Source organism: Cryptomeria japonica, chromosome 7 (assembly GCF_030272615.1).
Source record: "Cryptomeria japonica chromosome 7, Sugi_1.0, whole genome shotgun sequence".
In the NCBI taxonomy this organism is placed as follows: Eukaryota; Viridiplantae; Streptophyta; class Pinopsida; order Cupressales; family Cupressaceae; genus Cryptomeria; species Cryptomeria japonica.
Window position 1 is genome coordinate 786,891,210 of NC_081411.1, and position 144,179 is coordinate 787,035,388.

The following is a 144,179-nucleotide window of genomic DNA, read 5'->3' on the forward strand; positions in this document are numbered from 1 at the left end:
TTTATAGCTCTATATCTTATAGTGTCGAAACTTCTTCTATTACATGACTATGACAACTCATTACATGGCATGGTCACACCAAGACCTGTTAGCAGTAAAGAGGAGGAAGACTTAGAGGGGGGGGGTGTGAATTAGTCTTCATCGGATCTACTAACTTAATCACAAAAACAAATCTGATAAACTGCAGCAATAATAAAAATAAGAAAATTGACAACACAACACACAACACCAAGATTTTGACGTGGAAAACCCGGTTAAGGGAAAAACCACGGTGGGAACCTACCCATAGTAAGATGATACTCTATAGTAGCATGTTAAATATTACAATGGGGAATGCACATGCATTCAGGAACACTACCTAGAACTCACTGCTCAAAAGATAATGGCCTGGAAGGCTACAACCCTCAGGGAAGTCTCACTAAATTACAACAAGATTTGAACTACAATTCGGAAGAAATGAACTGAAAGAATAACATCTCCAAATGCCTGATTATAGTTCCAGTTAAGCACAGTTATTTGCTCTACAACACCAATCTCCACACAATCACAATATCACTTGTTCGCACATACACCACTCTCTAATCATGCAGACACAACATCGATACCTAAATCACATGAATATATCACCTATATATACCATTCATCAACCTTGACAACAAGGTCGGCTAAACCCTCAACCCTCAATTACAAAATTACATCACACGATACAAAGATCAACCACCAGACCAATATAATTATTTACATGACATAACATGGACCTAATTCAAATTCACAAACACTCAACTCTACCGGAAATCATGCCAAGATCAACCACAACATGCTACATCATCAGGAATACCGCATAACACAAAAATTGTCACCGGTTTATAGAAACCATCAAAAACTTGCACAAAGATCATTGAGGATCACCAGAAAAAATAGGACATGACTAGGAAACACCAAGGAGCACGTTAGAATCATCAATAACAGTTGCACCAACACCACTTATCAAATCTTCATCGATCAACATCTGAAACTCAGGAATACAACTAATCAGTAATTGTCACAAAGAAAGATAACTTGCGGAGCACCAAATCATGAACCATATGAATTGAAGATACACAAGGCCATCCCAAGCAATATCCCAAAAGCTCAACACAAGATTTGGTCACACCAAAATATAATGGAGGAAATACTGAACTCTACAAAATAGTGATCAACAAAACAACACTGCAAACCGGATCATAAGATCTTCCCAATCAGCAATCACCAGAGAAAATCATAGGAATATGTTGACATCGATGACAACAACATATCCTAGCAGTAGCAATGCACAACAATATCCAACAGTCTCCCCCTTTGGCATTGATGGCAACATATGAATGTGAAAAAAACTCAATGCAAAGAAAGAAGATATCTCCAGCAAACTCCCTCTAAGATCAAGACATATAAAGAATTTTCTCACATGATCTCTCTCCCCCTTTGAAAAAATTGCCAAAGATCTCAAAATAGAAAACCAAAACCTCTAAAACAAAAACATGAATCTCATGAATCTCTCCCACTAAAACATAGACTACTCTGCCAGAGGAGCAACACCAACTCACCAATCCGAATAAAAGGATACGGCTCTAAAGTCCACTAGATTGATGCAACTCAATGCATCTAGCTCTCATCAGGAGGGGTAGATACCCCTAACTTGTCTCTCAAATAGACAAATGTATCTGTAGGCAAAGGCTTGGTGAAAATATCAACTACTTGTTCCTTTGTAGATACATACTCCAACTTCACCTTCTCTTCACTGACTTGCTCTCTCAGGTAATGATATTTGATTAACACATGATTAATCTTTGAATGTTGCACCAGATTATTTGACATGTTAATAGCACTAGAATTATCACAATATATGACAGTAGGCTCATCATAAATAACTATGATATCCTTCAACATTTTTTTCATCCAAACTACCTGAGTGCAATTACTAGCAGCAACAATGTACTCAGCTTCAACAGTAGATAAGGATATTGAATCTTGTTTCTTACTAGCCCATGAAACCAATTTATTTCCCAAAAAGAATTCTCCATCGGTAGTGCTCTTCCGATCATCAACATCACCAAGCCAATCTGCATTAGTGTAGGCACATATCATGAAATCATCATTCCTCGGATACCACAGACCATAATCCACGGTTCCCTTCAAGTATCTAAATATCCTCTTAACAACAGTGACATGACTCTCTTTTGGATCAGCTTGATATCTAACATCTATGCACACATCATGCATAATGCCTGGTCTAGTCTGAGTAAGATATAGCAGTCCAACAACCATATATTTGTACAAACTCTGTTGAGCTTTCAGAGATTCATCATCCTTAGACAATTTACAACCAGTCACTTTAGGAGTTCCAACCAGTTTGGAGTCATCCAACCCAAACTTCTTCAACAATTCCTTCACATACTTAGTTTGAGATATAAATATACCTTTTCCAGTCTGTGGAATCTGCAAACCTAAGAAAAATTTCATCTCTCCTATCATAGACATCTCAAATTCTTTTTGCATATCACCGATAAACTTCATGCTCAAGTCATCATCACCTCTAAAGATAATGTCATCAACAAAGACTTCAACAATCAATATATTATCATTCTCTATCTTAAAGTACAAATTAATGTCAGCAACACCTTTACTAAATCCCAATTTCAACAAATACTTATCTAATCTAGCATACCAGGCTCTAGGGGCTTGTTTCAATCCATAAAGAGCTTTCTTCAGTTTACATACCATGTCTCCATCATCTTATAATGAAAATCCATCAGGTTGCTCAATGTAGATTTCTTCCTTAAGATCACCATTCAAAAAGGCAGATTTGACATCCATTTGATATACCTTGAAATCTTTATAAGCAGCATAAGCAAGCAACAATCTAACAACTTCAAGTCTGGCTATCGGAGCAAAAGTCTCCTCATAATCAATTCCTTCTTTCTGAGAATACCCTTTGCAAACCAGTCTAGTTTTATTTCTGACAACTTCACCGGCTTCATTCAATTTGTTCCTGAATACCCATTTAGTACCAATAACATTCTTATCCTTAGGTCTAGGCACAAGTTCCCAAGTGTTATTATTTTCAATCTGATCTAATTCTTCTTCCATAGCTCTTATCCAAATTTTATCTTTACAAGCTTTAGCAACATCTTTAGGTTCAATTTTAGAAATCAGACACACTTCCTCAGCAGCTAACCTTCTTCTAGTCATCACACCTTTATTCTTATCACCAATAATCTAATTTTCTGAACGATTCAATCTTACATACCTTAGAGTCTTCTTATTGTTCTAATTATCTAGTTCTTGCACCTCTTCACCAGTAGTAGCAACATTCAGATTAACTATCTCTACCGGATCATTATGCTTAGGTTCTTCAGTCTAAACAGGGGCTAAAACAACATGTTGTCCATCATCATAACCACACATTCTGATCTCTTTCCCAAGGTTCTCATCCACCTTCACATTTGCACTTTCCACTATCTTTCTCAGTCTCTTATTGTAGCATCGATAGGCTTTTCTCTTTTTAGAATATCCCAAGAAAATACCTTCATCACTTCTAGCATCAAACTTTCCTATATCCTCATCTCTCTTGATATACATTTGCTACCAAATACTTTGAAAAATATCTCATAGTAGGAACATGACCAAACCATAACTCACAAGGGGTCTTACCGGTATCACCTTTGATGTGAACTCTGTTGAATGTGTAAACAACAGTGCTAATAGCTTCTTTCCAGTAGATCTTCAGAACATTCCTTTCAATCAACATAGTCCTTGCAACATCCAAGATAGTTCTATTCTTCCTTTCAACAACTCCATTCTCCTGAGGGGTTCTAGGAGCAGATAATTGTCTTATAATCCCATGCTTCTCACATAATGAATTAAACTCACTAGAACAAAATTATCCACCTCTATCATATCTTAGACACTTCACCTTCAAACCACTCAATCTCCACCTTTGCTTTGAATATCTTGAATTTGTCCAATGCTTTTGATTTATCCTTAAAAAAGACAACCCACATCATCCTGGAATAATCATCAATTAGTAGCATAAAGTATCTATCACCCTGCACACTTCTAACATTTGTAGGTCCACATAGGTCAGTATGCACAAGATCTAGCAATCCATCAGATGTATACTGCTCAAGCTCTTGAAATAAATCCTTGTTTGTTTACCCATTTGGCATTCTTTACATACTGGATTAGCAGGCTTAACAATCTTAGGTAGATCTTTGACATCTTGTGTAGAACAAATCTTCATCATTGAATCAAAATTAACATGACACATTCTCCTATGCCACGACCAGCTCTCATCAATCTGAGCAATCATACAATTTTTCTCACTGGCATTCAAATGAAAAATGTTACCTTCAATCTTAGTTCCAGATGCAATCTCTATACTGGAGGGATCTTGCATTTTCCATTCTTGAATTGTAGTTCGTAACCTTTATCAACCATATGTCCAACACTCAAAAGATTATGCTTCAAACCTTCAACATAAAAGACATCATCAGTGTTATGCTTACCATCAAAAGAAATAGAGCCTCTTCCATGGTCACACACACTTTGTCATCCCCAAATCTAACTATTCCACCATCATATCTTTCCATACTCACAAATTTGCTTTTATCACTAGTCATATGATGTGAAAAACCATTGTCAATCACCCATTCATATTTCTCTTCAAATTTAGCAACTAAAGCTTTCTCCTCATTAGTGCAGCTTGTGGAATCAATAGGTACATGTGTATCTTCTTTAATGGCAAAAAACACAACTTCATCTCCTTTTGATTCTTCATCTATAATACCTTCATCAGCAACATAATAACAGTTCTTTTGATTTCTATACTTTTGGTTAGGCTTGTAGGGCTTATCATACTTCTCATGCTTCTCATATTTATCATTCCTACCATGCTTATCAAACTTATCATGCCTGTCATACTTAGCCATTCGCTCCAGGCATCTAGAAGCAAAATGTCATATTTTATTGCAAGAGAAACATTTCAAAGGTAGTTTTCCAACATACTTACCGACACCTTTAGGAAATCTTCGGGCAATCAATGCTTCAAGCTCATCCAACTCTTTTTCTTGCTCTTCCATCTCTCTTATCTCTCTTTCATATATAGATATTTTGCACTCATCAGGATCATACTTCTGCTTACCGAATACAAATGTTGATGCTCTAAATGTTGTCTCAGACTTTTCATGTGATTCTCCAAATTCGCTTAGCTCAAATGCAACAATCTTTCCAACCAATATATCTCTTGTCACTGTAGTCACACTCTGAATCTCATCAATAGTAGCAGCTTTGTGTTTTTAGGTAGGAGGCAAAGATTTGAAAACCTTAGCAACAATTCCATCTTCCTCAATGGTTCCATTGACACATCTAATACCTAGGACAAGGTCATTCACCTTAGCCATGAAGGAGTGTATGTTCTCCTCATCTCCCATCTTTAGCATCTCATACTTTCCTTTCAAACTCTGTAACTTAGCAACTTTCACTTGTTTATCACCTTCACATAGGATTTCAAGCTTCTCCCAGATATCATGTGCGGTTTGAAGTCCCATTACATTTGTCATCTCAAAATCAGTCAAGGCACTAAGCAATGCTTCCTTCTCTCTAATAGTATGTTTAGTTTCCTTGACTTCATCAGGAGTAGTTGGTCCATTCAAAGGAGTAGAATAGACATTCTTTGTAATCTTCTAGTAATCTTCTCCAAGACATTTCAAGTGCACTTTTATCCGGTTATATAGCGCAGTTACTTCCATCAAACCTCAAACTATCCTTCTTAAAGATAACACCTTGAGTTGCCATCCCTGATCTCCTCAAGCGGTTAAGCTTCTTCCAAAGGATCTAGCTTTGATATCAATTGTTAGCAGCAAAGAGGAAGAAGACCGAGAGGGGGGGGGGGAGTGAATAAGTCTTCACTGGATCTACTAACTTAATCACAAAAATAGATCTGATAAACTGCAACAATAATAAAGATAAGAAAATTGACAACACAACACACAACGCCAAGATTTTGACGTGGAAAACCTGGTTAAGGGAAAAACTATGGTGGGAACCTATCCATAGTAAGATGATACTCTGTAGTAGTATATGAAATATTACAATGGGGAATGCACATGCATTCAGGAACACTGCCTATAGCTCACTACTCAAAACATAATGATTTGGAAGGCTACAACCCTCAGGGAAGTCTCACTGACTTACAACAAAATTCGGACTGCAATCTGAAAGAAATAAACTGAAAGAATAACATCTCCAAATGTCTGATTATAATTCCGGTTAAGTACAGTTGTCTGCTCTGCAACACCAATCTCCACACAATCACAATATAGAATGATAAATCACTTGTTCGCACATACGCCACTCTCTAATAATGCAGACACAACAACGACACCTAAATTACATGAATGAATTGAAAAGCATTGAGAGGGGGGGTGAATCAGTGACACCAAAACAAACACAACTTCAAACACTAACCGGTAGATGAACTTAACCAAGCATTTCAACAAAATACATGCTGTCCAAAATGAAATAACAACATCCACATAAAGTAGAAAATCCACCATAACACAAGTGTTTATACGTGGAAAACCCAAATAGGTAAAAACTACGGTGAGATGGAACTCACAAGTTAACTATCTGCAGTAATAGATAACTAATCGGTTAAGGTCTTAAAAAGTGCTCTGCTAGGATCGAATCTTGTTAGAGATCCCAAGCTTGATTAGAAGCTTATACCCTGTTAAGAGTACTACCCTATTAAGAGTAACCTTGCTGGAGGATTTGAGAATCCAAACTAATGGATCACCTTGTTAGAGGATTTGTACAATGAAGCTTGTTAGAGCTTACCCGATTAGGGGATTTGATTATGTTATAATGATTAGAAAACAACAAGAAAGGTTTAATCTATTCTGAGTAGCACAAGACTTGCTTGATCAGATCATTCTAAGTACATTCAACACTGCTCTTCATCTGAACACTTATCGCTCTTCAACAAAAGCTTTCACTCTTTATGCATATCAATATTCGCATAAAATCCTCTTCTGTATCAGTTCTCTCTTTTTTTTAAATGATCCACTAAGATGTCTTTAAATAGACATACAAATCTTATGTCGGCCATAGGAAATCAAAACACAATTTCCTAGGTGCAATGTATCTAGACAAGTAAACATAACTCATCACAAAAATGACCGTCAAGAAAACGGTGCTGGTAACTCATCAAAAAATCAGATACCGGTTAGAACAATCAATAGCGGTTGGAACAAAACATGTGAACCATTGTCCTGGAATCTTCCATTTGATCTCCATCTTCATTTTCATCTTCATTTTGATGCCGACTTAATGTAACCACAAGTTATCTCTTAAGCACATACCGGTTGACACAAAGTACCGGTTAGAGATAGACCTTAAACATACCGGTTAACAGTGTAAACCAATTGAAGTTACACCGGTAGTCAATGTAATCATATGCATGTGTGAGAGTGTTTCATCAATGACAACAAGTGATGAATACATTACAATCATCATCAAGCCAACATATATCACCTATATATATAATTCATCAACCTTGACAACAAGGTCGGCTAAACCCTCAACCCTCAATTATAAAATTACATCACACAATACAAAGATCGACCACCAGACCAATATAATGATTTACATGACATAACATATGTTGGCCATTTGGAGGAATTGATTATGTGTTGCATTGATGTTTTGTCATTAATGTCAACACTAGTTGTTTTGGCTGCTTTATCGGTATCCTTATGGTCCCGGTAGGTTGTTTGGTTTCTGGTTGGATTAGATCATGATGATCCGGTATGCTCTGGTATGTTTGGGTTATGGAATTGGCTTATTCATGCTACTCAGATTCATGTTCAATCAGTTGGTTTTGATCTGGTGATTGGATTCTATCCTATATGCTGGTAAGCTTGGTTTGTTGTTCCAGTGAGGGTTTCACTGACATAGCTTTGTTGAAGATCTTTGATGATATGCATAAGTGGTGTTGGTGCAGCTTCTAGTGGAGATTCAGGATACTGATGGTGATCGTGTTTGAGACTTGGTTGATTGGGATCATTGCTTTAGCGTGTGTGCACCTTAATTGGGTCCTGGTTTATCTAGGTTATGGACCGACTTAATGTAACGTGTCGATTGGACTTCTCGATGTGTTTTCAGGATGTATTATTGGTTGGATATTGTTTGTTTGGTCTCAGGCCAACATGTTTTGTATTTATGTAATTGTTTTATTGTCTGGTGGTCCAACTTATTATTTTTGGTCGAGGGTTTGTATATATATGATGTAAGATCTCATTATAGATCATGGGAAAAATATATAGGAAAGGGATATGGATATGTAAGGAATGGATAATTTAATAATCATTCATAGAGGATTTGGTTGATCATTGGTGATCGAGTTGGGTTTATGTAAGAGGATTTAGTCCTTCGGTATTGAGCTTAACCAGAACTGTACTCAGGCATAGGAGATGTTATCATTGCAGTTCATTCCTTCTTCCAGATTGTAGTTTGGATTTGTATGTAGTTAGTGAGACTCCTTTTGTGATGATCAGTGTGCTCTAGGCTGTTGGCCTTCCTGCAAGTGTAGGCCCCTCATTTGTAATCACATACTTATTGCAAAAGTATTATCTAACTATGGGTAGGCTTCCCACCGTGGTTTATCTCTTTACCGGGTTTTCCACGTACAAATCTTGGTGTCATGTGGATGGTATTTATTTTGTAATTATTGTTTATGCTTAATTGGTTTATCTACTATTTCGGTAATTGGTTTATGCATTCTGGTATGATCTTTTAGGTTACGATATTAAAGCTTTAATTGCTTAAGGTTTCGGTAATCTGGTGACAACTGATTCACCCCCCCCGCCTCTCAGTTGTCTTCTGGTTATTTGAACTATCTAACAACATGGACCTAATTCAAATTCCCAAATGCTCAACTCCACCAGAAATCATGTCACAATCAACCACAACATGCTACACCATCAGGAATACCACATAACACAAAAACCATCACTGGTTCATAAAAACTATAAAAAAATCACACAATGATCAATGCAGATCACCAAAACAAATAAGAAATGACTAGGAAACACTAGCAAGCATGTTAGAATCATCAATAACAGCTGCACACCAACACCACTTATCAAATATTCATTGATTAACATCTGAAACTCATGAATACAACTAATAAACAACTGTCACGAAGAAAGATAACTTGTGGAGCACCAAATCATGAACCATCTGAAGTGAAGATACACAAGACCATCCCAAGCAATATCCCAAAATATCAACACAATATCTGATCACACCAGAATATACCGGAGGAAAGATTGAACTCTGCAAAATAGTGATTAGCAAAACAACACTGTAAACTGGATCATAAGATCTTCCCAATCAATAATCACCGGAGCAAATCATAGGAATATGTTGAAATCAATGACAACAACATATCCTAGTAGCAACAATGCACAACAATATCCAACAAGACCCACACAAGGGTAATTGCATTGCTGATACATTTTAACAATTATGCTCTTATAGACATTCCTCCATAACAAGAGACCTCAGAAAATACCTAACTCATAACCTATTATAGCAAAGGCTAAAGTCTCTTTCCATGAGCATGAATGTAAACAATATACATACTTCTTTCATAACAACAAAAGATAATTAATAGAAATTGAGAAGTATGCTTAAAGAACCTCTATCTTTTCCCTAATTTAGTGCTTAAATCACTTATAGGGAACCATTATCATCTTACATTCTCAAACATAACATTCATTTCTTAATATTTTTTGAGAATACTTGGAAATTTACATCAGCTTACTAGTCTCTTTCCTGATTGAAAATTTTGAAGATCTTCTTCAAATATCAAGTCCATTTACTTAGAGTCACTACCTCCTTACAGAGGAAACTTTTCAAACAGCTAGAATCTATTTGAAGTTTATCTTCATTCTAGGTTCGATCAACATCAGAGTCACACTCCTTTAAACCAGCTGCAAATAAATCTTCTTCCAGGCTGAAATTTCATATCTGAAATGAACTTTCAGATTCTCCAACTTATGGTCTCTTCCTTCAATTGATTCAACAAATTATACCAAAGATCATACATCATTCATCCCCAACAAAGTCACCATTTTTGTTGGTGATTTTTCTTGCAACCCTCAGTCCTAAAAATAAATAAACTTCTAGGTTATGCGATTGGAGACCTAGAACATTTGATTTGCACTGTCAATAGAATAAGGACAAGAAAATGCAACATAACAAGGCTTTCACATCCTTCTTCACTTCGAGCTCCATCACACTCAGGAGGGTATTCCTATTTGTTGGGCCTGCATTTGACAATAACCTCCTAACAAAAACTACGTACGGGCCTAATGAAGATGGATTGTTCTCAAATGCAGTATCCCATATGATTTGTAAACAACTGAGAACAAGTAACTTATAAATAACTTATAAAACTAGAAAGGGAAAGGGAAAAGAAAGATGAATTTGATTTGAAATGTTTCTGAAACAAGCTTGAAAGGTAGTAGACCAGTGTCTATCCATGGGCATTGAGACAATTCCTAAATCACAAATGAAAAACCAAACAATAAATTACTGCAGATAAGTGGGCTTTCAAAACACTAATGCCTTACATTAACACAACTCCCTTTGCTATTACATAAACCATTCTTGTTAATCCATAACATATTTCTCAGATTCATTGTAATTCACACATAGACTTTAATTCTTTCCTTGAAGGAAACCCATACACACAATCACACATTAACAGAAAAATGGCAAGACAAAAAAAATATCCAAAATATTTTAATTTATATGAAATCTGGAGATACAAAATGGAGACAGTTTCTACAACAATTTTATACTATGCTCATGAACTAATTGAGATTACTGAGAAATTTTTACATCCATTCCTTTAAGGAATTTTGTACAAGTGTTAGACTATACACAACCCTATTCTACCTCCCTAGAAAATAAGAAAATTCAGAACCCCTAATATAGCCTTGATATTTATCGAGCAAAATATAGCCTTGATATTCCTTTTATAATGGTAAGGAATGCGACAAGCCTCAAGCTATTTACATGTGTCCAACTTATTCTTTTACTTATCCTTTCCTTCAAAAGTTACCGAATGGATCTGGTCGCCTCTATTTTGTCCTGATGTGTAACCATCTGCATGGCTATGTGTGGTAGCCATCATGCCCAGATCAAAGAGCATCAATGTGAGACTACCACCACACCAAGAACGTCATTACCGATTATGGGTGGTTATAGATGTAGAAGATACCAGCTTGAGTGGCTTCCACAACTCATCCTGGTAGGGGAGAACTTTGAGAGTTTGGGTTTGCGGTACTACCAACCCAATTCCTCAGTGTTTGCATCACCCACTGTCTCCCTACACTTCTACATCCAAAGGGAAAATTTTGCCACTAGAGGAAATCTAGTCAAATGCAAACTGTAAAATAGTATTGCATGTGCACATTAATCATCTTGTTCCTCTCTGGTAGTTTGGTGCATTTTCAAGCCCCCTTTGGTTGTATCACAGATTTCTCACAAATTTCCTTTCAAGACCTTCACATCTTTTTCTGCAACATGATCCATTTCTCATAAGGCTTTGGCATAGTTGTTGTAGACGTATAAATCTGACCACTTTCCTAAATAAATATTTAATATTTATTTTAACCCCATTCCTCCTATTAATTAAATTCTAGTTAATTAATTTCTTCACATTCATCTATTTGATTAAATGAATTACTCAATTTATTTAATTAAATTCACCTAAACCTTTTCTAGCTTTTAATTAAATAAATCACTTTATTTAATTAATTCCCCTTTCTCCCTTTTTAATTAAATTTACATTTAATTAAATTGATCCTTGCAAATAAATAAATCTAATTTATTTATTAAATCCCCCCACTTGTATTTATGCAAGTTGCATGTATTTTAGTTGAAATAAAGAAATTTTATTTTAATTAAAATTCTTTTCCCTCATCCACTTGCATTTTCCTACATCTCCCACTTGCCTCCTAAACCCCTTCTAGATTTTTCTAATCACTTCCAATTTAGCCTAATTCATCTCTTAATTAATGTCACATTCCTAAGCAAAGAGAAGTCACTTCTCAAAGCCTCCAAAGTCTTCAATAACCATTAAAGGCTTTATGTCTTCAAATGGTTAACCTCTAAAAGTCTTCCAAACCATTAAAGGCTCTTACATAACCATTTATGGTTAACTCAACCTTCTTGCATGGTTAGAGACTTTCTCTCTAAGTTAACCCTCAGCTAACCCAAGGGTCTCATCAAGCATTCATGGCTTTAACCTTGGTTATCATATTAACCCTTGCACAAGAGTTTACCTCTTGGGTAAAAGATTTATCCAATGGATAACCCTAACCTAACCTTAACCCTTACCTCCTAGGGTAACCTTCATGTCTTCTCGGGCATTTAATGCTTCTTGCATCTCCTCTCAAGCAACCTCTTGTTGAAAATTGTCATCATTTCATTGGTGATAATTGTAAACATGGTTTGATTAACTTTCAATCCTAGCTCTTGTTAAGATTATTCAATCTTAACCATCCATTGCCCTATTTTCCCTATAAATAGAGCTCTCATTCCTCATTTTCAAGGATCCAAGTTTCATGCATCTACATTATAGTCTAATTTAATAAACATTTTAGCCTCTCCTTGTTAGAATATCATCATAGCATTTAGGAATATTTTTCATATCATAAGATATTCATGTTAGGATAGTATATCATGCTAGGATAAATTGCTAATATTTTATCATATCATCATCTTCATACTAGCTTAATCATCATAGTTTTAACATCATATATATCTTAGAATGCATTCATGCATATAAATCAAATATCACTTGTTCTTGGAGTTGTCATTCCTAAGTCATTTTCTCAATGATCTGAGAGAAAAACATTGACTTAAGGGATTTTGTGAGATAGAGAACAATGGGATACCCCTTGGGAAGTTGAACTAATTGAAATAGTTCATATACTTGCACCAAGAGTCTCATTGGTGTGTGGATCTTTTAGATTCGATTTATTCATTTTTGTCACCACATTTCCCACCTACAACTATAAACATCTCTAAAGTTTAATCTTCAGCTGATTTGGTCATATGAATCAATGACTTATCCATCCTTATGCTGATCTGTATTTAAGGACATCCCTACTATCCTTATAAACTTTGATGTATACCAGTTACAACAGCTCTGGCTTCACGCATATGATCATGATCATGAAAATCAACCTTTCATGATTTTATTTGTTTACACATGTGTGAACCATCCTGCATATCCCTACAATTCTGACATCTATTTTGAGTATAAAACTCAAACATCAATGTTTTTGGCATGTTTGACTGACCCTGGACCACATCAACGATCATAATACATTCATATGATAGGCCTATCAACCAGCGAGTCACCAACCTCAACATATTTAAACATAACTCGGGTCTCTCTCAAGATATTTTAAATATCTTGTCGTGTGCCGAGCCGACAACTCACCTTTCCCATGGTCAACCCACTATCCATTTCCTCTCTTTACTCGGGCCTCGATGAAATTAGCTTCGGCATATCACCGAGTGCTGAGTTGCCAACTAGATCTCTATTCAACACATAATGCATGTTCTCGTATCTGCTCAGGACTCGCTGAAGTGGGAAAAACATTCCCACCGAGTTCCGAGTGGTCCCACACACTCACAACCACAAAAAGTGATGCTCGAATAACTGGAAAAGCGAGACCCACCGAAGGCCAAATATTCAATTTTTCTGCTATATGACTCAACACTCGACGAGAACAGAAGACATATTCAGTCGAGTGACGAGTTCCTCCCCAAGGAACATCTTGGAATTGCATGCACGCTGAGTGGTCCCACAATGCTCAAGACCCATTTTCTAATTAAATCCTCAAAAGGATTTATTTTTCTTTTGTAAATTACTAGTTGAACAATATAGGAAGAGATTGAGGGCCAATGACATTTCTCCTCCTCAAGTAGTAATCTTAAAATAGTGTTGATTAGGGCGCCAAGTTTATCAGTTTAAAAAAGCATTCCCGCCAATTCAATTTCAAAAAGCTTGCAGGACTTTGATGAATTTCAATGGGGTCAAATTTCAGGGCCAACAAGTTGCATCTTTCATAACTTGATGTCCTTTCTTGCATATAATCACCCTTCATGTGAGTACATGCGTGTTCCTTGGTTAGGACCTATTCCTTCCTTGAAATGGTACATTTTTTTAATGAATAATCTCTCCTTCGAGGATGTGTAATCCTTCATCATAGTTATCCTTATCTCTATGTTTGGGGGGTGAGAATAGTCTTCAATCTCTTACCCTTTCTAAGGATCCACTTTTTCTTGCTTGAATGGTATTTGCATATGATATGATGTCATTTCTTATGTGGAATTGTTTGTTTGCTCAAGGATTATCTCTTATGCAAGAGGTGTGTATCCTTGGGTACAACCTCTTCTTCTCTTGACAATGTATGCCTATTATAAACAAATCCCTCACTTGGGGCCAAAAGCGTGTTATCCTTCATTAAGAACCCCTTTACCTAGCAATGGAGAAGGTATGAATCCTTGTTCTCCTTCCTTTATTTTTCAATGATGCTATTTTTGTTCAAGATCTCCTCTTGGAGGTAAATGTCTTTAAGCAAATATCTTTTCCTCCTCCTTAAAAGGAACCCTTTACACTTATTGCAAGATATCTCACAATTATCTCTTCCTTGGCTTATAAGAGTTATACCTCTTTGGCTAGGGCTACATGTACATTGTTGTTTAAGGATATATCCTTGGTGATTGAAGGTGTGTATCCTTGTTCTTCTTTCCTTAAGGCATCACCATATCTCTATGTTGTCATCTTAAGGAGGGGGGACATATATGTGGCCTCCTTGTGTACTATATTGCAGATTTCCTTACACAATGCCTTGCTTGGTTACCCTTTTTCAATTCAACTTGTAGATTATCTTAGAGAAAATGCTTTCCTTCATTATCCTTTTGCGCTATTTTTATTCACAGATTTCCTTGGAGACAATGCTTTCCTTTGTTATCCTTGGATAGGCTGACTAGCATAATACAACTTGCTAGACTATTTGACCTTTTCTTTGCACTGATACAGTTTTGAGATGGGTTGAATAGCATAACACAACTTTCTAGACTATTCAACTCTCTCTTTGCACCAAAATCTCTTGGGATGAGTAGAACTAGCATAAAACAACTTGCTAGACTATTTTATACTCTCACTCTTCTCTCATGGATCACTTAACATAGCAGAACTTGCTAGCCTGTGGAATCGATGATCCCTTTCTCTCTCTCCTCTATGATCCCATAGCATACCTTTGCTAGTTTATTGGACCTTGGAGTCTTGTTTTTTCTTTGATGTGTGATCATGTTCTTTCCAGGTGATCACTTGTGGTCTTGCAATAATATTTCAAGAGTGATATTAGTGGTTGAGATATTTTGATTATCGAGGTCTCTTTGACTAGTTGACTTGGAGCCTTTGTTTTTAGTACTAACCTCTTTGTGTGTCCTTGCAGGTGGTTGTATGAGTTAAGATCCTTGGTTTGGGGGTTTGTTCCCTTGAACTTAGTGATTTCTTCTCTCTTTGCATGCTTTCCCATGCCTCTTTCTCTCTACTTTACCGTGAGTATGTGTGTAGGCTTATACTCTCGCTAAATTGGGGGCTAAATGTAGCATCATAAATTGCATCCCTTTGCAATTTCTTGCTCAGCGAGGCCCTATTTTAGCATGTATGGCCTCTTGCATCCGATCTCGTTCATCATAATTAAATTTGACATGTCATTTCGACTTCTCCTTCCCATTTTAGACATTAGGTCCTAATTTGAGGCCACATTGGAGGGTGCGAGTCAGTCGATGCGATTTTATCTCTGATGTTTTGGCTCAAATTTGAATCACATAATGGTCGACTAGTTTAAGTATGAAATCTTTTCTTGTGTCGGCCTATTCTGAGTTTTGCACCTTGAAATTCTTGAGAGAGGTATATAAGCAAGGTATCCTCCCTCATTTCGGGTACCAGGAATGAACAAAGGACAAGGCATTAAAGAATTCATGACATTTCATCCCATTATATCCTTCGTTATGGCAACCTTCAACAACCTTCATGCAAGCATGCCTTTTATGATTTTATTTTAGGTGTTTTGTGTGGAGTCATGCTATTGCATCAGTTACATTTGTGATCATCTTCAAGGAAGCGTTTGCATCATCAAGGTACAAGACATTTCTATTCTCAGTTTTAGCCTTTGCCATACATCAACACATTTTCCTTTCAAGCACATTTCAATTCAATTTCAAGGTTGATTCCACAACTAGGGTTTGACTTAGGCAAACTCCTTTCTAGCCAACATTTTCTCTATTTTCTATTGTGCAGGAACAGGGGATGCACCTACAAAAGATATATAATAATGCATTGATAATGACCTTGAGCATAAATTTTGGAAGCCTTATTTATCATACCATCAATTGATAACTTAGTTTCTTGAATGAAGACCACATCAAGAGAATGAGATCCAATCAACTCCTAAATAACCTTTTGTTTAGAGATGCTATTCAACCCCCTTACATTCCATGATCGAGATGAAGAAATTAAAATCTATGGTCTTCAAAAAATCGGACTCAACCAAAGTCTCATTGATTAACTTCACCTTTTCCTGATATTTCTTCCTACCTACCTTGGGTGGCTTCTTAGGAGCACCCTTTTTAAGAACTTGTTGTTGTAATCCAAAAACTGGCAGAGTTCCCTTACTTATACTAACATCTTGAGAATCTTTCTCCAAATTAATCATTGAACTGGTACATCCACTTGCCTCCAAATCACCAAAGGTTAGCAAGGGGGTATCTGTGTCCATTTGAGAATCCAATCCTCCCTCCTATGAACCAATAGGAATAATACTATCATTTTCAACATCTTTTTGACTTATCCCTATAGGAACTTGACCAACAAGTAAACCAACAAGGGCCTCATCAAACTAATCTAATTCATCTAGAGAATCAAACTTGTTAAACACCTCATTAGATTGTCTATCTTTTAGAGTTCTCTTATGTCCCCTTCCCTTATAACGGGTTTTCATTGAGATAAAACCCTCTTTATCCTCTACCATATGATCTTTCCCTTTGTCTTGCTTAGGAGGTGGGTGAGATGGTTCTTGGCCAAAAGACCTTGTGTAGAATTATATTTGGGACACATCCTCTATAAATAACCATATTCATGACAAATCTGACTATGAAAGGTAGAGTTTCATAATCAAGCCGTTGGATCCAAGAGGTGGGTCCCAGATAAATTTCCATAGAATATGGCAAATGCTTGCTTAATCAATTTCAACACAAACACAAGAATAATAAAATACCATTTTGTCCATAGTTTGTTGCGACAGACCCATAGGCTTACCAAGCAACAACACAACCGAATGAAAAATGTCCCATCTCGAAAATTCCATTGGAAACCATGGAAGTTGCACCCATAATGAAACCCTTGATGGCAACTTCTTTGTAGGGTTGAACCCAACATGCCATGGCTTAATGAAAGGCATGACTTGATTATAAAAAATAAGGTACTCCTTCAAAAGCCTTATTTTGATATGAAATACTCAAGAAGACCACTAGAATATAATTGTTTACAACCAACATCACCTCCATTTCACCCTCTGGGTTCTATGTGTGATGAGCCCAAGATTCTACTACAAGGAGATAAACTCGAATACCCATGAATTTGCATATCAAGGCATGATTTATTAGATAGTTAACATCCCCCTCTATAGCACTAGGTTGAATCACAACCACCATCCCGTGATCACTTCTTGCAAGACACCTCATCACCTATTCACTCTCATAGGTTGAAAACCTTTGTTTTGAGAAGCACTTGCCCCATAATAAATATTCTTCAACCGCATGGCAAAATGTTCTTGTATGGCCAGACAAGAAAATCCCCCAATCACCGCATCCTTGAAAGGGAAACTCTAATGCAAAATAGTATATCTAGGCATAGCCATGCAAGCCTTTTGAAAAGAAAACCCCTTCAAATCCTGACATTAAATCCAAGAAAGAAAACACACTACACCAAACTACCTCCCACAACACCCTTACTCCAAGGAATAAGACAATAGTGGCTCCACCCATAAGAAAGCACCATCCCCCATAGTTCCACACCACCTCCACCTTCGAACACAATAGAAAAAACCCAAAACATCACAACAAAAAATGAAGAGACCCTTTCTCCAACCCGCAACACCTCTATGATTAACTAAAACCCCCTCACACAAAACCCACGCAACAAAAATTAACAAGAAGGAAGGACTAGTATATCTGTGCCCTAGCCTACACACAGACCTACACCATCACCCATCTCGTAATTATCTTTAATAAATGACAAATTTTCTGCAAACTCTTCCCTTTCTTCTCAAAGTTAGATCAAGAATTCATCGAGTATCATAAGAAGAGCCAACTTTTATATTCAAAACTTACCTTGTAGACAACTTCCAAAATCTATAAGATTTTCCATGTTGGTATAAAGGTGCATGAATGCAAATTTGAATATCAACACTACATTACAAAACATGTGACTAGATTACTTACTAATTTGAGATAATCATTCCAACAATATTTAAATTATGTCCTTACAAAATGATCAATTCACAAACATGACCATTCTTATTCTACAAAGTTTAACTATCATCTAACCAATATATTTGCCACCTTTACATTTTCTCTTACCTCAAATTTTAAAAAATTAAAAATAAAACAAATAAATTAATCATCTAGAGAAACAACGACCTCATCTACTTTCATACCACCTATACCTTTACCATTACCCTACCCTCAAATCCCTAAAAATAAAGTAAACATTACAATCAACCATTCACCAACACCATCACTTCATCTACTTTTACCCATCCTCAAATTTATTATCTAAGGTCATATACACACTAATCTTGTATCACATTATATGTAAGAAGAAAACATATTCTTCTACATTGCTCTATTCTATTCAAAATAGAAAAACCTAATAAAGTTCACTATATGCAAATGTCTATAATAGTGATTTGTCATTTCAAAAAATGTATCAATCTTTCTCAATAGAATTATCTTTCCATCAAAATTGCCTAACATTTTTTTTATAATTATAATTATATCAATGCAATCGTGTCTGTTCCGATCACTATCATACACGTCCTTTACAGAACAGTTTTGGTCCAACAGTTCACATCTCTCCTATGCTTAAGACCAACCATAATTTCCTTGTGGTAGCCTCTTAGCCAAGGATTTATTTTATTGAAAAAGAAAATTATTTTATTGGCGGCGCCTGTGAATTTCACCATATGAATGACTTAAGGATTAACATCTATATTAAATTAATTCTTCAATCCAATTTTTAGTGCTGGGAGAGAAAAAGAAATTCATCTTCTTATAGAAGAATTTTTTGACGACCTCAAAGGGTGGGTATACTTGGGGAACAAGTATAGAAAGGAACCCTGTAGATTTTGTAATGTGTTAACAGTTAGATGATAGATACTATTTCTAGTTCTATAATTTGCGGTAAATATACTTGTCAGCGTGGCAGTTCGACTGAATCAATGGCTCCATTGAAAGCCCAGATACAGATGCAACTTCTCAGGGAAATGAGATCAGAGGCCTTCGCAAAACATAACCAAAACCAAGCGAAGTAAGTGTACCCAATGCTCAATGCCCACCGGTTCTTTTTACTGTATTTGGCTGTTTTTGGGTATTCAAAGAACAGCATGCTCTGTTTTACTTTCATAAGGTATTTGATTTAGATTCTTCATCAGAGATCTGTAGCCCTGTTACAATCAAAGAGGGATGTATGAAAGTTTTTTCTTCTCTCTGAAAACACCCAATACTGAAAAACTTGATGAGGGTTCTCATTATTTTAAGTAGGATTTGTATAATGAGACACACAAAGAAGGCTCGTAGCCTTGAGTGACATCTATATGTTTACTTTTAATATGGCAATTGATAGGGCTGCAGGTATCTGTAAATGGAAGATTTGTTCTTACCTCACTAAATATTGAAACAACTAAAACAATAATAAAAATATGCAGGTGCCTAAAGAAATGATTTTTCGTTCTCGGTCAAACACTGCATCATCATAGTGATATTTTGAGATTCAAATGAAGTTACTGGTAATGTTAATCAATGGGGTTTTCTGTACTTAATAATCCATCGATTGAGTTTGTATCATCTATCTAATTGAGTAGGCTTTTAATGATAAAAATCACGTTAGCAAGGCTTGTACTGACATCTTCATATTTGATATTGGTAATCAATAGGTTTGCAGGTATATGTGTAGATTGAGTATTTGTTGTTTACCTCCTCGAAAAAAATAAAAAATAAAAAATAAAAATAAAAGACGAAAAACTCATGCAGGGTTTTAAATGAACAATTTAGAAATTTTAGCTTCTGGTCAAGGATTTAATAATTAGGATGCAATCCTGGTCAAGGATTTAATAATTAGGATGCAAATGTAAGTTACAAATGATATTAGTCAATGATGTTTGCAATATTTAAAGTGTTATGTATTTGGTGTGTGTTGTCTAAGTTGGTTTTTGGGGTTTAGTGAGACAATGCTAATACGGTAGAACTTAAACAGCTGGTTTATTGCTCAATAACAGCGCTGTGTACAAATATTAAATAATCAGGGTTTCAGATCAAGTCATGGATTAGATCAGTTAATGTGGTCTGCAGTATTTAATGAGTGATAAATTGGGCGTTTGATGCTAATTGAGTTTTGGGACACTGAAAATTAGCAGGAAAATGGAAATAACTGAAGGGATCGAATATGATGAAAATAGAGGTCATGGCCGACTAGTGCAGATGTGTATTGCTGAAGCTTCTAAGAGTAAGGAGATGGTGGAGATATGGCGGCGACAGAGGCGGACTTTGGAAAGAATGCCACATCATCTAGCAGGCCCCCTTTTCCATTGCCTACTTAAGCAGCGCTTGCTTACACCATCTCTTCTTGAGTAGGCATTCTGTATGGCTTCCCGTATGTTTTTTTTTCTATTTTTTTGTAAAGGTAACTTCCATTAAGTGAGTGATCAGTAGGTTTTCATTTATGTAAAATAGATTTCATACCTTGCTTTTATTGTTGTCTATGATCTATGCAAGCGATCATTTCAGTACAATTGATTCGATACCATGCTTTTTTTGAAATTCAGAGTCAATGCAATTTTCTGATCTTTTTTTTTTAAAACTGACTTTATGTTTGCATTCTTCATTGTATTTCTTTGCAGGGCCTTTCAACAGAGCATAGAAGAGGTAAATTTGAAGGGAGAAACCCTTGTTGATGCAGAATGGATGGCATATTTGGGAGCTTATCGCCATTTGCGTGTTGCAAACTTAGCAGATTGCAAGGCAATGAATGATTCTGGTCTCTGGCATCTTGCTGGTATGCTTCCAAAGCAGCCATTTTCATAATTTTTTTTTTTCGTTTTCTTTGTGTGTGAGTTTGATAGTGAATTTATTTCTGGAATCTGGAATGTATTTTCTATGTCCCTGCATTTTCAGAACTTAGGATGGGTCCTGAATTCCCCAGGCCTACCGTAAAGAAAGGACATACTAGCAATGTAGTTTCCAACTTGGGGTGTGCTACCAAATTTTCCTCCAGCCCTCAAGAGATGTCCAGCAGAGCACAAATATGAAAAGTCAAATTTATTTTATCATCCGACATAGAAACCAGCTCACAATGGTTTGAAATTGTAAAATTATTTGGTAATTTCTTACTGGCAATACAAAACATTAGCAGTCTATACCTCTTAATAATAAACACGAAATGATCTCAATAGGAGATTAAGAGCCACTTAGGAGACATCCAATGCAAGATACAATCCAAAGCTTGCTCGCTGGTAGAAGAGGTTGCTCAAACAAAATTACATCTAATGTTATGTTAGAACTTTTAATATAGTCCACATTCCAAGGTTAGATAATATTCATGGTTGAAATACCTTCAAAAGGCAGGTCAAATACCTCTCTAGTAGTCCTAAGTAATAATGTCATAGCTCTAGGTAAAAAAAAACCTTCTCCTAGACAAGGAAAAGCTGGTCTGGACAATCTAAAGAAGCAAATTACATCATTTTGTCATAAAGTAAAAGCATAATTTACTTAACTTTATCTAACCATGAATCCACTACTGATTATAGCAAGTAAAAATTGTATATATAAGTAAACTGTTTTATGTTTTTTGAGGCATCCATTTGTTGTCTCTGAGAATTTCAGGGTGTGTCCAGTTTTTTTTTAGAAGTTCCCTCCATGTCCCCATGTACTGGAACGTATGCAAAAATTTGCTTTCTTTTATTGTGGAAAGATGTGCCTCTGTTTGTAAAGAGTATGACTAACAACTTAAGTGAAGATCCTTGGATGATTAATACCTGCAGTTCATCATATATAAACATTCTCTGCTGATATTTTACCAACCAAATACCAGCTTATGAGATGTGTGGCTGTTGAACATAATACTTTTGACAGAAAACATTAAGTCCTGAGCAGTGAAATTAACTTTGACATATTAATTAGCCTTTCAAAATGTTTGCGAGTATTACCTTCTATGTTTAGTAGTATTAATGACATCTTCTACTTAAAAATGAATTTGCTATTGATCTCAGGAATGACAACCTTGGAGGAACTGGATTTGTCAAGGTGCTCAAAGATTACTGATGCAGGTGTAGAGCATCTTCTCTCCCTTTTGAGCTTGAAGAAATTAAGTATTTCAGAAACTGGAATAAAAGCTAGTGGAGCTGCTCGACTCTCTATTCTGACATCTCTTACCTCATTGGACATGGGCGGTTTACCTGTCACAGACTCGGTAGTTTCATCATTGCAAGTATGTTCTGAAAATTCACCTAACAACAAGTTGTATCAACCACTTTGATTCTTACCAAAAAGTTTTATTCTTTAAAATTCGATGTAAGCACTTGATCATCACATTTAAAGGAGTTTGTTGGAGTAAATTGTTGTTTGATCTCTACTCTTTATATTTCTAAATTATCCTAACTGCTTCTTGTGAAGCCTTTTCTCACATTATATGGAGTGAGAAAATCTTGTTTCATTGTTTGACTTGTGACAAGTTATATAATCTTTTTAAACAGGAGTAACTGAAAGCAGGAGGGGAGGAAATTGACTGGTAAGGGCGTTGCCACTTAACAAGTGACAAACAGCCTATAGGATATTGTGATATAGAATGATTTTAAAGAGTCAAGTAAAATTCAGGTATCACTAGAGAATGTAGGAGAAACTCACATAATGATTGGTGCAAGGTATGAGGGCTGTAAGTCAGTTAAGGGTACTGTCACCTAGCAAGTGTGATAAAGTGTTGGGTTTCTTCTGGTGAAGAATGACACTAAGGCAAGGGCAAAGTTCAGACATTGCTAGAATGTAGGGATACGCTTATGTCAATAATTCGTGAGACCAATGGCGAATATAAGTGGGGAGAGTTGAGGTTGTACATTTGCATTGTATTTAGGTTTTGTATGTGGGCATGAAAAAGTGTTAGAAGGGACTCAATTCTTTGCTGGTCCTCAAATACTAGATGGACAGTGCCTCTCACATGCCTGCAATCTATCTATTTTACATCTTGTTTGATAGGAATTTCCCCCATTTCAACTTGTTGACATAAACTTGTTAGAAAATAAAAACGGAAACAATCTCTTCTGCCACTTGTTGATGGTGTTTTTATGCACTATGCAACACAGAATAAAATACTAAGTATTCTATCCTCTCTTGAATAAAGTTTCCCAAATGCTAAGCTTCGTGATCAAGTGGGACGACTCCAAGGTTCTCAAATGTTAGGTCTTGATGTGCTCTTGGATAGACTCAGTTGTATATGATGTGATATTGCTGGTTTCACAAGGTGGAGTTACGTTGAATGCTTGAATGCTTGAATGATGCTAGAACATGGGATTTCACTTGATTAAAAAAAAAGGAAAAAAGGATAGGGTTTAGGAAGGCTACTCTAATCTAAGAATGTAAGAGCAAAGGACAAGCTTTGGTGGAATTCAACTAAGTCTTGCTTTGACATGCAATGAACATCTCCATAAGGCTAGTGCAATCTCCTAAGGATAGCTTTATGATTTTCAAATCATCACCACAAGCATAGATACCATCAAGTTGATGCATATCAATGAAGAAGCGATAATTGAAGTTAAGCTTTAGTTGAATGATTCTAGTTGACCACGCAAGGCACTTTACCATTGGCAAGGTGTTAGTAGTATGGATATATGAATTTAACCATTGATCATACACAAAGTCTTCCATTCATCTAAGCAACATGAAATCAAATTGAGAAGTAGAGACCATGCAAATTGTTGAATCAACACATAGAATTCACCACATCTTTGTTATTTTTATGATCAGATTAATAGAATGCAGATATAAGACAATTCAATCAAATTTGCATTGCGTATACCTTGGGAGTACCCTCCAACATGAGGGGAAAAACCCAACAACTAGATCTTTTATTCTATGTGTCAAATAGCAAGATGTCCTTACAAGATAAATGGCTTCACTCCTTGAAGCTAAATGAATATGAATCGGTCTGATGTAGAAGTTATACGATCTGCTGTCAATGAGCGAACTGCTGTTGTCTTTCTTCAATCTGCTGTGATATTCGATCCAAGGAGAGGAGAACATAGCTCCCTTTATACCCTATTGAAGGTGCCTCTCCATCAAGGGTCGACACACTTCAAACCAATATGATTCTTCATTAGGGTGGCAGAGATATATCAAGTCGGCTCCCTTAATAATATTTATATTTGTCATAACAAATGAATCGCTCTTGTTAATAGAGTCGGCTCATACAAATAAATGTATATAGAAAATAATCGCTAGATGCAAATAAGCAAAGCTGAAGGCTAATTGTTTATTTGGATGAAGTCGACTCCCATAAGGAGACTCCCGTAGCTATACACATCAACAATCTTCAATGAAAATTACATGCTTCTTACAACAATGTTTTGGCAACAATCTTTGCCTTCTATTCCTATTCTACTCTATTTACTATTGTCTATTCTTGAACTACTACCATTAATTATATATTTTTACAAATGAAGAAGTGGAGCCTTATATAGTGCTTTTTGATGGTATGATGAAAGAACAAGGATCCGGTCAACTACTGAGAGGGGGGGGGGGGTGAATCAGTAGATAGAAAACTGATAATAACTATCACCAATCTCAGAATCAACCTCTCAAAGCAAACTCTAAACTGACAACTTAAACCACTAAACTACAAATGCAATATCACTGTCAAGTTTAACCGGTTGACTATTACAACATATTAACGGTAGCACAACTTGAAACTCACAAACATCCAAATACTTTACTGACATAAGTTAAACCTTATTTCAGATTGCTGCCGGTTAACATAACTTATTAAAGTGGATTAAGCAGTTAAGCAATTCAACCATAGTAAACATAACCACAAAAACATTCACCACTTGACACAATATTTTTGACGTGGAAACCCAAATGGGAAAATCCACGGTGAGATGAGACTCACAAGTTAACTATCTGAACTCTTCTGAAGTTCGCCCCATTAGGAGCCAAGCCTGTTAAAGCTTTACAAAAAGTTCTGTTAAGAACAGATCCTGTTAGGGACCACCCGGTTAAGGGATTCACTATAATGTCCTATTAGAAGCAATACCCTGTGAGGAGTAACCTCGGTAGAGGATTTGAAATCCAAGCTAATGGACCACCTAGTTAGAGGATTGAATAACACTAAGCTTGTTAGAGCTTACCCGGTCAGGGGATTTTACTGCTGTAATTGTTAGAAAACAACAGGGGTTTGCTGATATGTTTGAATAGCACTACACTTGCTTGTTCAGATCCTTTTCATGCTCCTATCTGCCTTTACACAAACTGCAGATACATCATCCGGTTTGGCAACCACACACTCAACTAAAACTTTGCCAACTCTTCAACAAAACAACTCATCGACCTTATAAACAAATCAATAGGTCGGTAACACAACAAAAACCTAATTCTCATAGAGATTACAAACAAGTTGGTTCAAGTATGACCGTTGGATTACATAACAATCTCTGCACATCATTCAAGATAGCCTCGACCGCTCCTCGATCACCGCTTCATCGAACTCGGTAACTCATCACGCGGTTTGCATTTTATGCAATATACTTGCTCATTTCCAAGATAAAAACCATTATCTCAACGCACCAAAAACACTTTGAAACTCTTCTCATACAACATGCATACGTGTCATAATCATTACCGCTCATTATTAGATCATAAACTAATACAACTGATTCACCAAACTTAATCGGTTAGGGTTTATCATATCAATAGGTAGGGTGTACCGGTTCAACTCTCCAATACTTAGCAATATCGGTTCACTCCACAAACTCACCTACCGGTTACAGTTCCCTTCACTAGCTCTTCCTACCGGTTACAAAACAACATTATAACAATATCATTACCGGTTAATTGACATCAATGACAACATAACATTTCATTAATGTAATCTTCATGCAAATGCCAACAATCTCCCCCTTTGACATTGATGGCAATACAAATATCAATACCATTGATTGCTATGATTGTGAATAGGAATCCTGATTTTACATTTTACCATGTACTCTCCTTGTCTTCAGCTGGTAGCTGGCTATAGATCTTCTATCTGTCAATCATATAGGTCTTCTCCCCATAATCACATAGTTCTTCTCCCCCTTTGACAACAATGCCAAAGTGAAAGTAAAACATGCAATGTCAAACTTCACTGTTCAACATCAACAACCTGCAACTTGATGCTCCCCCCTGTGGAATAACTCCACTCCTACATCAATCCTGCTGTAAAATTCTGCAAGTAGCTCCAGGACTGATCTGCTCTACATCATGCTCAATTGACCTCATGAAGGGGTACAACCCCTAGCTAACTTCTAAGATACTCAAAAGTAGTCTTAGGCAGAGGTTTAGTAAAGATATCCGCAAGATGGTCCTTGGTAGAAACATGCTCCAAGATCACATCTTTACTCTGCACTTTTTCCCTCAAGAAATGATACTTCAATTCAATATGCTTGGTTCGTGCGTGCAAAACAGGGTTCTTGGAAATATTAATGGCACTGATATTGTCACATAAGATCTTTACAGGTTCTGTAAACTTCATCTTGAAACCTTCCAAAATTGGCCTCATCCAGATAGCCTGGGTACAATTCATATAAGCTGCAACATACTCAGCTTTAGCAGTAGACTGTGATATACAACTCTGCTTCTTGCTACTCCATGAAACAAGTCTTCTTCAAAGTTACCTGCATATAGATACCATAATCCATAGTCAATAGTGCCTTTCAAATATCTGAATATCCTCTTGGTTGCTGTCAAATGTGTTTTCCTTTGGATTCTTCTGAACTCTAGCAACTAGACCAACTGCATGAGCTATATCCGGTCTGCTGTGAACAACATAGTGCAATTTTCCAATCATTGACCTGTACTCCTTTTCATCAACAGACGTGGCTTCATCTTCCTTAGACAACTTACATCCTGTAACCATTGGTGTCCCAACTGGTTTACAATCACTCATACCAAATGTCTTTAATACCTCTTTCACATACTTAGACTGTGTGATGAAAATACCACTCTTCATTTGCTGTATTTGCAAGTCTATGAATTTTTTTTATCTCTCCCACTAGAGACATTTCAAACTCACTTTTCATTTCATTTGCAAAGTCATTGCTCATGTCGTCATTACCTCCAAATATGATATCATCTACAAACACTTCACTAACCAGTATCTTATCTCCTTCAGATTTGAGGTATATGTTGCTATCTTCACTGGTTCTCTGAAAACCTATCTTCATCAGGTGTGAATGAAGCCTTTCATACCATGCTCTCAGTGCCTGCTTTAATCCATATGATGCCTTGTGCAATTTGCATACCATGTCTTTTTCATCAGTCAAAGCATAACCATCTGGCTGCTCAATGTATACTTTTTCTTCTAGTATTCCATTCAAAAATGCTGACTTCACATCCATTTGATATGCTTTGAATCCCTTATGTGCTGCAAATGCAAGTAAAGTTTTGACACCTTCCAGTCTAGCAACTGGTGCAAAAGTCTCACCATAATCTTCTCCTTCTTCTTGTGCATAACCTTTGCAAACCAATCTAGCTTTGTTTCGGACTACTACACCATCTTCATTTAGTTTGTTCCTGAATACCCACTTAGTACCTATCACATTTTTATTCATCGGTCTGGGTACTAGGGTCCATGTTTTGTTCTTCTCAATTTGATCAAGCTCCTCGATAGCTTTGACCCAATGATCATCTCCAAATGCTTCCTTAGCAGTTCTAGGCTCAATAGTGGAGATCATGCAAGAATTCTCTCTAATTCTTCTTCTGGTTAACACTCCAACATCCTTATCTCCAATAATCTGGTCAGGATTGTGATCGAGTTTCACATACCTCGGAATAACATGATCATTATCCTCAAGTTCTTCTTCTTCATTAACATCATCTTCTTCTGAATCTACTTGTTTCGGTTGAACTGGTACAACACATTCTCTTTACCAATTTCAGGTTTCACAGGTTCTGGTTCCAGAAACAGAATGCAAGATCTTCATCCTTTTTCTCCACATTGGTTTCCCTTGAGACTTCAGGATACTCATGCACTCAAACATCAACACTCTCAATGATTCTTTGTGTCCGATTGTTGTAACATTTGTAGGCCTTACTCTTGGTGGAGTAATCAAGAAATATACCTTCATCACTTTTAGCCTCAAACTTGCTAACATAGTCACCTCTCTTAATAAAACATTTGTAGGCCTTACTCTTGGTGGAGTAATCAAGAAATATACCTTCATCACTTTTAGCCTCAAACTTGCTAACATAGTCACCTCTCTTAATAAAACATTTGCTGCCAAATATCTTAAAATAACTAACATTAGGTGATCTACCATACCAATATTCATAAGGAGTCTTATCCTTATCTCGTTTTACCAAAATCCGGTTCATAGTGTAGACAGCTGTGGTGACAGCTTCTCTCCAGAAAGTTTTTGCTACACCTCCTTGTATCAACATCGTTCTAGCAGCTTCAACAACTGACCGGTTGTTCCTCTCTGCAATACCATTCTGTTGTGGTGTCCTCAGCGTAGAAAGCTGCCGTTTGATACCATTTTCTTCACAATATCTAGTGAATTCCTTAGAAGTAAATTCACCGCCTTGATCAGTCCTCAGACACTTTATCTTCTTACCACTCTCTTTTTCAGCTAAGGCCCTGAATGCCTTGAATTTACTAAATGCTTCTGTTTTATCCTTCAAGAATGTGACCCACATCATCCTTGAGCAATCATGAGTGAAAATCATAAAATATCTGTCACCTTGAATACTTTTAGTCCTTATTGGTCCACAGAGGTCTATATGAACCAAATCTAACAGATGTTCCGCTGAAAAAGATTTGCTCTTGAAAGTTGAGGATGTCATCTTTCCCAACTGACATTCCTTGCATAGAACATTGACTGGTTTGTCCAACTGAGGCAAACCTTTCACTGTCTTGGACTTACTCACTTTAACAATGTTATCAAAATTTATATGACAAAATCTCCTATACCAAAGCCAACTATCATCTACTTTAGCAATTAAACAGTTGTTGACTTTAGGATTCAGGTGAAAGAGGTTACCTTTAGTCTGCTTGCCGGTTGCAATCAGTTCACCTTTGCTCCCATAGATTTTGCACATACCATTCTTAAACTCCAATGGATATCCTCTGTCATTGAGTTGAGCAACACTCAAAAGATTGTGCTTTTATCCTTCAACCCAGTATACATCATCTGCACTACTCTTTCCATTAAGAGAAATAGTTCCCTTACCTTTAACCATGCAGGGTGAGTCATTACCAAATCTCACAACTCCGCCATCAAATTCCTTCAAAGAAAGAAATTTGCTCCGATCACCGGTCATGTGATGTGAACAACCACTATCAATGATCCAATCATCAGAATTATCCATGCATGAAACTAAAGCTTTCTGATAAGATGTCTCCTCTTTAATGGCTACAAAGACAATGTCTTCATTAGCATCACCCTCAGATTCCTCATCAGTGATACCACCATCAACTGCAATAAGACAATCTCTTTTGCCTTTTCCTTTGTACTTCTTGAACTTCTCTCACTTGTGCTCATTATCACCATTAGGACAATTAGCTGCAATGTGTCCAATCTTGTTGCATGCAAAACATTTCAAAGGTAATTTACCTCTGTATTTACCGGTACCTCTGGGCAACCGCTTGGCCAACAATACTTCAAGCTCAACCAAACTGTCTTCATCATCAACTTCTCTGCTGGATCTAGATTCATAACTGTGATTGACATCTCTACTTTTCCTCATAGATGGGTTAGAAACTGAAGCTCTAAATGCAGGTTTAGATTTCTGAACACTACCATCATAGCCATTTAATTCAAAAGCAGTAAGCTTACCAATAATGGAGTCAAGGGTTACCTTAGTTTTGTCAATTGACTTTAGCTCCTGCATGGCTGCAACTCGGATAACATAAACCGGTAGCAGGGTTCTCAACACCTTGCTAATCACTGTGGCATCTTCCACTTTACCACCAACACTCTTGATCTCACCAACTATCTCTTTTATCCTCTGACCATATTGTTGGATATTCTCACTTTCAGCCATCCGCATGTCATCAAACTTTCCTCTTAGACTCTTTTTTTTTGCAATCTTCACATGCTCATCACCGCTATAAATCTCTTCAAGTTTCTTCCATACCTCATATGTAGTCTCTAGACCATGGGCATCTACATACTCTGCATCAGACAAAGAACTGATAATAGCCTCCAGTGCTTGATTGTTTTCTTGTTGCTCTTTCTTTTGATCCTCAGTCATAATCCCGCTAGGTGCAACATATTCCCAGTATTGACTTCCTAGACTCTTAATATAAGTTTTCATTCTATCACTCCATATCCTGTAGTTCTCTCTATTAAACTTCGGACCTTCCTTCTTCATCATGTTCTACAAGATCTTTACCTCAAGCTGTTAGGCTTAGACCTTAGAGGACCTGAGAAGCTCTGGTACCAATTGATGGTATGATGAAAGAACAAGGATCCGGTCAACTGCTGAGAGGGGGGCGTGAATCGGTAGATAGAAAACTGATAAAACTCTCAAAGCAAACTCTAAACTGACAAGTTAAACCACTGAATTACAAATGCAATATCACTGTCAAGTTTAACCGGTTGACTGTTACAACAGATTAATAGTAACACAACTCGAAACTCACAAACATCCAAATACTTTACTGACATAAGTTAAACCTCATTTCAGATTGCTGTCGGGTAACATAACTTATCAAAGTGGATTAAGCAGTTAAGCAATTCAACCATAGTAAACATAACCACAAAAACATTCACCACTTGACACAATATTTTTGACGTAGAAACTCAAATGGGAAAAACCACGGTGAGATGAGACTTGCAAGTTAACTATCTAAACTCTTCTGAAGTTCGCCCCGTTAGGAGCCAAGCCTATTAAAGCTTTACAAAGAGTCCTGTTAAGAACAGATCCTATTAGGGACTATCCGTTCAAGGGATTGACTGTAATGCCCTATTAGAAGCAATACCTTGTGAGGAGTAATCTCGGTAGAGGATTTGAAATCCAAGCTAATGGACCACCTGGTTAGAGGATTTGAACAACACTAAGCTTGTTAGAGCTTACCCGGTTAAGGGATTTTACTGCTGTAATTGTTAGAAAACAACATGGGTTTGCTGATCTGTTTGAATAGCACTACACTTGCTTGTTCAGATCCTTTTCATGCTCCTATCTGCCTTTACACAAACTGCAGATACATCATCCGGTTCGGCAACCACACACTCAACTAAAACTTTGCCAACTCTTCAACAAAACAACTCACCGACCTTATAAACAAATGAATAGGTCGGTAACACAACAAAAACCTAATTCTCTCATAGAGATTACAAACAAGTCGGTTCAAGTATGACCGTTGGACTACATAACAATCTCTGCACATCATTCAAGATAGCCTCGATCGCTCCTCGGACACCGCTTCATTGAACTTAGTAACTCATCACGCGGTTTGCATTACATGCAATATACTTGCTCATCCCCAAGATAAAAACTGTTATCTCAACGCACCAAAAACACTTTGAAACTCTTCTTATACAACATGCATACGTGTCATAATCATTACCGCTCATTATCAGATCATAAACCAATACAACCGATTCATCAAATTTAATCGGTTAGGGTTCATCATATCAACAGGTAGGGTTTACCGGTTCAACTCTCCAATACTTAGCAATACCGGTTCACTCCACAAACTCACCTATCGGTTACAGTTCCCTTCACTAGCTCTTCCTACCGGTTACAAAACAACATTATAACAATATCATTACCGGTTAATTGATATCAATGACAACATAACATTTCATTAATGCAATCTTCATGCAAATGCCAACACTTTCATGACAATTCAGTGGCTCAGATTGATTTGCAATCAATGGCCAAGATCAAAAGATAGAACCCCTAATTAGGGTTTGTCACCCACTGCAAAGCATTTTAATGCTTGACCAATGATAAATTTACAATTGATGGGACACATCTTTCTTAGAAAATTTAACCAATCGATGGAGATGGTAGGTACATCGAACTTTGTGCCCTTGTGGTAGTTCCTCTATTGGTGGATGAGTCAGGTACGTTGAATCTGGATGCCTTATCTTGAAATAATGTGATTGGATGAATGATGACTAGGTGCCACCTCAGCTTGCTCGATCTTTGTAACTCATCGCAAGTGTGTGAATGAATGAGGCATATCTCTTGATACTCAACATGTACAAGCTCCCGATGTGATGATGACTTTGCTCAAGTTGATCTTCTAACTTTGATTAACTCTTCTGAAAGTATCTTGTCTTGATCACTTGCATTCTGGAGCTTCCATCTGGCTATACTAGCAATGATTCTTGGATTTTTGAAGGAAATTCAAGATTGTGAAAATTTCCACCTTTGAACGGTTGATGTTGAGAGTTGCTCTTTTCACTGATTGCTTTTGATGATGATCCTATCAGCTGTCTTATAGAGACTTGAAGTGTTATGTCCTTCTAAATAAGAGTTCACCTTGCTCCAGCCATCTTGCACCTGCAGCCAACCCAAAATGACCTGATAATCAGTTTTTTGAACAAAATCGTCCTATATCAAGGGTTTGCTAATATCAACTATTAATCTCGCTTGCAAATTCACTGTTGATTAGTGCATTCACTGCCTTCTATCACCAAATCGCCATGCTGATGAGATAGTTCATTGTGGCAATTGTGACTATATTTGATCAAAATCGGAGTTCCAGCTGTGTTGGAGATGAATTCTCTGTAGGTTGGGATGTCAAAATTTCAGATCAGAACTCCAATCACTGGTTCTAGGAGAGGCTTCATTTCATCGTGGGTGTTGCCTGATATAATCGCCCTCTCTTCCAAATTGAAGTCGCTGTGAATTGGCTTTGTTTACTGCAGGTAATGATTGAATTCATTTCCTCTACTGATCGCCTCGGGCCTGAAAATCGCTGGCAAAGATTGCTTTCGCTTTGTGACACATTTGATCAAGCATAGAATTCTCTGGTCCCTAATACAACCATGTCACGGCCTCCTATAACAAATTCAATGATTAATAAAGGCAATTCGCTGACTTAATGATGACTGAATTCAAGGCCTTGCACAAATTCGCTGCACTTGATGATCCAAATCACTGCTCTGTCCTTCTAAATCGATGCCAAAGAAGAGGTAATTCGCTTGATGTCTTGATCAAATTCGCAACCCTTATTAATCGCGTTTACTCCTTCATTGAAAGTTGATGTCTCGCTGGTAGCCAAATTCGCTACTGATGCATATCACTGATGAAAGGAGGATCGCTGGAAGGCAATGCACTGATTTTGAAAGTGCTTGATCACAAATGAAAATCGCTAGACTTTGATGCATACAGTTTGATATGTCTGATATGATCGCTTTTCAACTCAAGTCGCTGTCAAGGGATAGGATGGTGTCCATAGTTATAATAGCGCAGCCTCTATAACAAACTCACTGCCTTGGAGGCAATTCGCTGTCTTGGGAGACAATTTGCTGTCTAATTGTGCCTGGTCTTGTCCAAATCATGGCCAAGAATGAATGAATTCTCTGTCACACTTGCTGATATTTGAATCACTGCTTTTTAGCAAAGGCAATATTGATCAAATGAAATGATCAATATACATTGCTTGCAATACCTCATCACAGGCTGTTAGATGATTTTCATTTAATATGATGCATTTAAAACCAGCTAGTCGCATTCATTTAATGTTTGCATAGCTGTTGATTTTAGTTTGTAAATGAAAGCAACTTATTCAAAACTGTGGTATCTTGGAAGAATGAACTCATTTTACTTAGCCTCTCATATTAAATGTCTTACATCGATCACTTGAATTCTTCGTTGAACGTACAACTCGTATTGATCATATCACAAATTTTATCTCGGAAGCTTAGTGTCATTGAATGCATCGCATGCATTGAGGCTCTTTATTCATAACATCTCGCATGGTAAAACATTGCCATCTTTCATTCCATAATTGATCTTGACTTGATCAAATTTCTTACTTTCCTTCCTACTTCATCGTAGTTAATGACAAGGGGTGCCGATATCATTGGAAGGAGGTGCCGATGAGAGTGGAAGGGGGTGCTGATGAGAGTGGAAGGGGGTTGTGAGAATAATGGAAGGGGGGTGCAAGAGCAATGGAAGGGGCGTGCGAAAGCACTGGAAACCTAGATCATTTTTATGCCTTAGCCAATTTTTTGATTTTCAACTTCGCACTTCTTCCAAATAAAAGCTAATAGCTACATGGCTCTACAACTATCCTAGAAAGCAAAAAAAAAGTGGGGGTTCCCATATGTAATGGGGCGATGTGTGAAAACATCACAAGACCACTCTACCTTTGGACAAATTATTTGTTTACATTCAGCCTTAAGCATTCCCTTTGTACGCCTTAAAATTATCTTATCTTCTTCCATTGTGTTAACTAACATTGTTTTGGCATGAACATGGAGCACTGCTAATGTATGAGAGCACAAATGCTCCCATGTACCTAAAAGCCCTTTATTTGGAGGAGATAGTGAAGGGCGATGACATGTCGACCAACTAGTGGAGGATTGGAAATTCTTCCTTTAGAAGTTAGGAAGCAATCAAAACTACTTGTGAACTTAGCTAACCTTTAAAATTGTGTCAATACTTAAGTCCATCCCTCAATCGTCTGTTCTAATAAACTTGTAGTTCTTATTGTATTTCTAATAAATCATGTGTTACGTGTTAGAACACAATGTCATTAGTCACACCTTTATAACATTTACATATTGTTCTAATGTAAGGTTATAAAACCTTATACATACTTTAAGCATATACTATTTAAATAATAATTAATCTAATAAACTATTATATTATTAATTTTTTATAAATGGTAGTTTTGAATAGGTGTGACTAATACCTCTTCAAGTATTTTGTCACCCCTTCTTCTATATTGATGGAGCTTCTCTCTCTTTGAGAGGTAAGGGAATTTGGAGAGTAATAGCGGATTCTGTCACTATGCATGAGGTATTTTTGACCATGTGGAAGTGAGGAGAAGTGATATGTGCAGGTTTTGTCTATATTTTTTTAGGCAATTTTGTAAGTGTTTTATAATGGATTCATGGAATGATGCTTTGTAGGGTTTTTAGCCTAGAACAGTTTTTTCAATGTATATATTGTGTAATTTGTTTAATTTGTGTACCTTGTAATTATCATTGTATTTATATTATATTTATTTGTAATGATTAGTAATCTAAGATTCTAATTTGTAACAGGGTATTAGATCCAATAGGCTGTAAAAATCTTTTACTTCTGTTCAAAAGATACAAAACAATTTTTTTTTATAAGTTCTATTTTTCAATTTTCTTCACAATAATCAATTTTTAGTCTTTGTAATCCTTGTTATTTTATTGTTTGGAAAGACATCTATAAACTTGATCCTAATTACAAAACTAGGAGAGGCAATGGAAATTATAGTCTAATATGTTGTTGTCATGGTCTCGTACATTGTAGTTAGAAACTATGTAGTTAAAACACGGCAGGTGGATGTAAGTCCATTAGATAGATGTATGAAGTTAGTTGTGTGAATATAATTGCTGACAAGTGTGGAAGGGTAGAAAGGCAGATGTCCCATCACTGCCATTTAAATACTTGTTAAAAACTGTGTTTCTTCACATTGGGAAACCCCTATATCTAAATTACTTTGTTTTGCTCTTCAAAAGTCATGCATGTTCATGAAGAGACACACTCCTTTAGCATGAGGATTATTTTTTACTTATGTTATTACTTTCATTTATACTACTGATTTTTCAGAAAGGTGGTTTCATGGCACTCAAATGAAGGCTCCTCTTCTAGAGTACCAAGTGTTAATGTAGATTAGAGTTCTTAGTAGATAAAATAGAGGTGTCTTTTAATTTTATTATCTCGCAATTGATAATCTTCCTAACCTATGATTCTTGCAGGTTGCTACTAGTATGAAGGGAGATAGTATGTTCACAAGGTATATTGAATTCCTAAGTTTTAATAATACTTCAAGTGCTGCTGATTATATCACAACTATGGCTGTGTTTAGAATAAGATCGATCTTCTTGGAATTGCACTGATTGATTTCGGTACACTCCTCATCGATCTGTTTGTAAGTCATATATGTTAGATGGGGAGGCACATCGATGGATAGACATGTCTCCATACGTGTGGAGGCATGTCTCTCCACCGATATGTCTGTCCATCTAATATAACCAATACCGTTTCATAATCAGTGGCATTAGTAGACCGTTTATTGTTATAAACTAATACCGATTCATAATCGGTGGCATTAACAATTCGTTTGCCATTACAAACAATTAAATAGATATCGATTCATCAGCGGAGGTTAACTATTCAGTTAACACAACCGATTCACAATTGGTATGTTAAATTGAAGAGTCAGTTAATTGATACACAAATCGATTTAGATAAATCGATACACATTATCGATTTATGGTGGATCGAAGAGGATAGTCGATACACTTTATCGATAGTAAGTGGATCATACATGATTTTCGATTTTATAATAAGGAGATGACAATCGATATATGATCAATCATTATATCATTTAATTTATTCATGGAAAGATTATGTATGTATATTAATGTACATAGTAATAATAAACTCAATGATTATTACTATGTATATTGGTATACATATGTGAAATATTCTGATGATGTAAGTCTTATTCATGATCATATTTATCTGACCGAAGCTATTATCTTTAACACCAAGCCTCTGTTATTTTCCCTCGAACATATAAAATATTGTGTTTCAACAAACTGATCACTATTTTGATAAATTTGACAAGATAAATCCAAACAAATATTAGAATTTCTCATAACAGATTGACTGACATAATATAAGGCAGTTAGAATTGCATAAAGTCGTGGACAAATCCAATGAATTCCCATGTCTTGAATTAATCAAGGACATCTTAAGACATTGTTGCATAAAGTCGTGGACAAATCAAGAGCACTAGGGGTAAATAATAATCATGAGTTTCATTGGAGGAGTGTTCTACTTAGTCTAGAGATTTTTGGCCCCTAAAATAAATACAACAATGTCTTGGTACAAGAATGGGTGTAAAACCACCGTATTAACAAGCATTTGAAGGATGTAAGTGTATATCCTTACTGATGGATGGGTCAATGACACCATCAGACCTATTATGGCTGATTCCTTCAAAGGGGTAATATGATGATCAGTGTGTTCCCTCTATTAGATATTCAGAGCCACATGCACTGAACACGTTGATCAGATTGGCTCCCTCTTCTCTTCACCATTGTAGGCAAGGGAAAATTACAAACTATGAGGAACTAATTACCGCAAACTGTTAAATGATGTGCAATTTACAATCCAATATGCAAGATGTATTCTTAATGTATTCTCTATATCTATGTAGTTTTCTATCTCTATTATGAATCTGACTATCTTCTTTATTTGACAGGTGAGAGGAGTATTTATCGATTTCAATATCCTCTTCACAAATATCAAATGATACATATATGCAAGAGGGAGGATCAAGCAGTGCCTTACCGGTCATGTCTTATGGACGTGACCGATCAAGACACCACTTGATCGCACCCCTTGGTATATGTTATCAACCGATGTTTAACTTATTACCAGCCCGATACTAATCGGGGTTCACGTAACAGAGAGTATATGCTAATTGGTATTTACGATGGGGTTGGCGTGGCATATTAACCGATGGGAATTGGTGTCTATGTTAATTGACACCGATCACTAACTAATGGTTATATATCCCAAGCGGTGCATACTTTGCCACCCGAACGCACTTGATAATTATTTGGTTATCGCAGGGAACACATCCGATGTAAATCGAAATACATTGTTAACCCGAATAACCATTAGTGATCACCGATATACCATGCTATCGATATTGATTGACTAAGTAGATTCGATATAGAGAGGAATGATTATCAGATGAAAATAGCTTTATGTTTTCTTGCTGGTTATTCGATATGATAAATGATTGAATGAGAGACTTCATTTATCTCTCATTCAATCATTTATCTTACTGAAGCTATCATGCATTAACACAAACTTCCATTGCCAATTTTTGGAAGCCCAACAAGGTAGTCATTTTTGCATGGCCTTATATTTGGTTGATGCTATATGTGCCACTGTTCAGTTTAACTCATCCTTTCCTTAATAGACTTTAGATTCCATGTGGTTTTCAATATCTTGTATCACAAAAAGTATACCCTCTCTATGGGGTCTTCTACAAGTGGTTTTCCACCATCTATGAACACATTCACTCTAGTACAATGTCTTGATTTTTGGCAGAAATTGTGGAGTATATGAAGCAAATAATGGGATTGTTGCGATTTAACAACCATAAAGTGATTTTCCGGTTCCATGCTCTGGTCAAAAGCATTGCTGGTCTTTGTTGTCCCGTTTTTTGTAGTTGGCTCTTGTCTCTCTTCTTGAGAGACTTGCTTTGTTTGGTGTTTTTTCTTGTCTCACTTCTTGTGAGATTCATCCTGCTTGCTTCTCTGACTGTTTTGTAACATGTTTGGGCCCTTTTCTTGTGTTTACCTTAATCAAAACAATCATAAAGTGATTTGGGTGGAGGGACTTCTCACATCTCTTACTTTCTACCATGATATGTTACAACACCCCTATTTGATCAAGTCTCTACAGGTTTATGTAGTTTGTTGTAAAAGTCACAGCATGTATTTTATCCTCCGGTGCTTATTACCATAGGAGAAGTCAAAATTGTCAACTGTCCAACCCATTTTCCTCTTGCTGCTTCAATTGAAGCATACATAGTTTTAATATCAAAATTTAGACACTAGGACGTCTAGGGGTACATTGTTGATATCCGAAGTTCTATGAGAGAAAATTTTATATATGAATATGTAGCGTCCTAAATTGTATCCCCTTACAATTTAGTCCACATTTTGGGCCCTCACCTTAGTGTTCATCTCCTAATGCTTAATTAAGACCTGATTATGCTTATATCATGCAAAAATGGCCTTATTTTCATTTCATACACCACATGACCCCTTGGTCTGGCCCCAAAACAGGGTAGGACCAGGGCATGGGACTTTAGTCATCATTGTGATTAGGGCGCCACGGTTTGGTCCTCCTTAATTGGGCCCAATTTTGAACCCCTCTTGCATTCTCAAATTTGAGCGAGAAATCTCTCTCCGTGTCGGCCTATGCTGGGAAATTAGCATGTTTTTTGACGGACAAGTATATAAGGAGGCTTTCCCCTCTCATTTGCAGATACAATGATCACGATACAAGGATACAAAGGCGAAATTATAATCATCAAGCATTCAAGCATTGAAGCATTCATCATCAAGCATCTCTAGAGGTCTTCAAGACTGTATTCTTCATTCATCAATTGTGGAGTAACATTACATCTTTCATATGCAAGCATGTGTGTGTGATTAGGGTTTTGTCATGTTCATGCCATTTCATACAACATATGTGATTAAATTCAAGAAGCAAAGCATCATTATCAGTCATTTCAGATATGAGGTATATCCTTCCATTATTTATTTCAGTATTTACAATATTTCAATCAAGGTAAATTCCTAAATCGGGGTTTGACTTAGGCAAGCTCCTATTTCCAACCTATTTCCCTTTCTTTCTGTGTGTAGGAAACAGGTACGGAGATACGATCTTCAGAATAAGCATTATCACAGAGACGAATCAACCCCTTTTGGTGTGCAAAAAGTTAGGAGGACTAGAGTGAGGGGCATTCCAGTCTCGACATTTTTGGAGTTTTTTCAGGGAGCAGATCCGAATTTGCTTATACTGCTCAGATCTAGGTGTGTGTCTTAGTCCCACATCCGTAGCTCACCATTTCTGCATTTTTACCTTCATTTTCAGCACTTTTCCCTAATTTCAGCAATTCAACTCACAAAACACTTTTCCCTAATTTCAGCAATTCAACTCACAAAAGAGGGCAAACAAATCAACTCCCTTGAAATCCAATCAGAATTCAGTCCTTATCTTTTTGGTTTGTGACTGAATCTATTGGGTTTCACCCCTCTTTTGAATGTATGGTAAATTAGTGGTTTTCATACATCTTATGGTGGAAACTTAAATGTTTCCCCATTACTTTTTGGTGAACCCAACTCCTTACACTCTCAATTTTGATTAATGTTCTCAAATCTGAGAGTTTATGCAATTTAAAATTCAAATTTACATTTACAAGTTTAATTTCCAATTGAATTTCAAACATTTAGAGGTTAATTTCACAAAATCCTAATTTTTAATTCTAAAATTGAGCTTTTGATTTGCCTAATTTGGATTAATTGTTTCAGATCTGATTTAGAAATATTTCAAAATTCAAATTCAAATTCATAGATCTCATTTTAATCAAATTATATAAATTTAGAGGTTTAATTCATAAAAACCCTAATTTATTTAGGTTAATTTGATTCTTGAATTGCTTCAATTTGTCACATCAATTTTCAGATCTGATTTTAAAACATTCATTATGGCCCTTAATAGATCTGATTTATGTGCTATTTCACATATGATTACTTTGCTTTTCACTTATATTTATCAAAATCATGTGTTGGATAATGGCTTCTTTCATTTCACATTGCTTCTTTACATTCATAGCACTTTGGCATATTGTGTTTTTAGGGTTTCAAAACTCCTTTCTTTCAATTAATTTGATCTCAAAGCTTTCATATATAGTGCATGTTGTTTTATGGTGATGTTTTTAGGAAAGTGCATTTCATATATAAATCACCTCAAAGCTTTTGTAGATCACAATTCTAGAGATGCTAATGGAAAACCTAACCCTTGTACCTCTCCTAGGGTATCTAGTGTGAATGAAGAAAGAGCTAATACTCCTATCAATGATCTCTTTAATGGAGAGCAAGCATTGAAGAGCAACATGGCCCCATCTTCTTCTCATACACATACCCTAGCACAAGGGGGGCAAAATCAAAATGTTGATGTTTCCATCTCTCTAGATCCTCCTTATTCTCCAAGAGCCTATCTTAAACATCAAAACATTTGTAGAGAAGATGATGTTATGCATTTTATTCATGATCTCTCTCCCCATATAACATTAAGCAAAGATAAGACCTTAGATGATAAGAATCTTCCTTCCCAATCTACCAAAGAGTATATGCATGATGAAAGAAAGGAAAGTCTTCCTTCACAAGATATTCTTTCTTCATCTACTAATCCCTTTGTTTCTTCTAAACATCCTTACACTACAAACTTCAAAGAAATTTATTACAATGTTCCTCTGCCGTATCAATTAAATGATTCTTATAGGAGTGGCTTTAACATGATATCAAAACAAGGTTTTAGAGGACGAGGACTTGAAAAATTTGAACAAGGAATTAGAGTCAAACCCTCCTACACAAATTACCATAGAAGACCTACGAAATGATAATAAATCTCCTATGGATGACCTCTGTAGGATTCAAGACTTCAAAGACCATCTTGCAAGACAACAAGCTATTTGTGCAACTAAAAGTGCTTCTTCAAAAACTCCTTTTAGTTCATTTCATCAAACTCATGATCTTCACGCTAATGATTGTGCTGATTTTCAAAATGCAATGAAAGAACTTATTGATAGTGGAAAAGTTAAAATCATAGATGATAATCCTTCTTCTTCTAATAATAACCATTGTCCTCAATCTCAAAAGAATAAGCCTACACCTATTGATGATCAAGAAAAATTGGCAACTAGAATCTTTTGGAAATTGAAGTATGACAAGAATGTTGTTTTTCCTTTTGTAAAGTTTAGCACTAAGCGTAAAGGAGGTGCATATTGTCTTTTTCATCATGGTGATTCTCATTCTCTTGGAAAGTGTAAAGCATTTTAGGAATTTGTTCAAGAACAATACAATCATGCTCGTATATGTCTTTCAACCGATGTTGCTCTCTTTCTAGGTGAAAAGGTAGTGCCTAAGCACTGCTATCACCCTCATGTTGCTCCTCACTCTATGACACAAGTAGTTAACTTAATTGGGGCTCTTTGTCATTAGAGGTGGTGCTTTTTCAATTTTGAACATCTTGGGATAGCAACATGATTCTCTTTTACCTCTATCGTATCTCTTATCTTTAAAGTTTAACTATTTCCTTTATGGATTGCATTATTTATAACTTGATGTCCTTTCTTGCATAGAATTATCCTTCATGCGAGTACATATGTGTCTCTTGTTAGGACCTACTCTTTGCTTGAAATGACACATCTCTTATGAATAATCTCTCCTAAGGAAATGCGTGATTCTTCCCCCTAATCCATCCTTGTCTTCTTGCTTGGCAGGGCAAGGATGGCATTTTTCCCTTTCTCTCTTGCTATGAATAGCATCATTATTCCCTTTAGGGGTTGCATTTTTCATGTGTTGATATATTTTCTTGCATGGAATGGTATGTCTCTTATGACTAATCCCTCCTTAGGGGAATCTGTGATCTTTCTCTCTTCCTCTCTCTCTCTCTCTTTGAAGATTACCACTTCTTTAGAGTTGCATTTTACATATACTAATGTCTTTTCTTGCATTGGATATTTAGTCATGTGAGTATATTGTGCATTTTCTTATGTTTTATCTCTCCTTAGAGGTTGTGTAATTCTTCTCATTGTCCTTACACTTGGGGGGCAATGATTTCTCTACCTCTCTTCTCCTTTCTAAGGATCTACTTTTCCTTTGTTGAGTGGTGTTCACTTATGATTTTATGTCATTCCTTATGTGAAGTTGTTGTTTGCTCAAGGATTCTCTCTTATGTAAGAGATGTATGTCCTTGGCTACAACCTCTTCTTCACCTGGCAATGCATATCTATTATAAACTTAATCCCCTCTCATTGGGTCAAAAGTGTGTCATCCTTCATCAAGAATCTCTTTCACCTAGCAATAGGAGGAAGGTATTGTTGTGATGTATTCACACATCGCCCCATTGAAAATGGGGACCCCTACTTTTTTGCTTCTAGGGTTTGTTTCTAGGTCTTTTAGGATTTTGTCTATTAGCCTCTGCATGCTGAGTGTTGCTGGAGGGATCACTAAGATAACAGGCTCTGTTTTAGCTAAAGGTGAGTCAGTGGATGCTTAGGGTTAGGGTCATCTTTGAAAGTCTTCCTTAGGGCGAAGTTTTGCTCTGGTTGCTAATTGTGTCTTGTTTTTGAAGAGGTCAATAAGGCTTGGCGAGTGAATTTCATCTTTGAAGGTCTGAGTTAGGTCAAATTGGTGAGTGATAAAGTCTTGAACGTTGATTGATGAGTAGTTGACCTATCTGTCCTTTGGAGATGCTTTAGACAAATCTAGACATGATGATTTGATGAAAAGGTCAAGGAATTTGAGCAAATCATGAATTTCGCTCCTGACCCTTCCAAAGGGTCTAGAGCAAAATTTCATAAGGGACCTAAAATTTGACCTAAGTCAGTGAGTGGTTGAGAGAATTGGCAAAGATAGGGAAGGAAATACATCAAGGGGTGAGTCTAAGGTGAAGTCAAGTCGAATCCAAGGTAAATTATGCCTCGAATGTGAATTTCGCTCCTAACCCTTCCAAAGGGTCCAGAGCGAAATTCTTTGTAAGACACTCCACCTTGACCAAGACTATGAGCTAACCCATTCCCAGGCTTGAGTGAAGGCAAAACACTTGTTTGAGTGAAGAAATGTGAAAAATGAACTCAGGATTAGAGCCTAAGGGTGAATTTCGCTCCTGACCCTTCCAAAGGGTCTAGAGTGAAATTCTTGTAGACCCTATTTCTTCACAAAATCTTGAACTAGATGCCAATTTGAGGAGCAAATTCACTTGATCATGATGGAAGGAAGTCTAACAAAGTATGTCCAAGGCATAAGAAGGAGAAAGGAAGTGAGAAATTAGCTCAAAATGAGAATTTCGCTCCTGACACTTCCAAAGGGTCCAGAGCGAAATCCACTTTTCCTCTATTTTGCTCTTTAATATGACCAAATTTGCTGACTTCTAAGGCATGTTGGGAAGGCTTTGATGCATATTTGCCTTTGAGAGGAGGTTTGAGGCAACGAAATGGTGAAAATTAGCTCAAAATGAGAATTTCGCTCCTGACCCTTCCAAAGGGTCCAGAGCGAAATCCTCATTTGACCCTCTATTTTGCCTAAGGCATTGAAAAATGAAGATTTTTGAGCCAAGTGGATGGCAAGTGGACTTGAATGTGGCGAGAGGAGGGTGAGTTTGATCAAGTTTGAAGATGGATTGGATGAAAGAGGTGTGAAATCAACCAAGAATGTGAATTTTGCTCACCCTTCCAAAGGGTCCAGAGCGAAATTCTTAGAGGACACCTTTTTTCTTCCTTGTTTGTACAAAAAACCTTGTTCCTTGGACATGGTGGGGGTAGATCGATATGTTCTTGCCTTAGGAAGTGATTGAAAGCATTGAAAAGTGAGGATTTTGTCCAAGATTGTGAATTTCGCTCCTGACCCTTCCAAAGGGTCCAGAGCGAAATTCTTCATAAACACTATTTTCTTCCTTGCTTAGACTACCAACCTTGTTCCTTGGGTGTATTTGGAAGTGGATTAACATGTCTTTGCCTTTTGAAGTGATGGAATGTGAAGAAGTGAAGGATTTTAGCCTAAAACTAGAATTTCGCTCCTGACCCTTCCAAAGGGTCCAAAGCGAAATTCCCAAAATCTACCTTTTTCTCTCAATTTTGTGTCAAGCCAAGTGTGGATCAAGATTGAAGATGTCCTTAAGCATGGCTTTGAGTTTCTTGTGATCACCAAATGTGAAGGAATTGAGCCAAAACATGGATTTCGCTCCTGACCCTTCCAAAGGGTACAGAGCGAAATCCTAAATAGGCCCTGTCCGTGGCCATGTTTTTTAGCGAAATTCTCCTTTCAAGTCATTTTGAGGTCAAGTAAATGCTGTCTTCATGAGAGGAGGATCCAAAAGGGAGAGTCAAGGTAGAACAAAGTGAGAAGAATGGAGCTAAGTAAGAGAAAACAAGCAAAGAAAGAATTTCGCTCCTGACCCTTCCAAAGGGTCCAGAGCGAAATTCCTCAAATCTCCTATTTTCTCCTTGTGTGAAGCCAAAACATTGATTCCTATGGCGTGGTTGAAGGAGTGATGTATTTTTGCCTTGTAAGATGATTTGGAGTGAAGGAAATAAAGGATCAAGTCTAAAACTTGAATTTCGCTCCTGACCCTTTCAAAGGGTCCAGAGCGAAATTCTCAATTTCACCTAATTTGCTCATGATGAAAGTCAAGTTGTGAATTCCTAAGCTTTGGTGGAGAGAAGGCTAGCATATTCTTGTCTTAGGGGGCATTTTGGAGTAGAAAAATGATAGAATTTGAGCCTAATCAAGAATTTCGCTCCTGACCCTTCCAAAGGGTCTAGAGCGAAATCCTTAAAAACTCTATTTTGCTCCAATTTTGCATAAAACCTAGTGTTGATTGAGATTAAGGGCATCCTTAGGCATGCATTTGAGCAAGTCATGGTCACAAGTTGTGAAGATTTTGTCCTAGAATGCAAATTTCGCTCCTGACCCTTCAAAGGGTCTAGAGAGAAATTCCTTATAGGTCCTGTCCTTGGCCTAGGTCCAAAGCGAAATCCTCTTTTTGGTCTTTTTGGGAGTCAAATCAATGATATCTTCAAGAGAAAGCAATTCAAAGGTCAAGAGAAGTTCAAGGCAAGGAGATGATGAAAATTGAGCAAAATAGCAAATTTCGCTCCTGACCCTTCCAAAGGGTCCAGAGCGAAATTCTTATAGGGCTTGTCCCTGGGGAGGATCTTGAGCGAATTTCATTCTAATGCCTTTTTGTTGCTGATTTAAGGTAGAAAATGCTATGTGAGATAAATATATAATGTGTACTTAATCATCTTTTGGTTTTTTTTGCAGGTGGAAGAAAATCAGGCCAGGACAAGGACGATCTATTCTAAGCCCATCACCATCAAGGATGTCCCAGATGCATAAAGGAGGACTCAAGGTGTTTTGAAGCATTGGAAGACTTCAAGTGTTCGAGGAGTTGCAAGCTAGCCTCAAGACCTCATTCTACCACATGAAGAAACCACATGATGACAGAGAAGAATGACACTTTAAGGCGAGGTATGCTACCGAAGAAAGGAGACTTGACAGTAAGGAGGCCTCATCAAGCATACGGGAGTCAAGGAGGTACATCATTCATCGCGTCAAAAGACAGAAAAGAGATCAACCAAGCCACAGACGTCAGACAAGGTGGCATCCCAGTCATTTTTCCTCCAGTTGGATTGGTCCACCTCAGCATGTCCAGATTCAATGTACCCGACTCATCGGGGACGACACAAACTTCGGTGTACCTACCCCTGCTTCCTATTGGTCCTCACTCCTGGAATGTAATTTTCTCATTGGCTAAGGAAGTTTGTTATAACAAACCTTAATTAGGGTTTATATCCTTTAATCCTAGCCATTGATTCTAAGTCAATCAGGGCCGTCAATTTGTAAAGGGCTCTCTATATAAAGCCTTGGCTCCTCATTTGTAAGGGTTAATAGTCAGAGAATAGTTATTAGTTAGCAAAAGAGAGATAGTCAATAATTAGTAGCTTAATAGTAGATAGCATTTTAGAGTAGAGTAGAAAGAGAAGGCAAAGATTGTTGCAAAAGACATGTAAACTTCATTAAAGGAATGGTGAATTCTATGTGTCGATTCTACAATTTGCATGGTCTCTATACTTCTCAAATTTAATTTCATGCTATTAGATGAATGGAAGAAATTTGTATGATCAATGGTGAAATTTGTATATCCATACTACTAGCGGTTTGTTGATTGCAAACTTGCGTTGCGTAGTCAACTGGAATCATTCGGCTTAAGCTTAACTTCAATTATCGCTTCTTCATTGATATGCATCAACCTGATGGTGACTATGCTTGTAGCGGTGATCTGAACATCATAAAGCTTTCCTTAGAAGATCGCACTAACCTTGTGGAGATGATCCTAGCATGTCAAAGCAAGACTTAGTTAAAGTTTCATCAAAGGTCATCCATTGCTCCTACATTCTTAGTGTTAGAATTAGATCCTTCTCCAATCCTTATCCTTTTCCCATTTTCAAAATCAAGGATCAGTAAAGACCCACGTTCCAGTTATATCCAAAGCAAATCAGACGCTCAGGTCATCGAATGTAAGTCCCCTTGTGATTCCAGCAAAATCACATCATACCGCAAGAGCTTATCCACACGTAGAGAACCTACAATCAGAACCTTGGAGCTACTCCGATTGATCCTTCTGAGAGATCTTTAGCATTCGGGGAAGCTTTATTTAAGAGAGGATAAGGTACCTTTAGGTATTTTATTCTGTGTTTGGTCGTGTACAAAAGACACATCAATAGGTATGCATTCTTGTTCTCCTTCCTTTCTTTTGGTAGAAGATGCTATATTTGTTCAAGAAACTCCTCTTGGAAGTAGATGTCTTTTGAGCAAAGATCTCTTACTCTCCATGTTCAGATCTCTTACGGTCTGCCGACAAAAGGAATCATGGGTTGCGGACTGGCACAACTGAAAGTGCATGAGTGTTATTCTCAGCTACATCTTCATAATACTAATTCTTACAAGCTGGGGAATGACACCCTCACTATGTACCTAACAAGACTTATGCAGAATGAATTGCACACAAGGGTGTCACCACAGGCTCGGGCCCTAGTCCAGAAATACAGAGCCACATTCTTGCAATTTCCGAAGTTCACCTATATCAGGACACAGGGATTCTCATTCAGTCATACAAATTGCCAAGGTATCCATCTGACAAATTGGTACTGCTTGAACTCATGAGGCAGTTAACAGTCTATGATCAATTACAGAAGAAGAAGAAGAAGCAGTCCATTGAATTCTCGGTTGCCCTAGGTGATTACTGTTGACGAGCGTTTTGACACACCCACCAACAGTCAGGTAGTTTATGCAAACACTCACCACCTCTCCTGAAAAGTAACGGGTTCAGAAGAACTCACTACCCCAAGGTCTCTATAGTCGGGTCTTGACGGTGATGGATAAATCAATGGCTGATGTGGTTATACCTGTAAAGGGGCTTGCTGGTTATAACTAAATCTCGTGGGTTTACGAACAATTGCACTTGCTTTCTTTTTTTTTGTATTTTATGATTTAAGACTCTCTCTGGGGAAATAAAATGCGAAGCGTAAGGGAAACAAGAAAATAACAATAAAGATCAATACAATGACAACTCAATAAACTATTCAATTAGTTCCCTGCAATTTGAGCAATTATCAGATATCAGCCAAGTTAGCATTCAACAACGGACTTCCATAAAACCTGCAAAATCATCAATTTCACAAATCTGTGGACATAGAATCATCAACAATATGGCCTATTACAATAATTCCCATACAACACTGATGTGCGCAATATGGTTCATATCATAATAGACAAAAAGATTACCACGTTGCTAACTCAAAATAATAGACGTTACCAATTACACAGAACAATTTGGTAGAATATAGATGTAAATCAGGCAATCTACAAGCTACTTTTCATATTAATCTCCATGAAGGTATAGCAAAAATAACTCAAACTTCTTAACAATCTGCAAAAATCTCTAAAAATCTCTAAGTGGGCCACAAATCATCAATTTGGGGACCCCTACAAATGAATTCAACTTCTCAATTTATAGAAGTTTTTTCACCCTATTATTTAGGAAATAACTCTACCCTAAATTAAGAACTAAAATTAGGAATCGCAGTTAACTTGCAAGTTTCTGCCTGGACACTCCACTTAACAACTACGAAGCGGACGCCGCATGAGCACTACGAAGACCATGCTGGGTGAGCCACGTTTTCGTAACCATGCAGGATTTTCAAAATTGGAACTTTGAGTAAGAAGAGCAGTTTCAAAATCAAGAAAAAGCTTTGCTATCTTTAGCAATTGTGTGCCTAGCTTTTTTTTTAATTTCTTGGTAAATGCCTTATAATTTTCAATTATGCATGCAACCGCTTGGACTGGCGGATTGGCTTCATGCTTAATTCTAAATTTATACTTCTTCAAAGTCTCCTCTGCATGTACTCCTTGTTTCTCTAACTCCTTTACCGTATCCACCACCTCCTGACACTGAGTAATCAGCTGTGTGTATCTATCCATAAGGGCAGCATCGAACTGGGCAGCAGGTCCTAAGTTTTGTGCCTCATATGCATCCAATTGATTCAAAACTTGCTGCTGGTCCATTATTCCAGTATCAGCCATTCCGAGGCCAAAAGGTCCTAGTATATTCGTTACAAAATCTTCATATGACAAAATCTCTCTGAGAAGAGGGTCTCGAATATTAGTCATCTCCTTGACATACTGCTGATACATCTCTACCTTCATCTCCAAAATATATATGTAGGACTGTAAATTCTCACAACTATCTCCTCCTAAGAGGTCTTCTTTTATTATCAGCTCTTCTCCTGGTCAGAGTCAGACTCGACGCTTCTAATTTTCACTTTCTCAGTAGTGGATGTAAAACCTTGCACTCCGGGTTGCCCTATGGATATATTAACAAATGGTGGCGTGGGAGCAGCGGTGCCCGAAGGACTTGTTGTACCTGTGGAGGGTCGCTGAGCAGGTACCTCCTTGCTGGCTTCTAGGTTCTCTTCCTGTTCTTGAGTATCTTCTCCTCCAGTGTGGCCTATAGCAGTCCTTGGTGGGAGAACTCTAGCAAGCGGAACGGTGCCTAGGCCATCTGTCACCCCTAGGTCTGTAGCCTTCTTTAGTAGTTCAGACTCCATCTTTTCTTGGAGTTTCTTTAGCAAGTCCTCAGTGCTTTCCTGAGGCTTGTCCTCCTCACTTGGGTCAGTGGAGGTATTCTGTCTTGAAGCTAACCTCGTTTTTCGAGCATACTCTTTATGGCCTCTTGACTGCGGCACCCCTGAGGTGGATTCTTTTTGTTTTGTTTTTGATGCACTGGGTCTGACCCTTTGGCTTAACCATTGCTTAGTCCTATTGATGACTACTTGGGAGACTTTCTCCATATCTGTATCTTCACTTGCGGACCATTTCACAGGGGAGAGGGGCCTCTTGTCTATTCTTGATTCTTTATAAATTGGATCGAATAACTCTCCATCATCCCTCAAGTCTTTAGGGAGGTTAGTCTCGATACCAAAGTCTCTAACCTGCGGCACGAACAACCTGTTATAATTCTTCTCCCTGACTTCAAAACTGTCCTGCAAGTTGGCCCAAAAGTCTTCCAAGCTGGGCCTATGCCCCTCATATGCCTTAGGCATAGCTTGCTTAAGTTTCCCGTAGGGATCATAAAATTCCCTAGTATGATTATATTCTTTCAGGTTCAAATCCTGAAGCTCTTGCTCGGCCAATTTTGCCCCTTGTATTTTAGAATAGGTGAAGTACCCAATGGACACCGAGAAGTCAATACCTGTTTTATGTTTAGAAGATAGCAGTGATTGGAGACCAAGAAGTTGTCTTACATACTCAAGCAGGATTACCCTATCGTTGCAATAACGAGGCAGCAGCATTGGATTCCCTGTGAATCCACTAACTTTGATGTAAGTGGAACGTGGGTTTTGGATGAACCAACATGCCCACTCCTGGATAATAGCCATGGCTTCTGGGCTTATCCGATATCCTGCGTCTCCAGTCAACTTAATGATTATAGGGAAGATGAAGGCATCATTAACCCTCTTGAAGTGTGTCTTTACATTTGTTAGAGTGAGCTGGGAATAATATTCCCATATCTTCTTCTGTCCCTTCTCTCCTAACTGCCCTTCTACCTGGAGGCCTGGAAACTTTCCGGCTCTGGCAGCTACCCAAATGACATAGGACGTGAAAAAGAACTTCTGGGTGTGCTGCACCTCCTTCATCTGCTTACAAATGTTGTCGGAAAGGATTTGTGGCCAATCCAAGTATTGCTTTCCTATCAATATCGCATAAATTGGAACATCCAAGGGTGGAAATGCTTGTAGTCAGGCTTGCCGAAGGCCTTGCTGAGCATGATAATCAAGTCCCTCTGAGGCTCTTTGAAGTTTGCCCTCAGGATCTCTGTAGCCTTGAGCCTTGTTTTCCTCTCCCCCTCCAACCAGTTGGTATTCATGTGTCTTTTGCTGGCTGACACCTTCTCGTTCCATGTTTTCAAGGCCTCTTCTTCTGTTAATAAGAATGCTTCTTCCCTAGTTGGGATTTCGAAGATGAACCCCAACATATCCGGTGACAAGTCAATAACAGTCTTTCCATGTGCATCTATACACTTTCTTGTCCTTGGATTGTAGAATGGAGCGATGGTCATTATAAACTCTGGTGCTTGAAGCGACTGCGGGAATACAGTAGCTTCCACAAGACCCGACCTCTTTGTTCTTCGGTGGAGAGCATCTAGGTTAGGCTTATCCAATTGGGTTGCAATATCGCCAATCTCTATGTGTCCCACTTCGGTGTCCGTGACCCATCTAATTTGATCGTCCAACTTCGAAACATGAACCTGTCCTTGATATTGGTACTTCATGGTGGCTGGAAGTCTGTCAATTTCTTTACCTCTCTTGTTGGCGGATGAGTCCATCTAACCACTATAACCTGCAGGCAAAACACAAATTTTAGTCCTTAATATTAAACATAATTCTTGGTCCACTTCAGGACTTTGGGGTCTCGGGGTCCCGAGGTAAGCAAAAAGGAAAAGGGCTCGGAACTCCGGGGTTTTGGGCTCCAGATTTGGGACAGTCCGGAACTCCGAGGATCCGGGGTTACGGGGTGGATTGGAACATGAAATCCGGAACTCCGGGGTTTCGGGGTGGATTGGAACACGAAACCTGGAACTCCGGGGTTCCGGGGTGGATTGGAACATGAAACCTGGAACTCCGGGGATTCGGGGTGGAAAGCTAGGGCACACCTACAAACAACAAAAACAAAAAGAACAAAAAGAACAAAAACACGAAAAGACATCAAACCAAAAAAAAAAACACAAGGAGAGAAAACTAATTCACCAACCTGGTGAATCGAAAATCAAATGGACGCCAAGAAAGAGAGCTCGGGAGTCCAGAGGTTCGCGACTTGGAGCTAGGGAGGAGAAACTCTGAATGCACAAATGAACTCAAAAAGTTCATTATCTTATATATATAGCCTCCCAAAACCCTTCCGTACGACAGAGGGGAAAACCAAAGCCACCTCAGGACTCTGGAACTCCAGAGTTTCGAGGTTGAAAGACCAAGACCTCGGGACTCCGGGATTCCGGAGTTCCAAGGCAAAAACCAAAAGAACCTCGGGACTTCGGAATTCCGGAGTTCCGAGGTAAAACCCAAAAGGGACCTCGGAACTCCGGGATTCCGGAGTTTCGAGGTCGAAACAAAAGGGACCTCGGGACTCTGGGACTCTGGAGTTCCAAGGTTGACACCAAAAAGAGAAGAAAGAAACTAAAAAAAAAGGGGGGGGTCCATATTTTGACTCTGAGGAAACCAAAATGGGGAAATGGATATGCTAGGCATAACAATTACGTGGAGGTGTGCTCGAGTTTGGAGGCAACTGAGAAAGTAGTAGAGTTGGCATTCTATCGCCTCGCATTTTACACATCCAGAGCTCAATATGATCCTTATCGCCAAATCAGGAAGGTTGCTGGAGTGAAATTTATACATAAGTTTCACTTAGAAGAATACTGGGCAAGTACCAAGGATGACCTTGAAGTCTGAAAGAAAATGTATTCCAAACTGCCCTTTTACACCATCAAGATAGGTGAGATAATGCAGGTGCCGGATCAAGTGAAGGAAGATTCGGACTTGGTGCCACCAGAATTTGAAAGGGTGAAAGATCAACCCATTCAGCTGCCAGACTGGTCGGAACCTGAAATTGACGATCTAGACATCTTGGCCAGACTTGTTTTAAAGTTTACTAGACATTGGGTTGATAGGCATATCAAAAGGTTGAAGGAAGGAAATGTTCACCTGACTTTTTAGTTGATGGGAAGTCTAGATTCCCATAGTGAAGTGACTGAAGGATCTTCACAAGCTCAGGAAGGAGGAGAAGTCTGACTTGATAGAGGGAAAAGTGCTCCAAAAAGGCTGAGGACGACAAGGAAGAAGGATGTCCAACAAGAAGCCCAACAGAAAGTCCAACAGGAAGTCCATCAAGAAATTCATCAGGAAATGCAACAGGAAGAACCACTGCAAAAGGGAGCAAGGGTAGAAGGAATGCAGTCACCAGCAAATTCTTCCAGTGTGCAAGAGGTAGAAATGTTTCGGCATGAAAATCTAGTAAATCCACCTCTAGGCAACATCCTCGACAGTGCTCCAACACAAGATATTGTCAGCGTCAGTGCTTCACATAGACCCGATCAGCCAGGAGGTCAGAGACATGAAATTCCTCCTCATCAGGAAGAAACTCGCTAGGATAGTTTCGTGGAGGCCATCCTTGGGGAAATGGAGGAAGTATTGCAGGAGCAAGAGCAGATGGAAATTCACAGTCACTCCATTCCCGCTCCTGATTGGCTGATGGAAAGATTAAGAAGGGAGCCGGAAAAAGAAACTGATCCAGCACAGGAGTAAGAAGAATTGTTAAAAAGAATGGATCAGCTGATAGAGAAGAAGGCTCCTTGGAAATTCTCCAAGGTTGTGAGGGATGAATCTGGATCACAGACCTTGCATATAGTTGAGCTTACAGTAGATAAGGACAAGAATAAAATGAGGCCAGAAGATTATGTAATCAGACAAGTTGACCTTGGGCATGCTTCCACTGGACAAGTAATTGAAGACTTCGAGGGATCTTCCTTGGCCATGAGGGAAAAGATGTAGAAAACATAGCCAAAATGTAAAAGGCTAAAGGAAGAAAATAGGGTCTTATGTGAATATATCAGAAGTCTCAAGCGGCCACTCAGGGAAGCAGATCCATCTTTCGTTCCTCCTTCCTCTCTCCCTAAGGAAGTCGTTGATGACACAAAAGTAATCAGAGTGATGGCCCAGAGTTCCAAGGAGTGGGTGGAAGATGTATTTATTACGGCTGGAAAGTTCATTGAAGATTTGGCTCAACTTCATACCAAATTTGTGGCCCTTCTAAACAGATTGGAGATAGCTCAAGGTTTGTGGGAAGATGTCCACATTTATCAAGACTTAACCATTCCGCGACTCAGGGCTCTAATGAAGATTCCGAAGCAAACACTAATTGATGGAAAAGTAATCCAAGATAATGAAATTTATGACTTTTCCCGATGGTTTTGCGCCGTTTGCTCAGGAAAGAATACCTTTGAAAAGTTTAGCATGGAGTCTTTAACTTTGAAAGACTCAATTAGAAGGGTGCAGGAGGAAGTGATCAATGTGATCGAAGCATTGTTTGCATATAGACTTAATGAGGATGGAGTGACGGTGAGCTCCTTGAAATCCCACTTGCATGAGTTCTTCTTCATAGGTTCCTTTTCTAAGGAACATTTTCAAAATGTTTCCTCATTTTCCAACACAATGAAGAAGGCGCAAGAAATGATTGTGGACTAGGAAAGCTTCTTTTCAAAGAGCAAGGAAGAAATCACCTTGATGGAATTTGACATTGAAAGTGTGTCAAGTGTCTCTGTAGGAGAGCTGGAAGCCGTCATTGGTAAGATCATTGCGTATGCAATTAATGAACGGGATAATGGTCATCCATTTTTGGACGAGAATCTTTTGACTGAGTAGTGGCGACACATTTATTGCTGGGATATTTTGACTTAGTGGCGACACATTTACTGTTGGGATATTTTGACTTAGTGGCGGCCCAGTCAATGCATGTTGAATGCATGAGGAATCTTTTTGCATGTAGTCGTCATCTTAATGATTTTATGACAGATTCCTTTTGCATGCAGCCGTCGCATAAAGAATGATGGGCATTTATGTTTGCATGTGGAATATTTGTGGTATTTTGGGAAAATTTGATGTAATGGGGTGCATTTAATGCACAAATGGATGCCATTTTTGGGCTTATTGAATTAATTGTATATGGGCATGATGGGTATTAATTGCCGATTCCCACCTTGTTGCATCTTGAGTGGGGAATCTTTTAGGGTGAAACCCTAATTAGGGTTTGCATGTTTTCATGGCCCAAGGCCTATATAAAGGGGTGACCCCCCTGATTTGTAAGAGAGGAGAGATTATTGTCAGAGATTGTTGCTAAGAGTTTTTGAAGCAAACACTTAATACATTGTTCAATTGTTGGTGTGTTCTTGTGTTGTTTTGAAGCTCGATTGGTTTCACTCTCTTCGTATAGATTAGATTTGCTTTCATGTTGTTAGATGAACTGGATTTGATAGGGTTGCTTGTTGCAAAGTCTGTGCTCATACTTTTGGTGTGCAACTGATTGTTGCAAACTGTGCAAAGTTAGCTTGAGCCTCCGTTATATGTGTATGCTTAACTTCAATTATTAGTGGAGATTGTTTGATTTGATGGTTTCCATTGGTGATATTGAAAAACCTTTACACACCCTCTGAAGAGTGCACCGCCTTCGTGTAGCTGTGCTTTGTTGGCAAAGCGAAGCGTGGTTGGATTTCGCATAAGTAATCCCGTCTCCTTGTTCATAGGATTAGATTAGTCTTAGCCTAGTTTTCTAAACCCTTCACTCATTTACTTTCCGCATATTTTAAACCCCCCAAAATCCAAAAAACAGAGCTTTCATTGCAAATCATTCGCATAGAAATCCTTGAACCCGCAAGTTTGTTAAGATCTTCCGTGAGCATACGTAAGGCCCCTTGGGTTAACAACAAACCCATCAACTAACTGAGTCACATCCATGCGCAAAAGGAACCTTGAGATTAGCCGTTTGATGTTTCTTTGCAATCGTAGCATACGGTCTGATTTTAAACAAGAGAGAGTGAAGTGACCGTTGGAAACTTTATTGTGTTCGACGTAATCCTAAAAAACACATCAACAACATCCTTGTCTCTAAGCTTCCTTAAGACATCAACATAGGGCTATGTTGATATCGTAAGGGGGGGGGCACCCACATCGCTCCCTTTGTACCATATTGTACTATATTTTTGCACATCATTTTTGCATGTCTTAAATGGGGTGTTCATTCTTGGAACCAGAGTAAACAAACTCTTAGAGCAAGATGCGTCACACCTGAATCCAGATGCAACATTGATATATGTTTTAAGCGGGGTTACACATCATTGAAACCATAGTAAACAAACTCTTACACGAGATGTCCTCGAAACTAGGCATGCATCTGTTTCAATCGGGGCTACACATTCTCGGTACCAGAGGAAACTCTTAGAGCGAGATGTTCCCGAAGTTAGACATTTGCCCCTTGGCATTTACACAATCGCCTCTTTACACGAGGATGAGTAGAACTAGCTAAAAACATCTAGACTATTCCTACTCTCCTCCCCAACATGGATCACCTAGATAAACACATCTAGGCAAGTATCCATGTCCTTTCTCATCATTCTTCTGATGGATCACTTGGAAAAATACATCTAGCATGTATCCGTGTTCTCTGTTTCCTTCTTCTCATGAACTCGTAGCTTTGCTATTGATAGTCCATGGATGATGTGTGCTTTGCTCTTTTATGTGATTGCTTGTGTTCTAGAGATGGCATTTTTCAAGAATGATATTAGTGGTTGAGACATTTTGATATCGAGGTCTCTTCGGCTAGTTGAATTGAGGTCTTGTTTTTGGTCTTTAGCTTGTGTTGTGTGTCTTTTGTCTTTTGCCTTTGTTTGTCTTTTTGTCTTTGTTTGTTTTTTTGTCTTTGTTTGTCTTTTTTTGTATTTTGTCTTGTTTTTGTGTGCCTTTGAATATGTTTGAGTGAGTTAAGATCCTAAGATTGGGGGCTTGGTTCCTCGAAATTAGTGATGTCATATACTCCTTGTGATTTTGCTCCTCATTACTCCTCTTCATCATTATCTTTTGTCTACTTTACCATGAGTATTTGTGTAAGCTTATACTCCTGCTAAAGTGGGGGCTAAATGTAGCGTCCTAAATTGTACCCCCTTACAATTTAGTCCACATTTTGGGCCCTCACCTTAGTGTTCATCTCCCAATGCTTAATTAAGACTTGATTATGCTTATATCATGCAAAAATGGCCTTATTTTCATTTCATACATCGCATGACCCCTTGGTTTGGCCCCAAAATAGGGTAGGACCAAGTCGTAGCGCTTTGGTCCTCACTAGGACCAGGGTGCCACGCCTTGGTCCTCCTTAATTGGGCCCTATTTTTAATCCCTCTTGCATTCCCAAATTTGAGTAGTAAATCTCTCTTTGTGTTGGCCTATGTCCGACAATTAGCATGTTTTTCGACGGGCAAGTATATAAGGAGGCTTTCCCCTCTCATTTGTAGATACAAGGATCATGATACAAGTATACAAGGGCAAAATTATAATCATCAAGCATTCAGCATTGAAGCATTCATCATCAAGCATCTCTAGAGGTCTGGAAGGCTGCATTCTTATTCATCAATTGTGGAGTAACATTACATCTTTCATATGCAAGCATGCGTGTGTGATTAGGGTTTTGTCATGTTCATGCCATTTCATACAACATATGTGATTACATTCAAGAAGCAAAGCATCATTATTAGTCATTGCAGATGTGAGGTATATCCTTCCATTATTTATTTTAGTATTTGCAATTGTTTCAATCAAGGTTAATTCTTAAACTGAGGTTTGACTTAGGCAAGCCCCTATTCCCAACCTATTTCTCTTTCTTTTTGTGTGTAGGAAACAGGTATGGAGCTGCGATCTTCAGAATAAGCATTATTCATAGAGACGAATCAACCCTTTTTGGTGTGTGAAAAGTTAGGAGGACTAGAGCGACGAGCATTTCGGTCCCAACATTTTTGGAGCTTTTTTAGGGATCAGATCTGAATTTGCTTATACTGCTCAGATCCAGACGCGTTTCTTAGTCCTGCATCTTTAGCTCATTGTTTCTGCATTTTTACCTTCATTTTCAACACTTTTCCCTAATTTCAGCAATTCAACTCACAAAAGAGGGCAAACAAATCAACTCCCTTGAAATCCAGTCAACATTCAGTCCTTATCTTTTTGGTTTGTGACTAAATCTATTGGGTTTCACCCCTCTTTTGAATGTAATGGTAAATTAGTGGCTTTCATACATCTAATGGTGGAAATCCTAATGTTTCCCCATTACAGAATACAAACACTAGTTGTTTATGGATGATGATATCTTTTATCTACATGTAGCGAATGATTTAGAGATGCTTGACAGAATAAACAAGTGCAAAATTGGGATTTCTTCATTGAGGGTTCAGTTGGTAGAGTAACAAAGTCAAGAGGAGGAAATAGGCATGAGAAGAAACTTTGTTTGTCTTTGTGAGAAATAAAATATGGGAATTTGATTTTATTGTGAGTTGAATTCAATTTTGAGGAGTTATAGAAAATTTTGTGTCACAAAGTCGCTATTGAAGGGCATGAGAAGCCTTCTACACTAATTATGGACCCCCCACCAACTATGTATTCATTGTTGTCCATCCAAAGTTCAAACCTATATTACAATACATTTTAGTATCCACTTAGATCACATGTTGAAGCACATCATTAGTTTCAAATAGATTATTTTTCACCTTTTGACTGTAAAGCATTAAATTCTTTTCATGGATTTAGTTTATCATTTCATTTTAGAGTATTATGCTTTTGACAAGTCTAACATATGTGATGGTGCCTGATGAACTGTTGAATGGTTAAGAACTTCAATCATGGTGGGACAATCATTATCTTGGGAGAGAATAAAATAAATGGCATTATGATATGAGCCTTTGCCCTAGTTTAAGAACAATCAGTAGTTGTCATTCACAACCAGTCCTCTATTATTTGCTTGAATGAATATATTAGAAGGTTATTTAATCAAGTCCTTCAAGGACTGGAAGCTTAATTCCTTACTTACACAGTCTAGCATATGACATAAGTACAACATTGAAAAGATGAAAAAAGGATAACAAAAGAAATGAAATTATGTGACACGTGGGGAGTTCACAATGCAGGGCAAATTAACTTGAATTAGCTCAAGTCCAGAAATGCATCTTCTCTTGATATTGTAGGATGATAAGAAGTTGGATGTAGATTTGTAAAATGTGGATGAAGTTGTGGTTTGACACGTAGACACCAAATATTTTAAAACATTCAAGTTGTGTATACAACTCTATGAGAATGATATTTGATAATAATACATTATATTAATCTGTAAGGTTATGCATGTGGGATAATATTTTCTTGTGTTGGTGAGTTTCAGACTGAAATTCATTTGTATTAGCTGCAAGCATATTTGGTGTATAAAACAGACCCTCAAAAAATACCTTATCATATATCCAGATTTTGAGTTTGGATGTTTACCATGTCGATGAAACAAATTGACAAGAAACCTGGATGATTTTGCATGGGTAGGGATTGACAATATTATACATTAGTTAGTGAAGAGATCGAAGAGGATGACCTGCTGATAAAGTGTATAAGTGGTTCTCACAATATCCATCCCCTTGTACAAAGGCACAAGGATGACAAGGTAAATTAAAAGCCAAGTGTAAAGGATATCACTTTCCTACACATTGATAGACAAGGTGGAATTGCATAAACTTCCAAAGCATCTTTGGCCACTATAGTTTTTTATCTGACATTTTATACGAGCCTTCTATATTTAAAAAAAAACTTTAATGTAATTAGGCATAAAGAATGTAAGAACCCTCTCCCGTCAGATTCTTGCTTACACAAAATATCTGCCCTTGTTTATTAATTTTGGGTTTACAAACATATGTTTGCACTTCCAAGTTTTGTTTGTCTCGTGATTTAAGAAGATAATACCAGGAAAGCAAATGATGTTGAAGTGCAATGGGAGAAATAAACAACTACTGTAACAGCCTCTTAAGATATTCAATCAAATTAGATTTAAACAGCTACGCAAATACAATGTATTTAATTATTAAAAAATTCAGACCTTTATTTCCTTGCAAATGTAATACAAACATACCCGAAAATTCTGAAAATAAGCTACAGGTCTGAAACTTATAATCAGCAAATCTGGAACTTAATTACAGCTTTCTTTGTGAGACCCACATGGTTAAGAGAATGGGTGCTAACAGCAATAAATATTTCACCAATGATTGATCTTCGAATGATTAACAATCTGCTCTTAAACCCTAGCTAAATTCTGGAAATAATCACTAAAATCTGCACCAAGACTGTAGCGATTAACTGTAGTGCACTGTAGCGAACTGTAGCAGCAAGATTAAAGCTTGATTTTGTTGATGTGTGTTTTATGCACATAACATTCAGAATAAAATACCAAAGTACTTTACCCTCTTTTGAATAAAATCACCTTAGATGCTAAGGGTAAGATCAATTAAAATGATTCCAAGGTTTCTACAGTCAGGTCTTGATGAGTGGGTAACTCAATGGTTGATGTGAATTGCTGTTTTCACTTGGGGACTTACACAATTGTTCGAATTAACTTCATTTATCATGAATGTGAAATGGGTGTGCTGATAACTTAGGATTTGGCAATGGAGTTCTGGACTCAATTCTAATAAGACTTTCTAAAAAAAAGGACAAAAGGGAATAGGGTTCAGGAAATCTATTCTAAGTCTAGGAATGTAGGAAATGATGAATACATTTAGTGGAATCAAACTAGGCAAGGTCTCACCATCAAGTCGAACAGTTTTTGACATGAGCTTAGTGCAATCATCTAAGGGGTATCTCATAGATATTCAAATTACTACCATCAAGCGTTGAAACCATCCAAGTTGATGCATAACAATGTATATGTAATAATCGAAGTTAAGTTTGTGTAAATTTCCAGTTGACCACGCAAAGCACACTTACAATTAGCAAGAGGCTAGTGGTATGGATTAATAGATTCCATACAAATATACTCAACAATTCTTTCATTCAATCTAACAAACATGAAAGCAAATTCTAATCTAACTTGGAGGAATTGAGAACCTTGAATGCAAAACAACACTTGAAAAACAAAATCACCATCAAGTCGAACAATGATTTATATTCAAAAGCTACAGCATATACCAACAATTCTACAAAAACTCTCTCTTACAAATGAGAGGCAATGAGGTATATATAGAGTCTTATACAAAATGGATGGCCAAGATTAAAACTAAATCAAGGGTCAAGATCATGCCAACAAAACCCTAGAGTTGCCTTAATTAGGGTTTACATAAAAAATGGAGCCACCAACATATGGTCCAATAGAAAGACACCTAGTCATCAAATAGGGAATTTTCTAGAAGATTTCGCCCTGCATCTCTCTCTCTCTCTCTCTTAGCATACTCCAAGAATCTAGCCAATACAAAATCTAACTCCTCCATGGAAATGCTGGGTAAGGTATCTAGATGTAAATCAATCATGTCCAAAGCATTCGGGCAAGCGTCCAAAGTGTTCTCCCAATCTGGCATAAGCTTCTGTGAATTATGAACATGAATCAACAAAGAGACCAAATCATCGATTTGACTCTTCTTCAAAGAGTCCAACTGATTGAAATACATGAATTTCATTTTGTCTCTTAATCCTGCTAAGTGTAACCCACTGGCTTCACTGACATCATCTCCCAATAATTCCTCAATTGAGGCAAGGATCTTCAACTGAATATCATGAATTCATCCTTCCATCTTTGCACAACCTATTTGTGCACTCTCATAAGTTGATTTCTTCATGGCTAATGAATAATACCACCCATGGAAATCGTATCTATCTCCATTGTGCACAACATTCTCCTTGATCAATGTGGACTTAGGAATCTTCTTCAAAGCTCTGAGACTTGGAATAGTCTTCTTCTGAATAGGTCGGAATTCTTCCCAAACTCTCTCCAAATACTGTATCCTGAATATGAGCCCTGTTGTCCTGTCATAAGCTTGGACAAATTGAGTAAGGAAATCATCTGCCTGTTTCTTTGTATGTTCAATCCATTTCTCCACCTCCGAGAGTGTATCTCTTGTTGCCTCATAACGTGTATGTAGTCCACGATCAATTGCAATAGAGGAAATAAGGGTGGGATTCTCACGCCTTATCCCTGCAATATACTCTCTAAGTCTGATATTCTCTTCTTCGTACTTCTTTCTTTTCTCTATTTCTCTAGCCAATCTTGCTTTGATTGCCTTAAGGGTGTCACCAACCTCTTGAAATTCTTGCTCTTTTGTAGTATGGCCAAGGGCAATTGAAATAATCTGGGAATCCATGGGAGTAGCAATGTCCTTCGTCACGCCTCCAATAGGAACAACCACCTGCGCAATCCGCAATCCGCATTCCTGTCTCTTCTCTAGCTATATGTGACAAAATCTCAGCTCTCTTAGGTTCTTTCTCCTTATTGCTTCTAACTAAGTAGTCATCAATATCATCAATAGGCTGCGCCTCTATCATCTTCTTACTTTTCTCCATACTCCTCATTAGCCAATCAGGAATAGCGGCCATCTCCATACCATCATTGAGACATATTTCTCTATCAAGCTCTCTCAATGTCGAGATAACATCATCATCATCATCAGGATTATCCTTGGTCAAATTGTATACATTCTTTCCCAAATTAATCTCCAAAAGGATAGTAGGGGATCCCGACTGATCATCATCCTCATTAGGTGGAGCAAATGTCGTTGTGGCATGCAAATCCTGAATATTCTTTGGTAATATCACTGTGTTGGAATATTGCTTAGTCTCTTTGTTCTGTTTTGGCACTTCAACTTCCTTGATTGATGAGACACTGAGGGGCGGTGAAGGAATGATAGTCTTTTGCTTCTTCTTCTTGACCTCCTCAATCTTCTTCCCTCTAGCCTTGACTTCTCTTGGTGTGTTCTTCCTTCGTTTGAGAGCTTGACTCTCCTCATTCGTATGAACCCTGATATCACTAATAGTCCTTTGATCATCTTCGGAAGAGGATTCCTCCGGTTTCATCTTTTCATAAGTGAAGGTAACACACATGTCAACTAACTTGTTCTTTTGATGGTCTACCCATTTGGGAGAAATTCAAGACTTCTCTCATCAACACATTCAAATCTGTCACTTCTTGTTCTGACCAATTAGGCAATAGAATCGCCCTCTTCACTTCATTCTCATATTGTGGATGCGTATGATCCTTTTCATCTAATACTTGATCAGGAGTGAGGAAAAGTCCACACTTCCTCATGAAATCAACTGACATTCTTAACCACATTCTTCTTTTCACTGCTTGCTCGTCCATCAGGTTGGCTAAATAATCTTCTCTATCTACCTTGTGGATGAACCTATCTCCCTTGATCCTTCCAACTTTCTTATTCGGATCAAACCTTTCTCTTTTCTTATATGTTGCGAATCGATAGAATGCAAGTTCCTCACTTGTTGTGCTAGCTGCTGCAGCGGATTGACAAACCTCAATGTCTTCCCTACGGAAATAGGAACTGGCATGCCCATTCTATGCTTCTCCTTCTAGATAGAATCATATTCGAGAAGCTGTCTCACCACTTCCAACAAGATCAATTTGTCAGTAGGATACCTAGGAAGCTTGTAAGGTTTGGATTGAATCCTTAGGTATGTGAAAGTGGGAAACTATATGTACCATGATCCATATTTCTCTATCGGCTCTGTTGCCTCCTTGGACAACCTCCTATGGATCCCGCCTTGCAACATTCGTGTTATGTACATAGTGAATGCATCATCCACTCTCTTATAGTCTTCAATTTGATACATGTTCAACTGTGGATACCATTCATAACTCCTGAATTGTCTTTGTCCATTCCCGACTTCACCTTTGCATATCAATCCCTTGTAGATAACAAATCGTGCAAGCAAGTACACTGAATAGGAAGTATGGTGAATGACCTGGACCGCTCCACATTCCTCAGCTGAAAATCTAGATTGTCGCTTATGATTTTCGACCAATTAATCAATGTTCCTTTTAGACAATCCTGGATGAAATAGAACATCCATCCATCGTATATTGCACCCTGCGGCATCCCCATCACTCAGTTAAGCAGGAATATTAAATCATTATATTCATCTTTGAAGTCTATGCACGAGTGTCTTGGGAGCCTTGGAATGATGAGTCCTAGGATCAATCATCCACTCCTTGTTCACTATGGTCCTACATGCATCCATCTTCTTCTTATATTTGTCTTCATATTCATCCTTAGTTATATCTTTCATGTCTGCTCTACGTGGAATTCCAAACACCTCAGCAATCGCATCCTCAACAAGGTAGGCAATGATGGTACCCTTAGGAGTTTTGATCATTCGGGAGCGAGGATCATAACATCGTGCACACTCGAAGATAAGTTCGCTGCACTGTATGGACTGTAGGAATCCAGTGGCTTGATAAATACCACTCTTCATAATGTTCACATAAGCTGGGGAAGTGTTGTGACGTATTCACACATCGCCCCATTGCAAATGGGGACCCCTGCTTTTTGCTTTCTAGGGTTTGTTTTCTAGGTCTTTTAGGGTTTTGTCTGTTAGCCTTTGCAGGATGAGTGTTGTCGAGGGGATCATTGGATTGCAGGCTTTACTTGAGCTAGGGTGAGTCCACAGGGCCCCAGAATTAGGGTTTCTTTGAGAGTCTTCCTTAGGGCCTGGTTTTGCTCTTGATGCTAATTGTGTCTTGCTTTGTGAGTGGGTATCATCCTCGAAGGTCCGAGCTAGGTCAAGTTGGTGAGTGATGAAGTCTGGAATGTCATCTTGATCTTCAAATGCCCTGAAATTTGGTTGTCTGGAATGTCCTGATCCTAAAATTTGATTGTCTGGAAAACTGAAGAATCCTCCAAAAACTAGATTTTGCAATATAACTCCTGGAGGTCCGAAACCACTCTCAAACATCTTGAAAGTATATATGGAATATAACTTAAAGTATAAGAAAGAAGAAAGATACATTGAATATAACTTAAATGTTATATTCCATAAAATGATCCTGACGGAGGGTCCAAAGCGAATTTCGCTTCTGACCCTTCCAAAGGGTCCAAGGCGAAATTGTGCAAAACCTATCTTTTCCTTTAGTTTCATGCCAAGTCTAGTGTGGATCATGATTAAAGAAGGCCTTAAGAATGACTCCAAATTGCCAATGATTATCAAGATTGAAGGAATTGAGCCAAATGATGAAAATCGCTCCTAACCCTTCCAGAGGGTCCAGGGCGAAATTTCACCAAAACCACCTTTTTTCCAAATTTTGTGACAAGACAATTGCAAACTAAAGTGAATTGGGATGGAAGAAGTCTTTAGGAGTAACTTCAAGTTGCTAGGAAACATTGAAATTGAAGGAATTGAGCCTAGAAATGATTTTCGCTCCTGACCCTTCCAAAGGGTCCAGAGCGAAAATCCTAAAACCAACATGTTCCTTTCAAGTTTGTGCTAAGACAAGACTAGACCAAGGTAGAAAAAGCCCTTGAGATCACCTTTGAGTGGATGTTTGTTTCAAAAAATGATGATTCTAGGTCATATAAGGATTTTCGCTCCTGACCCTTCCAAAGGGTCCAAGGCGAAAATCTCAAAATCCCCTATTTTGCCTTGCAAGAACAAACCAAGCTTGGGTGGAGTGAATGAAGAAGACCATTGCCTAGCCTTGAGGGGTGGATTGAAGTCAGAATGATGGAGGAGTAAGCCTAAGCAAGAAAAATCGCTCCTGACCCTTCCAAAGGGTCTAGGGCGAAAAACATCAAAGACACCTTTTCCTCCAAAATTCAAGTAAAACTAGGCCTGGGCTATAGTAAAAGAAGCCATTTGGAATGCCTTGAAGAAATTTAGACCTTCAAAAAATGAGAATTTTGAGCTCAGGAGAGAATTTCGCTCCTGACCCTTCCAAAGGGTCCATAGCGAAATTCCCAAAAGAACAATATTTCCTTCAAAAATTGATAAGCCAACTCAGTGATTGAGATGAATAGGCCCTGGAGATTGCCTTGATGGAGGTTAATGATCAAACTAAGGTGAGTTTTGACCTAAAAAGTAAAAAATCGCTCTGACCCTTCCAAAGGGTCCAGGGCAAAAATCACATTTTCATCTAGTTCGCTCATGAGAAATGCTAAAATTTGGAATGCAAGACTTTGTCAGGTCAAAACAAACATGAGCTCGCCTTCCGAAAGATTTTGGAGTCAAGAAAATAAGGTATTCAGGACCTAATTGGAAAAATCGCTCCTGACCTTCCAAAGGGTCCAAGGCGAAATCATCAAAAAGCCTATCATTCAACCTTGTTTGATTAAATCAAGGGCAAATTGCAAGATTGTGAAGACAAGGACATTAAATTTGCAAATATTGGTTGTGAAAATTTCAATTCATGAAGTGAACAAGCCTGGATGTAAAGTTCAATCAAGCCTTGAAGTGGTTTAGACTTTCATCATCTTGGATATTTCAATGCCTAAGGAGGAAAGAAGCTTCATTGAGCCTTGATCGAACCTCAATATTCCTCAATTTTCACTAAATTTGTCAAAATTAAGACATTTGGGAAGTTAAAACAAGTTCGCATAAATTAAGGCATTCATAATTTGATTAATTAATTTCTAGGCCTTGAAATAAATGAAAAAATCCACCTTTGAGCTTTGGAATTAATTTAAAAAATTAAAAATTATGCTTGAGCACTCAAAAATCATTATGGTGCCTTTACAAACAAGTCGTCCATCCTTTGAGAGGAGTTTATTTTATTTTATTCCCTATTTGCCAAGTCGGCCTTGAGGGAAATCAAGGTGAGCGCCCTATATAAGGGAGGTGTATTTTAACAAATTCAAATCATTCTTTCATTATCTCTCATGCGAACTTGTAGAGCAGATTTGGAGGTGCGAAATTGAGCAAGTCGGAGGATAATTTCCAGATTTTGGAAGGTGTTTGAAGGCGAATTTCCAGATTTTGAGAAGCTAGTTGAAGGCAAAATTCTTTTTGAAGGCTGATTGAAGCTTAATTCATCCAAAGGAGGACCTGAAATTCAGATCAAACGTCCTTGTCCAGCAAATTCTCATCTCCCTTCATTCATTTTTCAAGGTTGATAGCTAAAAATTCAAGGAAGAGGTATGAAGAATCAGATTCTTGAAATTTTTATTCAAAATTTAGTTGGATTTCCCATAGTAATCCTTTGGAAAATGTAAGTCTTGTACAATCTGATTTTAATTTAATTTGAAAATTCATAATTCTTAGATTTATCATCATTTTCAAATTAATATTTAGTTATTTCCTTGAAAGGTCTTGAATCCTATACCTTAAGATATTATGCTCAAACCCTAACTTTAAGCTTTTGTGTAGGTATCAAATGACAACCTCCACAGGACCAGACCAAGACAAGGACGACCTTCTCCAACCCAGCATCATCAAGGACGGCCTTTTCCGGTCCAGCATCATCAGGGACGACCTCTTCCAGTCCAGCATTCGAAGGAAAGGTACACCATCCATCCTGCACATCGAAGACAAAGGAAGTTCAAGCAAGGGTTCGTTGAAGAAACAGACAGTTTCAGAAGAGTTAATTAAAGCTAGCTTCTCAGCAACATCAAATTGAATATCTACCAAGTTACAAGTGTCAGACAAGGTGGCATCCCAATCATCACTCCTCCAGTCGGATTGGTCCACCTCAGTGTGTCCAGATTCAATGTACCTGACTCATGGGAGATGGCACAAACTTCGATGTACCTACCCCGGCTATCCATTGGTCGAATATTCCAGAGAAGACATGTGTCCAAATAATGTAATTATTTCATTGGTCAGAATTAAGTTTGTTGTAACAAACCCTAATTAGGGTTTTCATTGTAAAATCTCGGCCATTGATTTCAAATTGATCTAAGCCATTGAATTGTATTGTGGGCACTATATAATCCCTGGCTCTTCATTTGTAAAGGCTGATAGTTAGTCAATAATAGCTAATAGTTAATAGTTAGTAATTGAGGCCAGAATAGTAGAATAGCAATTAGAGTAGATTAAGAAGAGAAGGCAAGACATTGTTGCCTTAATTGTAAAGACTTCTTTTCACTGAAGATATGGTGGAATATGTTGTTTCTTTGCAATGTGCATGGTCTCTTGTTGAATCTTCATTTTTGATGATAGATGATTAGATTGAGTGAAGAAAATTGTTGAATGCACCTGTGTGGAATCTGTCTAGTCCATACCACTAGCCTCTTACTGATGGTAAGTGTGCCCTGTGTGGTCAACTGGCATAAAATGAGCTTAATCTTAAGTCGTTACATGTCTATTGTTCATGTATTATCTTGAATGGTGATCATTGTCAGATGGTGTACGATTTGAACGTATTGGAAGCATCCCTTAGAAGATTGCACTGATTTGGTGTTGAATTGTTCAACCTGATGGTGAGACCCAGCCCAGTAGGACTCCACCTAGTCATTCATCCATCTTCTCGCATCCTAGATAGTAGAGTAGACTTCCTGAACCTTGCATCTTTTGCCATTTGTTTGTCTTCCAGTTAGTGAATAGGACTTGTGATTCCAGCAAATTAGACGTTTAGGTCATAAGTGTAAGTCCCCTTGTGATTCCAGCAAAATCACATCATACCACAAAGAGCTTATCCACGAGTAGAGAACCTACATACAAGAACCTTGAAGCTTCTCCGATTGATCCTTCTGCGATATCTTCAGCATTCGGGAGCTTTACTCAAGAGAGGATAAGGTACCTCTGGGTATTTTATTTTGTGTTTGGTCGTGTACAAAATACACATCAACAGGAAGGAATCTGGTTTCCAATTCCGAACATCCATTGTCGCATCTGGCCCATGTTCAAGAAATGCATGTTCGTGTCTGTAATCACCTTCCATGTGGATGACCTCTTGGATTCTGGATAGAATCTTGTCTCAACTATCCTTTGTTGTTCTCTCCTTTCTTTGATTCCGGACTTCGACATCGTCCCTGTACGAAGCTAGAAGTTAGAACTTCGGAAAATCAATCCTAATAAGCTATTTTCAGAATTAGGGAAGTTCTGATATCTTAAAATGTAAACAAATTTGGGAATGGAAATCAGGAATTTTGTCCATACTTAAAACGAATTTTGAAAATAGAACGTAAATACATAAAATTAGGGTACGAGACCCTCATGAAAGCTCATAAAATTAATCATTTTCAGACTTAAGAAAGTCTGAAGACACCTCCTACACTTAGGAATTTTACCAAAAATAGAGCGCAAAGGAGTATACCGGATCAAGAAATGACTATGGAAAGGTGTGAAAAGGAGTGTTTTCACACAAAAGATGTCTGAGGACACCCTTCCGAGGTCAACAATGGCTGCCAAAAGTCTGAAGACTGTAAATGTTTTCAATTTTCTATTCAATGAGCAAGGTATATAATGTTATTGTATCTTTCATGTAATTGTCAATTCACTATATAATAAATCTGATTATTATATGGTATGTTGCAGATGGAGAAAGAGCATTAATAAATTTCGATGATCTTCCAACATTCACCGATCGATATATATACATGCAAATAAAGGAGATCAAGCAATACCTTGACCAGTCATGTCTATTAGACATGACTAATCAAGATATTACTTGATCGCGCCTCTTCAAACCATAATCGTGTTAACCGATACCAATCGGTGTGTATGCAATTAGCAAATAAAACCGATACCAATCGGTATTCTATGCATTATGATTTGTAACCGATGTTAATCGGTAGTTAGGCATTGGTTAAGAACCCGATGTTAATCGGGATTTATATGCAAGGTTATATATATATAAATTGAAGAATACGATCACAGCAAGATCGTATATATGTGAATATCTACATAAGTTTGAGTTATCGTGCATATGATTATTGGTATAAGAAAAACCGAAAATAACATATCGAAGAGTAATTATAATAATCATCAGACAAAGGAATGATAATTGAAGTCTTATCATAGTCTATTGATGAGATAGATGATTGAATGAGAGACTTCATTTATCTCTCATTCAATCATTTATCTTACCGAGGCTATCATGTATCAACACTCCCTCTTAGCTAGGGAAGTGTTGATGTGTTTTTTATGCACATAACAATACAGAATAAATTACCAAAGTAATTTACCCTCTTGAACAAAATCACCTCAGATGCTAAGGATGAGATCAACTAATGTGATTCCAAGGTTTCTACATGTCAGGTCTTGACGAGTGGGTAAGTTCAGTGGTTGATGTGAATTGCTGTGTTTCATTTTGGGGACTTACGCAAATGTTTGGATTATCATGAATGATGCGGAATAGATGTGCTGACAACTTAAGATTTATCAATAAGGCTGTGGATTTACTTATGACTAAAAAAGGGGGAAAAAGAATAGGGTTCAGGAAATCTATTCTAATCCTAGGAATGTAGGAAATGATGAATGGATCTAGTGGAATCAAACCAGGCAAGGTCTCACAATCAGGTATTGACACAAGCTTAGTGCAATCATCTAAGGTATACTTAATGATTTTCAAACTATTACCATCAAACGAAGACACCATCCAAGTTGATGCTTGTCAACGGACGCATAATAGTTGAAGTTATGCTTACTCAAACTCCAGTTGACCACACAAGGCGCACTTACCAGCGGAAAGAGGCTAGTGGTATGGATTAAGGATTCCACACAAATATACTCAACAAATCTTCCATTCAATCTAACATACATGAAAATAAATTCTAATCTAAATTCTAATCTAACTTGGAGGAATTGAGAACCATGAATGCAAATACAACATTTGAAGAGCAAAATCACCAACAATTGAACAATGATTAGGATTCAAATAGCTGTAGCATATACCAACAATTCTACAAAAACTCTCTTACAAATGAGAGACAAAGGGGCATATATAGAGTCTCTTACAAAATGGATGGCCCAGATTGATCTAAGATCAACGGCTGAGATCATGCCAACAAAACCCTAGAATTGCCCTAATTAGGGTTACATAAAAAATGGTGCCATCAACATATGGCTCAATGAAAAGATACCTAGTCATCATATAGGGAATCTTCTAGAAGATTCCTCCTTACATCTCTCTCTCTCCTAGCATACTCCAAGAATCTAGCCAATACTGAATCTAACTCTTCCATGGAAATGCTAGACAAGGTACCCTGCTGTAAATCAATCACATCCAATGAATCCGAGCAAGCATTCAAAGTGTTCTCCTATTTAGGCATGAGCTTCTACGAATTATGAACATGAATCAACAAAGAGACCAAGTCATCTATCTGACTCTTCTGCAAAGAGTCCAACTGGCAAAAATACATAAATTTTATCTTGTCTCTTAATTCGGCTAAGTGTAAACCACTAGCATCACTAACATCAACACCCAATAATTCCTCAATCGAGGCAAGGATCTTCATCTGAATGTCCTGAATTAATCCTTCCATCTCCATACAACTCGATTGGGCGTTCTCATAAGCTGATTTCTTCAAAGCTAGTGCACAATACCAGCCATGGAAATTATATGTCTCCACTGTGCACAATGTTCTCGCTGACCAAGGTGGAATTAGGAACCTTCTTCAATGCCAGGAGGCGTGGAATAGTCTTTTCTTAGATAGGCCAGAATTCTTCCCAAACTCCCTCCAAATACTGGATTCTGAATACAAGCGTTGTTGTCTTATCATATGCTTGGACAAACTGAGTAAGGAAATCATCTGCTTGCTTCCTTGTGCTTTCAATCCACTTTCCCACCTCTGAGTGTGTACCTCTCGCTACCTCGTAGTGTGAATGTATTCCATGGTCAACTGCAATAGGGGAAATAAAGGTGGGATCTCCATGCCTTGTCCTTGCAATATACTCTCTGAGTCTAATATTTTCTTCTTTGTACCTTTCATTCTCCGCAATCGCTGTGTCTAACTTTGCATTGATTGCTTGGAGGTTGTCACCAATCTCCTGAAATTCCTGCCCTACAGATGGACGACCAAGGGCAACTGAAGTGATCTGGAAATCCATGGGAGTAGCAGTGTCCACTGTCACGCCGGCTCTAGGAACAACAATCTGCGCAATCCGCATTCCTGTCTCATCTCTAGCTATGTGCGACAAAATCTCCGCTCTCTTGGGCTCCTCCTTTTTAGCACTCCTAGCGAGGTAGTCATCAATATCCTCAATAGGCTATACTTCTATCATTTGTTTACTTTTCTCCATACTCTTCCTCAACCATTCAGGAATAGCGGTCATCTCCATACCATCATCAAAACATATTTCTCGATCAAGGTCCTTCAGTGCCGAGATAACTTCATCATTATCATCAGGATTATTCCTGGTCCAATCATATACATCATTTCCCAAACTAACTTCCAAAAGGACAGTAGGGGATCCCGGTTGGTCATCATTCTCATCAGGAGGTGCAGATGTTGCTGTGGCATGAAATTCTTGAGTATTCTCTGGTAGTATCACTGTGTTGGAACATTGCTGAGTCTCCTTATTCTGTTCTGTTATTTCAATCACTTCGATTGATGAGGCACTGGGAGGGGGTGAAGGAATGATAAGTGGAGGAATGATAGTCTTCTGTTTCTTCTTCACATCCTCAATCTTCTTCCCTCTAGCCTTGACTTCTCCAGGCATGTTCTTCCTTCTCTTGGGAGCTTGACTCTCTTCGTCTGCATGAATCCTGACATCACTGACAGTCCTCTGATCATCCTCGGAAGTAGACTCTTCCGTCTTCATCCTTTCATAAGTGAAGGGAACACCCATGTCAACTAATCTGTTCATCTGCATATCCACCCATGTGCGGGAGAAATTCAAGACTTCTCTCATCAATATATTCAGGTCAATCTCTTCTGACTCTGACCAATTTGGCAATAGGATTGCCTTCTTCATTTCATTCTCATAATGCGGGTGTGTATGATCTCTATCATCTAATACCTGATCAGGGATGAGGAAAAGTCCACACTTCCTCATGAAATCCACTGACATTCTGGACCACATTCTTCTCTTACTGCTTGTTCGTCCATTAAGTTAGCCCAATAATCCTCTATGTCAACCTTGTGAGTGAACTTTTCTCCTCTGATCCTTCCGACCTTCTTGTTTGGATCGAATCTCTCTCTTTTCTTGTAGGTAGCAAACCTGTAGAATGCAATCTCCTCACCTGCAGTGCTGGCAGCTATGGCGGATTGGCAGACCTCTGACGTCTTCCCAACTGAAATAGGGAATGTTATTCCTGTCCTGTGCTTCTCTCTCTGGATAACATCGAACTCTAGAAGCTGTCTTACCACTTCCAACAATATCATTCTGTCAGTAGGATACCTAGGAAGTCTGTAGGGTTCAGATTGAAACCCATGAATCCTGAGGTATGTGAAAGTGGGAAACTGTATATACCACGATCCATATTTCTTTATTAACTCTGTTGCCTCTTTGGACAAACTTCTGTGGATTCTGCCCTGCAGCATCCGTGTGATGTACATAGTGAATGCATCATTCACTCTTTTATAGTCTTCAATTCTGTGCATACTCAACTGGGGGTAGCATTCATAACTCTTAAACTGTCCTTGCCCATTCCCGACTTCACCTTTGCATATTAATCCTCTGTATGAAACAAATCGTGCAAGCAGGTACACCAGGTAAGAAGTCATGGCGAATGACTTGGACCGCTCTACATTCCTCAACTGAAAATCCAGATTGTCACTTATGATCTTAGACCAATTCACTAGTGTTCCTTTAAGACAATCCTGGATGAAGTAGAACATCCATCCATGAAATATTGCTCCCTGCGGCATTCCCATCACTCTATTGAGTAGGAATATCAAATCACTATATTCCTCTTTAAAATCTACGCACATAAGTGTTTTGGGAGCCTTGGAATGATGATTCCTAGGTTCAATCATCCACTCTTTATTAATTAAACTCTTGCATACACCCATCTTCTTCGTGTATCTGTCTGCATAATCTTCCTTGGTCACGTCCTTCATGTCTGTATTGCGTGGAATTCCAAATACCTCAACAATGGCATTCTCAGCAAGGTAGGCGATGACAACACCCTTCGGACTCTTGATCATTTTTGTGAGCGGATCGTAACATCGTGCACACTCCAGGATCAACTCACTGCATTGTATGGATTGTGGAAACCCAGCGTCATGGAAAATGCCACTCTTCATAATATTCGCATATGTTGGAGAAGGAACCTGATCTCTGGATCCGAACATCCGACGCTGCATCTGGTCGAAGTCCAGGAAATGCATGTTGGTATCAGTGATCTCCCTCCATCTGGATGAAATCTTGAACTCTGGATAAAATCCAGTTTCCAACATCTTCAGCAGCTCTTTCCTTTCCTTGTATCCTGACTTTGACATCGCACCTGTACGAAGCTGGAAGTTAGTCCTAGGATAAAATAAATACTTGTAATAAAATTCTTGACTTTCTAAAGATTTAGCTAGTTTAGAGCATGGAGTCAAGAAAATAATCCATACACTTGGTAAATTTTAGCAATTACGTTCAATGTGTGACAACACTAAGGCATGGAAGCCTTCCATAAAATTCATTTATACCTCCTTACGCTTAGAAAATATGCAAGCAAAGAATGCAAAGGAGTATACCGGATTGATGATGACTTAGGAAAGGTGTGAAAGGTTGTGTTTTCACACAATGAATGTCTGAAGACACCTTCCGCAGTCAACAATGGAGGTCAAAATTCTGAAGACAACCTGAAAATTCAGACTTTCAAAATATGTTGTAATCTTCAAAATGTGCATAAAATCAATAAAAATCAGTTTTATTGATGAAAACAATCATTTTCTGGAATGTAAGTATGGCTGGTAAAATTTAGTTTTCTGAGGACAAGTTTGAAAATCGGACACTTCAGACTTACCAGCACCTTGCAAAGTGGTTTAGATCCCTGAAAATGATGAAAAATAGCTTAGGAAACAGCCCCAAGCAAATTCGCCAAAATTGGTTAGGTCGCTGGAAATGAAAATTTCTGAGGACAAGCGCCTAACAATGGAGTTTCAGACCTGCAACAGCGATAAAATGGTCTAAAAAGTGCACAGAAAACTCCATAAAATGCCTCCAAATGCTAAATATTTAAGTTAGAATTGGCTGGGCAATAAAAACTTAAGTCTGAAAATTAATGGCAGCCATTAATGGAGGTCAAAATCTATAGCAAACCTCAGATCTGAAGCAGGCTGGAAATGATGACAGCCAACAAACATGCATGAAAAATGCACCAAAATGTGGCCTCCAAGCAAAATCGAAATTTTCCCAAGTCTAGCGCTAAAATGGAAATCTGAAAATTTGATGTCAATTGATAGCTCGGATCTGCAATAATGGAGGATGGCAATAATCTGGAAAAATCGCCCGAGTTGGGATTGAAAACCCCAAACACAAAAATTTGCCTGCCTTAGCAAAAAATCAAAATTTTCAAAATTCTGAAAATTGTTGTTAATGGCAGCAATCTGCAGTAATGAAGGTCTGAATAGCAAGCAACAATGGTGGAGGAAAAATCGCCCAAGGTCTCCAAACATAAACTCGCCAACTTTCACCAAAAAATGCTAAATTTGGAAAAAATCGCCAAACTTAGCAAAATCAAAAATCTGAAACTGGTCTTTAATGGCAGCCAAGAGGAATAAATCAGCAAGCTGGAAAAAATGGAGGAAAATAAATCCTCAATCCCACGCTTCACAAAAACGCCTTGCTAAAAAATTCGCCCAACTTGGAGAAAATCGCTCTCATGGAGACACCTGGCAGAAATAATAATAAAATAATGCTGAAGTTTCTCTCATATACTTGCTTTCACCTCCAACTTTCACCACACAAGCAATGTGGGATAAAAAAAACACTTGTATAAATACTTGCTTGGTGAAACCCTAACTTGCTTCTAGAAGATTCAAACATTTAATAATTATTGCAAGTTATTAAATTTGCTTTTAAATTTTAAATAATCATTTAATAATTATTTAAAAGCAAAATGGGGCTTTTTATTAAAATATTACAATTTAAATTCACAATAAAGCCTCCAGGGGAAAATCGATGTCACTTGGGATTGAAAAATCCCTTCAAAAATCGCTTAAGTGTCAAAATTTGCCCCATGGGGGAAATTCGACCCATGCTTGGATAAAAATCCATGCTCAAAATCATCAAAATGCACATAAATGCCATCCCAGGGGAAAATTGATGAGTTTGGACAAAAATCAAGACAAAATTGCACTCATTTTGCAAAAATCACCCCCTCGGGGAAATTCGATGGGTGTCTGGACAAAAATCCACACTCAAAATCACTTAACTTGAAAAAATACCTCCCTGGTGGAAAATCGACCTCAGTCTGGACAAAAATCCGGACTCAAAACTCTTCATGATGTTCCCAGTGGAAAATCGATCCCTGTCTGGATAAAAATCCGGATAAAAATCCTTACAAAAATGTTCAGGGGAAAATCGATCCCTGTCTGGATAAAAATCTGGACAAAAATCCTAACTTAGTTGTCACAAAAATCCTGGTGGAAAAACGACACAGGCATGGAATTATCCTTGCACTTCCAGTCCGCACTCTAGTCCGTACTCCCAGGGGAAATTCGATGGGTGTTTGGATAAATCTTGACACTTAGCCAAATTTTAGCATTCCCAAGGGAAAATCGCTCCAGGTGTGGATAAACAATGGGGGAAATTAGTGGCCAGTATGGATTCCAGGGGAAACCCATGTGTAGTATGGATTTTGAGTGGGGGAATGGGCTGGGTAGTCTGGAATGTGAGGGGAAAATCACCTCTAGCATGGATTTTGACCCTTTAACCCTTGGAATAAGGATTTCCCTTAGGATTTTATCATTTTAACCACTCAAAATCACTCAGCGACTTTAAATTTAACTGGACTTAGACTAATTTTCCAAAAATATGAGCGAAACGCCAGGAAAATGTTGGAATAAAGTGCGAAACCAACCTAAATATTACCTTAGGAGCGAGAAAACAACTCCAAAAGGTCTGTGAATATCTTAGCACTTTAAAATCATTGATGCGCGTGTTTAAAAACATGTGAGCGTTCAAATGGTCAAACACTTAGCAAAACTTAGGATCATTAAAAATATCATCTTTTGCAACTTGATCCTAACACTTCAAAACCCTAGACGGCACTAGGCATGATCAAAACTCCGAGACTCGGGCACGAAAAATGCAAAATTGCCCACTAAGCAGCCAAAACCCTAACCTAACGACGCAGGAAGCTGGCAAAGAGGGGGTCACCGTTAGCAATGGGGCGATGTGTGAAAAGGTCACAACAGGAAGATAAATGAAAAACAACATATCTAGCATCACATTTCTCATGATGGTCAATATTCCTTATGTAGTCTTATAATCTTACTCTCTAGGGGATCATATCACCTAGACATGTGACATGAAGTATCATCAATCATATGATACAAGAAATCACATCACCTAAGCACGTGACATGAAGTATCACCTAAACGCGTGATACAAAAGTTCATCACATCAACTTGTGATGATGACAAGATATCACCTAAGCACGTGATATCAGTATTGCCTAAACACGCAATACTTTAAGAATAAGTACATGAGAATAGTTAAATTCTCAACTTATCCAAGTTGTGGTATGTGCACTAACATTTTATTCAAATGTTTTACCACAACACAATCATGGCACATCCATGGCATACCAGAGATTCAACATGATAACTGGTTTGAACATCATAAGATCGTCACCTTATAATGTCTACATACAAGTGTTCATTATCTGAGAGATCGTCACGTCTCAGACATGAACACAGGGGGTTAAACCCATAAAAGTCCTAACATGACAAAGAAGTTTACACATAAAACATCTTAATAAGTATAGGAGTACAAAGCAAATTAAATTTCAATCATACCAAGACTTTTTCTGAAGTGCTCAACTTTCACTCTTGAAAGTGGTTTGGTAAGAATATCTGCTGTCTGATCTCCTGTACAAATGTATTCCAACTGGATCACATTCCTGTCTACCATGTCGCGTACATAATGATATAGAATCTTAATATGTTTGGATCTGTCATGAAACACCAGATTCACTGAAAGTTTTATACAACTTTGGTTGTCGCAATGAATAACTGTAGGCTTCATTGGTTCACCGAATAACCCCACAAGCAGCTTCCTAAGCCATACTGCCTCTCGAGCAGCCATGGAGGCTGCAATGTATTCGGCCTCAGTGGAACTTTGTGCTACCGATGACTGTTTTCTGCTGATCCAGGATATCATGGCTGAACCTAAACTGAAACAACATCCTGGGGTGCTTTTCCTGTCAGTTACACTTCCAACCTAATCTGAATCTGTGAATCCGTGTAAATCTAGTTCAACTCTCTCATATTTGAGACCAAGTTTTAGGGTACCTTGTAGATATCTCATGATATGTTTTATTGCTACCAGGTGTATCTCCTTTGGTTCACACATAAACTGACTCAAGGCATTAACTGCATAACAGATATTTGGTCTCGTATTTACAAGATACATTAGGGACCCAATCATTTGCCTGTATAGAGTAGGATTTGAGGGTTGTGATTCTGCAGCTGCTTCCTTAAGTTTATGAAGGTTTGTTTCCATTGGAGAGGTCATGGGTCTACAGTTTAGCATTCCAAATCTCTTCAAAATGTCCAAGGTATATTTACCCTGGTTTAGTATAATGCCATCAGAATTCTGCCATACTTCCAAACCTAGGAAGTAATGAATGAGTCCCAAGTCCTTCATGTCAAATTCTTTAGCAAGGTCTTTCTTACACTGATCTATGAGGTGATCTTTTCCTGTGATTAACAAATCATCAACATATAAAATTAATATCAGCATATCACCTTTGTCTTGCTTATAGTAGAGATTTGGATTTGCATCATTCTTTGAGAAGCCTAGCCCTGAGAGATAAGTGTCAATTCTTTCATACTAGGCCCTGGGAGCCTGTTTAAGCCCATAAAGAGCTTTCTTGAGTTTACATACATGAGATTCTACATCATGAATCTCAAACCCTTCAGGTTGCTCTAGGTATACTTCTTGTGCAATCTCTCCATTAAGAAATGCTGTCTTTACATCCATCTGATGTACTTTCCATCCTTTTGCTGCTGCAATGGCTAAGATTGTTCATACTGAGGTATATCTGGATACAGGTGCAAAGGTTTCTTCATAGTCAATTCCTTCCTTTTGTGAGAACCCTCTGACTACAAATCTAGCCTTGTGTTTCTCAAAGCTGCCATCTGCAACATGTTTGATTTTGAAGAGCCATTTGGAGGTGACAACAGATTTTCCAGCTGGCCTAGGAACAATCTCCCAAACATCATTTTTCATAATGGACCGGTATTCCTCAGACATGGCATTCTTCCATACATAATGTTTAAGTGCATCTGATACATTAGTAGGTTCATCTTTTGAAAGATCATTCATGAGGGCAACGTAGTTGGTAAGTTTGTTAGGCCTTTTTCTTTCTCTGAAGGTTCCTGAAGGAGCAACATACTTCTGAGCTTCTTCTACAATTTTGGTGGCCCATAGTGGTCTTTTCTTGAAATTTTCTCTAGGTGGGTTTTGAGTTTCACCTTCATTTTCCTCAAGACTCTCCCTCTAAAGCTCAGGAGCAGGGTTTTCATCTATGCTAGGGGTAGGGATATAGGCTTCAGGTTCTATTGAGCTTTGGGCTTTTTTGAAGGCCAAGTCTTCTTCAAAGATTACATCCCTACTCAGTTCAATATTCCTCTGACCAGGTATATAGATTTTGTAGGCCTTGGAGGTTTCACTATATCCTACAAGTATTCCCCTTTTTCCAAGGCTCTAATTTTAATCTTTTCTCCTTAGGTACATGAATATAGACAGGGCACCCAAATATCCTAAGGTGTTTGATATCTGGCTTTGTTTTAGTAAAGACTTCCTCAAGGGTTTTATCTTCAAGATGGGAGTGAGGACATCTATTTTGTATATATACAGCAGTGCTGGTTGCTTCTGCCCAAAGATTGGTATTTAGATTCTGATCAAGAATCATGGCTTTGGTAGCTTCTACAATTGTCCTATTTTTCCTCTCAGCTACTCCATTTTGTTGAGGATTATAAGGTATAGTAAGCTCCCTCTTAATCCCAACATTTTTACAAAAATCTTTAAACAAATCTGAGGTGTATTCCGCCCCATTGTCAGTTCTTAAGGTTTGAATTTTATTTCCTGAGTATTTTTTTGTTAGTGATTTAAATTCCTTAAACCTCTTAAAGATCTCTTCTGATTCTTTACATTTCAGAAAGTAGATCCAAGTTTTCCTAGAGTAGTCATCAACAAGTATTACATAATACAAAAATCCCCCTAAAGAAGGTATGGACATAGGTCCACATACATCAGAATGAACTAACTCTAAAACTTTGCTTGTTTTCCTAGTACTATTTTGAAAATCACCCTTAGTATTTTTACCTAGGGCACATCCCTTGCATGTCCTTGAATGATATTGCTTTAACTTAGGTAGACCTGTGACAAGGTTTCCTATTGATGATAAAGCTCTAAAATTCAGGTGACCTAGTCTTCTATGCCAAACTTCATTAGCATCTGTAGCTTCATGGATTAGGGGTAGGTTGGGCTCTGTGCACAGCTAATACAAGTAGCCTTGTCTTTGACCAATGGTTTTAGCTTTCTTGATAGATGAATTCTTTGGCCAAGCCAACACTCTGTTGTCCATGAAGGTCACTTTGTACCCATTATCCTCTAGTGCTGATATAGAGACTAGATTTCTCTTGATGCCTGGGACATATAGCACTCCTTTAAGTTGCAATGATACGCCTGATTTCAGTTTGATGGTACAGGTTCCAAGTCCTCTGACTAGATGTGTGGAGTCATCTCCGATAGTCACTTCCTCATCATTCTCCTCTATCATGGAGTCTAGCACTTCTCTAAACCTTGTAATGTGTTTGGATGAGCCACCGTCGATCACCCAGGAGTTAACCTTGTTTGATGCTTGGTTCGTAAGTGCTGAGTAGAGTACATACTTCTCGGAGTCATCTTCCCCTTTAGATTTTCTTGCTTTAGCAAATGTGGCTTGTTGTTTGGCTCTTTCCGGACATTTGGCAACATATTGTCCGAATTTGTCACATCTGTAACATTGGATATGAGAGAGATCCTTCTGGGAGATATTCTTGCCTTGACGACTTTTCCTTTTCCTAAATTGTTTCTTTTTGTTTTTCTTATTGGAGTTTGTATTTAGGACTTGGAGATCTTCATCTATATTCTTTTGTTTGATCCCTTTCTTATTTAACCTTGATGCTTCTTGGAGACAGTTTGCACTTAACCTTTCAAACTTTGGAAATTTAGCCCTTGCATTGATCCCTTGGACGAATGTTTCCCATATACTAGGCAACCCATCTAGAGCAATGAGTGTTGATTCTTTGCTTTGGATCTCATATCCAAGGGTTGCTAGCTCATCCCTTAGGGCTGATATTCACATGAAGTAGGCATTGACTGTCTCCCCTTTGATCATAGCTATATGATTTATTTCTCTCTTTAAAGCCAAGGTTCTACTTGCATTGGATATCTCGAATGCATCTTCAAGTGCTTTGAACATGTTGTAGGCCGTTTCATGTTTTCTTATGATAGGCATAATATTATTCCTCACCCCATCAACTATGATTTTGATGGCCTTTTCATTTCCTTCTATCCATGTTGCTTTGTCAGGTTCAGTCTCAGGTTCAGTGGTTTCAACTTTTACAAATGATTCAACTTTATTTTCTCTTAGAATCATCTTGATTCTGAACTTCCATGTTGAGAAATCATCGCCTCCTCAGAGTCTATCTTTGAATCTGATAGTGCTTGCCATTTGGAGAAATGTGATGTTGGATATATTCTTGACTTGAATTTAACACAAAATTGAAAAGCTGCAGGTTCGATTTTAACTTGGCTCTGATACCATGTAAATGTTTTCAATTTTCTATTCAATGAGCAAGATATATAATGTTATTGTATCTTTCATGTAATTGTCAATTCACTATATAATAAATTTGATTATTATATGGTATGTTGCAGATGGAGAAAGAGCATTAATAAATTTCGATTATCTTCCAACATTCACTGATCGATATATATACATGCAAATAAAGGAGATCAAGCAATACCTTGACCGGTCATGTCTATTAGACATGACCGATCAAGATATTACTTGATCGTGCCTCTTCAAACCATAATCGTGTTAATCGATAATACCAATCGGTGTGTATGCAATTAGCAAATAAAACCGATACCAATCGGTATTCTGTGCATTACGATTTGTAATCGACATTAATCGCTAGTTAGGCATTGGTTAAGAACCCGATGTTAATCGAGATTTATATGCAAGGTTATATATATATAAATCGAAGAATACGATCACATCAAGATTGTATATATGTGAATATCTACATAAGTTTGAGTTATCATGCATATGATTATTGGTATAAGAAAAACCGAAAATAACATATCGAAGAGTAATTATAATAATCATCAGACAAAGGAATGATAACTGAAGTCTTATCATAGTCTATCGATGAGATAGATGATTGAATGAGAGACGTCATTTATCTCTCATTCAATCATTTATCTTACCGAGGCTATCATGTATCAACAAAGACAACCTGCAACTGTGTAATTAGTCCTAAAAATCATGTTGCAATCGCGTGTTATGCAAAATCCATGATGAAAATCAATTTCCCAAGGCAAACATGGGTAAATCTGAATATGTATGTAGGGCTGGAAATGAAAGTTAACTCTGAAGACAAGTCTGAAAATGGAGTTTTCAGACTTACCAGCACCCTTAGGAATGAAGATAAACTCAAAAAATGGCCCCGGAATGAAGCAAAAATGCTTCTCAAATGAAATCACCTAGGTTGACAAGTGGCTGGAAATTATGATTTTTTGAGGACAACCCCTTATCAATTGAGTTTCAGACCTGTAACAGCAAGTAAATGGTCTGAAAATGCACACAAAACTTCATAAAATCCTTCCAAATGCAAATTGTCCAAGTTGGAATTAGCTGGGCAATGAAGAATGAAATCTGAAAATTGATATTGATTACCAGCCAACAATGGAGAGGTCACATAGGTCTGAAAAATGGTGCAAATCAGGTCTGAGAATAATTATCAGCAAGTTTCCAACAATGATGCCACCACCCAAGGAGATACAATCACCATAATGAATGTAAAAACCTCCCAAAACAAAAATCGGCTAACTCCAAAAATGGCACCACCTTCCCAAAATCACCAAAGTCTGAAAATGATGCTTCAAACACACTCAAATGGCAGCTAAAAAAATCGCCTTGGCTGGGAATGGAGGAAAAATGAACAATAAAACAAATCTTCAGCCCAATGTGTCAACTTGACACTTCTCCAAAATTCGCCAACTGGAGGAAAAAAAATCGCTTTATGAACACACTTGGCAAATATAATAATATTATATTGTTGGCCTCCCCTTTTAAACTTGCTTTTGCCTTGAACTTTCACCACACAAGCAATGTGGGATAAAGCACTTGTACTTATACTTGTCTGGGGAAAATTGATTTGCTTCTAGAAGGTGAAAATCATTAAATGCTCATTGCAAATCATTTAGTAATTGTTTTTATTTTTTAAGTAATCGTCAATGTCATTAAAAACAATTAAATTTGGGTCACTTTATTAAAAAGATTTTAAAATTTCATCCAAAATTGGATCCATGGGGAAAATTGATCCCTATTTGGATTAAAAATCCAAATAAAAATAATAAAAATATTCAAAAAATGCACATTGGGGAAATTCGACCTCTGTTTGGATGAAAATCTAGACAAAATTTCATCATAAATTGCACAAAATTGCCTTAAAGGGAAAATTGACCCATGTCTGGAGTCAAAATCTCGACTAAAATCATCACTCTTGGCCAAAAAACACCTCTAGGGGAAAATCGACCCCAGTCTGGATAGCAATCCGGACTTAAAAATCTTCAATTTGCACTTGTCCGCACTAAAATCCACAAAAAGTCGTCATGAAAAGCTCTGGTGGAAAGTCGATAGTCATCAGGAATCCTCATTGAAATAATCTGCAACTTCATCCACACTCCCTAAGGGAAATTCGAAGGTAGTCGAAAAAATTCCCAACACTTAGACAAAATTTAATCATCCTGGTGCAAAATTGCCTCGAGTCTGGATTTTGAGTGGGGGAAAAATAAGGCATGTCTGGATTCTAGGGGAAATCCATGTCCAGTCTGGATTTTGAGTGAGGGAAAACCATGGGTAGTCAAGAATATGAGGGGAAAAGCACCTCTAGTCCGGAATTTTGACTTTTTGACCCTTAGAATATGGATTTTCATCCGGAATATGATGATTTTTCCATTGAAAACCACTAGGAAACTTCAAAACTCAATAAAACTCATTTGGACTTAGGCAAATTCACCAAAATTTGAGCGAAACACAAGGAAACCTATCGGGATAAAGTGCAAGATCAACTTGAATAACTTCCTAGGAGCGAGAAAATAACTCCAAAAGGTCTTAAAATACCTTAGCACTTTAAAATCACCGACGAGGACGTTCAAAAACACGTTAATGCTCAAAAGGTTTACACTTAGACAAAATTAGGATCATTTAAAATCTCAACTTAATGTGCTTGATCCTATAACTTCAAAAACCCTAGACGACAATTAGGCATGATAAAAAATCCAAGACTCAGGCATGGGAAACTCAAAATTGCCCACTATGCTGCCAAAACCCTAAACTAACCAACGCGGAAAGAAGGAAAAGAGGGGGTCCCCGTTTGCAATGGGGCGATGTGTGAAAAGGTCACAACAGATTTCCGAGTGATAATGACCGCCAAAGATAAATACATGAGTTTGCTGTAGATAAACCTCCAAAAACGCCAAACCCTAGATGAAATTCTTCACTTTTAAGCACAAATTGCACAACACTGAAGAGTTTTCGTTCTCCAATGCTGTAGATGATTGAAACCCTTGTGTATTTCTACACTCAACTCTCATATCAAAAAGCACAAGTCAAATAACATCAAGAATGAAAAAGCATTTGTTTTTTGAGTCCTTTTATAACCTCAATCTCCTTAATAGCATTTAAATCCACTTTCAAATCCACTTTAGGGTTTGCATAATAACTTTATTTAATATCCTCATAAGTGGGCGCTCAAGATTTGAATTATTAGATGCACATTAATATCATTTAAAATGATATTTTATATTTCTCTTTTGACTTTATCAAATGCATCAATAAATAGGCCTCAAATATTAAAAATGATTAATTGCACTTTAAGTCACTTAATTGAGGGTCATGGCCCCATTGCACATTAAGTGACTTTAATAACTTTATAATATGCCTTTAATGATTAATTATTAATAAAGTATTACTTTATTAATAATTAAAATAACATAACTCCATAAATACTAATTGTTTTTCGATTCTGTCTGAACTAGGGAGTCAACCACTACATCCACTGCGCATCCAATTGCCTTACTAAAAATAGTAAGGGTCCCTCTCGAACAACCACTGACTTACTATAAATAGTAAGTGTGTGAAATTGAGCCAAACGAAGAGCAATCTTGAACGCTTTTGACTTTCGGAATGGGAATAAGCCTCTTGCACTGCCAACTGGGACCCTCTAATCGTCAATCTTAGCCTACGAGGGCCAATAATAGGCTAATCCAATCATAAACCATATCATCCCAAAAAAGGGACATTACAGTCCGCCCTCCTCGAAATTGCTAGTCCACCTGGGTCCCAAGGCAAGAACTGTGTAATGGCCTTGCTGATTCCAACTAGCTCCTGTAACACCAACATCAGAATAACTGACAGTACCTGCCAAACCAAATCAATGCCAACAATTGGTGTTGCAGGAGGAGACAACTCAAAGGGAAGCAACTCAGAAGGCTAACGAAGTTTACTTCCCAAAACTACGCAAGGTGAACTATCATACATGCTATCTAACATATGTGCAACTGAACTATGCATTCGAAAGGGGTCATGCACATGAGGATCAAAAGTAAAACTGTAGCCACTCACTATGTAAACACCTAAAAACTCCTTAGTGAGCTCTGTCTGAAATCCTGATGCACTGGAAGTATCCAAAACTCTGAATAGAAGCCTACCAAGAAGATCATCTTCAGACTTCTACTGCTCAACTCTGATCTCAACTTCATCATGCCAAAAATGGTGAAGCCAACCCATGGGACCTGCCCAAACTGCAGTGCTAACCCTGTCATCACTCGGGTCCCAAAGCAGACTGAACTCACATCCATCTGCTATGTGGATATATGAATCACGGAAGGTGTTTGCTACACCACAACTATCTCCAACCCTTGCTAGACTCCCATGGATGTGCTGACTCTGCAAGTAATTCCCCACCGAAGATAAAGTCGAATACTTGCAACTACTGCTTCCATCTAATGAAGATGGTGAGTACCCGTCCCACAAAGGATGGTACAACCTGGAAGCCAATCCACACCGATGCATCATCAAATCCTCCGTGTGTGGATCAGAAAAGAAGTGATGAGTACTCCTCCCTATGCACTCACGATAAAAAGCTCCCACCTCGGTCAATGGTTGACTGTCATAGTTCTAAATATAACCCCCATCATTTGACTCAACACCAACAACACCTGTTGTGGATGTAACTATAGGAGAACCTGGTGCAGCATGTGGTTCTCTGCTGCTCTCAACAGATGCACTCATCCCATTTGTGTCAACTGCACTTGTAACTGTGATAGGTGTAGTCACATCCTTAACTTGCTCACCACCATAATCCGTGGATATAAGATCATCACCTATTGCCACTATAGAAGATTGTACTGTATCTGTAGTTGGTGAAGACTGTGCCAAACTAAACTCCACAGTAAGCTCCTCCAATCGTGACTGTGACTCCTGAAGGGCCAACTGGGCTCTCTTCAATGAATCCATAGTCACCTCAAGCTCATGAGTGAGCTCATCAACCTCCTCTTCCTTTCCCTTCAAGGCATCATAACAGATACCATCCCACTTGAGAAGATAATCTCTGTTTGCAAGTAGTTGTAGCTAATTTTGTTTCATTATTCCAATTGCTTCTCGAAGTACATGAAACTCTGCAAGGAAAGACCACTATCACAATGCTCATCTATCACGGGAGTATTCCAACCATAAGTTGCCAACATCTGACAAGCAATATCAAAATGCTTAATGGCTGTGGCAATCATACTGTCATTCACCTTTAGTTGCCCAACCAAATGACGAGGACTCTGTAGCTTATGATTCTCATACAAGCTTTCTGATTCAACATCTGCATTGTAATATGAGGCTGTATCTACATCACTCACCTTATGATAAGCAACATCATGTGTGCTATCATCAGTGCACACATCAACAACTAAGGTACTGCTGCTATGTACCTCAAAGGATGGCTCAACTGGCTGGGTGGAAGGTGTTGTTTTGACAATATCTTCGCACGCTTCTGCTACCAAAGCAACTGCATGTCTATCCAATTCACGATCTTGGGATTCATTGCCATTAAATAAATTTTCTGATTTGTTTTCTAAGGTCTGATTTGAAAAATTGGATTCATTGTGGCATGAATCTTCATCATAAATTGCTTCATTAGTACTCAAATCTTGAGTACCAACATTTAACAACTCCATTGAAACATCATCCACCTGTGAAATCTCTGTTGTCTCATGCTGATGCAAACATAACTCACTGCTGTCATGAAGATCAGAATCGTTATAGGTCATATTTTCCAAGCAATTTTCATGTTTGATACTCCCATCTTGCATGTCAGTACTCAAGGTGACTCCCACAACATCTTCTGCACTTGCCATGACATCAACACCATCATTACACTCAAGCAAAGGACTGCTGTCATAGAAATCAGAATTTTTATTATGACTGATAACAACTTCTTGAACGCTAATAATGTCAACATTCTCTTCAAAACTCACCTTCTTTTCCATTATTTCCTTTGTATTGATAAGATTATTTGTATTAGTGTTTGCTTTCTTTTTCTTTGCAAACAAGGGATCCAAAATTTCCGGATGTTGTAAAAGCCTTGTTAAATGTCTATCATAGTCTTGAAAGGCTTGCAAGAGCTCTGGCATGAGTTCCTGTATAGACTTCATTTCACCCATACTGAAACAAAAACAAGAGTGCTGGTTACTGTAAAATCAATTGTGGGAGCTCAATGATTTCCAACCCCAACAGGATGGCAAGAAACTGCTCTGATACCACTGTAAGAACCCTCTCCCATCAGATTCTTGCTTACACAAAATATCTGCCTTGTTTATTAATTTTGGGTTTACAAACATATGTTTGCACTTCCAAGTTTTGTTTGTCTCGTGATTTAATAAGATAATACCAGGAAAGCAAATGATGTTGAAGTGCAATGGGAGAAATAAACAACTACTGTAACAGCCTCTTAAGATATTCAATCAAATTAGATTTAAACAATTGTGCAAATACAATGCATTTAATTATTCAAAAATTCAGACCTTTATTTCCTTGCAAATGTAATACAAACATACTTGAAAATTCTGAAAATAAGCTACAGGTCTGAAACTTATAATCAACAAATCTGGAAATTAATTACAGCTTTTTTTGTGAGACCCATGTGGTTAAGAGAATGGGTGCTAATAGCAATAAATATGTTACCAATGATTGATCTTCGATTGATTAACAATCTGCTCTTAAACCCTTGCTAAATTCTGGAAATAATCACTAAAATCTGCACCAAGACTGTAGCGCGGGTACTGTAGCGCCAATGTAGCAGCAAGATTAAAGCTTGATTTCTGAGTGATAATGGCTGCCAAAGATAAATACCTGGGTCTGCTGTAGATAAACCTCCAAAAACTTCAAACCCTAGATGAAATTCTTCACTTTTAAGCACAAATAGAACTCCTGGATGAAGGCCTCTCAAGCAATGATATCAACTGGTATTGCACAACCTCAAAATTGCACAAATACTGAAGAGTTTTCGTTCTCCAATGTTGTAGATGACTGAAACCCTTGTGTATTTCTACACTCAACTCTCATATCAAAAAGCACAAGTCAAATAACATCAAGAATGAAAAAGCATTTGCTTTTTGAGTCCTTTTATAACTTCAATCTCCTTAATAGCATTTAAATCCACTTTCAAATCCACTTTAGGATTTGCATAATAACTTTATTTAGTATCCTCATAAGTGGGCGCCCAAGACTTGAATTATTAGATGCACATTAATATCATTTAAAATGATATTTTATATTTATCTTTTGACTTTATCAAGTGCATATATAAATAGGCCTCAAATATTAAAAATGATTAATTGCACTTTTAAGTCACTTAATTGAGGATCATGGTCCCTCGCAAACAACCACTGACTTACTAGAAATAGTAAGTGTGTGAAACTGAGCCAAACGAAGAGCAATCCTTAACACGTATGACCTTTGGAATAGGAATAAGCCTCATGCACTGCCAACTGGGACCCTCTAACTGTCAATCTTAGCCTACGAGGGCCAATAATAGGCTAATCCAATCATAAACCATATCATCCCAAAAAGGGGACATTACAAAGCACCTGGTTAAATGGGTCTTGTTTGTCACCTTAAGAAACTATTCAAGAAGTAAACTTGGAAAGGACAACTTGTTACTATATATCTAGTAGGATGACTATTTTTTTCTTGAAGAAACATAGCAAGTCATACTTTTGTTTATAAAAGTCTTGTATGGTCTCCTTGATAAAGATCATCAAATCATCTTCATTTTCAAGTCATGTTATATGAAGTTGACTTATTGTTGAATTAAATATTAGACATAACAAATTTGTTTATTTCATCTTCCAAAGTGATTGTATTCTACGATCAATTACTAGTATTTCAAAACAACTTATACATGTACCATAAGAAATGAAATATGATCAAATTAGTTATTATTACAATTGGTATTTATTTAAACACTAAACCTATCATATAAAAGACCAATCTTACTTTGTAATAAGGTTGATTAAGATTTACCTTACCAATTCAGAATAGATAATACTTATACAATAGCTATTATATTTAGATGACAACCAACTATTATATTAAAAGTATCACTACTGATGGTCTTTATTATTCTTGCACCAAGATCAAATTTATTTGATTACTGTGTCTAACTATGCTGATGATATTATTTATAGGAAAAATGCTTCAAACTATAATTTCAAAATAAATGGTGTTGGTGTTATTCCATGGATGGAGCGATACTTAAACAAACTACCTTCTATGGCTCTACAATTAAAAAGTTGAATACAAAAGTAGTTCCAAAAGAATCAATATGACTTAGAAAATTAGTGAAAGAGTTTTATCTAAATACTAGTGAAAGTCCCATTTTATTACATGAATACCAAAGCTATTTTACTCTTACCAAATACTTCTATTTTTGTATAAAAAAGCATATTGAAGATTGTGGGTGCTTCATTCAAGGGAAAGTTTTCCCTCATTATATATCTTTTTAGAGCTGTTCGTCTTAGTATCAAGTGGAAGATATATTTATATTATGATTCAGAACAAGTCTGAAATTCCAAGAATCACATATCAAACCTCTATGCAGTACTAAATTCTCCGAATTTAGATCAATGCTTGGCTTAAGGAGTTGCAATTGAGGGGGAGTGTGCATGTTAGTGACACCACCTTGTTGGGACTTCAAAAATTTTATCTAATTTTGAAGACCCAAGCTCAAATTTTGTAGATTGCATTCAGAATCACCTTTTAGAGCAAGCTTGAGTAGCTCATTTTGTGAGCTTATATTTTTACACATGAGAAATCTCATGAGAAATCCTCTTAGAGGATGGTTATACACCTTATAGACATGCCATATGCCTGTTTGCAGCTTCCTCAGATCAGCTGTGATGCGTTTGTGAAGTCTCCTTTGGAGGTCTTGAGGTTAGGTCTGCATTTTACACATGTTTGCACTTTTCCGAGTAGTCCTGTTTGAGGCAGTGTATCTTTGTGCCAGTTGTTTGTCAGGCCAAACAAAGAGTTGTCCATGTTTCTCTGCTATTTTTTGAAGCCCCATGCCAAGTGGCTAAGGCCCATCAATTCGTTTGATAAGTTTTCAAAGCTAAATCCGTTTGCAAAAAGTTCAGTTTTGCAAACTGAACAGTGTCAAACAGCAGTTTGAAGCCCACTTTGAAAATTTATATTTTGCGTCCAGTTAACCTGTAATTCAAAGTGGTTGTGCCTTGTGATTCTCTATAAAATTGTCTACTATATCCTAGATTTGTAGCCCCCCAGCTCATCGTTTGACCAGTTTTTGAAGCCCATTCCAAATGATCATTTTCAGGGTTTCAGCATCAACAATGTTCAGATTTTCAGAGAAGCCAACTTTGAGGGTGGTTAATTTTCACATGTGACCTAATCAGGTCAAACCCTCTTGCACATGTGTTCAGGGTATGTTGATGTACCAGTGTGCCAAGTGGCTGCTCCCGAAGTGGTGATTTGATATTTTTTCAAATCGGGTTTTAAGTGCTACTTAGGTTGATTTAGCAGTTTCAGATTTAGTTTGCCTGAGTAGGCAACTTTGACAGTCAATATCTTTCACCTCGGATGTCGTATTGACGTTCCGTCAGATGCCCTAGAATTTGTGTATTACAGTCTATCAGTGTGCCAGCTCCCAGGGTTTGATGATGTGTTTTGCTTAGTTTTTAAAGCTTGTTTATGGAGCTACTCAGACGTTTTCAGTCAAATTCAAGGTTGCAAAAATGTCAAATTTATGAGTTGCTCAGTTTATTTCTCACTCCCCGGGCACATTTAGTCAGCGTACCAGAGCATGTTGAGCAGTTCATTTGTTTGAAAACAACTTTTTTTTAGCCGGGCCCACTTTTGGGCCCGACTAATGATGGAGCACGACGAAATAAATAGAGGCACTATAGAGGAAAGTATATTATTTAAATTAATTGATTTAAATAATATTGCATATGGGGCCACTCGAAATGAAAGTTACTCGCTTGGTTTGAATAGTGAATCCAAATTCATTTAGATGGAAGGAGTAGGGTGTTGATTTTAAGTTAAAAATATTTAAATCATTTAATTGATTTAAATATTTATTTATGTAGAGAAGATTGGCTATAACATTGAAAATTATTAAAGGGTTCATTTGAAAATCATTTTATAATGCTTCAAACCATGTGTTTGTATCTAAAATAGTGGGGCCCTGTGGAAAAGATTTTCAACTTCCCCAAAGTTATTTGAAGCCTCAAATGACTCATTTTGTATCCCGCACAACGAATTTGAGAGGGAAAACATTCGATGGGATAAGAGGATGCCGAATGCGAAAGGGAAAAGGGTAGAGCCTTATCCTGCGGGTCCCAACAGGAACCACAACCAAGCCGTGGGATAAAGAATCAAGCACGCGGGGGGAAGGTCTTTGTTATCCCGCGCTCCCCAGGACGGGTCAAGAATCAGCGCGGGATAGAGGTCATGCTCAATAGATGAAGTGATTTCTTATCCCGCGATGGATAAGACCACACAGAAAAAGCACGCGGGATAGGTGGAATGTAAGGGCAAAGCAGACATACGGGAAATATGATGGGCACGATGTAAGATGCAGGATTTTAGGGTTTCCGCCAAGATGATTATTGGTGCAGAGAGACATGTTGGTAAAGTATGCCATGGCCAGGGGCGATGAGGACCGTATTGTTTTGGGACGACATCTGTTGTTGAGAATATGGTTTTGTGGAACACCTTCCTTGTGAAGTATGCACAGATTTGAAGTATGGATATGGTAAGGGACCACACGAGAGTAAAAGAGTCGGATCCTCACGATGATCTCCATGATGGCTGGAGATTACAGGAATGTGAACAGAGCATGGATTTTGTTCATCATTATAACCTGGCTTGATGGGCATGTTGTGCGAGGCACAAGCTAAGATTTTCACCTTCTTTTCTCTTCGATGCGGAGGTATTCAGAAAGACCAACACTGAATATTTAGCTCAAACGCTATGGCAAAGGTCTGGTCTTTTGAAATATTCCAAGGCATGAAGTTATATAGGAGAAGAAGTGCCGTGGCATGTGAATACACTAAAGCGACTGAGATTTGATTATATTTTTGGTGGACATTTTGTGGGATCGCGATGACTACAGGGGAGCACTTAAGGAAAATCCAAGTTGCATTTTCTGCGAAGTCTATTGTTATGTGAGCAGATGGAATGTGGATGTACCTATAGTTTTGAAATATTGATGCTAATTCCTCAACGTGTGAACCTTTTTTCAATGCTTCTCAGAGATGGAAGGTCTCTTTACGCAATGTAAGGAGTGATCAAATGGAAGGATGAGAAGCGTGGACGGATGCTAGGTATTTGAAGAGAGTTAGGGTAGTTTGATCGGCGTTTTTTGAATGCGATGAGCTGTGTTTACAATGCTGGAACATTGTGAGGTGCGGTGCATTGGCAACGATACTAGATCATAGGGCACAATATGTATATGCTCATTCGATGCTATATGGAGTGACAACATTAAGAATGTGTGCAGTGACAAAAATGAGTAAATGTTGTAGTGAAGTGGAGGCGTCGATTAGGGCTAGTATGTGTTAGGTAGTAATGTCCCCAAGCACAAAGGGATATCTTTGTTTTATGATAGAGTTGGGTAGCGATAGAAGTGCGATGGGCATGGGGGAAATTTGATGGAATACCGTCTATTGTTGTGACGAAGTTGTGGGTTCCAGGCAATCCAAGGGAGTATATCGATGGACTCCATGCAAGGCGTTTGCAAATTTTAAAGCCTAATCTGTCCCTTCTTGGCTAGGAGGCGAAGTGTTCTCGCAGAGGATGGAGATTTTACCTGTAGGGTAAATCTCTAAATACAGATAAATGAAGATGTTTTAATGATGACGTGTATTCACCGCAAGAATTTTAATCAGAAACTCAGATTGAGGTGTTTGAAATGCCAGCATCGAAGGCTGCAGCGTATGCAGATTTGAGTACTTTGAAGACCGATATAGATATCAGTCAAGGCATTGAAAGGTTTTGTCCAATGCAATCACTGCAGTTACTTGGGATATGTGTAGAATGTGAAAAATGTTTCTAGTGGTGTGGCAAATGATAAATAGGTGAAAGGAGGTAGAAAGTCTAATCTGGCAAAAGGGGAATGATTATATCCCTCTTTTACTTGAAGATGCAACATGGGAGATGTCTTCACAGGTTATCATTTTCACCCAATGAGGCATTTTCTTTGTACTTGAAAGTTTCACGTGCAGTGGAGAGTAAGTTTTTACTACTATGGTAAATGCTTTTGAAGGTGCTCCCAAATGTGTATTTACTCGAGAGGGGAAATGTATTGGGAAGAACGTTTTATGCTAAGGATAAAACATTTCCTTGAGGCATTTTTCAGAAACAATAATATACACAAAAAGTGACAGGGATGTTCACTCTTACCCAAGGGATATTTCTTCTACATCTGAGATTTTCTTACAAAGGGGGGTTATTTTAATCTCTACCTAGGGGTAAGTGCATCAACTTTGATATTTTATTTAGGGACAAGTTTTGAAAGGAAATAGTGTGAAAAATGTAAATCATGTCTTTTCCGGCATGGCTTTTTTGCCATTTTTGAGCAGTGAGAGGATGCAACTGAAAGTCATTTTTGACTTTCAAAAATATGGCAAAGATTTCAGCTTTAAGAGTAGAGGGAAAATGGGTGTGCTTTTTCAGTCAGAAGTAGACAACGACGACAAATGGAAAACATTGGCAATGTGCAAAGGGGTGACTTGACAGATGCTTTCAAGTAGCGATTTTCAGATTTTTGACAGATTTTCTAGCAGGGTGCAAGTGTTCGATTTTGGCAATTTTTGAAGGAAGAGGTGCTGATTTGAAATATGCAGATTTCAAAATGAAGACATGTGATTCTTTCAAGATTCCTTTAGGGGTTTTTTTAGTCTTCTTTTGATATATCTTTCTCTTCTTCTTCAGAGAGAGGGATTCTGAATGTAATTTCATTTTGGAAACAAGGCTTCCATGTATAGAGCAAGTTTTAATACCAGTTAGAGTTAGTTTTATTTCAGTTTGTAGTATCTTGATGTTTCAAACAGTTTGTAACCAGAATACAAGCAGATTTAAAGGTTTTATTGCATCTGTCTCTCTTATGTATGCTCTATTTTATGAAATGAAATGATCAAGGGTCTTTTGTTTTGTCCCTGCAAGTCAGGTGTATATCTTGTTGTTTGCTTCTCTTCAAGGAAGAGATCAATTTGCTTCTTCAAGGTATAGAAATAGTGTGGTGTATATGTGAGATTCTCAAGTATGGCTGTTGGTAAAACTAGAAGAGATAATGTTGGTGTAATGCATTAACATTTCAAGCTCATTAGTCGCATGTTACCCTGTTTGGATGTTATATCTGCATATTGTGAAGTTGACTCTACTACCCATACAAGGCATTAGTCATGAAGTTGTTTTCAGTTTTCAGAATCTTTTCATATTTAAAGTCTCTTTTACTTTCTGCATTTCTTTTTGCATTAACAGTAGGATTAGTGTAGAAACCCCCTCCTTAATGAAGTGCATAGCTGCTTAGAAACTAAGGTTAAAGCCAAAACCAGGAGTTAAACCATCTTCCTTAGTACATTTTCATTGGGATGATCTGTTGTAAGTTGTAGTGTCCTAAGTGTTATGAAGATGAAAGTTATTAGACACTGCATAGGTTCACCCGCCTTGGTCTTGTAGAGCCAAAAGTGCAGGAGATCTCAGTCGTTGTGACAAAATCTTGTTCAGTTGGCCAAATCCTTCTCCGAGTTTGTCGATGAGTTAGTGGCAATTCCTCTAGAACTTGGGGATTGTTGGTTTGGGAAATCAACACTTCTAGTGGCTAAATTTTAAATGTAAGGCTTAACATGGATAACATAAGACCTTTAGGCATTATATATAGATGTAAGACTCAACATGCATAAGTCCTTCATGTATATTGCAAATTCTTTTCTTAAGTGAATCTTTCACTTGTAAAAGCATTGTATTATAGAAGATTTATGAGCACTATGTAATGAACTTGGGAATGTTGGTTTGAGGAGTCCCAGGCTTTAATAGAAACTTTATAAAATCTCATGAAAGACATCATTTAAAAAAAAAATGAGATTTAAAATTATGACAAGATAATTTTCATGTAGTCTAAAATACATGTTCTTCATTTTTGTATATATTTATGTCCTCTTTATCACTGTCAAAGAAGATGTACATTATTGAGGTACTTAATTTTTTCTTTAATAGAAATTGATAGGTTATGCCCTCTATTAACATTAAGAGGGGGTGTTGGTTATGACCCTAATATCATATATTCCGAAATATAGTAAGGATAAGCACTTGTGGCATGTTTAACCTTGACATTAGTTTTACTTAGTACATTAGATACTCTTAATTAGGATGAAGGGGTATGTCCCTACATAATTAGCTTATAAATATGGAAATGTTTCTTCCAAACCATCATATCATCAAATATTGAATTCATATATTATTATCTAATTATTGGAGGTCACCCCTTTGAAGTGATCTGCTATTTTACAATTTTTTGCATTTGTTTGTAAAAAATATCATAACAAGTGGTATTAAAGCCTACAATTTGGGCCAATATTTTTGTTTCCATCATAACTTACAGACCATTGTGAATTTTAACATGATGTTTTCTTGGTTTCTAGATATCCATTAGATAAAGTCCTGGGAAAACATTCAGACTTTTATAGTAAGTTTTTTGCAAGTTATTGAGATTTTATTTGTTTCCATTAATTTGCTCTATAGGCTGCAAATTTCAGAATTTTATTAAAAAATAACATTTTTGGAAAGCTTATAAAAAATTAGGTGGGTTTAGTTTTTTTTAATTCATTGTTAGAGACAATATACATTCCTTAAATAGCGATCAAAGTTTGGTCAAAACACAAACATGAAATTCTTCGCACCAAATACTATCCACCTTAATAAATCTTAAAATAAAAACATAATTGAAGCCATGCCATCTTTAGGATTACAGGACCCCTTTACAAATACAAAAGCCAACGACTTTTTTTATTGTCCACCACCTAAAATTGAGGAAAAAAGTCCACAAGGAAACGATGGTACTTTTATTCAAGGATAAATTATTTCTACCCATTTGTAACATCCTTAAATAAGGGTTTACATAGGCTTAAGAAGGAATTATTATTCAAAATAAAGCCCCAACAAAACCACCAAGGTGGGTTCAACCCTTACAAATCAAATCAAGGGATAGGAGAACCTTTTTGAGGTCAACAATTGTACCTACCAAGAACAAACATACCATAGATTTGATGTAATTTCATGGATAAGCCTCATAGAGCAACAATTTAAGCTTCATAATATACGAGATAGTGCCATGGTTGACATAGCCTCACTATATTTATAATTAGAACCTTACCAATGGTACCAATGGAAGATGACTGACAAGCAATTACAAATGTTCCGTTGGAAAGAATTAAGTAGTGAATTAGCAACCTTCTATGGGTAACCATGCATTGGAAACTATTTTACTCAACTAACAAATTTAAAACAATTAAGGTTTGTAGCTGAATATAATGTTGAGCATTTGAGATTGACAATTCCAGCTCCCGAGGTGAAACCTTACCAAAGGCTACAATTCTATATCAATGGACTTATGGACCAAATTTAGCATGATGTTCATTTGTTGGAACCTTGTATAGTTAGTAAAGCTATGCAGCAAGCATTGGATATTGAGAAACAAAACACCACCAAAGGTTTCATACAGGAGAAACTATAAGAGTAAAGGACAAAAATGTGATTAATCCTACTAACAAAAATATGGACAAATTCTTTTTCTTAAGATTAGTTAGTAAGCTCTCTCCTCAACAAGAAACAAAGAAAAGAGAGAAACGCCTATGTTCGAATTTTGATAGTGAATGGTCAAGGGGTCATAAGTGTTCTATTAGTGAGAAAAAGAATGAGATTGAAGAAGAGGGAGAAGTATTTACAAAGGAATCGAATGTAAAACTTAAGAATGAGGATTCCAAGGAAAAAGAAGGCACTACTATCTCCCTATATGCATTGAATGGAACAAATGCACCACAAGCACTCAAAGTAATTGGCTATATTAAAAAGAAAAATGTTAAAGTGTTAGTTGATATTGGTAGTACACACAACTTTATTGATAGATCATAGAAGATTAGCTAATGAGCTCAATTGTTTTGTTTATCCAGTCTCTAATTTTCAAGTCATGATAGCTGATGGGAAACAACTCCCTTGTGGTGGTAAATGCTATCATATAAAAACTCTCAATGGGAAATTGTCAACTAGATTCAAAAACATTTGCTATTCCTTTTAGGGGAGTGGATGTAGTCTTGGGTTTGTAATGGATTAAACAATTAGGAATAGTATTTGTCATGTCCCCTGCGCCACCATATATATATATATATATTGTTTAGCTATTTTTTTGGTTGCAACCTGGACAACCTGCTCTTCTATCACAAGTTCAAACAGGTATAAATAGGGTACTTGCTGGCTGGGCGAGGACATGGAAGAAATGATAAGATTTTGGGAATGTTTCCCTAAGTTGGTTTGCCAGACAGAAACTGTAGCAGACCTTCAAGGTCAGGACAAATTTCTTGACCTTGTTTTATCAATTTTACTCTCTAATTTGTGATGTTTCAGTTTTGAGTTTCCTTTGTTTTTCAGTGCCAGATTTACAGTGGATTGCCAAGTGATTAGCAGCACCATTCTTGGGACCAGCGCGTAGGGTTGTCAGTTTCCATCAGTGCAGGAGGGTAGAAACAACTTTATTAAGTGCAAAATAATCCCTTAGGACTCTGTGGGCTGCTAATCCCTAGGTCAACATCTACATCTTTCACCAACACACATCCTTGCTGCTAGGGCAAATAGACCTTGTCTGGATGTTGCACCAGGCAAACTAATCATAAATTATCAGGATTGTAGTGCTCAGATCTGCGTTTCAGGCATAGGAAGGTAAAATCAGACTAGCTGCGGGTTTCAAGTCAGTGGGTTTACTCAAACTGGGGTAATCCAGGCCTATCATACACCTGTATCAGATTGCACAGGTCCTATGTTGCTGGCATAAGTCTGTATGAGAAGTTATATTGTTAAAATTAAGAATATTAATGCCATTCATATCTGATCTGCACCTGTACTGGTTGCAATTTATATTTGCAGACTTTTTATGAGCTGTACTGCAATAAATTTCTGATATGCTTCTGGTTCTTAGCGCAATTTATATCATAATTTTCAGAACTACTTGTAGGTTTTTGGGATGAATATTTTTACTAGTCAATAGGGGTTATTTAGCAGCATACCATCATTAACAACGGATTGGATTGTTCTGAAATTCTCTGTATAATTGTCTGAGCTAACTAGGAAACCCTAGACCTAAGGGAAGGGAACGTTTTAGTGTCTTTTAATTTTCAAAACTTATCCATGACTTTTAGTACACGTGGGAAAAAGTATGAACTTTTTGAGATACAGTCACCACCAAGTGAAATCATTAGTACCCATAGGATGGAGAAACTATTCAAAAAAGGTTCTTATAATATGGGGGCACAACTACATTTTATAGAATCACAAGATGTGATAACTCAAGATCGACCAAAAATTTAAGAGATTATTTGACATCGTCAAGTATTTCAAGACCACAAGGTTTCACCTCTAATTAGAGCCCATCAATATCAAAAAGCATTATTCATCCCAACAAAAGCCTCTATTTATTACCAATGATTATGCTTAACAAAATGGATGAGCCATGGAAAATATGTCCACATTATAAGGAGCTCAATCAGATCACTCATAAAGAGCCTCATAAATGCAATATTCCAATCCAATATAATTTCTTGAGTTAGATGAAGAATGAAAGTTTATATTAGAACCGAAGGCAATCATTGAGAAATGAGTGGAATATTTGCAAAATAGAGCCATCTTCGAATTCCTATTCAAGTGGGAAAAACTTATAGTTGAATATACCACATGGAGTGATGAACTATTCATAAAAAAAGATTCCAAAGTTGCTAAGCATTAAGGATAAGGGATGGGGGAATTTAGGACAAGGGATGCATCCTCGGTGAGCATAGGTTAAAGAAAATAAGTTTGCAAGTGATGAACTTCAAAGTAACAATAAAGCAAATAGAAATTTGTGAGAAGTATTGGACGTTAGGAAGGAAATGCTATTTGAATGAAAGTTTTATTTTGTACATCAATGTTTGAGGGAACTCAACATCACAGTTCAACTTGTTCTTGATCATTAAGGCCCAAGATTTATTGATGGATGACAATCACTACTTGATATGTAGTATGGTCAAATTGTAATGGGACTTTTGTCACATGAAAATAATTAAACAAATAAAATTTATAAAACTTCATAAAAGAATAAAATAACAATTTGTTTGATTGATAAAAAAGGGGAGACATGTCAAACAAGAGTGGAAAGGAATTATTTGAGTAAAAAATAGTTAAAGGTTAAAAGAACTTTATAAAACCAAAAATACTCATTTGAGCGAATTTTGACGGGAAGAATCAGAATTTGAAGAATTGGAATTTGAATTAATAATTGTAAATGATACTTATTACTTTGGTACAAATGTAATGAATGGGTGTGAAGGTTGGAAGTCACCCTTTGGGTTATTATATAAAACCCTGAAATAAACTTAAAAATGATATATGTGATAGAGATCTCTCTTGTAAGAAAGTGGTTTTGTAAGTAGGCTATGGCATAAGAGAGGGGAATGTAGAGTGCGTCCAACTTAGGGTAAAAAGTACACCCAAGATGGTCTTGGCTAGGCCTTGTGGTGTGTAGGCACTGTGCATGGGCACATGTTGTGGTTTTACACAGGTTCTTCCTAGAGCGTGTCATAGTAATGGGGCCTCACCACTGATCTTCTAGAGGGTGTCGAGCCTTTTCCCAAATTTATCTCAGATAAGAATTAACATATGTAATATTTGAAAGTTGTTGAGAATGAATATATACTTCCACTTATTTAATTTTGTATTTCACATTCTAAATGTTTAAGATTATATTTAATTGCATATTGTTCATTATAATGTTGGTTATTTACCACATTATACAAATGTTAATTTGGTCTCAACCATGTCATGTGACTTCAGCCTAGCGTGTTGTACTTTATCCTTCAATGTTAGACTAAACTTGGTATGATATTTCTTAGCATCATGCATGTTGGGGAACAAAGAAAATATTGTGACAAAGCTTTTGGATAGAACTTTGTGGAAGATTTTGAATCAACATTTTGGATGGCACTTTATGATCCATCATTTGGATGAAAAAATGAATTAGGGTTGTAGATTGAAATGACCTTGGCATGAAAACATCTAATATAAGTTGTTTTTTTTTTCTTTATTTGATTGCTAAAGTTCTATATATGACCTTGGATCTCACTATTTTGTAACAAAAAATTCACAATAAATTATTCAGAGAGCAAGTTTAATATTCTGATTTCAGATTTTATTCATTCATGTTTTGTATTTTTAGTAGTTTATTATGCAGGTTAGTACTTTCAGAATGGCAGGTTTGATCAATGGTTAAGTTAGTCAATTTGTTTCAAACCCTAGACTGCAGATTCTGCTTTTCATGTACTGAAATTTTAAATCAGAATGATAAAAATAACTTGTAAAAGAATTAGACAACATGGACATCATTTGCATTAGTAGTTAGCATTGGATCTTGTAGCTACTTTAGCTGCTTGTAATTTTTATTTTTCATGAATTTATTTCTCTGTTTCAATGGAAAAGTAAGCATCTGATTGCAAACAAGTATTGTAAGATATTTCCAACAAATTCTGGCCACTGCTTCGATCAATTAGAATAGTTGACTGCTCTAAATTTGCCAAAAAGCATAAAGATTGAGTTAAAAAAGATGAAAGACACTGACCTGACAAATTTCTCTGTCAAATAAAGAGGTATTCGTATTTCTTTCTCAGAATGATTACCATTTTTTTTTCCTATTATTCCTCATCTAATATGAGCGATTTATTTTTCTCTGCTGTGGTCCAAGTCTTTCCTATCCGTTTGACAAACTATTCTGTGATACTGTTAAGAAATTTTTGTCAACTCTTTAGGAAGACAATTAAACAGTATAAATCGTAAGCTAAGAGGATGTCAAAGGAGAAGAAAGAGAATAAGAGTGAAATAATCATAGAATTCACAAATGGGTGGAAAAGATAATCTAGTGATAACAATTTTCTTTGCTTAGAAAGAGAAATGTAGGCTCACAAAGAATTGATTCAACAAATGACAGACAAGAATATAATATGAAAGCATTATTTGTTGTGAAAGGAGGGTATGCAAAAACTAAAAATTACGTCTCCTACTTGACCAATGAAACCAGAATACTATGTTTCACATCACACCTTTTGACACACTATATATGCTACGATGTAACTGTATATCATTGCAATTCAAGAAACATAAGCACAGCCAACCTCCAAAGCCATCTGTTTTTATTCTTCATGAATGTAGGTGGACCCTAGACCTCATCAATAGTTTCTTCCATCTATAAGCGTTAATGTATGCGTGCTTTTCTTAACTTACATATTTTGCCTTTAGGTATTCAATTGAGAAGAGTTTCTCAGTACTCCAAACTGCAATTATATAATACATTTGTTTAAAGATAATAGCTTGGTTGTTTTACATTTGATCACGGTTGTTGAGATAAAACATGATAAGTGTAAATTGCTACTGTTGATGTAATTAATTTTCCCGCAGGGAGAGTGTACAGATTCTTAAGGATTTTTACGTTCATATGTTTGCAGGTATTAACTCTGTTACAACAGCTGGATATGTGGGGTAGCCAGATTTCTAACAGAGGAGTTGCTCTTCTTAAAGCTTTTCCTAAGTTGAATTTCCTGAATTTGGCATGGACAAATGCCACTCAAGTTCCAGTATTGTTTTCTCTAAAGTCCTTGAACATGAGCAACTGTACCATAGATTCCATTCTTGATGGGAGAGAAGAACCTGAAATGTCATTATTGTCACTACATTTCTCTGGGGCAATTTTTATCAATGTCTCCCAAGTTTTTTCTTCTCTTGGAACTGAAAACGTGTCTTTGCTGGATCTATCTTCATCTTCTGTGGATAATGCATTCTTTCTTGCCGGTATGAATAAGCTTGAGTGCCTAGATCTCAGCTGCACTGCAGTAACAACTTCATCTATGACTTTTGTGGCTGATATAGGGCCAAATTTAAAACAACTTAATCTAAGCTCTACAAAAGTTAGTTCTGAGGCTTTATCCATTTTAGCTGGAAATGTTCCAAAGCTTGAATTTATTTCATTATCTTACACGACTGTGGATGATGGCGCTCTTGCATATTTGGGCCTCATGTCTGCCTTGCGTAGGATAAGCTTGAGCCACACAAATATCAAAGGTATTAATCTAACTCTGTTCAGATTATATTGGTTTGCAAGGGATTAACTCTGGAATGTATTGTAAGAATGATTAAGAATAATATTTTATGTTATTAATCTTTTCTTCTTTCAATCAGGTTTTGTTCATGGTGGAGAGAATGGGTCTAGTCCAATATTCTCACTGGCTTTCTTGCAACAACTTGAACATTTGGAAATTCTGGACTTGGAAAACACTCACGTTTCTGACTTGGCCTGTCAGCCCCTTACTTTCTTGAAGGAATTGCGTTGTCTATCTCTCAGAAGTGACTTTCTCTCGGACATTTCTCTTCTTACAGTGTCTTCTCTTCCAAAGCTTAATTATCTTAGCCTCCAAGGGGCTGTTGTCACAAATCCAGGTCTCTGTTCATTTATTCCACCTTCATTTCTTCGAGTACTGGATCTGAGAGACTGCTGGCTTTTAACGAAAGAAGGAATTTTAAAGTTTTCTAGAAGTTATCCTCAACTGGAATTAAGACATGAATCACTTGTTATGATTTCTGAGGAGCAAACCTTTCATGGTCATGGCAAGTTGTTTTCAGGTGAGTCTTTGTATGCAGCTAAAGTGAAACGGGGAAGAAAACCTGCCAGCAGAATTTTCTCACCTGTAGCACATGATAATCGGACCCAAAGGAGATTTGTAGGTAAGTCTTTTGTTTGCCCTTTTCATCTTATTTATCATTGGTGTTGGATGTGTGCTTTTCATCTTCTGTTTCTGGTAGTGTAGTTTTTTGTAACTCTTTGCCATTTTGTCATTTGTTTTACAGATGAACGAATTAAGTACAGTAAATTGGAATTATTGCAGTTTCGAGCATCCCCCTGTTCTGTTTTGTCCCTGTCCGAATTGAATGCGTCTCTACCAGAATCTTTGGAAAAGAAATGATCAGCAAATGGAAACTAGTTTATAATTGCAAGCTTCCACAGCCTTTTTAGTTTTTGTGGGATTTGCCCTCGAGGAGTATTAATTACACATTAATATCATTTTTCCTTTATGTATGTTGCTAATCATCACAAGGCAAAGGGGTCTACTTAACCTCAGGCACCTTAAAGGCTTTAAAATTTTTGTTAATAGGGAGAGGAGCCGTGAATACAATCTACTGGTATGTGCTTCTCACCACCTATTGTCTTCACCCATTGGTAAAGCCTTTGGAGCATCTAATGCTTTACAAGTCACAATTATACAATTCTTACCAATGTGGAATTAAAGTTTTAAACCAATTACAACCGAGTCATATATTTGTGGTAAATAATGAAAGGCCTTAATGGGCATTTTTGGTTAGGTTTTAATTTTTTGTGGCGTTTGGCCTGTGTGTGTTACATGTTTCAAAAAATACCTGTTTTATTGAATGATTTCATTTGTAGAAGTTGTCTGAGCACTTGGGCTACTTAGATTCATTCAGAAGCATAAACATATGATCTCAGTTAACAGACATGCAAAAGCCACTGGAATCTTGAATAGTTTACTAACGACAGCTTCTATTACTGTCCAGTGACAATGCTAGACGTACAGAACTCCAGAGATATGGATGCAAGTCCTTTCATGCCATTAGTTAGTTTTGGCATCCGAAGTTATATACATAACTCAGTTCAACATGTAGCTTTTGTATAATTGTTTCTATTGCTGATGAATTTTACCATGCAATGCCAACAAGCAGTCTTGGGAATCAGATTGGAATCTTTTTTGCGGTTAGACAAATCTACATAGGAGAGTGGGGGATCTAAAGGGACCTAATCCATAAAGAGCTGAAGCTATTCCTGAAGTCTCTTACCCAAGTATGGATATCTAGCTCTTCCCAATTTAAACATTCATTTGCAATTCAAACTATTTACTAAACCAGTTCAATTCACCAGTAATAATTACTATGCTGCTGATTATAGAATTAATACAGCCATGGAGAACATACAGGCAAATAAGAGACGCATCAAATGTAGCTGGAGAAACCCTCAAAAAGAATGATTTTGGCATCCAAAGTTGTACACAACTTAGTTCAACATGTAGTTTTTGTATAATTGTTTCTATTGCTAATGAATTTTATAATGCAATGCCAACAAGCAGCCTTGGGTATCATTTTGATTTTTTTTTGTGGTTAGGTACATCTACATAGAAGAGGTAAGGATCTAAGGGGACTTATTCCATAAAGATTTGAAGCTACACTTCGAGTCCCATACCCAATTATTGATATCTAGCTAGTAACAATTCAAATATTTCATTCAAACTGTTAAACTGAACTAGTTCAATTCACCAAAAATAATTATTATGCTATTGAAAGTGAAATAGAATTAATAGAGCCATGGAAAACATACAAGCACATGAGACACTCGATATCAAGTTTAGTATAAAGAAGAATAAAACTCTAGGAAGAGTACAATCTCTTGCCATCGGTATAACAAATCGACACCAGGTGATAAGTGACTTTCGTTTAAAACCACAATTATTTATATAGCAGACTGAAACAAAGTACTGCTTGGGTTGTTCCCTCTTACTTGTCCTTATGAACTACCTGAGAGGCAGACCCTTTAAAAGACAATAACAATTTTTCCTACACACAAGATCCAATGGATCCCGGGAGGAGAGGATACTTTTGTTATCACCTTAGGGTTAAACACAAAGCGTGCCAAAAGCACAAGACACTTCAAACAAATTAATTTACCCCTAATGAAAATGATGTGATCCTCATTAAATTAGAAAAAGACAAGCACACACCTAAATTACCCTTACAAACAAATTATTAGTACAATGATTATCCCAACTTGCAAGCAAACTTGTTAGGTTAATTTTAGAAATCCCAAAACAAAATGTGAAAATGGGCATTTGATAAGACGATAAAGACAACTGCACTACTTTGTTAGGTCACAAGGGGTTAGGACACAAGAAAATCAAACTTCAAATTAAAACCTTAATTGAAAGACAAAAAGCAAATGTGGAAAAACACAGACGATGTTATACTTGACACTGGTGTAGAAAGACTCAGACTAAAACGTATAAAAAACTTGCAACTTACAAAAACACAGAAAACATATATGCGATATTACAGATCATATAGTGACAATAAATGTCACATGTGACATCAGATATCAAATACGTGACTTTGTGAAACGCATACGCAAAAAGATTGAACTCAAATGCAATAATAATTTGCAAACTACTGTTAGATTTGAAATGTATACGCGGAAACATGATACATATATGTGCTTTTAGCACATATATGCGCAAGATAGCTCGCAGATGCGAAAATATGATTCACATATGTGATTATGGTAAACCTGCAAAACAAAAAAATTGAACAAAACACGACGCGACAAAATAGTTCATATATGTGATTTTGGCTTGTAATTGTCCCCAATCCTAAAAAGTTAAAATGATGTTAGAAAAAGGGACTAAGGTCCCACCAAGTGTGTCAAAATATATACGGTAAAAATGGAATGATAAAATATTGTAAAACAACCAAAGATCTAACCACATAAAACCCTAGTTCTACAACTAAAAATCCACTACACACCAATGAAGAGTCTAAAACATGCAAATCATCAAAAACATGAAAGATTATATCATTCACATGTTCAGTAGGGTTTGATTTCTATTGATCTCCATTGGTTTTGTTTGATGTTATTGTTCTAATTTTGTGGTGTGCTAAGATAAATGGTTGGTTAGGATTAAAGGGTAGGTATAAGAAATAATAAAATATTAGAGAGGTGGTTAAATATAAGAAATAATAAAATATTAGAGAGGTGGTTAAATATAAGAAATAATAAAATATTAGAGAGGTGGTTAAATGCAAACTAAGAGATGAATGATAAGTGTCATGGAGGGGAAAAACTAATGAAATAATTAAATAAATATAAATCTATTTTATTAATAGAAGAAGTGGGATCAATTAAAAAATAAAATATTTATTTAATTTAGTGAAACGATAATTTAAATAAATTAAAAAAAAATTTAAATAGGGAAAGGCTACGGGTTTAGTGAATTAATTAAATGAATAAAAATCTATTTAATTATATAAAGCTTAGGATGAAATATTTAAATAAATAAAATATTTATTTAATTAAGACATGACAATTTTAGATGTCTACAATATTAAATATAATGTAAAAATAAATAAATAGATAAGAATTTAGATTTTTTTATATTAAAGATAGAGAGAGCAGAAATACAGAGGCAGTGCCTCAACAGCAAAGAAGGAGCAGCAGGCACCATCACGGGCCTACCCCGAGTTCAGTAAAAAACAAAACTAAATAGTATCGGAAGGTACAGCAAAAAGGAGCCACCGAAGATAAGCAAAATAGAAGGCACTAGCTGAGAATGTTATTATAATGCTCCACCCAGGCGGTCCATCCCTAGGGTCCCTCCATCCAGACGATATTCTTACGGTCCTGGATCTGACTCAACATCTCCAAATGCTCAGCAGACGGCTGCCTATTGTCCCTGATTTCATTGTTCAGCATTCTCAAGGCGTGCTCAAAGGAGAAAAGGTCATCAAAATTGCGCCTCCAGTCTAGTCCGCCTTTAAGCTCATAGACAAACATGGTAGCATGGCCATCCCGCAGGAATCTTCTGAGTTTGTTCCTTTCCAAATTCAGCATGACCGAGACCAGCGTGGCAATATTATAAAATATAAGTCTTCGAAAAGACTCAGTAAGAGCCCTGGACTGGCCACAGAATCTATCAGCATTTCTAATTTTCCAAATGAACCATAGGATGTAAGCAGATAAAATAAACCAGAAAATATTAGCATCTTTTTTCAGTCCCTGAACATAACCAGAAATAATTTCCATAATATTAACCAAGTGGGGAGAGGAAACACCAAACATCAGCCATACTTCCCTAGCAACGGAGCACTCAAAGAAGATGTGCCTGCCAGTCTCAGGCATTTTACATATAGAACAAGTATCATGCGAGTCATAATTCCCCTTTAAAGGGAGCCTGTTAAGAGTGAGCAACCATTTAAAGCACTTGACTTTGGGATCAATAGCGTTCTTCCACAACCTGCTAAAGTTTTTCTTCCATTGCAAGACAGAGAAGTTAGAGTACCAGATCATATTCACATGAGAAATAATAGAAGTATCATAAGCCAGGAGAGAGTAAATATTACGGGCTTTGGTTTTGGTAAGAGGAGTGCCATCCGCCCACCCAAAGGCCAAGAACCTATGAGAATCAATATCGCAGTCCTTCGGGAGGCCGAGCAATGTGCAGGCATGCATGATCAGGTTATACGTTCTTTTTTGGGCGGGGGGGATATTGAACCTAGTACTAAGATCCTCCCATGAGATAAGGGAACCATGTTCAAGAATATCGGCAGGGCATTTTACCCCCTTGCTGTCCCAAGATCTAGCCTTGCACCCCCTTATCAAGGCCAGGGGTTTACCATGATGGGTCAAGTTCCACCACAGGGATCTTTCACCATGAATATGACCATCGTTGCTGACCCTGGTGTTAACCAGGAACCTTCTGATATGTTCCCAAGCCTTCCATATGGATCTAAAGACACATGACCCCTGGACGGACACAGAGAAGCTTCCAGCCACCAGGTCGGTAAGAGGCAGACCTTTCCAAGACTTAGCCCTCCGAGGGACAACCCTCTCGATGTTACTTCTGACAAGCACTTTCCAAGGCTCATGCCCATCAAGGGCATGAAAAATCCATTTAGCCGCCAGGGCAATGCCCTGAGTTTTGAGATCTTTGAGGCCAAGTCCCCCAAGCTCCTTTGTAGCGTGGCACCAATTCCATCTAACAGAGTGGGCCTTACTATTTCCTTTGCCATCAGACCAGAGAAAACGCTTGATGCCCTTTTGGATTTCTAGGATCTGGTAATTGCTAAACATCCAGGTGGAAGAATAGTAGATACTATAGGTAGAGAGGATTTTTTGGCAGACTTGAATTCTACCAGCCAGAGAAAGGAACCTATTGTTCCACTTATTGATCTTATTGTCGATTTTCCCTTTAGCCCAGAGCCACATATCTTTGAGTGACGGGGAGACAGAGAAGGGAACACCAAGGTACCGAACAATTTTGTTTGCCCCCCCCCATTGGTAAGTGGACCTGTCAAACTAGTCAGGAGGTTGGGTGTTCCAGCTAAGGAAGGTGGACTTGGTCTGGGAGATCTTGGCTCCAGAGATGGAGCTGAAGAACTGAGCCTTCAAGTTAAGATTGTCTAAGTTAAGCTTGGAAAGGTTGAGGAAGAGGGCAGTGTCATCCGCGAACTGAATGTTTAGGAGCTCATTATTGTCAGGGAGTCTAATACCTTCCACCTTAGGGGAGATAGTACTGTCTCTGAGAAGGTAAAAGAGGGCATCGGAAGCAATGACGAACAGAGAGGGAGCAAGGGGACACCCTTGCCTAATGGATCGGGAGAGCACGATAGGGGGAGAAAGGGATCCATTAATATCGATTTGAGTAGAGGCATCATGCAAGAGAACTTTCACAATTTGATAAAACTCACCCGGGAAGCCAAAGGATTCCAGCATCATGATGATAAACTCCCATTCCACCCTGTCGTAGGCCTTCTCATAATCCAGGAGGAACATGGCAGCATCCTGGTTAGAAGACCTAGCCCACTCCATGGCTTCCCAGCTAGTGATGAGATTCTCAAGGATGTATCTTCCCTTGATAAACCCAGTTTGTGTAGGGCAGATAAACCTCGGAAGAAGTTTTTCCAGCCGAGTAGCAAGAATTTTAGCCAATATTTTATAGGAGACATTGAGGAGAGTAATAGGGTGCCAATATTTAATAAGAGCCTTGTCCCCATCCTTGGGGATAAGTTTTATGATGCCCCTATTAATACAGGAGCCAAGGGAGCCCTTAGAGATAGCCTCTCTGTATAGGTCCAGCAGATCACGGGAAACCCACTCACTATTAGCCTTGTAGAACTCGATGGGGAGCCCATCAGGCCCCGGGGCCTTGTCGGGGAGGAGGGAGTTGATAGCAGATTGAATATCCTCAAGGGTAAGAGGGCACTTAAGCCGGGGTGGATTCTTCTTCAGAGATCATATTAGGGATGATAGTTCTACACTTAGACCTGTTCTCTCTAGCTAAAGCAGAGTCCTCAGAGGTGAAGAGGGCTTGGTAGAAGTGGGCAAATGCCTCCATAATATCCTCAGGGTTCGTAACTTCAGCCCCATTAATGATAAGTCTACCAATCCTTTCTCTCGCATGTTTAATCTTTAGGAGATTAAAGAAGAATTTGGAGCCTTTGTCCCCCTGTTGTAGCCAATGGGCGCGGGCTCTGATCTTAGCACCTTTGATCTTGATATGTTGATGGGAGTGGAGAGCAGTTCTGGCATTGGATACCAGGGTGGCTAGAGATGGGCAGGAGGGATTAGATTGGAGGTCGTTTTCCAGTCGGGTCAGCTCCGAGATGAGAGATTTTTCTTCAAGTCTATAATCCTTGGCTCTTTGTTGTCCAATAGTTTGAAGGAGCTTTTGCCAAGAACTAACATTAAGGTTCCAAATGTCAATCTGGGAGGCCGATTGATAAATGGATTTATTAAAAAGGCTGATGAGCCTAATCGCCATGAGGGTGTCGGAGTCATGCAGCAAATCACAGTTAAGTATGAATTTCCTGTTCTTGGCAGCAAGGGGGGAGCCAGAGAGTCTAATATCAGCAGAGATGGGATGGTGGTCAGAAAGGGTGAAGGGGCAGACAACCACAGGGTTGCAATGGTCAAAGGGGGTAAAGGAGAAGGTATCTTTTTCAGCATAGAAGCGGTCAAGCCGGCAGTAAATCCTGTGCCCACCTTTTTGGAAATTGCACCATGTGTTCCAAAGACCTTTGGATTCAGCCTTATTCCCAAGCAAAGGGTCAAGAAGGTTTTTAGAGGTTTTCATTCTATCCCAGGAAGATTTCTCCGGGCCTTTCCACTCGAAGGGGTGGCCCCCCAATTTATCTTCACTATCCTCAACCATGTTAAAGTCCCCTCCTAGGATCCATGGGATGTCCGGTAAGGAAGTGAGCCATTCCCATAACGTGATTTTGCCTTTATAGTCATTCGGAGCATATATGGAACAGACTCCAAAGAGGGTATTGTCAATGCTAAGGGTGGCCCAGACAGCCCTGTTGCAAGGGGAACAACCTTTATCAATGACTTGATTGCCTAATCTAGAGTTAATAAGCAGCCCAACACCGCCCCTGCCTTTGCAGTGCTTTGAGCAAATTTTTATAGAGTTTTTCCAAATGTAGTTTAGGTTTGCTTCAAGAGTGAAGTTTATAGATTTTATTTCTTGCAACATTAATAGATCAATTTCCTTATGAGAATCCAGGAAGCGTTTGACAACATATTTTCTGTCAGGGGCTTCCAGCCCTCTTACATTCCACGAGATGCACTTCATGGCGAACAATGGCGAGGGGTTACACATCCTTAGCAAGATGAAGACAACTGCCATTGGCAGGCGTCACCTTGCCATCTTTCTTCTTAATCGAGGTGGATTTATTCTTGGAACCCACAGGTCGACCTCGCCTGTTAGCCTTAGTACTGCTGCTAGTTGGGGTATCAATATCATCCCCAGATTCAATGTCACCCTGCGTAGTTATCCTGATGGGAGTGTCATTGGGGGCAGCATTCATATCGATCCAGGGCACATGTGTGGGAACAAATGAAGAGTTTAGATCAACACTAGAGTCAGCAACGATGTCACGAGATACATCATCACTACCAAGCTCCCTGTGGACAATCAAGGGATTACCCTCACACTATTCAGTAATGATGCTAAGAGAGCCGGTGAGAGTTGAGGCTCCACAGTCAACGAAGAGAGGGTTATCCCTCAGGGAGGGCACAACTTCATCGACAATTATAGCATCGTTACTGATCATAGCAAGGGCATCAAAGCTGTTTTTAAAGTCAGAAGGTCGATCCTTAAAGGTAGAGGCGGGAGCCGGATTGGGATCCTGCCGATTAGAGTGACCAAGATCAACTATAGGTCCATTTGAGACGGGACCATCTGAGATGGGCGATTTCACAGACCTTCTACGTTTTTTGAATCTGGAAGAGACTAGACGGAACCCGTCCTCATTAAATTCTTCCATGGTTGGGTTATTAGGAGCAGTAGGAGGAACAGAGGGGGGGGAGGGGCAGATAGGCATGTCTCTAAAATGGGTAATCCCTGTTTAGGAGCGGAGGAGGAGTTCACATTTGAGGGCTTGGGATTAGCTCCGTCATCCTAGTTCTTCTTTGTGTTTGAAGATCTCCTCGATATAATGGGACAATTTTTTCGGATATGGCCATCCTTTTTGCATAAAAAGCACGCGTTAACGCCTCCTAGGAATTCCAGAGGGCACGGGAAGGTTTCGTCCTCAATGTTGAGCCTAAGGAAACTAAGTAGATCAATCCCAGGCTTAACAGAAAGGAGGACCCTAGCATCTAGGTGCGGAACAAGCCGAGATGAGTCATCCATCCGGATGAATCTACCCAACGGCTCAACTATTTGTGGGATAAACTTCCATAAGAAAGGCGGGACGTTCTTCAACACAAGCCACCTGGGACAGGACAAAGCAAGTATTTCTTCCGCATTAGCTTCAGGGGACCAACCTAGGGCACGGAATGAGGTTTTACCCACATTCCAATAGATTTTTTTCAGAACTTCGACCTGAGTCTCATGCGATTTAAAAAATATAATGAACAAACCTTTTTGCAATTGTCGACAAAAGGAGATACGAAAACCTAGTTTAATATTCCAGAAGTTGTAAAACCAGTCATCCATAAACTTTCTTGGAGGGCATTTATCAATGTCAACGCAGGCAAAGAAAATTGCAGTGTCTTTGAGTCTAGACTTCTCACTAGCAATAGCACTAACCATAGATTCGTTCGGAGAAATGGAGAAAGAAGTGGAGCCATCCCCAGGGTTCTTACCTTCTGGATTGGCTCCATCGCTCCCGTCCATTGCCACGAACCTCGCATCTTGCGCCATCGAACCAGCACTCCTACCAGCGACCTCGCAGAAGGACTGTTTGGACGGAGTGGAAGGCAGGGGACCAAGCGGCGGGGACGAAATCTGGGGCGAGCCATCCGTCTCAACCTCCATAAAGGTTGAGCACGTTCGACCAGGGGGAGAAATAAATGCACGCAGAAAGCAAAAATAAATGCAGTAGCAGAAAAAAGCAGAAGAAAGGACACTCAAACCCTGCAGAGGAGGGAGACCTCCTCAACCGACCGCCACCTCAGGGAGTTTCAGTCCACATCAGCCGAAAGTTCGCCACCGAGCTCCATCTCCTCATCTTGAATTTTCAATTTGTTAATATTGAATTTAAAATCAAGAATTTAGATTTTAGTATATTAAGAATGAATACTACAATTAAATTCATATATATAATTAAAAAATAAATAATTTGAAAAAATGTTGGGCATCTTTTTAAATGGGTGGTAGTCTTATATAGGATACATGTATAAGGGCCACTGTTGCAAGCCCTGAAATTTAAATTTTTAATGGGTTTAAAAATTTATTTTTAATTGGTATTTAGTAATAAAATAATTTATATTGATCAATATAATATAATTATTTGTAAATTTTTTTATTAATATTTTAAGATTTTTAGCTTGGTTCAAGTTAGCTGAGGTCACAAATTGGGACCTAATCTCTGATATGAACACACAATACTAACGCGAATAATTTTCACCCACAAAGAATAGCAAACACAAGGTCACTTGGCATGAATGCTAATATCATCAGTGCAAAGGTTCAACCTATGAGCACAATATATCAACAAGGACACAATGTCCACAATCACATTGGCCCAATGGGAGTTTGGAATTTGGTGGCAACAACAACAATGTCACAATTTGACCATCATAATATGTCATGAACGAACAATTTAAATAAAGGATCTACCCTTAGATGACATGCAAATGCTTCACTCGACATGTCATGGATAAATCATGATACAAGATCCTAGGGGCCCCTCAATTGTTGGTGCACTAGAGTGTAATCCTACAAGGTTTGAATCTTGATTGATGATACTACTTTTGCAATTAAATTATAAACATAATATATATTTATATAAAATAATAAATTAATTAATATAATTAAATAGTTAAAAACAATTCATAATATTTATTATTTATTAATATGGTTTATTTAATAAACTACCAATTATTTGAAGATATTTTAATTAAATGAGATTTTTTTAGTATCAAATGATAATAGTAAGTTAATTCAATTAAATAAATTCAATCAGTTACTCTCTATATATGGAAGAGAATAAATGAATTATTAATTATTAATATTAAATAAATCAAGTTTGATATCTAAAGATGAAATTTAAAATTTAGGTTTGTCCAAAAAAAAGAAGAATGATTTATATTAAAGGTAGTTACTCAAATATATTTTATTGACTTTTAACAATTAGTTAAATAAATTTGAATTTATATGTGTGTGTGGTGGAGGGTGGGGGAAAAAGAATAAATGAATTATTAATTAAGTAATATTGAAAAAATCAACTTAAATATCTAGAGACATCTAAAATTGTCTTTTAATTAAATAAATATTTATTTATTTTTATCAGTGAACAATTTTGACTATAAACCACTGAGGTACATTTTTTAGGGACTTGATCCTCAGATATTGGAATTTGCCCTAAACCAATTGTATCCACTTTCGTTCTTCCTCATTCTCCTCCCGATCTCATCCTTCCTCCTTATTTCTCCTCTCTTTATTACTCCATTTTTCCTCCTTATTTCTCCTCTCCTTATTACTCCATTTTACTCTTTATCTCTCTTCTCCTTATCACTCCTTCCTCCTTATTTCTCCTTCCTCATTGTTTCTCCTCTCCTTATCTCCCCTTATTATCCTTTGTTACTTCTTCCATGTCCTTCGCACCCCCTTCACCTTGTCATTTGTTACGAATCTCCTTCTTGCAATGTTCCTTCCCTTTGTGCAACCTGCCACATCTTTCCTCCACATTGAGGTTCTGAGGTCTTAACACCTCATTTATCGCCTATGCATTTTTATGTCATGTTCATGTTTCTATTCTCCATCCATCATCCTCTAGCATTTCTCCTTCCGTCCATCTAGTCCTCCCTGCCTCGCCAACCGTCAACTCCAATTCATGTGGCTTGCAACTTCCTCCATTCTACTATCCACCCTTCATCGTCATTTGACATCAATCTACTGTGTTCACCAAGCAATTGGTCTGAGGAATCAAATCGAAACAACCGTATCAACACGTCTTTGCAACTATTGTTGCACTGTGGGGTCAACCCCTATTTATTTGTTTAATTATTTTTGTTGTTTTTCTGGTATGCTCGATTAACCATGGGCAATAACTCTTATTGCCCTCCCAACCATAGACTATATATTCGTCTCCCCCGAGCACTCTAATTTATATTGATTTGCATATTTTGTTATACTGTTATATTGTTATGTCCTTTGAATGAGATCACACATCTCATTATGTATATGTGAGAGATGTCTATACACCAAGGGTCGCCACTCTTCCAAGTAGCACCAATAATTACATTATTAATATAATATAATAACTATTGTATTATCATATAATATAATAATTATATTATCTCATAATAATAATATAAATATAATCACAACCTTTCTGATATCAATGCCAGCCTATGGATTGTGACCACAGCTACAATAAAATCAACACTCCCTCTTAGCTAGGGAGGAATCCTTCTTAACCTTTAATAAGTTATCTCACTTCATTGTGATGATTGTCCACAATGGCTACATCCATATGTGGAAAGGAAAGATATCACCTCACTGTGATATCAAGCATTATGGCTTATCCACGGATATCACCTGATGTGATATTCACCATAGATATCTCCTCATGTAATATCCACCATTATGGCTTATCCACAGATATCACCTCAATCATCAACCTTGATAACAAGGTTGGCTAAACCCATAAACCATAATTACAAAAATTACATCACACGATACCACCAGACCAATATTATAATTTACATTACATAGCATGGACCTAATACAAATTCACAAACAATTATATCCGCTCGAAATTCTGCTAAGACCTATATCAACACGTTTCACCAACCAGTAGAAACCCTCAGTGAAAATAACACAGAATAACCAACCGGTTCCAAATAGGACCACCAAATCATCATGCCAGCCAATGCGAAGCCACCAAAAAATTAGAAAACGATCAAGAACACCTTCAGCACGTTAGGAACCATTTCTATAAGCCAGACCAAAATCACTTAACCAAATCATTGAATATCACCAACTGGTAAAGCCAACCTGTACTGGAAAATATCAACCGGTAATCCGGAACATAAGTGATAGCTTCAAGAGCACCAAATCATGAACCAACTAAATATTAAAAACATATAACCATCCAAAACCGAATCCAAAAACGAAACAACCAAACTGATCATACCGGATCAGAATCAGGCCAAAACCAAGTCCAATCGGGATAGCAACAACCAACCGGGAAAGAACCATATCCAACCTGAGCACAATGTTACTCTTGCACAAGAGTTTATCCTTTGGGTAAAAGGATTATCCAATAACTCAACCATGACCTTACCTCCTAAGGTGACCCTCATGTCTTCTCAGACATTTAATGTCTCTTACATCCTCTCTCAAGCCACCTCTTGTTGACAATTGTCACCATTTCATTGGTGAAAATTGTAAACATGGATTGATAACTTTCAATCTTGACCCTTCTTAAGCCCATTCAATCTTGGCCATCCATTTCACCTATTCTTCTATAAATAGAGCTCATTTCCTCATATCAAGGATATCATCCAAGTTTTTATGCATCTAAGTTATAGTCTCATTTCATCAAAATTTTTTGCCTCTTTGATAATAGTAATTAGATCATTTTAGTAGCATCATAGCATATATTTATCATGTTTTGCATATCATGTTAGTAATATATCATGTTAGTCTCATTTCCATGCTAGCTTAATATCATTTTCATGCTAATTTAACTTCATATCAATATCATCATCCTTGCAACATATCATTATCTAGTTTCATATCAAAATCATTCACTAAGATATTAGTTGCATAGCATTTAGGTCTTTTATCAAACTATCTCTCATTCTTTGGGTAGTCATCCTAGAAATCAAGTGCTCTTCCAAGCTGAGAGCCACCTTGATTTGAAGGATCCTTGGAGATAGAGAACAATGAGACACTTTTAGAGTTTTGATTGATTAACATGTTTTGTTCTTATTGAATCCTCTAATATAATGTTTCATTGGTATGCTTTATGTGCTCACCTTCATTTTGCAGGTTCCACTCTTTCAGGTGTACATTTTTGGCGCCCATTGTGGGGCAACCCACAAATTTCTAACAATTTTTTTGCAGGATCACACACAAGATTCCAAAACATGCTTTGGCGCATCTAACCTTTGTTTTGGTGCATCTAACTTTTGTTTTGGCACATATACCAGTTCTTTTAGTGCATTTACATAATTCTTTGGTACATTTACATAATTCTGTGGCGCATTTACATCATTCTATGATGCATTTGTAAACTATTTTAGCGTATATAATCACTGTTGTGGCCCATATAAAACAAAGAGGCAAAATTGTAACAAAATTTGGAAAATTAGGCTTGTCTAGCCCACCTTGATTCTTGATTTTGCTAACTGGTTTTTGGTTGCAGGTTTTTTAACAGTGGTTTTGCAGGTTATAAAGGAATTAGCTAACTTTTTTTACTTACTTTATTTTAAAGTTGGTTAAAAAGAATTCTCTTTCTTTTAGCAAAATTTAAAAAGAACTTAAACTTTTGTTTGTGCATAAAAAGAACTTTACCTTCATTTGGGTTTTAAAAAGAAATACATTTTTCTTTCTTGCAAGGTTATAAAAAGAACAACAAAAACTCACCTTTGATTTTTGCAAGTTAGGATCACATTTCATTTGGGCTCTAAAAAGAACAAACAAACTTTTCGATTTTGCAAAGCTTAAAAAGAACATTCACTTGTCTTTTTGGAAGCTTTTCGTCGAGTGAGTATCCAAACATTGATAATATCATAGTGCAAGGGTGGGGAAGAATCCGCCCCCAAGACACTCACCATACATCTCCCATGATAACGATTCAATTGAGGAGCAGGAGCAATCCTCTTTGAGTTAATTTCTGGACAAAGGCCAAAAAACGGGTGCCCTCTAGGGGGTGACACGTCTGTTTGAATTGAAGGAGTATCCAGATGTGGGCTATGGTATTATTGATGACCCTTGATTAAAGAGTCTACTTGGTGTGTTTTTCTTGTATCCAACCAGTGAAAACATCGGGGATTTGAAAACATCCTCAAAAAGAACATACACTTCATGTTAGATTAAGACCAAAACTACTATTGCTTTCATGTATGTTTGATGTGTTCTTGTCAGATATACATCTTGCAAAAATATCAATGAAATCAAAGAATCACTTAACAAAATTACAAAAATCAGGTTTTTTCCAACAAAATTAGAAGAACATAAACTATTGGTCCAAGTGACACAATTTCAACCAATATCAACATCAGATACTTAGTCTAGGTATCCAAGTTAGTCAAATCAATCAAGTTTCCAAAATCGGGGAACTTTATCATATCATTTGACACACTTAGTCACAAAAAATAGGGGGCATATCAAACTCTCTAATCAACTTAGTGAGCTTGAATATCCAAACAAAGTATTTGTTATCGAACCAACCTATCAACAAACATCAACTTTGATCACTTGTATGACCACTCCTCAACACTTAAAGTGGAAGAAACTATATCAGAAAATTGATTTGAAGAGAAAGAAACCTAGCCAAGAGAAAATCTTAAAGAGAAGGAAGTTTCTCTACATAAACCGTAAACTCTTCCTAAAGCATCACACTTTCTTACACCGTTTTCATATCTATCTATGCGGTAAGGGAACCGAGTTTGGCGAGGAAACTTTGCAAGCACATGCCTTTGAACAAAAGTCGACATTCTCTCAACGCCTCACCAAAGGAGAAAAGAACAATTTGTCTTATCTACCTAAGGATCCAATCACTTATTGAATCAAATCAAGTCATGCCTATTTTTACACGATCCCATAAAAACAATGAGTGGGAAGAAAAACCCGAATCAAGCATGGGACACAGAGAAGTTAACACCTGGAAAAAATACCTAAATATGGATGAGGAAGATATAACATATGACATTATTAAGGAGGAACAAAAAGACCCTGGACTACAAAAACTCTTGGAAAAACTCATCAAAACAGACAAACAAAAATACTTCCTCCTGATATCTAGCAAAGGTGTTAAGTTCCTTGAAGATTTTGACACAGATCAACCAAAGAAAACTGAACACATGAAAATGACAAAATCAAGAACATATACCTACAACACTGATCATAACAATACTCACAACGAAGACAACACCAATGATCAAGATAACACCAACAATCAGGATACCAACAATGAAAACAATCCGCTTACTACACTTACGCAACAACTACAAGCACTTCAACAAAAAATGCAAGACATGCAACAAGGGGCCACAACGCGCTATTCCTTAGAGGATATTCGTCCTTATCCCTTTGATCTAATTTTAAACATGGTACCATTCCCACCAAAGTCCGAAATACCAAAGTATGACAAATAAAATGGTAAAAGTGATCCCCACGATCACATAAGGGAATTTTGCACAATGAGCTTAGAGTTTGCCCACAATGACACTTACATGATGAGGTTAATATCAAAGAAGTCTAGGAGGACAAACAATGGATTGAATTTCAAAACTCACACCTCCCATCAAATCATTTGAAGAACTGGTGAACAAGTTTGTTTCACAATATTCTTATAACATTCAACATGATCTCACCATGCTTGACCTTTTCAACACAAAACAAAAGAACAATGAAGTATTCATGATGTTCTTGTAGAGATGGAGATGATTAATCTCTAGATATCCTCGAACCGTGCGTGAAAAGGAGAAAATGGAAATCTTTGTAGACAATCTAAATGGCGAGATGAGTTATCAACTTAAACTACAATGTCTACCCAGTTTTCAAAAGTTGATTGACAATGGCATCCAGATAGAAGATGCCCTAATAAAAAAGGGTACTTTGAAATTTTCTAAGGAAGGTGCTAGTTCATTAAACAAGTATAACAACAATTATTATAACAACAACAACTCAGATAAATCCAAATTTTGGACAAGGAACAAGAATGTTGTTAATGATGGTGTAGTTGACACTAACCATGTTAAATAAAAACAACCAGTGCTTAACTTATCAGGTACTACTCCAACAAACAACTATCAAGGAAACACCCATAAATGAACAAACAATCAAGGAACTAACAATCAAGGAAACAACTACCAAGGTAACAACAATCAAGGGAACAATAGTAACACAAAACCTACCCCATATCGAAGGAAGTTCACACCTTTGGGACAATCTCTTGAATCAACATTTCAAGAGTTATTGGCAATCAAACTCATTACTTTGCCAAACTCAAGGGATTTTGAACCACAAGTCAAACCTTCATGGTGGAATGACATGCACTACTGTGAGTATCATAGAAACAAGGGGCATCGCACAAATGATTGCCTAAGGTTGAAAAAAATTGTCCAAGATTTACTAAACAAAGGTGACATAACAGTAGACCGTCATAAAGCCAACAATAATCATGAAGCATTCAAGAATCCCCTCACCAATTATGACAAGGGAGGAGTCTCAAACAACAAAGGGGGGGCCCACATAAACCATCTTTATGACAATACCATCAATCACATATCAGTATGTGATAATCAAGTGAATGTCATCACGATCAAAGATAAACAAGAGCATATCCAAGTAAATGTTGGCAATTGACACTCATCCGGGTTATAAGTGTTGTCATTGATGGCAACACACTTCATGGGAGATCCGACAATCAAGGTAACCGACATTCACTACACCGACATTCACTACACCTGCATTCAGGGAACCAACAAACTTGGAACTGGTATTCTAAGGCCGACATAGGAGATTGATCCGACAAGCATGGAAGCAACAATGGTCATATTGTTTTATGTTTATATTTTATTTGAGTCGACATGTGTCTTATCTTTTGTCATATGTTTGTAAGCCGACATAAGGCATTTGTGTTTATTCATGTAAATGGGTATATAAGTTAGTTTGGGTTAGGTCATTTTGTATGATGTGGATATATGGGAGATATACGTGATGTGAAAGGTTTTGTGATGTTATCTTGATCGATAGAATGCAAATGTAAAGATCTGCAATCAGTCTTGATTATTGGTCTAGAGGATTGGGAAGCGATCTAAGATACCGGTAAGGGAGGTTATTGTATAATTGGTATAGACAATGCTTTAACAGGAACTCATCCAGCATAGCAGATGCACATTCTGAGTTCAATTTTTTTTTTGTAATCCAGTATTTGGATCTGTAGTTAGTGAGGCTCCTTTTGTGATGAGCAATGTGCTCTAGGCAGTGTGCCTTCCTGCATGTGCAGGCCCCTCTTGTAATATTTATTCATTTGGCCAGTGGATAGATATTGTGGGTCACCAATCCCACCGTGGTTTTTCCTCTTTGAGGCTTTCCACGTATAAATATTTGTGTTATGGTGTTGATTCATGTGGTTGCATTGATATTACTTGATGTTACTTTCTTTTATGCATACCGGTTAATAAGTGGATTTGTCAATAAGGTTAAAATTACTCTAACAGGCAGAACATTGATTCAACCCGCCCTCTCAGTGTTCTTGGATTCCAATAGTAAATGTGGATACAAGAGCACAATCCAAATATATATTGAAAGGAGGCACTTCCAAAACAGTAACACCTCCTAGAAATCAATATAGTTTGATAGATCAATTGCAGAAAACATCGGTCCAGATATCAATACTAGAGCTCCTTAGAATTTCACTAGTACACAAGGATATCTTAGAGAAAGCTCTTGTTGACACTACGGTTCCAAATGACGGACATTAATCAATTCCAATCCATGGTGGGACATTTGGCTGCACCTCATGTGATGTCTCTCTAAATCATCCACACAATACCCCGCTCCATATAAAAGTTTTGGACCATAAACACTAGATAAAACATGTGCTAATAGATGGAGGAGACGGTCTAAATATATGTACTCTAAAACTTATCCGTGCATTGGGCTTCTCAGAAAAAGCTATCGATCCTAAAAAGAAGATAACCATAAAAGCATATGATGATGAAGAAAGAGAAACAAAAGGATTGGTGGTGTTGCCCATTCAAGTGAGACCAATTCAGAAGGATACCATCCATCAAGTCTTGGATATAGACTTATAATATAACATACTCTTGGGTCATCCTTCGATTCATGAGATGCAAGCGGTACCATCAACATATCACCAATGTCTCAAGTTTCCATACAATGGGCAAGAAATTTCAGTATCAACAGACACAAATTCTTTTCAGTATTGCAACAATCTGAAAGTGGCTCAGAATGTCTTAGTACCACATAACAGGGAAGCTCTTACTTCCACATCATCAAGCAATCTGGATCAACTCAAGTCTTTATCCATTGATGTTGGAAAGAAAATACAACTAAAAGACAAAGGGATAGGGGAGTACTCTTTTGAATCCCTATGTCTATCACAAATTACCCATATCACCAAGGTCTCATGGTCAACCATCAACATTAAAGAAAAAATCTTCACAACCCATCAAAATGTTTGATGGTGCATTCATCCAAGCAGGCACACTAGTAGATGAAACAAAAGACAAGGATGTCCTTAATTGGTTATACAAAGATGAAGAAGAAATCAGAGCAACAACTATTGATATCACAATCCCAACTAAACAATATGATAACAGTTTCATAATCATGCAACATATGTGATACAAAGGAAAAAGGTCCCATTGGCAAGCATCAATAAGGTATCACAAAACCGATTCAACCTAATTTGCAACAAGCCAAGGACAAATCAGGCCTAGGCTATGGACTACACAATCAACCACAAGATCAACAACATCATCAACAATTTTACAAAAAGTCAACACAACAACGACAATCATCAAAGGAATTGATACAACAACAAGTAGCAGAAGAAGCAGTCCACAAACAATAGGAGGAAGAATATGAACACCAATAAGAAGATCTTTCTATCAAAAGGGAGGAGGCCACTCAGAATTTATATGAACAGATCCACAAGCTACAAGCTAGTTCAGAGACTGACTCACATGAGTGGGAATGGGATTCCTCCGATGAAGTAACTTGTGACGAGAAAGAGATCCTTATCACCCAAAGATATATGCCAATACCCTATGAGGGACAAGGCCTAGGGACTAGACCATTTGAATTTGGATCACAACAATCAATGACTCTAGTGAGGACGATCAGGTTCAGAGCGAAATAGATTCTGAAGAGGGTACCATCATAGACCTTGACTTCACTATTGCCAACTTTGACAATGTATCTATCATGACCGTCACTACTATAGACCTTAACCCGCCAGACAATCCCTTACCATTAATGTATCCTGAACTCATTGATTGAGATCAAACAGAGCCACTCAATATCCCTATCTTTCAGGATGATGAAGCCATTGTTCATTACCTTTGTTTAGTAAAACCGAAAACATGTTCCACCAATGAATCTAATAACAATTTTTTCAATCGGGAGAGTGCCAAGTCTCTTATTCGCAAAAGGAATAAAATAAAAAACTGATCTAGTGGTGAAAACCATATAATGACAGTATTAGATCATAAAAAAGTAAAAACAAAGGATGTATCCAATGGTGAAAACCTCTGTGAGGCGCCAAAGGATGAGATAATTGACACTCTTCTTGAACATTATCAGGAGAGATCACCAATTTTGATTGAACCAACTCAACCAATAAACATCGGTACTAAAGCAACAACAAAAAACATACACCTGGCAGAGTCATTAACAGAACAAGAGCGACCCGACTTCACCAATTTATTCAAAGGAAAGCAAATCATTTTTTCTTGGTCCTATGCAGATATGCCAGGGGTGGATCCAGATTTGATCATGCAGGTACATATCTATAGCTCCACGAACTAAGCCTGTGAAACAAAAACTGAGGAAAATGAAGCCACATGTCACAATATTGGTTAAAGCAGAACTGAAGAAGTTACTTGATGTAGGATTCATCCGACCCATAGATTATGCTAAATGAATCTTTAACATTGTACTTGTATCTAGAGCATATAAGAGCATCATAATTTGTACAGTTTTTAGGGATCTCAAAAAAGCTTGTCTGAAGGATGACTTCCCTTTACCCATCATTGACACAATTGTAGATCTAACAACATGACATGCTATGTTATCACTTATGGATGGTTTCTCAGGCTACAATAAAATCAAAATAGCACCAGAAGAACAAGATAAAACAACATTTACATGTCCATGGGGTAGTTACTACTAAAATGTCATGCATTTTGGCTTGAAGAATGTAGGAGCAACCTATCAACAGACAGTGGCCATAATATTTCATGACATGATGCACATATTCATGGAAGATTATGTAGATGACCTATTGGCCAAATCATTTACAAGAGAAGGACATCTAGAAATTTTGGACAAAATCTTTTAGAGGCTAGAACAATTCGATGTATGACTGAACCCTAAAAAGTGTGTCTTTGGTGTAACATCCGGCAAACTCTTGGGATACATAGTCTCAGAAAAAGAAATTGAGGTGGACCCTGCAAAGGTACAAGCAATCATGTAAATGCCACCTCCTAGAAACATCAGCCAGTTAAGATCTCTACAGGGATGCCTACAATCCATAAGAAAATTCATGGCTCAACTAGCTGACAAGTTTCTTCCGTTCACTCATCTACTCCACAAGAATTTCCCTTTTAGATGGGAAGATTGATGTGCATAATCATTCCACCAACTCAAGCAATATCTGATGAATCCACCTATCTTAGTACCATCGATAGCCAGGAAACCTCTCATTCTTTACATATCAGCTACAAAGGTATCACTAGGAGCATTGTTAGTACAAGAGGATTCAACTAGAAAGGAAAGAGAAATATACTACATCAGTAGGACATCGAATGGATATGAGCTCAACTACACATTCATTGAAAAAGCTTGTTTAGCTATGGTGTTCGCTTCTCAAAATTTTTGACACTAGATGCTAGCTCACACAATCAAGCTAGTAGCAAAAAATGACCCATTAAAATATCTTCTCAGCAAAGCCGCTCTCACAGGAAGGTTAGCTAAATGGGTGATGATTCTAAGTGAGTTTGACATCCAGTACACAGATAAAAGAGAAATCAAAGGTCAACCCATAACAAATCAATTGTCAGAAGCTCCATTGCAAGACAATCATCCAATGCATGTTGAATTTCCAGACACAGATGTCTTGACACTCACAACAAAACCATGGGTTTTGTACTTTGATGGATCATACACATAACATGGATCCGATGTAGGTATTTTATTTGTCACTCCAGAAGAACACACTATTCCAAGATCTTACAAATTCATGTTTCCTTGCACAAATAACATAGCTGAGCATGAAGCTCTAGTAACATGCATCAAAGTGGCCGTAGAATGGAAGATCACAGAGTTAAAAGTCTATGTAGACTCCCAATTGGTAATTAATCAGGTTAATAATGATTATCAAACAAAGGACGACAAGTTGATGCCTTACAAGAGAATGGTGGATGACTTCAAGAAGTACTTTGTGGACATCAAATTTGAACAGATTCCAAGGTTGGATAATAAAGCTGTAGACGCCATGGAAACCATTGCCTCACTTCTTCAAATACTAGAGAAACAAAGTCGTTATGAGTTCCTGGTGGAGCAATTGTTTTCCCTCGCCAATGACAATTGTGAATCCCAAGTCATATGCCACATAGTCGGTTTCAACTCACACCTCTATGGAAAGATATATGCCTACCTAAAAGACAATATCCTTCCACTAGATCTATCTCGAAACCAAAAACACAACTTTATTTGTCAAGAAGCCTACTACACCCTAACCGCTAACACTATTTACCGATGAGGTCTCAATGGTACTCTTCTTTAGTGTCTTGATCGTAATGAATTTGAAACCGCCTTGCAAGAACTTCATGAGGGTATTTGTGGCACACATTCAAGTGGTCCTACTCTTGCCAAGAATCTTCTAAGGATGGGATATTATTGGCCAACCATGGAAAAGGAATCATACCTTTTTCTAGAAAATATCCAAAATGCAAAATTCATGGCAATCTTATACATGCACCAACACAGGAGCTGCAACCATTCACTACATCATGGCCATTCTGTCAATGGGGACTCGACCTACTGGGCAAGATTCATCCTTCCTCATCAAATGGACATAAGTTTATCATCACAATCACTAAGTATTTTACAAAGTGGATAGAGGTTGCCCCATTGACTATTGTTACCGACAAACGAATATCCTCTTTTATCCTGAATTATCTCATTTGTCAGTATGACATTCCTAGTTCCATTATCACTGATAATGGAAGACCATTCAAGAATCAAGATGTGAGAGAACTATGTGAACAATTCAATATCCAACATCATTTCTCCACACCTTAATATCCACAAGGGAATGGGCAAGAAAAGGCATCAAACAAAACCATCATGAAAATCCTCAAGAAAACAGTGAACGGGGTTGGTCGTGATTGGCATGTCCAACTCAACCCAACATTATGGGCCTACAGAACTAGCACCACACACCTATAGGAGAAACACCATACTTGCTTGTGTATGGATCAGAGGTTATTATATCTATTGAGTTTGAGATTCCATCAATCAAAGTATCACTGAAGGGACTCATCCCAGATGAGGAATATCAGGTAAACAGATTGCAAGAATTAGAGTTGCTAGATGAATGTCGACAATGTGCTTTTGATCACCTCAAAGCATATCAACAACGCATGTGCCGGAGCTACAATCACAAAGTAAAGCCAAGAGAATTTCAAATTGGTGATTTGGTACTAAAGGAAAATCCCCGCAATCAACAGGATCAGGAAAAGAAGGGCAAGTTTGCACCAAATTGGCTAGGTCCTTTTGTCATCATATCAACCTATGGATCAGGGGCATATTAGCTGTCTACATTAGAAGGGGACTTGTTTGATGAACCTATCAACAAAATTCACCTCAAAAATTTATATACATGAGTTATCCAATGCATAGATAAGGGAAAAATTAAAAAAAAAAAAAAAATCAGGAAAAATACAAAAAATTATAAAACTAAAAAAGTGCAATAAAAGCAAGTAGTGAAAACCTGGCAATAGGCGCTATTTGTGATAGATTGACTCTTCCATCTATAGGTACAAATATCATATCTTTGGCATCCATCTGAGCTAAATGGCCATCGCAAAACCTCTAACACAACACAATCTTGGACACACTTAGCGTAGTCACTATCCTTGGTTATCCAAATAGTTATCTACATGATATCTCACCATGGCTTGCTGATCAATGTATATATCCATATCGAAAGAAGTGTTCATAGCTAGGGATAAATCCTGATCTTAACAGGGGGCATCTTGTCTTTTGGGTTTAAACAAACAACACAAACATAGACACTTGAATGAAAACAAAGATCGTAACAATTGATGGTAAACATCAACACCAAAACTGGACTCACAAACTGATTTCTGCAATGAAAACAAAGATCTACTTGCAAGATATTTTATCTAACATGATACATAAGGTAGCATGCATGTTCACCTATGGTTGTTTTTGATTTTTTTGATATCATATCTCCTGAGCGACTCAAGGATGTCTTGAAACTAGAGACACAAGGAAGGAGTGTGATTTTTCTTTATCTACTATTTGTGAGTTAATCCATTTCACTATACAAATTTGTCTTACGATGTGATCAGGTAACATATCACTGAGTACATTTCAGATTTGCATAGGACAAAGGTTAACTCTTATCTGTTTTACACAAGCTACACTCAGGTCATCTTGGTTCAATTGTACCTCGACGTTTGTATCATCTTGCAATATCAAAATCCATGTAAGTTATACTCAGGTCATTATGGTTCAATTATACCATAATGCTTGTATCAACTTTCAACATATCAACGACTCAATGATGATAAAAACGGAAGCACTATAAATTTTGATCGAAAGGATGACTATATCAGCAACGAGAGATCATTTCATATCATATTCGCCTGCACTTAGTTGCATTAATTAGTCATATCCACTTAGTTGCATATCATTGATTGGTTAATATCATTTAACATTTTCATTAATACCATTTTGCATCTCATTTCCAAGATACATCTCATTGCATTATCATATTAGTTTTGCATCTATAAATCTAATTCACAAAATGCACTTAGTTGTATCATCATTTCATTCATTTAACAAGTGCACTTAGTTGCATTATCCTTTCATATCATTTAAAAAGTGCACTTAGTTGCATTATCATTTCATAACATTTATAAATGCATTTAGTTGCATCATCATTTCATTCATTTAACAAGTGCATTTAGTTGTATCACTATTATCATTATCATTTAAAAAGTGCATTATCATTTCATTCATTTAAAGTGCATTTTATTATCATATAAAGGCATTATTATCATTTCATACCATTAACGACTTCATTAGTATCATTTATCACATCATATCATTACCATTGGTACCTTTAACACAATCATTTATCATCTCATCATCAAAAACATTAAGGAGCATTATAGGGACATTTTTTTATCACATGTGCATTGCATTCATACCACATAAGAAGACATTGCATCACAGAAGCATGATAAAACATTCAATTATTACATACATTCATCACATATAGAATCCATATCATCAACTCATTTGCGTATAAAAAGCATTTGCATTTCAGTAAACATCGTCACATAGGCATATCACCTTCAAAACATATAGATCACAACATCATAAATCGCATCATCACACACATCACATAAATAGCATCATAAAAATAAAATCATGTAGACGTCCATATCAAAGCATCTAGATCATTAAAGCAAATGCATCCATATCATGTATAAGCATATCAGTATCATATCATCATGCATGTGTGACCCATCTTGATCCAAAGGAAAAGCACTGATACATGCCAGAATGAATCAAAAGAAAGAATACTATCCCAATGTCCCCAAATATCATATCAAACAATAAATGTACATCAACAAGAGATTGGGATAATCACTATCCAAGATCAATCATATACCTAATATCACAAAAGATCAAATATACATCAATGAGTACATCATATCAAATGATCAAAAGAATATCAAAGTATACATCATCTCATCCACTTGAACAAAATACATCATTAGAGGTCAATCTAAGAGTGGTTGCCGCCTGAATCTTTTGGTCGAGCACTGGGACCACCACCATCTACACCTGTGTTAGGCCACGTGACTCCCTGGCTTCCCTCCTATCTCCGTGAGCCCCCACGTTGTGAGATAGGTACAGACGATGGTGCTCGTCGCTCTGGTGGCACAACTTGGTGATACAAGATCCTATAATGCTCAGCCTTCTCAGACTGATGCATAAGATCTCTAATAGTATCAGTATTCAAGTCCTGGGAAGCAGTCTACTAGATCATCTGTGCAAGCTAGTCTACACGACCCCACCGCTCTATCTCTGTATCACACTTAGCTATCAACTGAGCGACCCGTCCCTATAACTGAGCAAACTGCCCCCACAATGGGGCAATCTATGTTTGTGCATGCATCAGCTGACCCTGTACACCCTGCAACTGAGCTATCCATCCATGTGCCTGAACCAACTATGCCTGTAAGCCCTGCACCATAGATTGAATGGTAGCTATTTGTGATTGTTGCTAATGTAGAGGCATTGAAATCTGTACCACTAGCGGTCGAGATGGCTAGGGATTTTGTACTGGTGGCATCTGTGTTGCACTAACTTATATAGGAGAAGATAGGGGTAGCATATCTATCCTCCTTCGCCTCACCAAGGGTTGTGGATCCTCCTCCTCATATCCAACACCTCCCATCCCACCCATAACCTCCTTGTCCTCCTCCACTGACTCGGTCTCCTTGGATGATCCCTCTCCCTCATCAGTCTCCTTAGACTCTGAACCCCCACCTCCTGATCCTCCTACTATGGCCCCTAGCTGTAATGGCCCTCCTCGACCTAGATGTTGTCTCCACCCTGTTGTCCTTATTTTTGAATTTCCAAAAATCTGAGAATCCTTACAAAATTTTTTGCTCAAAATGCATCATTTTTGTATCCAAGGCATGTTTTACGAGGTGAAAAATCACATTTGTTAGTGTCAAATCGTTGGGGGGTGTCTTTTCCATCATTGTCCAAATTTTGGTGAGTTTTGGTCTTGTTTTTCTTAGCCTTCTGTGCAATTTCGGGTTTCAGAGCAGTCACTACAGGTTGAAGATTTTAATCTTAAGGAACACTTCCCAAGGAATTTTTTTTGCTTCTCGTTAAACTAGGTTGATCTTCGGTCCATCCTCGATCCACGTTTCAAATTTCATCGCATTCTGTATTCGTTAGCTATATCTTTCCTTCAATTACGGGTTTTTTCTTCCTGACTGCAGGTGGGAAATTTTCCTTTGATTGCAAGTTTTATTTTTCTCTTGTTTTAGTGTTGTAGGGAAATTTCAAAACAATTACAAGTGCACTTTATTTAAAACTTGTCACTTGTAACTTACTTTTTATTTCCCCCTTTTCTTTTTATGTCTTTTAAGTCATTGAAGGAACTTTTTGGACAAATTGCAAGTGAATTTAAAATTATAAGTTTAAAAAGAACTTGTAATTTCTTTTAAAAGTTCCTACTTAAGTGATTTTAAGTTGTAATAGGGATTTTATTTCCATATTACAAGTTTTTATGTGTTGCTTTTAGTTGTAATAGGGATTTTATTTCCCTATTACAAGTCTTTTTGAGTTTTTTAAGTCTTTCTTTTAAGTTGTAGTTTTTTTTAAACTTGTAATGGGGATTTTATTTCCCTATTACAAGTCTTTATGTTCCTTTATGTTTTTAAAACTTGTAATGAGAATTGTATTTCCCTATTACAAGGTGTTTTGCTCTTTCTTTTTGTCATTTCTTCCCTAAAACCCAAATTTGCCTTAGGAGTTGAAAAAGTAAACAATTAAAACTTGTAAAAGGGTTTCTAAAACCCGATTACAACTTTCAAGTGCATTTTACTACTTGTATTTGCAGCTTAAGAACTCGGAATGCATTTTTGCTAAAAAAAAAAACCCATTTTTCATGGTTTGAATATGATTTTCATGGAGGAATGCATTGAATGAAGAAGGTGGGACGTTTTGTTCCTCATTTGTTGGTTTATGGGCCATGTTTTCTTGCTATTTGGGAGGTGTTTTTACTGATTTGGAGCCATGTTTTTACCCCATTATTTAAACACGTGTTGTTGCATTTTGATCCTCCATTGCAAGGCGTTTTTCCTTCTTCATCACCAACGTGGATTTGCAATATGATTGAAGGTGTTTTTCTTCCTCCTTTCATACCGTTTTTGGTGCAAGAAGTTTGAATCCGAGTTTGTTTAGACTGCCAAGGGTTTTCAACATGTCTATTTATGGAGCATTTCAATTCTTCCCAAGCTCATTTGTTTTGATCTGCATTTGACCAAGCAAAAATTTGGGTTTCTAAGTGATCTTCCCAAATGGATAAGTTCTTTGAATGCAAGTTTTAAATGTGCAAGATTTTCTTCCCTTTGGTAAAAAGGGTTAATCTTCTTTTTACAAAATTTACAAATGTTGAAGAATTGCCATGAAATTCATTCATTTGATTTTGGGTTTTACAAATCTGATTGTAAACAAGAGTTTTTTCCATTTTCCAAGTTTGTCATTAGCGGTTGATATCATTCTTTCCATTTTCCCCTTGTGTCAAAACCCAATTGCAGTTGTGTCTTCACTTGCAATCAACCTTCCATAACTCAAAATTGGTCCAAAATGCACTAAAAAACACTTGAAAATGTGTCTCTAGGGTCCAATTACAAGTGCAAACTTGTATTTTCCCATTACACATATGAAGTTACATGTTTGTTACATGTTTGTTCTCCATATTTGCAAGTCAATGTTCTTATTTTACCACACCTGTAATTTAGTTCTCAAAACCTGAAATTCATTTGTGAGCCCATCTTTGAATCAATTTATCCCTACCCATGTCAGTCCTGTTTGCACACAAAACCTACCAAATCAATAAATTAAGGCATGGGACTTATTTTGCAACAAGATTTCAAGATTGGAGGATGATACAAAGAAGAGATACAACAACAATTCATGGATGCAAATTATAGAATGCTTTCAAGACAGAGATGGTCATGACATGAAAATAGGAAGGCAACCCTTTCCCTCTTGAATGAATGGTACTACCCCAAGCAAGAAAATACAATTGAAGTTAGTTTGTGAAAGACGTAAAGACTATCAAGGGTGCAAGTTCTTGTTCCAATTCAAGATGTCTTCACCAATCCAGAATACTTCAAGTTCTAACATCTTGTAGCAACGTGAAGATCATCAAGACAAAGGATGATGTAGTTAAAGTAATATCTTCAAACACATAAAATAATTTCAATTATGCATTTGTAATTTTTTTTTGACAAGTTACATGTAATGTCAAAAATTGTAATTGCAAGTGTCACTTTTACTTGCATTTTGTAAAATGTAATTACATGTAAAGCAACTACAAGTTGAGTTCAATTAGGACTATAGTTGGAATAAGTCATGGTGGTTGAGAGAATTTATCAAGTTAGTTAGGATCCTCCCACCTTTTTCTCAAGGTTCCTCTCCTATAAATACTTGAGGGGGTCTATTGTATTTTTTATCTTTTTGAAAGCAAGCAAAAACTCTGCCAAATTTGCAGCAAAGAAGTCTTTGAACTTTTATGTGTAAATTGAAGAATTGAAAGGAACAAAAGAATATTGCTCAAGTGTTGAGACTTTGTACTACATTCTTGAATTTGTGATCAATATTGTCTTTCTTGCAAGTGTTTCTTAAAGAGCTTAATCAAATTTGATTTGCAGACTTTGTGCTGCAAGTATTGGAGATTAATTTTAGTAAGAATATAAGTTCTATTGAGAGAAGCTATAAGACTTTGTTCTTACACTTGTTCTTCAAAGAGATTAGAAGTAGATTTTGTGATAGGAAATAGCCATGAGACTTTGAGATCACACTAGTTCTTGTTGTTTTGTGTACAAAGGAATAAGTTATTTCAAACTTTGTGTTGTTATATTTTGTTCTTGTTATTATTAGTATAGAAAAGGGTAGATAGGACTTCACATATTCAAGACTTTGAGCTTGATATTGTTGTCCCATCCCGAAGGAAGTGACAAAAGTCTTTGAGGTTTCAAGAAACTTCATTTCCTTTGTCTCATTTTATTTCAAAAGTTGTTACTGTTGTTTTATGTTAAATTGCTATCACTTTTCTGTGGAGAGAAAATGATATTGGCTTTCTTGAAAAAAGAAGAAAGCCCGCTATTACCTTCTATTTTAGTTTTAGTATTAGATAGATAGGGGGAACCTTCCCTTAATTAGGGGAGTTTATACTCACACACTATGGTTGAAGCTACAATTTTGTATATTTCCCCACGTGTACAAAATTTTCAACCAACAGTTTTTTGGCGACTCTACTGGGGAATTCATTTCACTTATTGTGAAAGAATAGAAACCAAATTTATGCCAATTTTTATGTGCACTCTAAGAATTTGAGCTTGGATGTAAATCAGATTGCTTTCAATAAAAGAGGCAAGTTGTGTTGATACTTTGTGCCAATTCAAGTTGTTATGTGACGACATTTTCTGGAGTTGACTGTGATTTTTGTTCTATTGTTCAAGAGGGATTTAAATTCAATCTTGTATACTTTGAGCTGCTAATTGCATTTTGAGATATAGGTTTGGTTTTCAGAATTGGTCTTGTAGATTTTGAGTTGTTTATCATGTTTGAAGCTAGTGTATAAAGCTCGAGCAAAGGGGGTAACTTGCAGACTTTGTGCTGCTTTTATTTCCTACGTTTGTGCATAAGAGGTGCATCATGTAGTTAGACTTTGAGGTACTACATACTGTTCTTGGTTACCAGAAAATCATCTAAAAAAGGTTGATAGGAGAATAAATAGTTAAAGACTTTGAGCTTTCTTTCTGTTTTCCCATCCTAGGCAAGTGACGGAGGTCTATGTGCCTTCATGGAAACTTTGCTTCCCTTTATGTTCAAAAAATTCTACAAAAAGTATCATTTTTGTATTTGTTGTTATTTATTTCCAATTGCTATTGCTTTTCTATGAAGAGAAAAGAGTATAGTTTTTCTTGAAAGAAGAAGAAAGACTGTTGTCTCACCCATATTAGATTAGTTTAGTTTGTAGATAGGGGGAGCCTTCCCTAAATTAGGAGAGTATCATTATACTCACACACTGTGGTTGAAACCACAATTTCGTGTATCCCCTAGGTGTACAAAATTTTCAACCAACACACCCACTCCCTCTCCCTCTCACCCCTCATCCTGCATCTCCACCACCTCCACCATCCCCACCTCCTCCATCTCCTCCTCGCCCAATCTGTCCTCTCACTTTGCCTATCCCTCCACCTCTCTTGCATCGACCTCTACCCTGGCCTCACCTATCACCCCTTCGTCCTCCAGGTCCTCCTTCATTATCATCATCATCACCCTCCTCCAAAAGTGGCATTGGCTCCCCCAGTCATGTCAATCGTCGAAAAGGATGCTCCACCAAATACTGGGCATACTAAGCTGTCATACTTGGATCTTCTACCCCTGGTCGCATATCCCACCATACATGAGGAAGAGCCTGAAACTTAGCCTGTATTGTATCAAAGTCCAAAGGGGGACCCCAGTCTACCCTCTCCTTATGCACTCGAGCATAGATGGCCATTTCCTACGACATCGCTTGGGAACAACCAAACTGCCAGAGTACATGAGGCAAGATGAATCTTTCAACAATATAGGGGTCCTCCCTATCAAGTATCAGCTCTGAAATAGGAAAGGGATCTCTGTCGCATTCTTTTCCCAGGCCTCACAATCTCTATAGGGTTGCCAAACCACTAAATCTATGTCATATAGGACCCATCTCCAGTACTCCAACTTCCCGAGCATGGGTTGGGAGGCTTCTTGTCGATACATGAATAAATAGGGTAGTCCAACTGGTCGTGATCTCTCTACTACTAGGTGAGGCACTTATATGTGCTACCAAGACCAAATCTGCAACAATGTGACCCCTGCTACTAAGCTAGCACCCTCATCATCTACAACTTGGTGTAGCTCTTGGTACAAGTGGGCCAACATAGATCCACCATGCATATTGCATTCGTTGTCTCACCATTTGTCGGAGTATCCGTACCCATCCAATTGAGAACCCATGCGATCTCCTATCCGGACAAAGGAAGCCACCAAACAAACCTTCTAGTATAGACACAAGTGGGGCATACTGATCCACCATGTCCTACCATGCCACTGAATACCCACCGAGGTGTGGATCAACAAACACCTCCTAAAATGCATCAGTCCCACCCTGCTCCTCCACATCATACTGTACCAACTCTCTGGTGATAAGGATCCGTAGTATCCTATACACATCCTCAGGTGTCACCATGATCTCTCTAGTCGGTAAATGAAAGTTGTTGTTCTCACTATGCCATCTCTCCGCTAATGCAGTCAACAAGGCCCTGTTCTTCTAGTAGGAAGACATGAACATGATGTACGACAAACCACATGCAACAATCATAGTTCTGCCCCCATCAATTAGTGCTCCCCGCATAGCCAAAGTCTTTGGGTATTGCTCCCGAAGCATCAACACACCAAGTAGAGCCTACATCACAACATCAACACCATATCAATTCCATCTATCAAATAAATGACTCATCACGATCCAATCACACAATCTTCTATCAGCTCAGCGTGAGATCTTAATCAATCTCCTTGAGCCCCTATCAGTGACGTCTGTCATGCTATCATTTGAGAGTTTCGATCATAAACTCTTATCAGTCAGGTGGGTTCATCCTAGCCTATCCTATCAGTAATCAAACATACCTCTCCTATCAGTGACTCAAGTCACGCTATCAAATCCAGGTCGGTTAATCTTAGCCTATTCTATCAAAATCAAGATTATCCCATATCAGTGACAAGGTCACCATATCAAATCAAAGATTATCCCATATCAAAAACAATATCTCCTATTGAAATCAAGATTATCCCATATCGAAAACAAAGTTATCTCCTATCGAAATCAAGATTATCCTGTATCGAAAACAAAGTTATCTCCTATCAAAATCAAGATTAAAGCATATCAAAAACAAAGTTCTCCTATTGAAATCAAGATTATCCCATATCCGTGACGAGGTCACCCTATCAAATCAAAGATTATCCCATATCGAAAACAATGTTATCTCCTATCAAAATCAAGATTATCCCATATCAGTGATGAGGTCACCATATCAGATCAAAGATTATCCCATATCGAAAATAAAGTTATCTCCTATTGACTCAATTGACTCAAGTGGCCCATATCGACATCAATGACTCCTATCAAATCAAGTTGTCCCATAATGAAAATCAAGTTGACCCATATCAGTGACGAAAGTCATACTATCATTCTAGAGTTTCGATCTTAAACTCTTATCAACAAGGGAAGGTTCATCTCAGCCTATCCTATCAATGACCTAGTCATTAAACTTATCAAACACTTGGAGTATCGATCATACACTGTCAAGTTGACCTTTTCCTATCAGTGACACAAGTCATGCTATCAATCTAGAGTTTCGATCATAAACTCTATCTATCCAAACACGAACAAACACAAAACCAAGTCATATCAATGCCAAAATTCAACATTCTCAAAAAATTGGATGCAAACATGACACAATGATCATCAAAATACATATAAAACATCATATACATTCTAAATATCAAATTTACCAACTTAAAAAATTCACAAAAATATCAAAAACTCAACGTTGTTTCATATGCGCTACAACATTTGTATGCGCCATAGAAACATTTCAATGTGCTAAAATAAAATTCATATGTGCCACAATAAAATTTATATGCACCACACAATAAAACATATGCGCTAAAAGAAATTCCTAAAAACTAGGCATGGAATCGCGCTAAAAACGGCTAAAAATCTTCAAAAATCTACCTAAAATGCTCAAAAATCACACAAAGAGGTCTGAAAAATCCACTTACCGGAGGTCCATGTGCTATTGGACTCTCAAATAGATGAACTCACTTGAATCGGTGGTGTTGATGAGGTGGGAGCATCTTTCTCTCTCTCTTCTTCTTCTCTCTAGGCTCCAATCTTCAAATGCCAAGTGCATAAATGAGCTAGAAGTGGAATCTTGGAGGCTTATATAGCCCATGATGATGTAGGCAAGGTGTGTTGCCTAGATGGACATGTGGCGCATGTACCCGCTATGCTCACACCATATTTTCACAACTTTAAATAAATTTTATTGACAAATCAATTTCGAAAAATTCCAAAAAATAATTAAAAATGGAAAAACTCTATAATATCCAAAAAATCGCAAATCATCCAACGTCAATGAAATCGACTCAAGCATCAAATTTTTCTCAATTTATCTCTCGAGGGGGCATCATTATCATATCAACTTCATATCAATATCATTATTCATATCTGGAACATTCATATCGAAATTTTTGACAAGAACAACAAAATCAAAAAAATTGGCGACATATCGAGTGATTTTCTTTGAATCAACATGTGATCACACATTACTTCAAAGAGGGGCAAAATGTAGACACCTAAAATATGCACACTTAATTAAATGAATTTTATTTGTTTAATTATCATTTATCCACCTATTAATTAAATTAAGGTTTGATTAATATCCATTTTCTTCTATCTAGCCATTAATCAAATTCAACATTTGATTAAATCTCCTTTCTTCCATTAATTGATTAATTTTTTTTTATTTGATTAAATTCCCTCTTCCCCATTTAATTAAATTCATCCTCTTGCATATAAATAAATCAAATTTATTTATAAACCCCCCTCCCCCACTTGCACTTTCCTACAAATGCAAGTTGCATCCATTTTAGTTGAAATAAAACATTTTATTTTAATCTTAATATCTCCCACTTGCATTCTCCTAAATTCATGACTAAACCTCTTCTAGAGCCTTCTAGATTCTTCTAATCACCCTATTTAGCGTAATCCATCTCTTAAACATTTTCACATTCATTAAGAGAAGTCACTTCTCAAAAATCCCTCAAAGTCTCTGAAATGTATTAAAGGCTTTATGCCTTCAACAAGTTAACCCTCAAAGTCTTCTTAACCATTAATGGTTAATCCAACCTCAACCCATGGTTAGAGACTTTCTCTCTAACTTAACCCTCATCTAACCCATAGGTCTCACCAAGCACTCATTGCTTTAACCATGGTTATCCACTAGCCCTTGCACAATAGTTTATGCTTTGGGTAAAAGGATTATCCAATAACTCAACCATGACCTTACCTCCTAAGGTGACCCTTATGTCTTCTTAGGCATTTAATGTCTCTTATATCCTCTCTCAATCCAGCTCTTGTTGATAATTGTCACCATTTCATTGGTGAAAATTGTAAACATGGATTGATCTCTTTCAATCTTGACCCTTCTTAAGCCCATTCAATCTTGGCCATCTATTTCACCTATTCTTCCATAAATAGAGCTCATTTCCTCATATCAAGGATATCATCCAAGTTTTTATGCATCTAAGTTATAGTCTCATTTCATCAAGCATTTTTAGCCTCTCTTTGATAATAGTAATTAGATCATTTTAGTAGCATCGCAACATAGATTTATCTTGTTTTGCATATCATGTTAGTAATATATCATGTTAGTCTCATTTCCATACTAGCTTAATATCATTTTCATGCTAATTTAACTTCATATCAATATCATCATCCTTGCAACATATCATTATCTAGTTTCATATCAAAATCATTCACTAAGATCTTAGTTGCATAACATTTAGGTCTTTTATCAAACTATCCCTCATTCTTTGGGTAGTTATCCTAGAGATCAAGTGCTCTTCCAAGCTGAGAGCCACCTTGATTTGAAGGATCCTTGGAGATAGAGAACAATGAGACACTTTTAGAGTTTTGATTGATTAACATGTTTTGTTCTTATTGAATCCTCTGATATAATGTTTCATTGGTATGCTTGATGTTCTCACCTTCGTTTTGCAGGTTCCACTCTTTCAGGTGTATAGTTTCTATTTTGATGTAGGAGCATCCCAGGTTCATAGCAATCTTGCATCAACCAAAAATATTTCTCTTTCTGTTTTGCTTTCTGTTTGTAGTTTCAACTTTTCTTTCTGTGTGTCCCAGTTTTGGCTCACCGGATCTTGTGGATTTGGATTCTACTTGAAGACTTGATCACCTTTCTTGTTTCCAGACTGCATCGCATTTGGATCATTTTCTGGCAAGTTATCGCTATCGGTTTCTTTGACAATTTCCTGTTACTAGTTGATAGTTTCTTGTTACTGGTTGCCTGGACCTATTTTGGGTGATCTACCGGAACCCCTTCCGAAGCTTGTGGAGCCTTGGGCATTGATTCCGATGTTCCTTGGCATGTGGCCGACCTTTTCCCGTGATCTACACTTCATCCTTTGGATTTTCTAGAGGAATCTCTTGGTGGAGGCCGCTCTTGTTGATTTTACATGTTAGGTCTTGTTCTTTGGGTTTTGATCCCTTTTTGGGCCAACCAGATCCCCTTGTATCGTATATATAATTGTAATTGCACATTAGAATGTATCAATCAAAGAATCAAGTAGCTAGACTGAGTGTAGAAGATAGATCTTAAGATTAAAGGTCCCGGTTGTGACCTATTATGTACTTTGAGCATGTTCTTGCAGGCCTATGAGCCGATTTTTGTAACCCGATTGTTATTGGTTGGTTGTAATCAATTTTCATGTTATAATACAATTTGTTCTGCATTGCCTCCATCATATCTTTGTGTTTCCGTTATGTTTACTCTTGTTGACCGGTCCAAATTGATCTCTTTGGGGTCCCTCCTAATCAGTGACTGCTTCATATTTGTTCTTCAAATTTTAGAATTAGTTTGATCTTATAAAATAATATTAATGAATTTTTATTTTAATTGGGTAAATGCTACCTTATGTGGGTAGCTCCTTTTGCATTATTACTTAAGAAAGTTACATTAAATATTACATCATATGAACTAGTGTTGGAAAAAACTTATCCCAACACCATAATCTAGAGCCCATTTGACTTCTGCCTTGGTGAACAAATCAAGATTCTTGCCAATAAATTTGATCAATTCTACATATCAATCTTTTGAGCCACACCTTGCTTCAAAATAGACCATGCCATCCTTATTTTGTCGTCCATCCCTTGTTTGTCCATATCAAAGATTAATGACAATAATCTTGTGATCCAACACACCTCAATTTTGTGTAATGCTTTAGATACATAGTTTAATTAAATTAATATTAAAATAATAATAATAAATAATCACTAATTAAATAAATTTAGATTTATTTATGGTAAATTAATTTTTTTTTATATTTATAATTATTTATCAGATAGTATTTTACATAGATTTTTAAAATAAAAGGTATGCTAGTTTATTAGTTTTATAAAGAAATTTATATTAGTTGAATTTATATTGAAAAAGTAAATATCAAAATTTTCAAAGGTATAGGTATATATATTAAGTAGCTATTTTATAGGGTTTTAGATTCACACTATTTATAAAACTTAAATTAAAGCACATCCTTAAATTAGCATAGGGATTTAATTTTACACAATTAAAATAAAAATTCCTATAATCTGCATGTGCCTGGTAAAGTTTTTAACATGACCAGGAATTCTCTTGACGCGACATGTCCTCCAATAAACCACATGGGGTAGGGGGAGACTAGACCTCATGTTTTGCCACTACCAATTGAGCCAGGTCCCAACCCACCATTAACACTTTATTTGGATTTAATTAGCTTTAGACATAATGAATTATTATGTGGATATAAAAAGTTAACAAACATATATAATCTCTTTTTTGAAAAAAATTAATTAATTTGCATTTCTATGCCAAATATTATAAAATAATGTATATTAATATTAATATTTTTAACAATTTACTATAGTTTAAATTTGAAGTGTCATATAAATTCTATTATATATTATATATCATTTTAATATATTAATATATTAAAAATATATAACTTAATATAATATAATATAATATAAATTATATTTTAAAACTAATCTAATATATTTATACTAATATCAATATAATAACAACTCAGCTAAGCTTACTTATCAAAAAATAATAATATACTTATATTAATTAATATCTAAATAAATACATAAATTGTTATATATTATCTCATCTATCAACTATTATAATACTGTAAATTCAATTATTAAATATTATATAATTATATGTACTTTATTATTTTATGTATAATTTTAAAAACATAGATTTTGTTAACACACTCACAGAACAATCTTTTTCACTATTTTTATGTATTATTTTATACCTTCATCTCTTTTGCAATTTTCCTTAAATTACATTATCTAATTATCTTTTATTCTCATCCAACTTTTTTTTCATATAGCATTGATAACATTATAATATAATATTATATTATATTTTTTCTTAAATTACTTACATAATTGAACCCAGATCTTGAACCAAATTAAATCATAACTCTAACACTAAACCAAATTTTAACCTTAACACTAAACCAAATTCAATTGTAACCTTAAACTAAATTAAATTGTAATATTATCCCTAACTTTAGCCCTAATTCTAACCAAATTTAATGCTAACTCTAACCTTATACCAAAATGAACCCTAAACTTAACACTGAACTAAATTGAGCTTTAACCCTAACCCTAACCCCAAATCAAATAAAATCAAACCCTTGCCCAAAACCAATTTGAACCTTAACCTATACCAAATTGAAACCTAACCTTGATAGTTCACAAAATTGAACCCTAACACTAAACCAAATCGAACCCTTACCCTAAACCAAATTGAACCCTTACCCTAAACTAAATTGAACTCAAATCTTGAACCAAATTGAACCATAACTCTAACACTTAACTAAATTGACCACTAACCTTAAACCACCAAATTAAACCTAAAGTAAGTTTGATCCTAACCCTAAACTAAATTGAACCTAAATCTTAAACCAAAACAAGAACCCTAAACCTAATTGAATATTAAACCAAATTGAACCCTGACCCTAACCCTAAAGAAAACTAAATCCTAAACCTAAAGTAAACTAAACCCTAACCATAAACCATACCAAAATGAACCTTAAACTTAACACTAAACTAATTTCAACCTTAACCCTATATCAAATTGAAACCTAACCATAACTAGTAAACAAAACTGAGAACCATAACTCTAACTCTTAGCCAAATTGAACACTAACCTTAAACCATCAAATTGAACACTAATAATACTAAACCAAATTGAACCCTAACTATAAACCAAATTGAACCCAAATTTTAAACCAAATTGAGCCCTAACTCTAGATAAATCAAATTGAACCTTAACACTAAACCAAATTGAATTATAATCCTAAACTTGAATGAGATTGAATCTTAATCCTCATCCTAATTAAATATCAAACAAAATTAAACCCTAACCTGACCATAAACCTAAAATTAAACCAAATTGAACCCTAACCCTAAATAAATTGAATTATAATCCTAACCCTAATCATAATTAAACTTTAAATAAAATTTAACCCTAACCCTAACCATAAACCAAAATCTAACATAAACCCAATACTAAACCAATTCTTTAATCAAATTAAGCCCTAACCCTAAACCAAATTGAACTATAACCCTTACAATCAACCTGTTAGGACCATTTTCTGCAGTTCCCTTAGGGTTAGGGTTGTGCTCAAGCCTTATTTCAATATTTTTAAATGTTCTTTAGTGGGTTCTTTTGTTATTTTTGTTCAATGACTAGTTCGTTCAGTTAAAATCTTGTAAGGTTCCTTGCTCAAGGGGGTTTTATGTCATTTGATGACCGGCCCCACGTCTAGTTTTAATTCGTAATCGATTGATACCTTTGTTTAAAACTTTAGCGCATATGCATCGCTTTATTTCCTCATGTTTTAATGATTTATGCCTTTGTATTTTGGTCCTTCCCCATGATAACCTAATGACACAACTTTTTGTGAACGTGTTTTAAGTTATTTTTTAAGTTGTGTTGTGTTGGTGAATGGTTGAGATCACTGACCTCACGAGTTAAGGACGCGTCTATTCTGACTCCAAAAAGACAGTACGGAGTGACTAACGCATGTGTTAGTCGTGCGTTTTACATCGTCGATTTTGCAATTAACTGTTGCGATTGACTAACCTGTCACTAACGTTGTACGAAAGATCTATTTTTGAGCTAGAATAGCTTCCGCGATGAGTTAATGAGTGTTATCCTAGTCACCACGTGTGTCAGCTGTAAATGATGGTTTATGTCCGTATTGTTTCCACACTGGAGCAGAACCGGAGAGGAATTAATGAAAGAAAGGGAGATCGATACCCTTCACTGCCAATCAACACAAGGGCTGTTAAAGCTGCTCTCTTATGTGCCGGAACTGAAAGGATTGGGAGTCTACGCAGAGATGAAACAACTGAGGGGCATAGTGATTTGGAGCGGCACTTCCTTCTGCATCTTCGGTTGACGGGGACCTTGTCGATTGGAATGAATCGATTGCTCTTCGCTGGGAGACTCTGGGTGCATTCCGGTAGGTGGGTAGGTAGTTCGCTAGCTAGCAGAGAGTTCGAAAGCAGCCTCGTTGAGATTCCTTAGGT

The 144,179-nt window shown here is 37.2% G+C and overlaps 1 protein-coding gene across 2 annotated transcripts; it reads left to right on the plus strand.

Annotated features, from left to right (window-relative positions):
• The first annotated feature begins 19,330 nt into the window (after window positions 1–19,330).
• Window positions 19,331–104,839, plus strand: LOC131068958 (uncharacterized). 2 transcript variants are annotated; one of them, XM_058004243.2, is made up of 7 exons: window positions 19,331–19,723; window positions 20,826–21,041; window positions 21,312–21,466; window positions 22,680–22,897; window positions 102,932–103,544; window positions 103,662–104,204; window positions 104,328–104,839. In XM_058004243.2, the coding sequence occupies exons 1-7, from the start codon at window positions 19,563–19,565 to the stop codon at window positions 104,441–104,443; spliced, it is 2,022 nt and encodes a 673-aa protein (XP_057860226.2). In that variant the 5' UTR covers window positions 19,331–19,562; the 3' UTR covers window positions 104,444–104,839. The 2 variants fall into 2 exon arrangements, with proteins under 2 accessions (XP_057860226.2, XP_057860227.2); XM_058004244.2 differs by having other exon boundaries at window positions 19,335–19,723; window positions 20,829–21,041.
• Window positions 104,840–144,179: the final 39,340 nt, after the last annotated feature.

Bases quoted from the DNA above. Each gene is read 5' to 3' on its own strand.
- LOC131068958 (XM_058004243.2), top strand. From the start codon at position 19,563: ATGATAGATACTATTTCTAGTTCTATAATTTGCGGTAAATATACTTGT. The intron at 21,042-21,311 runs GTAGGCATTCTG...ATTTCTTTGCAG, and splicing joins CTTACACCATCTCTTCTTGA to GGCCTTTCAACAGAGCATAG. The intron at 103,545-103,661 runs GTATTAATCTAA...TCTTTCAATCAG, and splicing joins GAGCCACACAAATATCAAAG to GTTTTGTTCATGGTGGAGAG.